The 144,179-nt window shown below is 42.4% G+C and overlaps 2 protein-coding genes across 5 annotated transcripts in view; one reads left to right on the forward strand and one right to left on the reverse strand.

Annotated features, from left to right (window-relative positions):
- Positions 1–56,281: 56,281 nt before the first annotated feature.
- itpr3 (inositol 1,4,5-trisphosphate receptor, type 3) lies at positions 56,282–118,064 on the forward strand. 4 transcript variants are annotated; one of them, XM_084554034.1, is made up of 60 exons: positions 56,282–56,664; positions 67,023–67,093; positions 70,117–70,238; positions 70,504–70,590; positions 73,110–73,268; positions 74,250–74,348; positions 74,493–74,576; positions 75,578–75,724; positions 75,827–75,922; positions 76,007–76,051; positions 76,641–76,783; positions 77,139–77,238; positions 77,569–77,729; positions 77,817–77,958; positions 78,099–78,263; positions 78,431–78,603; positions 80,193–80,312; positions 80,736–80,817; positions 84,419–84,534; positions 84,614–84,865; positions 85,353–85,497; positions 85,602–85,746; positions 86,197–86,399; positions 86,532–86,652; positions 87,382–87,436; positions 88,073–88,238; positions 89,166–89,333; positions 92,230–92,304; positions 94,306–94,425; positions 94,534–94,656; positions 95,571–95,771; positions 95,857–95,972; positions 96,748–96,883; positions 96,957–97,082; positions 97,444–97,569; positions 97,704–97,824; positions 98,668–98,849; positions 99,243–99,391; positions 99,483–99,591; positions 100,071–100,164; positions 100,734–100,909; positions 102,080–102,239; positions 102,547–102,758; positions 102,868–103,068; positions 104,028–104,138; positions 104,898–104,993; positions 105,093–105,194; positions 105,306–105,389; positions 106,830–106,940; positions 107,479–107,671; positions 107,759–107,878; positions 108,829–109,004; positions 109,306–109,470; positions 109,551–109,740; positions 111,482–111,571; positions 111,828–111,946; positions 112,112–112,277; positions 112,382–112,542; positions 112,640–112,801; positions 114,631–118,064. In XM_084554034.1, the coding sequence occupies exons 1-60, from the start codon at positions 56,573–56,575 to the stop codon at positions 114,745–114,747; spliced, it is 8,049 nt and encodes a 2,682-aa protein (XP_084410160.1). In that variant the 5' UTR covers positions 56,282–56,572; the 3' UTR covers positions 114,748–118,064. The 4 variants fall into 4 exon arrangements, with proteins under 4 accessions (XP_084410160.1, XP_084410161.1, XP_084410162.1 ...); XM_084554035.1 differs by having other exon boundaries at positions 102,556–102,758; XM_084554036.1 differs by having other exon boundaries at positions 102,577–102,758.
- Positions 118,065–121,790: 3,726 nt separating this feature from the next.
- The window catches only part of LOC311494990 (NACHT, LRR and PYD domains-containing protein 3-like), a gene marked incomplete at its 5' end in the record, with an annotated part of 24,431 nt that continues 2,042 nt past the window's right edge, over positions 121,791–144,179 (reverse strand). Inside the window, 8 exons of the mRNA XM_084554272.1 lie at positions 121,791–122,521; positions 126,024–126,184; positions 127,226–127,358; positions 127,721–127,894; positions 138,956–139,129; positions 140,779–142,552; positions 142,722–142,950; positions 143,096–143,174. Coding sequence (XP_084410398.1) covers positions 122,344–122,521; positions 126,024–126,184; positions 127,226–127,358; positions 127,721–127,894; positions 138,956–139,129; positions 140,779–142,552; positions 142,722–142,950; positions 143,096–143,174 — 2,902 coding nt within the window. The 3' untranslated portion in view covers positions 121,791–122,343. The remainder of the gene's footprint in view (positions 122,522–126,023; positions 126,185–127,225; positions 127,359–127,720; positions 127,895–138,955; positions 139,130–140,778; positions 142,553–142,721; positions 142,951–143,095; positions 143,175–144,179) is intronic.

Raw genomic sequence — 144,179 nt, forward strand, 5'->3', positions numbered from 1 at the left:
CATCAAGCAGGCAAAGTTTTTTTCATTAATTCTGGACTGCACCCTGGATATAAGTCACACAGAACAGTTGTCAGTGGTCATTAGAGTGGTGTCACTGAGGGAGAAGCCCCACATCAGGGAACATTTTATGGGATTTTTGGAGGCAGAGGAGTCCACAGGCCAGCACTTGGCATCCATGATCTTGACCAGACTTGAGGAGCTGGGAATTCCTTTTGAAGACTGCAGAGGACAGTCATATGACAATGGGGCAAACATGAAAGGCAAAAATAAGGGAGTTCAAGCCAGGCTCTTAGAAAAGAATCCCCGAGCTCTGTTTGTGCCATGTGGGGCACATACATTGAATTTAGTTGTGTGTGATGCTGCGAAGGGATCTGTTGATGCTATGAGCTACTTTGGTGTCCTGCAGAAGCTTTACACTCTATTTTCAGCCTCCCCCCAAAGATGGGCCATACTGAAGAACCATGTGAGCATCACCTTAAAGATGTGGGCAGAAACAAGGTGGGAGAGCAAGGTCAAGAGCATTGAGCCCATGAGGTACCAGGGAGCTGCTGTGAGAGAGGCTTTAATCGAGGTGAGAGACAAGACCAAAGACCCTGGTATAAAGGCTGAGGCCCAGTCTTTGTCTGAGGAGGTGGGGTCGTACCGCTTCAGCATCTGCACAGTTGTTTGGTATGACATGCTATCTGCAATACAGCATGTCAGCAAACTCATGCAGTCTCCAAATATGCATGTGGACCTAGCTGTGAGTCTTTTGGAGAAGACTGAGAAAGGCCTCCAGAGCTACAGGGCAAGTGGCTTTGTGACAGCACAGATGGCGGCCAAAGACATTTGTGAAGAAATGAATGTGGAGGCTGTGTTGAAACAAAAAAGGTTGAGGTCCACAAAGCGCCACTTCTCATATGAATCACATTATGAGCCTTTCAGTGATGCACTTAGGAAGTTGGAGGTTGAATTCTTCAATGTTGTTGTTGATGCAGCCACGTCAGCCATCAAGGAGAGGTTTTCCACATTGGAAATTGTGCAAAACAAATTTGGAGTTTTGACAAATTTCCCAAGTCTTGCAGATGAGGAGCTGACAGAGTAGTGCGAGACACTAGGCACCACACTGCACTTTGAAGGGCACTCTGATTTGGACAGTAGAGAGCTTGTGCGGGAAATCCAGAACTTCCCTAACCTGCCATCAGCAAACATGAGCCTCCTTGAGCTTATCACTTTTATGCACGATAAGGAGCTGTCGGAGATCTACCCCAACTTTTGGACTGCTCTCAGGATTGCACTTACTCTGCCAGTCACTGTGGCTCAAGCAGAGAGGAGCTTTTCTAAACTGAAGTTGATCAAGACGTACCTGAGGTCAACCATGTCTCAGGAACGGCTCACTGGTCTTGCCACGATCACTATCAATCACTCAATAGGGGAGCACATTTCATATGATGACATTATTGATGACTTTGCATCAAGGAAGGCCAGAAGGGTTAGGTTTTAGTTTTAGTTTGTGTTTTCTGTTTTTAGTGCAATAAAGACCTCGGAGGAGGTCTCGCCCGGGGCGCAATTCAGGGTAGAACCGCCACTGTCGTCGGCCATCAAACACTCCATCTCCCACGCCACTTCTCCTCCTCCAGCGGCTGCACCAACTCCTCTTTTCCCTCCGACGGCGCTGATTCTCGGCGACTCGCTGGTGAGAAACATCCGTTTCTTCAATGCCATTACCCACTGCATTCCCGGGGCCACAACTGTTGATATCCTGAACAAACTTCCCAGTCTCTTAACGTCACTTCCATTGTCCATCACAAAGATAATTGTCCATGTTGGCACATGTGACACCAGTCGCCGGCACTCGGAGATTACGAAAGCCAATTTTATTCGTCTGTTGGATCTCCTCAGCAGCAGCGGTAAATCCATTTTCATCTCCGGCCCTATCCCCACGTCGGGCCGCGGCCCTGGGCGTTTCAGCCGCCTTCTTTATCTTCACACCTGGCTGCAGTCAATGTGCGGCTCATTCAAGATTAACTTTATCCATAACTTCGACTCTTTTTGGTCCCGCCCCTCTCTTTTTTCACCTGACGGCCTCCACAGAGCCCGTCTACGGAGAGCCTCGCCACTCTCTATTAAGTCCCATTGTAACGAAAAGTTCAGAAGCCGGAAGTTCACTGAGAGTGGAAGTTCTCCCCTTATTAGACATTCTCTGGCCTCCATCTGAACAAGTCCGGGAGTCGCTTGCTTGCAGTTAACATACAGCATGCCGTATTATATCAGCTGTCCATCCGTGCGTGACCACGATCATCATTACCATCACCTGGCCTCTCAGCGCCTCCACCCCTGCCCACCCAATACAACCGAGCACCTTTAATTAGTGCCGACGCCCTCTCGCGGAAGGATGTTCAAACTACCCATCCTCCGTCTTTTCGTGGCTACTCTTCCTCGCCCTCCTCTCTGTGTGAGTCAGCAGTTACTACTGATCTCACTAGCTCCCCCTTTAGGCCATCTTCGTGCAGTACATTCCCTATCTACACCATTGTATCCTCCAGCAGGCCAGTTTTGTCTTCATTTAGACGATTTTCTGTTAACCCCAACAATCTTGTTAATATTAAATGTCACACTAGCCCGCCCTTAGACTATGATCCCACTACTGCACAGCCTCCTCCCACTCCTGGTCAAACCGTACTCAAATTTGGACTTTTTAATATCCGCTCTCTCTCAAGTAAAGGACAACTTCTACAGGATTTCATCAGTGACCACAGGTATGATGTCTTATGCCTAACAGAGACATGGCAACAACCAAATGACTTTTCCCAGCTGAATGAAGCATCTCCTCCCGGGTATGTTTACACCAGTCAACCCCGTGCCATTGGACGAGGGGGAGGTATCGCAATAATTCACCGCAAGAAATGGAAAGTCTCGTCTGTCTCTATCCCAGCCCACCAGTCATTTGAATCTCTGGTCATTCAACTGAACGAACCATCTCCCACTATAATAGCCGCTGTTTATTGTCCACCTAAGCCCAACACTGATTTCATCAGTGAATTCTCTACCTTCTTCACTCACATATCCTCACTCAGCCTGACTCTTTATGTAAGTGGGACCCTATCCATGGCAGTGCATGAAGCGCGCAATCTGGTTTTGGTCCATGACACATTTTGATTTAACAACATTTATTCTTGAACAGGAGCCAACAACTGTACACAGAGAATCAAATCAAATCTCATTTTTCAATAAAATTGTTCTTCAGCTTGCAGAAAAATAAATAAAGCTTTACACAAGATGTAAGGATGTAATTCACATCCCAGTAAATGCCCACTGACTGGTCTTTTTGTTTGCAAACTGGTTAATGTTGACAACTAACGTTAGCTGGCCTATAATGGTCTTTACTTGTAACGACAGGCAGCCTGGTTGGCAAACTTTAGAATACAAACCTCAGCAACTGATAAACTGCATGCTGTCTGCACTACGACAACGTTAACGTTAATTGGATGCAGTTACACAACAAGCAAACTCGGTTCACCTTTCAGAAAGAAAGAAGTTAACAGTTGCTTCCCCTCATTCTGCCTTATTTCTTATTCTTTCTGCTCTTTCTTTTTCTGGTACCCCGATTTGTGTTTTTTGGGTGGCAGGATGAAAGCTAGCCTCCAGGTCATTCAGTCTGGGCTCACTGACCTACTTGTCACCAGCTGCTGTCCATGGGCGGACTAAACCATTTTGCGTCTCCAAGAGGGGGCCCCCAGAATAATATGTTGGGAGGGTTGTGACACCAAGTCAATTCTCTCAGTTGATGTTACAAGTCTCACGAGTGATTACTGAAGCCATATGTCTTTAGCCCGCTGCATAAGCTAAAGCACTCCATTTAGCTGAGGGCAGGAAACACAAACTATTTGACCTTACCAACATTTATCAAGGCAATTTCTCATATATATATATATATATATAAAACACTCCTGATTTTGAATTAGTCTGACTCTCAACCACTTTATTACTGTGTATTTTAACTGTTTTGGTCCAATTATCAGTTTCAGTTTAAACATTGTTAAATTAACTTGTGTTACAACAGTGTAGCTCCGTAGTAAAAGAGTCTGGCTGATTAACTGAGCTGCCTACGGCCCAAAACAAGTCAGACTCAATGTGGGATTTCATTATGGGGAGTGTGTCAACCGATGCATGATGCGTAATCCTACAACCAATACGAGCAACAAAGTAGGAGACATTAAGTGATTAACACATTCTTGTTAAATGTCATCATTGCTGTTAATGGTTTGTCCTTTAAAATTATTTTGTCATTAACTTTTACAACAGACGTGATAGTTAAAACATCTCACTTCACCAACAGCAGACATTTAGTTGCAAACTAACTCAGATGACGTGACTACTGTTAGTATTCTGTCCATCGCCATCCATAAGGCACTCCCCCTAATGATGTGACTGGCCCGCAGATCTTTGCTGGGGCAGAATCAGTTCCCAATGGAGAAACTCCAGAACAACTTTAGTACACAAAAAGGTTGTGGGCATGGACATTGGCCATTCATCACTGAAAACAGTTGTCGATTTATAAAAAAAAAAATACAACAAAGTACATCTACAGAGAAAAAGTGTTGTTCAAAGTTCTCTTGCGCTTAAATATTATTGCATGACGTAGTGGAGTAAGAAGCACAATATCCCTTAAATGTGGCGAAGTAGAAGCAGAATGTAAAAGTAAAAATGGAAATACACGAGTGAATGACTTTTAAATGTGTCTGCTGCATGTGGCCTGTTTACTGTGATTCTCAAAACTGGTTTTAAACAAAAGAGGGACAAGGAAAGTAAACTCACATAGCTGTATCCAGTGGACATCATTTGGTTTAAGTCCGCCATGCCCGTCAAGACATTCACATCGTCCATGTCGTCTATAGAGACCAGGTCAGTGTATTTATCTCTGCAGTAACTCAGAGCTTCAGTCCAGGTCTTCAGTTCATAAACAAAGTGGTAACGACGTTCAGGTTTAGAGGAGAGAGCACACAGACCTGCAGCGACAGACAAGAATACAGATTAGACCTGGAATAAAAAATATCATTAATATCACCACTTACAGAATGAGTAAGAAATCAATAACTTTTATAAATCACTTGCCTGAGGCAGCTATGATGTAGAGAAGAAACATCTCCATCCTTCTCTCTTCTGTTTGTTTTCTTCAGTTTGTCCCTAAACAGCAAAAGACTAAAAGTGGACTTATATTCTGTCTCTCCTTGTTGTTGGATGCTCAGAGAGCTTCAGAAACACCTTCCCTCTGACCTGTCTAACCTTGGATAGTGGTTGTCTGAGTCTCTTGTTTTTATGTTTTGCATTTCATGCTGCGGCTGTTGAGTTGTGTTGAGGAACAGATGAGTCATGGATCACATTTTACCTTTCAACTCATTTTCATGTACTATTCAAATAGTTGTGGCACTTTTCCTGGATATGAAAATAAGTTGAAGCTGAGAAGTTAACTCTTGACAACTGCTGTCCACCTGACTTGATGAGATTGTTTATAGATGTAGAGCTTATTGTGATCTGTAATCACTCTGAAGTTTACAGTAAAATTTACAGACCATCTTTTAGAAGTGATTAGAGACTTTAACGCATCACAGGAAGAAAAAACATAACTTTGACATTAAAATAATCCAACATCAGAGCTTTATCTGCTGTGAATTTATCACCAGATATGTTCAAAACTAGCATCAAATTCTCACATTAGAGAAACTGGAAGAAGCAAATATTTGGATTTTTTCACCAAAGATAAAGATAAAACTAATAAACTGTCAAAAATGTAAACATATTTGAAAATAATGGTTTCATTTAACTGTTTTTTTTTCTTTAATCCACATGCCATGAGCTTTACTTATGACAGAGAAAACTTTAAACTGATTCGTTTTTATTTTTATAATTCATCTGAATTCATGGCTTCAAGAGTAGAATCGATAGGAGGGATTTGGAACAGCCTTTATTTATGGTGTTGGTGGTGGTTATGTTGTCGGAGTGGATGAGAATAACCTTTTTTGACCATTCATGCCCCCAAAGAAGGGCTGCAATGACAGTGGGGTATAACTATATAAGGGCAGAGGAATGGGACAGTGAGGACATTTCTGGCGGCCATTGAGGAGTGAACCATCGTCTCCTGTAATATCCTCCAAATCTAACAGAGGGTGCTGCATCTGTGTAAAGTGATGGTAAGGAAGTCATCCAGCAGATGTAAAACAAAAAGGAGCTTGTGGTTAATGAGGATCCAGCAGAGGGCTTCTGACAGGGGCTGGGGGCTGCTTTTGCAACCAAAGGTGAGGCAAACTGTAAAGTAGTAGGACCCTTTCCATGCTACTCCTCCAGAAGTCAGGCTGTATAGGCAAGACTTGAAAAGTGCTGGTGATTTCAGCTTTGGCCAACCAGGCCCCGTGATCGGCTAGGCGAATTAACGAAGTAGCGGTTGGGATGGGTGTTTTGAGGAACTGGTATAGTCATGAGTCCTGTTTGGTGGGGTTATGGGGACAACTGGGCTGGGAATGCCGAGAATGAGCAAGTATGTAGGAAACGGCAACTGGAGAATCTGCAACCTCGGTCGCTGAAGTTATTACAGACCGTCCTACCGCTCTGATAGAGTAAGCGTCTTCCTCTTCTGTCTACACCCTGGGAAATAGAGCCGTGGTTGAAAGGTGGAGTTTTTGCTCTGGAAGGGTAAAAATAGGAAGGGGTGATGGGAGGAGGTGGAACGGCTGGAGGAAGGTGAGAAAATACGGATTGGGGCCAGATGTTTGGTGTCGAATGAGGAGGGAGAGGTGCAACGATGACGCAAACTGTGGCTGGGTGGGACGGAGCTCCACAAAGAGAGCAGGAGATGGCAGGGCGAGAATAGCCCATAGTCCAGGGCGCCACAGTATGTGCCCAGATTGAACTGCTGTAGTCTGCTTGCAGCCTGAGAAGCAAAAAGGACGTGGTAATAGTAAAAGCCAGTGCCTCCGAACCTTAATGCAAGGTCTAGAATTATGGACATGTAATTGTGGAGTTCTGCTAAAAGGGAAAAGGCTAGAGGGAATTCTGCAGGTGTGATTTCTCTTGATCGTTGTGGAGATTCTAGTGTCAAAATTCCTGGGCCTTGGTGGGTGGAAAGCTCCCTGGTGTATGTGTTGTTGTGGAGTGAGGGTTGGATGAGCTGGGCTAGGTCTACATAATTACCCTGGAGGATTTGCTGCCGCAATGCAGTGGAGATGGGAGATGGACGTTGTGTTAGAACTGGGCTGGTAGCTGGAATGGCAGTTGCCAAGGTGAAGTTGGTAACCGGTGGACTGATTGTTGGAAGAGAGGAAGGTGCTGCTGTGGAAGAAATGGGAGGCAAAAGAAATGTTGAGGGTCTTTGGGGGAGGGGGGTTAGGGATGGAGGATAAGAGGGATAGGTTAGTAGGAAATAGATTCGATTGAAGAGAAGGGTCCCCATGACTAGCAGTTGCTGAAGTGGAGGTGTTTGAAGTGGATGAGGATGAGGGAGCTATTGAAGCCAAAGGCAGCGTGATGGAAATGGCTGAAGGAAGGGAAGAGGAAAGAATGCTGGGATGGTGGGATGTATGGGTAAGGGATGAGATAAAGGAAGAGAACAAGTTCGACAAGTGGGGGGAAGGTTGGAACTGATACGACCTGGCTCTGGCTGGATATGGCTGGTGGAACTAGGACCCGACCTGATGCTACAGGCTGCAGGATGACGTCAGCGTGCGCAGACGTGATGACGTGTTGGGGTCGAGCCGGAAGACCTGAGTCGAAGCACGCTGTTTGTCTGGTGGAGGAGATGCAGTTTTGAAGAAGTTCAAACTGTCTTGCCTTGTTATCGCTGCAGTGGAATGGAATGCCCTTCTCTCTCAGGGCACGCTGGAGGCGAGCGACCGTCTGAGGTTTTGAGTCGAGGACCAACTTGCTGTCCATGGTGAAGGTAATGTAGTTTTTTAATTTGTGTTCTATGCTCTCGAACGCTTGTTTGAGAACTGAGTCAAACAGGTGAGGAGAGGTTAGATGCGTCTATATAGGCAGGTGCAGGTAATTGGGTGTTTGAGGCGTGGTCCTGTTCCTGAACCTTAGTTATTTAAATTCATTTGTTGCAATAGCAGGTCGTGTATTTTCCACCTAGATCTTCAATGACCTCCAACCTCATTAAAACACGTCTTAATACGATGGTTATGACTCCACTTCTATAGAAACCATCAATATCATACGGATACACAATAAAACAGGACGTAGCATCGTAGACAGGTATCTCATTTAGAGAGATGAATGTCAATGTCTTTCTAAGAAGATCTGCAGCCAGATGGATAGCCTCTGCTCCTTCCTCCATGGTGGCTTCAACAAATAGCTATCAAAACATTAACGTTGTGCAACTAGCAATAGATGAACATGAACCGCTAGCTTAGTTTAAACGGAGCGGCTCTCTGACCGTCCAATCAGTGGACGGTAAAACGCTGACGCTACCGTAGGCCACAGAGAAGGACTAAGAATACCAACTAGAAATGTGATTGGTTAAAGGAACAGCATCATTACAATGTGTTTCAGTTTTAATTGTGAAGACCCAGCAACATGATGATGAAATATGATTGGATAAAAGCTCTAATGCTTAGCTACACCGACAGAGGCACCACAGCTGAGAGACAGACAAGACAGAACATGAAAAGAAGAAACTATTGGAATCATTTAATAACATTAATGGTAAACTATTAAAATAAAAACAAGCATGAAATACAAACAAATACAAACAAGAAAGACAATAAACCAGACATTTAAAACAAACAAAACATTATATAGAAAAGCAAATGTGTATTTATACATGACGATTCACTGAAGATGTCCCAGAAAGACCACTCACACAGATTGAGTCAAGGAGGCCTGAGCTGGAGGGGAGTGGCAAAGTCTCAGTATGGAACAAATTATTTGAATAAACAAAGAGATATTGCAGCGCATTTAGGACTCTATCCTTCCTGATGTATTCTATGAAAGGCCCCAGATCTTCTTAAACTTATCTTGGGAGTTAGACACAGAAAACCGAACTTCTTCAAGGTATAAACAGGAAACCATATCATTTAGCCACCTCTTGAAGCAAGGTTGAACCATTTTTAAAGCACAGTGCGCTTCAAGAGTTCTACCGCAGAAGATGAAATGAAAGTAAACATCAGACACAAGTAACACAATTAAAATCAGGATGTGCAGTGTATGGACATAATTCAACATTATCAGAGGTTTGCTGTGCATTACATATACGTACTGTTATGTGTTTAGCCTGTCTCTTTAGGGTTCGGTTTTTATTGTTAGCAAAGAAAATAGAGCAGCTGCTTTGGTTATTTCTATGGACATGACTTAAAAGATTAAAAAGAATTAAGAGTGGGAACCTAGACTACTTTAGAATGGTGGAGCCAGACTTTAAAGGTGCAGTAGGCAGGATTGCGAAGATCCAGGACTTAGCCAAATTTTTTGGCTAAGCCCCGCTAAAGCCCAAAACAGTCTCCCAAGCCCCTCCCCCCACAAGGGAGAGCTGTGCACGATAGAGCGTGTGCATATTGGCCCTGGAATACTGTGCACGAGCAGAGAACCGAGAGAGAGCGAGTAAACAAACTAGCATGGAACACACCAACGTAACAACAACAAAATAGTTTTTATAATACCCTTCGTTATTGCTAAATAATTTGACCTAAAGTACAACGATACAGTCGTTATACTTTAGGTCAAAATATTTAGCAATAGTCAACTTTAGGACAAAACCAAGGTTAGGATGTTTCTGAAAGTAGCCTACATCGGTGATGTTTGCTATCAGTAACAGTTAGAAGCATTCATTGTGGCGTTTTATTCCACAGTTTAGATTTATCAGTTTGCTATGTGGTAGATATATGACCGCTACCTGTTGATGTGGTTAGACGTTTGAGAGTGAAGCTGAGGCACAGAGCTCGGAGGAGGATTACGTCCTGGCTCCTTCTACACGCCCATGGACAAGGGGAGGGCGCTATGAAATGCGTGTCCATGAGCAGTGATTGACACTCTGTTAGATACACCCCTGGACTTGATTGGTGCATCTGAATGTGGAGTGTTGGATGTCTTGCAAATCGCGCTACAGGCTCTAGGTGGGGCCAGAGGAGCCGAATTTTTTTTTAAATGACCTGCTTTATGCAATTATACTTGAACATAGGGTAAGTTTCAGCAAATATGACAGAAAGTTAGTTTTATAAGACTTTCCTACTGCACCTTTAATCTAGAAAGGTGGTGATTCACCTGGATGATCATATCGGAGGACGGAGTTGGTGCTGATGTTGTTAAACTGACTTGATGCGTATTTGGGAACAAGCTACAGTTCAGTAGTTCAACAAAATAAAAACACAGTAGAATCAACATCTCAATTATTAGAAACTAAAGCTGAACACTAGAACCTTTAAGGAGACTAGATTTAGAGCATGACTGTTTTCACTAGTGTACCTAATGAAGTGGCCGGTGAGAGTAGGTAATCTAATTCTGTCATTTGCTATTAAGAGACCTACATACTGACATGAGTCATGTTACAGTTATAGAAATAATCCTGCAACAAACAACAGAAATCAGCGTCTACAAAATATTTTCTTGTGCATGTTTAATAAAAAACTAAAATAATAAATCACGGCTCCATGTTCTAAAAAAGACTTTTAAACTATTGAAGTGAAGGATTCTGCATTTAAATAGATTGATACTGTGATCCTGAACAAAACGTTTCCTCATTAACTTCCATTCTTTCTCGTTCATTGATCAGTGACAGACGTGTAGTGCAGCTTTCTGCCACCAGATGTCGACACTGCTCTGCGTCAGTGAAACTCACTCTTAGAATAATGAGTTACTGGTTCCTCCAGGTCCTGAGCTGAGACAGAGAACAGCTTTGACTTGATTCTGCAGCTCTAGATGATGGAGATAAATGTAGCATGTAGCATGTATGCTAACAGATCACAGGCTGCTTGATGAATTTAAAAACTCCACAACAGCTTAGTTTCACAAGAGCTGCTGCTCCTATGTGTTAAACAGAGACAGTATTAGAAATCATTTTTGTTTGACCGTAGACGGAGATCACACCGAGTTATATGAAAAGGTCAGAGGTCAACATCCAGGAGGCAGCAGTGTCTTTATTTAAACTGCTGAATTATTAACATTATATTTATTAGAGCAAAGCTTCATTTAAACCCTGTTCACTCGTCTGGTTGTCAAGTCGTTTTAATTTATTTCATCCATCATCTTGGATTTGTCTTCTCTCCTCAGATGCTCAGTTTAGACCAGGAGCAAGAGAAGGAGGATGCATATATACACTGACCAGCCACAACATTATGACCACTGACAGGAGAAGTCAATAACATTTAAACCATCTTGTGACAGTTCAGTGTTCTGCTGGGAAACTTCTGGACCTGGCATTCATTGGTGTGGATGTTACTTAGACATGTAGCACCCACCTAGACCAGACCAGGCCCCCCCACCCCATAGCAATGACACTCCTTGATGGCAGCAGCCATCCCCATCAGGATGCAGCCTAACACAGACACACACACAAAAACACTTTAGGAACAACTAAAAAAAAAAAACAAACATGAAGAACAATCAGAGTGTAACTAAACACAGGAGTCTTTATAATGTTTGGTAATGATTTGGCTGCTCTTGATTATTTTTTATAATCTGTAGGTGTTACTACATTCATTACTTTGATTTTACACCGGCTGTTAAAACATGATACGTTCACTGGCCACTTCATTAGGTACACTAGTGAATTCTAATCCGAATCAAAATAATGTTCAGTTGATGTAGAGACAGAGTCAGAAAGGTGGTGATTCACCTGGATGATCATTGTGGTGCTGTTAAACTGGATTGAATTGAAAGTGTTTCTGTTATTTAGCCCAACCCACTGACTACTATGTCAAAATATTAGGAACACGTGTCAGTTCTATAGTTCTACAAAATGAAAACACAGTAGAATCCGCATCTCTCAACATCAGAACCTTCATGGGGACTGAATTTAGAGCAGGACTGTTATATTAGAATGTTTCCAGTAGTGTACCTAATGAACTGGCCAGGGATTGTATATTTATTTACCTTTTATTTACATTTAATTTAATTTGCTGCTTAAGAAGAACAAGAGTTTCTCTGACACAGACCAATCTGACTTCCGTTTATGTAAATCACCTTTTAGCTGAACAAGCAAATGTAGAGTTGTTGATGTGGACAGAATAGAGAGGACACTCATAAATGTCAAGTGTAGTATTTGGCTCTGGAACCGCAGCAGGAAGCAGTTATCAGAGGGACTGATCGTGGTGTGAATGGAAACTTGTAGACATGACAGACGCAGCACAGTTAACGCTATTCATACAAATTCACAAATTCAGCTTGTCTGGAGATTCTACGTTTCTTCTGTAGAAATGATACTGGAACATTCAGGCTCAGACATGAAGAATAGAGTTTATTGAGTATAGTAGGTATACAGAATTTAAACCTGAGGTGTCTCTAAAGAAACATCTGATTTCATCTTGAACATACCTCCTCTTTTTATATTCATCAGAGTCTCCTTCCCTTGGGCTGAGCTTTACATTATCTCAACCTCCTTTTTTAGCTTTGCAAACCATCTATGGTCAAAATCTACCGGTGTCAAGCATTAGTGGCTGCCTTCCTGATAATACGCTTTATTGTCAGGATGCACATAAACATTCCTCAAAGCCTAACCAAACTCTAGACACCATTATCTACAGGTCTTTACTCAGCTACTTTTTAAAATAGGGAAGAGGGTTTTCAAACTCCTTCAAGCCTTCTTAATCTCACTTCCTTTTTAGATCTTCCACCAAGTTTAATACTTGGGTCCACGTCTTCGTTAAGTACAAGTTGTCTGTGTTTTTTTAGGTCCACCCAGACGACTGGAGACACCCTTTCCTCACCCAGTCAGTATAGGAGGTTTTTAACATTAGCTGCCCAGTAGTACTGTCTAAGCTTAGGGAGTGCCACATGTTGTTTTTAAACCAATATGACCTTCTCATGAATGTGGACACATGGATTAGACCCTGTGTTTAAATCAGAACAAAGATGTTTAACTTGTATTTACTGTAACTAACAAGCAGCTGGAAGCTAACAGACCCAAACAGAAGGAAATAAAAAGTCAGGTCAACAGCTGTGTTCATGCTTTTAAAAAGAGTTGTACGTTGATTTGAGGTTAGAAACTGACATCAAACGGGCGTCTCTTGTGCTGGATTACTGTTGGCCCATCCATCCACCTTGACCTCCTCCATATGCAGAGTACTTTGTTTTTGTGTTTTGCTGTGACTTAGCATTAATCAGTATGTACAACCTCACTGATGCAATCACAATCATTTGAAATAAAATGAACCTTACGTACGTACACTTGCATTCCTAAATACAACAGTGCATAGCATTATTATTCATTTAAAGCAGCACTAAAGAAGTTTTCCTCTTCGGTCCCCCTACTGGTTGGAAGTGTAATTGTCCATTACTTCCGTCGTAAATAAGTTAGCCTACTGCATCCTACTGTCGCAGGCACGTTATTTGTTTATGCAGAACCGGCTTTGGAAACAATCAACGATTTGAAGGATGTCCAGTGACAAGAGTATGTTGCATGATTTTACGAAAGTATGATGTATTGCAACATTAGAATGAAGTAAAACAAAATAATGACATTGCTTGCTATTTTTATTTCTGTGTGAAACTGTAAATTTGAAACGGCAGATTAGCAATAGCCAGATAGGTTTACATAAGGATGAAAAATAAAGAAACGTATTGTATTAACAGTTTAGCATGTAATAGCCATTTATTGTCTGTGAAAATCTTGTGAATGTTGTTGAAAAAAGTTTCAGAGACCGTTGTGAACTAAGAATCAACAACTTTGGGAACGATCAAACATTTGGGGTTACTTTGGCAGTTATTGTCTTAGCTTGCAGTGATAGTTACAGCGATATTTAGCTTAGCGATAGTTACATACAATAGCGAACACCTTAGCTAACATGAGCCATAGCGATAGTTACATATATATTAGCACAATAGCTAACGCCTTAGCTAAGATGAGCCGATAAAATAATTGACAATGTATTGAACACCGATGCACACTGTTTGAGTCCAGCAGCAGCAAAGCCAAGTCACCATCCGTCTTGCATTTTGTTGCCTCCTTCAGCTCCTTCAGCTCTCGCCAACGAGTATGAGCCGGTCCGATATTCACTCTCGTTTTAGCTCTTTCTTTATCATGCTCTCGTTTTCTTTTCTTCGCCTCATCGGACAGTACACTCCTCCTTTTCTTTGCAGGCTCTGTCATGAAGCTGGTATCTTCCACACACCTGCTGAGTGTTCTCTCACTGATCTGATTCACTCTCTCACTGATTTGAGCCTCAACCTACCGGCTTTTGTAGCCGCGTTGCCGTAAAGCAGGTCAAATTTGTAGTCTTTTTAGAACTACAAAAACGCTACCCGACGAAGCAAAGTTACATAGTGCGGTTATAGCCAATAAAGGGCCGCAAAGCGAATACAGAATTGGCTTTCACCCGGTTTTGAGGTGATAAATCACTGAAACTATTTTTGAAACATTATTTTAAGGTACTAAAAACTCTTTAGTGTTGCTTTAACTCACTATAATCACAAATTACTGAAACTTAAGACGAAAGCAGGAAAAAAGGAGGAGCAAATCTTTTATAGGATAAGACTTCCTAACAATATTTACAGCTCAGTTCCTCTTCTTTGTCTCCTCCTCATCCTTGTGGAAGACCTTTCCATCTGACTGCTTCCTCCAGCTCAGTTTGATGTCTCCATTCACCCCCTGGTCCTTCAGCTTCTGGTTGATCTGAGACACACAAAACAGAAAATTCTAAATATATATTACCAAAACATTATCTTGACATAGCCCATTACCATCAGCAACTGACTGTGAGCTGGTCTGGACTGACGTTAACTTTGCTTTAGCTTAGGAGACAGTTCAGATACTTAAATATATTTATTGAATAAGTCTGAGAACAAAAACTCAAAATTACTTTTAGATGAGATCAGCTACATCCTGGATTCTTTCATTTAAAATATAGTTTATAGGAGCATGTTGCATCACACAAATATCACAGAAGTAAACGGTTTATGACAACAGCAGCTGAAGTGTAGGACCTAGTCTCTGTATCCACTGTCAAACTAACTTGGATCAGAAGGCTGAATCTGTAGATTGATGTCTGGAATAAATTACCTGCTGCAGCATGTGTTCCATCACAGCAGGGTCATTCAGATCCAGAGAAGGGTTTTTCACCAGCCTCACTTTCACCACCTGCTTTGAAGTTACAGCTTTAAAAGAACAGATTATTAGCTTAACATGGACATGAGCAGCATCAGTCCACCAAGACCAACCCACTGATCTCTACTGTGCATCAACTTAATAAACAGTCTCATTAACATCATATATACATATGTTAACATGCTAATGTAAGTATTTGGCCCAATTTACTGCTGTGTTTAAGCACAGGCCCGCAGAGCTGTTAGCGTAGCTTGTTTCTATCTGCAGGGTAAAGCTAAGTGCTAAACCTAAAGGCTAACTGAGTCATAGCTTACCACTGTAGCAAATAAACGATGTCTTAAAATCACAGGACCAGTCCTCCCATTTTCCAGAACTTCCAAAGTATGCTAGTGCACAGTTTTCATCCTCTACTCTGTTATTAGGCTGCCCATTTGTCCAAAACTTAAATGAGTAGTCACGTCCATCTGTCCACTTCCAGGTGTCTCTGAAGAGACCGATCCAGACACTATCTCCAGAAGGTATCAGTTCCTTCACCCTCTGGTTTTCTGTGATGTTTCTCACACTGGCCAGGTCTGTGTGATGTGTTCTGCAGTAGGTCTGGGCATCACTCCATGTCATGGTAGTGTTGATGAAGATAAAGGTCACGTTAGACCCTGAAAACAGACCAGAATGAAGCGCTGCACATTATACAGCTTGAAAGGGCTGCTGTCCTTCACTTCACTAAACTGGGCCTCTGGTGGAGGTGGAGGAAATCGTGAATAGCATCAAGTACCAGTCAATGTAGGCACACAACATTCTGCTAGAAAGATGAACGTGAAGAGAACTTTTATCACCCGAAGAAAGCGTCCATATCATCAAAAGAATGGTTCCAGCAGTTAGAGAGTAATGATCTGGATTGGCCCACCTAGAGTTCAGACCTGAATCCTTAAGAAAGCCTGGGACGAGGAACCTGATGAAGACTGTGCAGGAGATGCCCTCACAATTTGACAGATCAGGAATATTTTTGTAAAAAAGGAGTTAAAATATTGGTATGTGTTGAAATCAGAGTAGAGAGTTAGGTCAAACAGTGGCCCCATTTATACCTGGTATTAAAAATAGTCAGTATGCAAATAAACACCAACATCATTTAGGATGCAGTAGAATATTGTACCAGCTGCTGTCTCTAATGGAGCAGTATTAGTTAATTACTGTTTCTATTTCTATTTGATTTTATGTTTTGCCTTTTTCATTAGTCCTACATATTATCATCATTATTTAATTTCCATTTTTCTAGATTTTGCTTTTTCAGATGTTGCTTTATTCCAATGAAGTTTGAGTCTGAAGCCCAAATTAGGAAGAAGAGTGTGAAACAGAAACAGAGAGCTCAGGTCAAGAACATAAAACTGGTTTGTTTTAAAGTTCTTCATTCACCTCTGACTTCAGAGCAGATTGCCTTTTGAGTTGCGGTACAATCCACATCATTCCATTTTCCATCAATATCCATCTTCACACAATGTTCAACACCTCGGTAATTGTTAGGTTGTGAAGACGCCCAGTTCCTGAACTCAGCCTCGCTGTCTCTGTAGAAATCTCTGTCCGACATCGACCACCTCCAGCTGTTCACGTCATCGTACAACCCGATCCAGGCTAGCTGAAAAACATTTGGTTAATGTTTCTTTAGGCTCAGTTTTGACAAAAACTATTTGACCTTACCAACATTTATAGTTCCTCAAGGTAATATTTTGACTCTCAACCACTTTATTACTGTGTATTTTAACTGTTTTGGTCCAATTATCAGTTTCAATTTAAACATTGTTAAATCAACTTGTGTTACAACAGTCTAGCTCCGTAGTAAAAGAGTCTGGCTGATTAACTGAGCTGTCTACGACCCAAAACAAGTCAGACTCAATGTGGGATTTCATTATGGGGAGTGTGTCAACTGATGCATGATGCGTAATCCTACAACCAATACGAGCAACAAAGTAGGAGACATTAAGTGATTAACACATTCTTGATAAATGTCACCATTGCTGTTAATGGTTTGTCCTTTAAAATTATTTTGTCATTAACTTTTATAACAGACGTGATAGTTAAAACATCTCACTTCACCAACAGCAGGCATTTAGTTGCAAACTAACTCAGGTGACTAGACTACTGTTAGTATTCTGTCCATCGCCATCCATAAGCCACACCCCCTAACGATCTGATTGGCCCGCAGATCTTTACTGGGGGCAGAATCAGTTCCAATGGAGAAACTCCAGAACAACTTTACGTTGGCCTTTCATCACTGAAAACAGTTGACGATTTATAAAACAAAAAATACAACAAGGTAGGCCCTGAACTGTTGAGCAGTTGAAAAACTATATCAAGCAAAAATGAGAAAACATTTCAGTTTTACAGCAGTTCAAACATCTACAGAGAAAAAGTGTTGTTCTTATGTGTTCTTAAATATTATCGCATGACGTAGTGGAGTAAGAAGCACAATATCCCTGAAATGTGACAAAGTAGAAGCAGAATGTAAAAGTAAAAATGGATTGGAAAAATGGTTTTAAACAAAAGAAGGACAAGGAAAGTAAACTCACATATTCGTATTTCGCGGTGACCATTTGGCTTAAGTCCGCCATGCCGTTCAAGACGTTCACATCGTCCATGTCGTCGATAGAGACCAGGTCAGTGTATTTATCTCTGCAGTAACTCAGAGCTTCAGTCCAGGTCTTCAGTTCATAAACAAAGTGGTAACGACGTTCAGGTTTAGAGGAGACAGCACACAGACCTGCAGTGACAGACAAGAATACAGATTAGACCTGGAATAAAAAATATCATTAATATCACCACTTATAGAATGAGTAAGAAATCAATAACTTTTATAAATCACTTGCCTGAGGCAGCTATGATGTAGAGAAGAAACATCTCCATCCTTCTCTCTTCTGTTTGTTTTCTTCAGTTTGTCCCTAAATAGCAAAAGACTAAAAGTGGACTTCTATTCTGTCTCTCCTTGTTGTTGGATGCTCAGAGAGCTTCAGAAACACCTTCCCTCTGACCTTGGATAGTGGTTCTCTCAGTCTCTTGATTTTATTTTTTGCATTTCATACTGCAGTTGTTGAGTTGTGGTGAGGAACAGATGAGTGATGGATCTCATTTTACCTTTCAGCTCATTTTCATGTACTATTCAAATAGTTGTGGCACATTTCCTGGATATGGAAATAAGTTGAAGCTGAGCAGTTTACTCTTGACAACTGCTGTCCACCTGACTTGATGAGATTGTTCATAGATTTAGATCTTATTGTGATCTGTAATCACTCTGAACTTTACAGTAAAATTTAGAGACCATCTTTTAGAAGTGATTAGAGACTTCCACGCATCACAGGAAGAAAAAACATAACTTTAACATTAATAAATAATCCAGCATCAGAGCTTTATCTGCTGTGAATTTATCACCAAATATGTTCAAAACTAGCATCAAATCCTCACATTAGAGAAAGTGGAAGAAGCAAATATTTGGATTTTTTCACCAAAGATAAAGATAAAACTAATAAACTGTCAAAAATGTAAGCATATTTGAAAATAATGGTTTCATTTAACTGTTTTTTAATCCACAAGCCATGAGCTTTACTTATGACAGAGAAAACTTTAAACTGATTCGTTTTTATTTTTATAATTCATCTGAATTTATGGCTTCAAGAGTAGAATCGATAGGAGGGATTTGGAACAGCCTTTATTTATGATGTTGGTGGTGGCTATGTTGTCAGAGTGGATGAGAATAACCTTTTTTGACCATTCATGCCCCCAAAGAAGGGCTGCAATGACAGTGGGGTATAACTATATAAGGGCAGAGGAATGGGACAGTGAGGACATTTCTGGCGGCCATTGAGGAGCGAACCATCGTCTCCTGTAATATCCTCCAAATCTAACAGAGGGCGCTGCATCTGTGTAAAGTGATGGTAAGGAAGTCATCCAGCAGATGTAAAACAAAAAGGAGCTTGTGATTAATGAGGATCCAGCAGAGGGCTTCTGACAGGGGCTGGGGGCTGCTTTTGCAACCAAAGGTGAGGCAAACTGCGAAGTAGTAGGGCCCTTTCCATGCTACTCCTCCAGAAGTCAGGCTGTGTAGGCCAGACTTTAAAGGTGCTGGTGATTTCAGCTTTGGCCAACCAGGCCCCGTGATCGGCTAGGTGAATTAATGAAGGACCAGTTTGGACGGGTGTTTTGAGGAACTGGTATAGTCATGAGTCCTGTTTGGTGGGGTTATGGGGACAACTGGGCTGGGAATGCCAAGAATGAGCAAGTATGTAGGAAACGGCAACTGGAGAATCTGCAACCTCGGTCGTTGAAGTTATTACAGACCGTCCTGCCGCTCTGATAGAGTAAGGGTCTTCCTCTTCTGTCTACACCCTGGGAAATAGAGCCATGGTTGAAAGGTGGAGTTTTTGCTCTGGAGGGGTAAGAATAGGATGGGGTGATGGGAGGAGGTGGAGCAGCTGGAGAAAGATGAGAAAATACGGATTGGGGCCGGAGCTCCACAAAGAGAGCAGGAGATGGCGGGGCGAGAATAGCCCAGAGTCCAGGGCGCCACAGTATGTGCCCAGATTGAACTGCTGTAGTCTGCTTGCAGCCTGAGAAGCAAAGAGGACGTGGTAATAGTAAAAGTCAGTGCCTCCGAACCTTAATGCAAGGTCTAGAATTATGGACATGTAATTGTGGAGTTCTGCTAAAAGGGAAAAGGCTAGAGGCAATTCTGTAGGTGTGATTTCTCTTGATCGTTGTGGAGATTCTAGTGTCAAAATTCCTGGGCCTTGGTGGGTGGAAAGCTCCCTGGTGTATGTGTTGTTGTGGAGTGAGGGTTGGATGAGCTGGGCTAGGTCTACATAATTACCCTGGAGGATTTGCTGCCACAATGCAGTGGAGATGGGAGATGGACATTGTGTTAGAACTGGGCTGGTGGCTGGAATGGCAGTTGCCAAGGTGAAGTTGGTAACCGGTGGACTGATTGTTGGAAGAGAGGAAGGTGCTGCTGTGGAAGAAATGGGAGGCAAAAGAAATGTTGAGGGTCGATGGGGGAGGGGGGTTAGGGATGGAGGATAAGAGGGATAGGTTAGTAGGAAATAGATTCGATTGAAGAGAAGGGTCCCCATGACTAGCAGTTGCTGAAGTGGAGGTGTTTGAAGTGGATGAGGATGAGGGAGCTATTGAAGCCAAAGGCAGCGTGATGGAAATGGCTGAAGGAAGGGAAGAGGAAAGAATGCTGGGATGGTGGGATGTATGGGTTAGGGATGAGATAAAGGAAGAGAACAAGTTCAACAAGTGGGGGGAAGGTGGAACTGATACGACCTGGCTCTGGCTGGATATGGCTGGTGGAACTAGGACCCGACCTGATGCTACAGGCTGCAGGATGACGTCAGCGTGCGCAGACGTGATGACGTGTTGGGGTCGAGCCGGAAGACCTGAGTCGAAGCACGTTGTTTGTCTGGTGGAGGAGATGCAGTTTTGAAGAAGTTCAAACTGTCTTGCCTTGTTATCGCTGCAGTGGAATGGAATGCCCTTCTCTCTCAGGGCACGCTGGAGGCGAGCGACCGTCTGAGGTTTTGAGTCGAGGACCAACTTGCTGTCCATGGTGAAGGTAATGTAGTTTTTTAATTTGTGTTCTATGCTCTCGAACGCTTGTTTGAGAACTGAGTCAAACAGGTGAGGAGAGGTTAGCTGCGTCTATATAGGCACGTGCAGGTAATTGGGTGTTTGAGGCGTGGTCCTGTTCCTGAACCTTAGTTATTTAAATTCATTTGTTGCAATAGCAGGTCGTGTATTTTCCACCTAGATCTTCAATGACCTCCAACCTCATTAAAACACGTCTTAATACGATGGTTATGACTCCACTGCTATAGAAACCATCAATATCATACGGATACACAATAAAACAGGACGTAGCATCGTAGACAGGTATCTCATTTAGAGAGATGAATGTCAATGTCTTTCTAAGAAGATCTGCAGCCAGATGGATAGCCTCTGCTCCTTCCTCCATGGTGGCTTCAACAAATAGCTATCAAAACATTAACGTTGTGCAACTAGCAATAGATGAACATGAACCGCTAGCTTAGTTTAAACGGAGCGGCTCTCTGACCGTCCAATCAGTGGACGGTAAAACGCTGACGCTACCGTAGGCCACAGAGAAGGACTAAGAATACCAACTAGAAATGTGATTGGTTAAAGGAACAGCATCATTACAATGTGTTTCAGTTTTAATTGTGAAGACCCAGCAACATGATGATGAAATATGATTGGATAAAAGCTCTAATGCTTAGCTACACCGACAGAGGCACCACAGCTGAGAGACAGACAAGACAGAACATGAAAAGAAGAAACTATTGGAATCATTTAATAACATTAATGGTAAACTATTAAAATAAAAACAAGCATGAAATACAAACAAATACAAACAAGAAAGACAATAAACCAGACATTTAAAACAAACAAAACATTATATAGAAAAGCAAATGTGTATTTATACATGACGATTCACTGAAGATGTCCCAGAAAGACCACTCACACAGATTGAGTCAAGGAGGCCTGAGCTGGAGGGGAGTGGCAAAGTCTCAGTATGGAACAAATTATTTGAATAAACAAAGAGATATTGCAGCGCATTTAGGACTCTATCCTTCCTGATGTATTCTATGAAAGGCCCCAGATCTTCTTAAACTTATCTTGGGAGTTAGACACAGAAAACCGAACTTCTTCAAGGTATAAACAGGAAACCATATCATTTAGCCACCTCTTGAAGCAAGGTTGAACCATTTTTAAAGCACAGTGCGCTTCAAGAGTTCTACCGCAGAAGATGAAATGAAAGTAAACATCAGACACAAGTAACACAATTAAAATCAGGATGTGCAGTGTATGGACATAATTCAACATTATCAGAGGTTTGCTGTGCATTACATATACGTACTGTTATGTGTTTAGCCTGTCTCTTTAGGGTTCGGTTTTTATTGTTAGCAAAGAAAATAGAGCAGCTGCTTTGGTTATTTCTATGGACATGACTTAAAAGATTAAAAAGAATTAAGAGTGGGAACCTAGACTACTTTAGAATGGTGGAGCCAGACTTTAAAGGTGCAGTAGGCAGGATTGCGAAGATCCAGGACTTAGCCAAATTTTTTGGCTAAGCCCCGCTAAAGCCCAAAACAGTCTCCCAAGCCCCTCCCCCCACAAGGGAGAGCTGTGCACGATAGAGCGTGTGCATATTGGCCCTGGAATACTGTGCACGAGCAGAGAACCGAGAGAGAGCGAGTAAACAAACTAGCATGGAACACACCAACGTAACAACAACAAAATAGTTTTTATAATACCCTTCGTTATTGCTAAATAATTTGACCTAAAGTACAACGATACAGTCGTTATACTTTAGGTCAAAATATTTAGCAATAGTCAACTTTAGGACAAAACCAAGGTTAGGATGTTTCTGAAAGTAGCCTACATCGGTGATGTTTGCTATCAGTAACAGTTAGAAGCATTCATTGTGGCGTTTTATTCCACAGTTTAGATTTATCAGTTTGCTATGTGGTAGATATATGACCGCTACCTGTTGATGTGGTTAGACGTTTGAGAGTGAAGCTGAGGCACAGAGCTCGGAGGAGGATTACGTCCTGGCTCCTTCTACACGCCCATGGACAAGGGGAGGGCGCTATGAAATGCGTGTCCATGAGCAGTGATTGACACTCTGTTAGATACACCCCTGGACTTGATTGGTGCATCTGAATGTGGAGTGTTGGATGTCTTGCAAATCGCGCTACAGGCTCTAGGTGGGGCCAGAGGAGCCGAATTTTTTTTTAAATGACCTGCTTTATGCAATTATACTTGAACATAGGGTAAGTTTCAGCAAATATGACAGAAAGTTAGTTTTATAAGACTTTCCTACTGCACCTTTAATCTAGAAAGGTGGTGATTCACCTGGATGATCATATCGGAGGACGGAGTTGGTGCTGATGTTGTTAAACTGACTTGATGCGTATTTGGGAACAAGCTACAGTTCAGTAGTTCAACAAAATAAAAACACAGTAGAATCAACATCTCAATTATTAGAAACTAAAGCTGAACACTAGAACCTTTAAGGAGACTAGATTTAGAGCATGACTGTTTTCACTAGTGTACCTAATGAAGTGGCCGGTGAGAGTAGGTAATCTAATTCTGTCATTTGCTATTAAGAGACCTACATACTGACATGAGTCATGTTACAGTTATAGAAATAATCCTGCAACAAACAACAGAAATCAGCGTCTACAAAATATTTTCTTGTGCATGTTTAATAAAAAACTAAAATAATAAATCACGGCTCCATGTTCTAAAAAAGACTTTTAAACTATTGAAGTGAAGGATTCTGCATTTAAATAGATTGATACTGTGATCCTGAACAAAACGTTTCCTCATTAACTTCCATTCTTTCTCGTTCATTGATCAGTGACAGACGTGTAGTGCAGCTTTCTGCCACCAGATGTCGACACTGCTCTGCGTCAGTGAAACTCACTCTTAGAATAATGAGTTACTGGTTCCTCCAGGTCCTGAGCTGAGACAGAGAACAGCTTTGACTTGATTCTGCAGCTCTAGATGATGGAGATAAATGTAGCATGTAGCATGTATGCTAACAGATCACAGGCTGCTTGATGAATTTAAAAACTCCACAACAGCTTAGTTTCACAAGAGCTGCTGCTCCTATGTGTTAAACAGAGACAGTATTAGAAATCATTTTTGTTTGACCGTAGACGGAGATCACACCGAGTTATATGAAAAGGTCAGAGGTCAACATCCAGGAGGCAGCAGTGTCTTTATTTAAACTGCTGAATTATTAACATTATATTTATTAGAGCAAAGCTTCATTTAAACCCTGTTCACTCGTCTGGTTGTCAAGTCGTTTTAATTTATTTCATCCATCATCTTGGATTTGTCTTCTCTCCTCAGATGCTCAGTTTAGACCAGGAGCAAGAGAAGGAGGATGCATATATACACTGACCAGCCACAACATTATGACCACTGACAGGAGAAGTCAATAACATTTAAACCATCTTGTGACAGTTCAGTGTTCTGCTGGGAAACTTCTGGACCTGGCATTCATTGGTGTGGATGTTACTTAGACATGTAGCACCCACCTAGACCAGACCAGGCACCCCCACCCCACCTAGACCAGACCAGGCACCCCCACCCCATAGCAATGACACTCCTTGATGGCAGCAGCCATCCCCAGCAGGATGCAGCCTGACACAGACACACACACAAAAACACTTTAGGAACAACTAAAAAAAAAAAAAAAACATCCAGAACAATCAGAGTGTAACTAAACACAGGAGTCTTTATAATGTTTGGTAATGATTTGGCTGCTCTTGATTATTTTTTATAATCTGTAGGTGTTACTACATTCATTACTTTGATTTTACACCGGCTGTTAAAACATGATACGTTCACTGGCCACTTCATTAGGTACACTAGTGAATTCTAATCCGAATCAAAATAATGTTCAGTTGATGTAGAGACAGAGTCAGAAAGGTGGTGATTCACCTGGATGATCATTGTGGTGCTGTTAAACTGGATTGAATTGAAAGTGTTTCTATTATTTAGCCCAACCCACTGACTACTATGTCAAAATATTAGGAACACGTGTCAGTTCTATAGTTCTACAAAATGAAAACACAGTAGAATCAGCATCTCTCAGTTATTAGAAACTAAAGCTGAACATCAGAACCTTCATGGAGACTGAATTTAGAGCAGGACTGTTATATTAGAATGTTTCCAGTAGTGTACCTAATGAACTGGCCAGGGAGTGTATATTTATTTACCTTTTATTTACATTTAATTTAATTTGCTACTTAACAAGAATAAGAGTTTATCTGACACAGACCAATCTGATTTTCGTTTATGTAAATCACCTTTTAGCTGAACAAGCAAATGTAGAGTTGTTGATGTGGACAGAATAGAGAGGACACTCATAAATGTCAAGTGTAGTATTTGGCTCTGGAACCGCAGCAGGAAGCAGTTATCAGAGAGACTGATCGTGGTGTGAATGGAAACTTGTAGACATGACAGACGCAGCACAGTTAACGCTGTTCAAACAAATTCACCAATTCAGCTTGTCTGGAGATTCTACGTTTCTTCTGTAGAAATGATACTGGAACATTCAGGCTCAGACATGAAGAATAGAGTTTATTGAGTATAGTAGGTATACAGAATATAAACCTGAGGTGTCTCCAAAGAAACATCTGATTTCATCTTGAACATACCTCCTCTCTTTATATCCATCAGAGTCTCCTTCCCTTGGGCTGAGCTTTACATTATCTCAACCTCCTTTTTTAGCTTTGCAAACCATCTATGGTCAAAATCTACCGGTGTCAAGCATTAGTGGCTGCCTTCCTGATAATACGCTTTATTGTCAGGATGTACATTAACATTCCTCAAGCCTAACCAAACTCTAGACACCATTATCTACAGGTCTTTACTAGAGGGTTTTCAAACTCCTTCAAGCCTTCTTAATCTCACTTCTTTTTAGATCTTCCACCAAGTTCAATACTTGGGTCCACGTCTTCGTTAAGTACAAGTTGTCTGTGTTTTTTAGGTCCACCCAGACGACTGGAGACACCCTTTCCTCACCCAGTCAGTATAGGAGGTTTTTAACATTAGCTGCCCAATAGTACTGTCTAAGCTTAGGGAGTGCCACATGTTTTTAAACCAATATGACCTTCTCATGAATGTGGACACATGGATTAGACCCTGTGTTTAAATCAGAACAAAGATGTTTAACTTGTATTTACTGTAACCAACAAGCAGCTGGAAGCTAACAGACCCAAACAGAAGGAAATAAAAAGTCAGGTCAACAGCTGTGTTCATGCTTTTAAAAAGAGTTGTACGTTGATTTGAGGTTAGAAACTGACGTCAAACGGCTTCTCTTGTGCTGGATTACTGTTGGCCCATCCAGCCACCTTGACCTCCTCTATATGCAGAGTACTTTGTTTTTGTGTTTTGCTGTGACTTAGCATTAATCAGTATGTACAGCCTCACTGATGCAATCACAATCATTTGAAATAAAATGAACCTTACGTACGTACACTTGCATTCCTAAATACAACAGTGCATAGCATTATTATTCATTTAACTCACTATAATCACAAATTACTGAAACTTAAGATAAAGCAGAAAAAAAGGAGAAGCAAATCTTTTATAGGATAAGACTTCCTAACAATATTTACAGCTCAGTTCCTCTTCTTTGTCTCCTCCTCATCCTTGTGGAAGACCTTTCCATCTGACTGCTTCCTCCAGCTCAGTTTGATGTCTCCATTCACCCCCTGGTCCTTCAGCTTCTGGTTGATCTGAGACACACAAAACAGAAAATACCAAAACATTATCTTGACATAGCCCATTACCATCAGCAACTGACTGTGAGCTGGTCTGGACTGACGTTAACTTTGCTTTAGCTTAGGAGACAGTTCAGATACTTAAATATATTTATTGAATAAGTCTGAGAACAAAAACTCAGAATTACTTTTAGATGAGATCAGCTACATCCTGGATTCTTTCATTTAAAATATAGTTTATAGGAGCATGTTGCATCACACAAATATCACAATATAAGATCAACATGCTATATTCTTGCAGCTAGAAAAGCCATGACCATGAAATCATCTTTATCTAGTTACTAATAATAATTGAATGTGTTCATAATCGTTAGTAGGAGTCATGTGTTTCATTTGTGTGTGAATGTAAAACTGCTCTAAGACATGGGGTGTACATTAAAGGTTCAGACTAGACCCAAGAATTTAAAGTAGACTCCAATAATCACTGGTAGTGCTAATCAGAAAGAAGCAAACGGTTTTTGACAACAGCAGCTGAAGTGTAGGACCTAGTCTCTGTATCCACTGTCAAACTAACTGGGATCAGAAGGCTGAATCTGTAGATTGATGTCTGGAATAAATTACCTGCTGCAGCATGTGTTCCATCACAGCAGGGTCATTCAGATCCAGAGAAGGGTTTTTCACCAGCCTCACTTTCACCTGCTTTGAAGTTACAGCTTTAAAGTAACAGACAGAAAGAAAAATGGACATCACATGGTTAGAGAAAAGCTTAGCTTAGCTTAGCATGGACCTCTACAGCACTCTGGCATCACCGAGTAGCATCGGTCCACCAAGACCAACCCACTGATCTCTACTGCACATCAACTTAATAAACAGTCTCATTAATGTTATGGACGATACAGTTACTTTACACACATGAATTTATTTTTCATCTGTCATTTACTTACTGGTAATTTAGCTAATGATAGCATGCTGTTAAAACAACATCATATATGCATATGTTAGCATACCTAATGTTAGTATTGGCTCAATTTAAGCACAGGCACACAGAGCTGTTAGCGTAGCTTGTTTCTGTGTGCAAAGTAAAGCTAAATGCTTATACTAAAGGCTAACTGAAACATAGCTTACCACTGTAGCAAATAAATGATTTTTTAACATCACAGGGCCAGTCTGTCCATTTTCCATAAATTCCAAAGTATATTGCTGCACATTTCTCATTCCCATAACCGTTATTCGGCTCTGTAGATGACCAAAACTTAAATGAGTGGTCACGTCCATCTGTCCACTTCCAGGTGTCTCTGAAGAGACCGATCCAGACACTATCTCCAGAAGGTATCAGTTCCTTCACCCTCTGGTTTTCTGTGATGTTTCTCACACTGGCCAGGTCTGTGTGATGTGTTCTGCAGTAGGTTTGAGCATCACTCCATGTCATGGGATTGTTGATGAAGATAAAGGTCACGTTAGACCCTGAAAACAGACCAGAATGAAGCGCTGCACATTATACAGCTTGACAGACAGAAATGGTGTCATGAAAGAATTTGCAGTAAACAAGGAAAGGGCTGCTGTCCTTCACTTCACTAAACTGGGCCTCTGATGGAGGTGGAGGGAATCGTGAATAGCATCAAGTACCAGTCAATGTCGAACCTGGGGCGGCAGAGCCTTCTCTGCAGCTGCCCCCTCCCTCTGGAACTCTCTCCCCAAACACATCCGCGACTGTTCCGACCTTCCTACCTTCAAATCTCTGACAAAAACACACCTTTTTAAAATTGCTTTTAATGTTTAGCTCAGTTTATTGTGTTTTTGATGTTATATTTCACATTGTTTTGCTAATTTGATGTTCTCTTTTTATGTAAAGTCTTGAAAAGCGCTTTTAAATAAAATGTATTATTATTATTATTATTAATGTAGGCACACAACATTCTGCTAGAAAGATGAATGTGAAGAGAAGTTTTATCACCCAAAGTAAGCGTCCATATCATCAAAAGAATGGTTCCAGCAGTTAGAGCGTAATGATCTGGATTGGCCCACCTAGAGTTCAGACCTGAATCCTTAAGAAATCCTGGGACGAGGAACCTGATGAAGACTGTGCAGGAGATGCCCTCACAATTTGACAGATCAGGAACATTTTTGTAAAAAAGGATATTATTACATTACATATTGGTATGTGTTGAAATCAGAGTAGAGAGTTAGGTCAAACAGTGGCCCCATTTATACCTGGTATTAAAAATAGTCAGTATGCAAATAAACACCAACATCATTTAGGATGCAGTAGAATATTGTACCAGCTGCTGTCTCTAATGGAGCAGTATTAGTTAATTAGTGATGCAGTGCCTGCAATGCAAACTATTGACCCCTCATAGCAAAGCTATGGGGGCCAATAGTTTGCAGTGCGAAGCACTGCAAACTATTGGTCTTCACTACGTTTTTCCTTCTTATTATTAAACTTTTTCCACAGCGATTTTCGAAACTTTTCAACTCAAATACCGTTCGTCGCACACAGGTCAAAATACATCAAAACGTGCGTCTCGATCGGACTCGGTATGCTTCTATACAGTTCTTCCAAACAAGATTTTTTCGCGACGTAGTCGCGAAAAAACTGCGACAAATTTCCCAATTGAAATGAATGGAGAAGCCCGAAAAAAATAAAAATTCAACAGACATTTTCAACAATGAACTGCTCTGGCATACTTTAACCGAGAGACTTCATTTAAACTTTAAAACGTAGGTACTCTTGCCTTCTCTTCAGAGATTCACTTCACTTATCGACAACTTTTACCGTTTTTAAACTATGAAGCCTCAGAGTTGTGTAGGTTTTTACTCAAATTTCAGGGTTTATAATGGGTGTGTATTGCGCGGAATGTTTGTGCTAGAGTGGATGACATCATCAGCTAGAGTGAGGAGGGGAGAAGAAAGTTAGTCAAAAAACTGCACAGAAACTGCTCCCGTGGCCACAAATTTCACACGACAGACATAATTTATACATAGAAACGTAGGAAAATGTGTCTTCTCACTCAAATTCGTCTGCTAAAGCTGTAAGTCTTATAGTTTTGGCGTCAGACACAAAGATGCGCCAGCAACACCCACCCACAGCTCCATAGGCTGCCATGTTAAAAAGGCAGGGAAATTTCTGGAGGAAAGCAGAAGTAACCTTTCTTTGAATCGCTTTAAATAGGTCACATTTCTTCATTTTACCCACAAACTGCATATGTAGACGTTCAGGAAAGCCTCAAGATGCCCAAAGTTAAGTCGGTTCAATGATTGGAAATACGGTTTGGCCACAAGTCCTTCCTGTTCGAGGTGATATTTCAGCATTTTCTCTCTCTCTCCCCGTCTTCCAACTGACATTCGAACAGGAGCAGTTGACCCTGGTAGTCATGACAACCACACCCCAACCAGCTTACACACGCAGCTGCAGGGGACGAGAGGCGGGAAAAGAGCTCTCAGTGGAAAACATGATCTGCCAAAACATTAAAACCCCCCAAACCATCCCTGTCTCCCATGGTGCTTTCACACAGCTGCTGGGCCTCTTAGCTATGGTTTGACCTTTTCCTTTATTTTAAACACAAATTATATCTGGCTGCTTTGCTGAAACTCCTGACACAACATCCCTGACCCGTTTCCTTCATCTTATTAGGTCAGTGAATAGCTCAACTGCTAACAGACGCTAACGACTAGCCGCCCGGTGATTTAGCCGACGACTAGCCTTCCAGCATAGCTCATGTATGTTAGCAAGCTAGCGGAGCTAACGGAGCTAGCTAGCCGCTACCTTAACGCCGCGGACTCAACCACGGAGTTAGCCTCGAGCTAACCGCTAGCTAACCGCTAGCTAACCGGGATTTAAACGCGGAGCCGCGGGAGTTAAACACGAATTAGCCGCGGCAGTTAGCCGTGAGCTAACGCGGAGGCTAGTGGGGTTAGCCGCCGGCTAATTTGCCGCGTTGCTAGCGGGTGCTTATCAGTACAGTAATAATGTTGAAGTTTTACAATTTAAAGGGAAGATATTTTTAAATTAAACTGTGTCAAACTGAAAAATATATTATTCCACCACATAAAGTAGGAAACATTTATGGCTTGCAACAACATTAATGACAGTATATATATATAATTGGAGTAATTTAATATAATATGATGTTTTTAATTAAATAAATAATGAGCTGTTGAACACTCATAAGAGTTATATTAAGTATGTTACATAACATTATTTGACATGTCTATTTGTCTGCCTATAGTTTTCCTCCAGCTGATCCAGACAGACTGCAGTGACGTCCAACATGAGACGAAGAGCTGGACTCGCAGGACAATTTGAAGGTCTTCACTTCATCGCTGATTCCTTGTTACAGCCTGGATGTGTTAAGTTTAATATTGATGTTTTTCTAACTGTAAGACTGTGCCGTAAACTGTTAAACTATTGCTCAGGTAGGAGTAATGAGTTTTATTGTTAAAATTATTATGATTAACGATCAATTGTTACGATTTGCTCGTTCTTTGTCTGGGGATCCTAGTGAGATCCCTCCCACTCTCTTCCTTATTTGATGCTGGCTTTCAGGTGGAGCTGGGAGGGGTCTGCTGCCTGTACCTGCCCTTCAGTTTGTAGAAGGCGAAGCATAAAGGACGACCCTTCTCAGTGTCTCTCTCTCTCAGCCAGGCCTACTGCATCCTCCTCATCCTGTTTGGTTTGTTGTACCCTGCATGACATCAAACTCACACCCATCCAGTCAGAGGGAACCAGGCCTTAAATGACTATTTGAGTTGTGCTTTTTGTTACAGCTGCTGCTCATGGTAGTAAAGACATGCTACTTAGTAAAGACTTTCATACCTGTCTTGACCTGACCATTACTTTTTGTAGTCAAACATGAAATTATTTGCAACGTAAGTCGCAAATATTTTCACCAGGATTATATTATGACTATATGAACAGGTGATCATTAAGGCATCATAGCATCTTAGTATAATTGCATTGTAGCATCGTAGCATCTTAGCATCGTAGCAACATAGTATCTTAGCTTTGTAGCATCTTAGCATCATAGCATTGTAGCATCTTGGCATAGTAGCATCATCATAGCATCGTAGCATCGTACTGTCACAGCAATATGGCATGGTATCGCAGACTGCTGCGGCCACTGCATCACTCTCGCGATTTCCCGCAGGGGAATTGTCTAGTTAGTGATGCAGTGCCTGCAATGCAAACTATTGTTCTTCACTACGTTTTTCTTCTTATTAAACTTTTTCCACAGCGATTTTCGAAACTTTTCAACTCAAATACCGTTCGTCGCACACAGGTCAAAATACATCAAAACGTGCGTCTCGATCGGACTCGGTGTGCTTCTATACAGTTCTTCCAAACAAGATTTTTTTGCAACGTAGTTGCGAAAAAACTGCGACAAATTTCCCAATTGAAATGAATGGAGAAGCCCGAAAAAAAAAAAAAATTCAACAGACATTTTCAACAATGAACTGCTCTGGCATACTTTAACCGAGAGACTTCATTTAAACTTTAAAACGTAGGTACTCTTGCCTTCTCTTCAGAGATTCACTTCACTTATCGACAACTTTTACCGTTTTTAAACTATGAAGCCTCAGAGTTGTGTAGGTTTTTACTCAAATTTCAGGGTTTATAATGGGTGTGTATTGCGCGGAATGTTTGTGCTAGAGTGGATGACATCATCAGCTAGAGTGAGGAGGGGAGAAGAAAGTTAGTCAAAAAACTGCACAGAAACTGCTCCCGTGGCCACAAATTTCACACGACAGACATAATTTATACATAGAAATGTAGGAAAATGTGTCTTCTCACTCAAATTCGTCTGCTAAAGCTGTAAGTCTTATAGTTTTGGTGTCAGACACAAAGATGCGCCAGCAACACCCACCCACAGCTCCATAGACTGCCATGTTAAAAAGGCAGGGAAATTTCTGGAGGAAAGCAGAAGTAACCTTTCTTTGAATCGCTTTAAATAGGTCACATTTCTTCATTTTACCCACAAACTGCATATGTAGACGTTCAGGAAAGCCTCAAGATGCCCAAAGTTAAGTCGGTTCAATGATTGGAAATACGGTTTGGCCACAAGTCCTTCCTGTTCGAGGCGATATTTCAGCATTTTCTCTCTCTCTCCCCGTCTTCCAACTGACATTCGAACAGGAGCAGTTGACCCTGGTAGTCATGACAACCACACCCCAACCAGCTTACACACGCAGCTGCAGGGGACGAGAGGCGGGAAAAGAGCTCTCAGTGGAAAACATGATCTGCCAAAACATTAAAACCCCCCAAACCATCCCTGTCTCCCTTGGTGCTTTCACACAGCTGCTGGGCCTCTTACCTATAGCTCTTCTCATTGACTGAATGACAACTTCATGTTTGACCTTTTCCTTTATTTTAAACACAAATTATATCTGGCTGCTTTGCTGAAACTCCTGACACAACATCCCTGACCCGTTTCCTTCATCTTATTAGGTCAGTGAATAGCTTAACTGCTAACAGACGCTAACGACTAGCCGCCCGGTGATTTAGCCGACGACTAGCCTTCCAGCATAGCTCATGTATGTTAGCAAGCTAGCGGAGCTAACGGAGCTAGCTAGCCGCTACCTTAACGCCGCGGACTCAACCGCGGAGTTAGCCTCGAGCTAACCGCTAGCTAACCGCTAGCTAACCGGGATTTAACCGCGGACCCGCGGGAGTTAAACACGAATTAGCCGCGGCAGTTAGCCGTGAGCTAACGCGGAGGCTAGTGGGGTTAGCCGCCGGCTAATTCGCCGCGTTGCTAGCGGGAGCTTATCACAGTAATAATGTTGAAGTTTTACAATTTAAAGGGAAGATATTTTTAAATTAAACTGTGTCAAACTGAAAAATATATTATTCCACCACATAAAGTAGGAAACATTTATGGCTTGCAACAACATTAATGACAGTATATATATAATTGGAGTAATTTAATATAATATGATGTTTTTAATTAAATAAATAATGAGCTGTTGAACACTCATAAGAGTTATATTAAGTATGTTACATAACATTATTTGACATGTCTATTTGTCTGCCTAGTTGTCCTCCAGATGATCCAGACAGACTGCAGTGACGTCCAACATGAGACGAAGAGCTGGACTCGCAGGACAATTTGAAGGTCTTCACTTCATCGCTGATTCCTTGTTACAGCCTGGATGTGTTAAGTTTAATATTATTGTTTTTCTAACTGTAAGACTGTGCCGTAAACTGTTAAACTATTGCTCAGGTAGGAGTAATGAGTTTTACTGTTAAAATTATTATGATTATTCATTCATTCATCTTCTATACCCGTTTAGTCCTGTTAAGGGTCACGGGGGTCTGCTGGAGCCTATCCCAGCTGTCATCGGGCGAGAGGCAGGGGTACACCCTGGACAGGACGCCAGTCCATCGCAGGGCCAACACAGAGACAGACAACCATTCACACCTACGGCCAATTTAGAATCACCAGTTAACCTAATGAGCATGTCTTTGGATGGTGGGAGGAAGCCAGAGTACCCGGAGAGAACCCACGCAGACACAGAACATGCAAACTCCACACAGAAAGGCCATCCGGCCCATGGATTCGAACCGGTGACCTTCTTGCTGTGAGGCATCAGTGCTAACCACCTCGCCACTGTGCCGCCCATTATTGTGATTAACGATCAATTATTACGATTTGCTCGTTCTTTGTCTGGGGATCCTAGTGAGGACGCCCCTCTTAAAGGTGGGGGTGTGACGATCCCTCCCACTCTCTTGTGCTCTGAACTGAATCGGCGAGTCCGGCGGACGCGGGCCCAAAAGAAAGCCCATGTGGAGACGGATATATCGGAGTTGACGGCCGTCAGCGGCACTAGTGGTGGTGAGTATGTGTTTGTTTACTGGCGCACAAGGATGATAGCTAACGTTAATTTAGCAGCTGAAGGCATTAGCTCTCGCTTCCCGACTGAAGTTACTACCACAAGATGTAGAATGTGTATGATAGGAGAAAATCACACATTTCACGAGCGCTGACTTGTACCCATTACTGTAGTTTTTTTTATTTATTTTTTTTATTTATTTATTTTTTTTTTCATGGGCCCGATTTTCCCGCTTTCTCGGGCTGTCTCCCCCACCGGTTCCCAACCCTTTGAAAGGGTGATGTGTGGAGAGACATCTCCTCCGAGATGTAAACACACATTTCAGGACCATTGACTTGTATCATCAGAGCAGCCTCCTTTCATATTTAATAGAGGGGGCACATGCTCATATTGTTTATCAGGCTCGTCTGTTCTGATGGTACAAGTCAGCAGAGTAAAGCTCAAGCATGTGGTTGACTTCCCATATGTAATGGAGGGCGGACTATATACAGATATATTGAATAGAAATGAATACTTAGATGTTTATAATGATAAATAAAACGTTCTTTCTTTTAGGTGTGTCCCTGGCCCCTACTGCACAGCTGGTGGACAAAAGGAAATCCCATGAGTTGGAGATGTGTAAGCTTAAGGTAGAGCTGCAAAAGGAGAAGATTGATGAGCTTATCAAAGAGAGAGAGACTACCTAAAAGAACAGCTGGCAGTAGGTAAGTCTCCCTACATGCAATATCTAGAGAAATTCTTGTGCAATTGGTTCTTATGTTAGGCTGTGTCTCTGCACTCTAGATTATGCATGTGTCTTTTTGTGCTGTACTAGCCTAATGTTTGTGTTTAAATCTATTTTAACAGCTCTTAAAAAAGAGGATACATGTTCCACCCAGGCAGTCTGGGGAGGAGTCCTCTGATGCTATGTCTGACTCCTCCTCTACTACATCCTCATCAGAGGAAGACAAGAAAAAGAAGAGGAGGAAGAAGAAGGGGAAAGAGAGATAGTCCAAGAAGTCAAAGAAAATGAAACCAAAGACACGTAAAAGAGGTAAAATATGCTACATTTAATACTTTCATCCCTGTCTACTCACTGGGTTTTTGGTTTGGTCCTGTTTATCTCTGCTGTACAACTGTTCCTCTCCTGGCTGGTTCTTCTCACATGATGTGACATTCTGTGTGTGATTGTTGTTGGCACTAACTAAGTCATTCGTAACAAATCACTTTGTGTGTGTGTGTTTTAAAGCGTGTGTAGAACCCTTTTTTTTTTCCTTTCTTTTTTTCTCACTGTTGATAACACTAATTCTTTGTCGTCTAAATTGCAGTCCAAAATCCAGATCAGGCCGTGTCCCGGTACAAAAAGATTCTTCGGCTGTTTAGTCGAGGGATGACAATGTCTGCTGCTTTCAAGCGTGTTGGGGTGGACCGGAACACGGTTGTTGTCACTTCTCCAATCGCAGAGCTGTTCATTGCTGCCCCCAGCAAATATAAGGAACTCCTTAAAAGCTACAACAGTCAGGTGAAACTCAGTGGGTCTGCCACACAGTGTGCCACTTCAATTGAGGAGGATCCAGGAATAGTGGACACAGTTAAAGCCTTTAAGATTTCTGGAAAGCTGCTTCCCCTGAAAACAAAGTCAGCTACAATGCTAGATTAACACTGATACTGTCAAATGTTTGAAAGATAGAAGACAAAAAAGTTCATTGTTGAATTGTGACACTGAAATATTTTCTGACTTTATTTTTTGATACAGAAAAAAATATATTTTTTTTTCCAACAAAGATTTTATTTTTTGATACAGAAAGATTTTATTTTATTTTTTTCAGAGAAACATTTTATTTACTGTATGTAAACTTCCACTGTTGGTGTTGGCAAGTTTTTATCCAGCCATGCTTATACTTTTTGTGAGTTGTACAGTTAGGATATGTTGGGAAGTTGCAATAAATGTCAATGCAATATGTTCTATGTCCCTGTGTTGTGTCTCTCCCTGGTCTGTTAAGATAACTGGAACTTTTGTGAGTTTTGAGGCTTTGCCAGCCTTTAAATCTCGTTTGTAAATGCTTTATAAGGCATAGATAGTGCCCACTTTAGATGAGCTCACACAAAATGCTTAATTAACGAGTAGTAAGTGCTTTGTAACTGCCTGAATTCATGAATTCCTGCATTAATAAGTGTTTATAAGACATCCGTTGGAAATGGAATTTGTGAGATTTTATAAAACATCTACTAACACACTCACTAAGCATTAGTACATGTCTGAATAGTGGACGTGTAAGAGCATGCAGACATGTACATCTAAATAGAAATGTTCATTATTTACATAGGCTTCCTAAATGATCTTACAAACCGCTGACAAATCCTAAATAACTGGTGGGTAAGTGATGTAATACTTAATTTAGAAATGCTGAATCCATCATTTATATAGATGAGCTTATTAATGATGAGTAAAACATTTATAACTGTGATTATAAACCACATACTAATGAGTATTTACATTAGAAACATGCTTTATAAATGATGAATTCAGTGTTTACTAATCCATAACTACTGTGCTTATAAATGATGAGTACAACATTTATAACTGTGTTTATAAACTACATACTAATGAGTATTCATGCGTTATAAATGATGAATTCAATATTTATTAATGCTTAACTAATGCTTAATAGTGTGTACTTATTATAAAGTGTTACCCATAGCATCTTAGTATCTTAGCATCATAGCATTGTAGCATCTTGGCATAGTAGCATCATCATAGCATCGTAGCATCGTACTATCACAGCAATATAGCATGGTATCGCAGACTGCTGCGGCCACTGCATCACTCTCGCGATTTCCCGCAGGGGAATTGTCTAGTTTGTTTTCATGTTTTGCCTTTTTCATTATTCCTACATGTTATCATTATTATTTAATTTCTATTTTTCTAGACTTTGCTTTTTCAGATGTTGCTTTATTCCAATGAAGTTTGAGTCTGAAGCATAAATTAGGAAGAAGAGTGTGAAACAGAAACAGAGAGCTCAGGTCAAGAACATAAAACTGGTTTGTTTTAAAGTTCTTCATTCACCTCTGACTTCAGAGCAGATTGCCTTTTGAGTTGAGATACAATTCATGTCGATCCATTTTCCATCAATATCCATCTCTACACAATGTTCAACACCTCGGTAATTGTTTGGATCTGAAGATGCCCAGTTCCTGAACTCAGCCTCTCCGTCTCTGTAGAAATCTCTGTCAGACATCGACCACCTCCAGCTGTTCACGTCATCGTACAACCCGATCCAGGCTCGCTGAAAAACAACATTTGGTTAATGTTTCTTCAGGCTCAGTTTTGACACAAAATTCTGTCCCTCCGTTTGTTTTGTCAGTATATTTTCCACCTGGGATTTGTCATGTGACAGATTCTAGTTATTTCTCTCTCCATCAACCTGGTAAATGTGCCTTTAAGAGAAATGTATTGAATTTCAGTTGGTTGACAATCATCGCCATCTAGTGGCGCATAGCGGAAGCAAGAAGTGAGTTTGTATCGGAGCGAGAGTACAGCTGAGTTTGTGTCTGCTGATTTCCTCACCTGTTGCACTTGAGAAAGGTATAACCTCTAAGTTCAGCGCAAAGATGATTGTTTATTGATGCATATTGGTGCCTTTGTTTGTTTTCTTAGGTTCGGCTTGTTATTTAATCAGAGAAAGCTTCATGTTATCGTACAGCATTTTTGAATGTGGTATTTATGGTTTTACACTGAAACTGAATGTTTTTTATTCTGTTTCTGTTGTTACAGTTTTACAAATAAGAAATGGTACACCAGTAAAGCTCAGAAGAATGCTACAAGCTGAGGACAGGAGACACAAAGTATTTGACCTCACCAACATTTATCAAGGCAATTTCTTATATAAATATATATATGTATGTATATATATATATATATATATATATATATACATATATATATATTATGGCATGCCGTTCAGGAAATTAATCTTTGAATATATTGAATGAAACCTTGAATATATGGAGTGAACCTTTGAATATATTGAATGAATCTTGAATATATTGAATGAAACTTTGAATATATTGAATGAATCTTGAATATATTGAATGAACTTTGACGTCAGACTTCACGGCAGTGCCTGCGCGCATAGGCGCCAAAACCGTAGGTGCTCCGGTGCTCGAGCACCCACGGAAAATACTGAGCACCCACGTGTGCCAGACCGTAGACTTAACAGATGTTTGATGTTTGATGTTTGACTATGATCTATTCTGTCTATGTGCCAGACTGCCAGTAGGCTATATTCATTTAAAATTAAACAATGCAGTTGGTGTTAAATTTAGCGTCTGATTGGTTATGTCGCTTTCAGCCCCCTGCTCATATCCTATCCACCAATCACAGCAGCTCTCGAATGAAAACGCGCCTCTTTAGTGACCCCCCTCCATCCCTGCCCCTAGGCTATACAGTGCGTGCGTGAGCATTAGGTAGGCTAATCCGAGTGAGACAGATTAAATGGACAGATTTGTCATTAAAAAAGCAAAACCATCTAATGATGCAAGTGCAGTTCGTGTCGGCCGCTGTCCATTTGCTAAGGTTCTGAAATGCGAAACGGCTGTTTTTTTGTTTTTTTTTAAAGGGCGTGCGCTCATGAGCACCCACGGAGGAAAACATAAATCGGCGCCTATGCCTGCGCGGCCATCTTGTTTAGCTTGTGGATGCCGCAGCAAAAAGTGACAGAGTGACAACGAGTCAGGCCGCTCGCAATCTCGCTGCGGCAATATTAAACAATGAGGACATGATAAACAACGAGATTGCTCGCGGCCTGACTCATTGTCACTTTGCTGCAGCATCCACACGCTAAACAAGATGGCCGCAGGCACTGCCGTGAAGTCTGACGTCAGTCAACTTTCATTCAATATATTCAAAGTTTCACTCCATATATTCAAGGTTTCATTCAATACATTCAAAGATTAATTTCCTGAACGGCATGCCATAATACACTTCTGATTCTGAATTAGTCTGACTCTCAACCACTTTATTACTGTGTGGTGGCCCACAATAAACAATGAGAGAGACATTCACCCAGAGACTGTACCTTTAAGGACGTGAGGGTTTTCGAGTACTAGTTCCGTGTTTACGTTGTGTGTGGCAGTTCTTACCTGACTCGCTGACAGTACTCTGGAGTTTATAGAAAGTGGAGAGTAAAGTTGACTCGACACATCTCCGTCTCTTGTCTCGTCACTTATTGCACTCCACATTGGTGACCCCGACGTGAGTTGGATACGGCTAAGTTATGTCGCACAGTGAGGAAAATGCCGCTGCTAGCGGCGCAGCTAATGTCGGTGCTATCTACGCTGCCACCATCAAATTACCGGACTTTTGGCAGCACAACCCACGGCCGTGGTTTCAGCATATCGAGGCCCAGTTCCAGCTGAGAGGAATAACTCAGGACGTTACCAAGTATTTCCATGTGGTAGCAGCTTTAGATGCCTCGACGACAGCCAGAGCTATGGTGCTGTTAGAGGCTCCTCCGGCTGACGGCAAGTACGAAGCACTCAAAGCGTTCCTGTTGCAACTTTTTGAACTGTCTGAGCTGGAGAAAGCAGACCGCCTCCTGTCCCTGAACGGCCTTGGTGACAGCAAACCATCCGAGTTGATGGAGAGGATGCTGGCTGTGCTGGGCGGTGCGGATCCGTCATTCCTCTTCGCCCACATTTTCCTGCGGCAGCTTCCAGCGCCCGTGCGCACCGCGCTGGCCAGCTCCCCCCTCCCTTCCTCCAGAGACTACCGGGCGCTGGCTTTGGAGGCAGACAGGATTTTCCTCGCCAACCGGCAGCAGTTCGTCCATGCGCTGTTACCCCCCCAGCACACGTCTGCCCCAACCCCGCCCCCGGAGGACGACCCGGACACCGCGGCTGCTGTGACGGCCCGCCGACAGCGTGAGGATGGGTGGTGTTATTACCATTCCAGGTTTGGGACCAAGGCTAAGCAGTGTCGCAAGCCATGCAGTTTTGGAGCCCAGGGAAAAGCCAGGGCCGGCGCTCATTAGCAGCTATGGGCGCTGGCCATGACTGCAAGCTGTTGTTCATCCGTCGCCTGAACAACGCCACCACCCCCGACCGGTACCCGGTGCCGCACATACAGGATTTCTCCGCCCACCTGGCCGGCGCCACCATCTTTTCGAAGGTAGACCTGGTGCGTGGTTACCACCAGGTGCCTGTCCACCCACAGGATGTCCCCAAGACAGAAGTCATCACACCCTTTGGCCTTTTCGAATTCCTACGGATGCCTTTCGGCCTGAAGGGGGCAGCGCAGACGTTTCAGCGCCTCATGGACTCTGTGATGCGGGACATGCCGTTCTTGTTTGTTTACTTGGACGACATTCTCGTAGCCAGTGCGTCCGCAGAAGACCACCTGACACATCTCCGGCAGCTGTTCGACCGGCTCAGTGAGCATGGTCTTATCATCAACCCGGCCAAGTGTGAGTTTGGCCGGTCATCCATCACCTTCCTTGGCCACCACGTCACCCCACAGGGGGCCGTTCCCCTCCCTGCCAAGGTGGATGCCGTCGCCAGTTTCCCGCGCCCACACACTGTGAAGTCCCTGCAGGAATTCCTTGGCATGGTGAATTTCTACAACCGTTTCCTCCCCCGTGCGGCCCAACTCATGCGACCCTTGTACGACGCCTTGCGGGGTAGGAGGCCGGCGGACGTGTTGGATTGGTCCCCGGGGATGACTGAGGCTTTCAATGCTGCCAAAACCGCGCTGGCCAACGCTGCTCTGCTAGCACACCCGTCTCCGACTGCCCCAGTTGCCCTTACAACGGACGCCTCGGATTACGCCGTGGGGGCTGTGTGTGAGCAGTGGGTGGGCGGAGCCTGGCAGCCGCTGGCCTTTTTCAGCAGGAAGCTCCGTGACAACGAGAGGAAATACAGCGCCTTCGACAGAGAGCTCCTGGGTCTTTTCCTCGCCACCCGTCATTTCCGTTTCCTGTTGGAGGGCCGGCGGTTCACAGCTTTTGTCGACCACAAGCCGCTGACGTTCGCCATGGCCAAGTCTTCGGAGCCATGGTCTGGTCGACAGCAGCGTCAGCTCTCTGCCATCTCCGAGTACACCACTGACATTCAGCACGTGGCTGGCAAAGACAATTTGGTTGCCGACTGCCTCTCCCGGGTGGTCACTGGGTCCGTCCACTTGGGCCTCGACTACGCAGCTATGGCAGCGGATCAGACCAAGGATTCGGAGGTGCAGGCCTACAGGACGGCCCCCACGGCGCTGCTCATGGAAGATGTGGTGTTTGACACGGCCAACACTACACTTCTCTGCGACGTCTCCACTGGCCAGCCACGCCCCATGGTACCTGCTGGCTGGAGGCGTCAGGTTTTTGACGCCATCCACGGCCTTTCCCACCCGGGGGTGAAGGCCTCTTCCAAGCTGGTGGGTGCCAAGTTCGTCTGGCCAGGGCTGCGGAGGGACGTCAGGGCCTGGACTGCTACCTGTGTGGCGTGCCAGCGCGCAAAGGTGACACGTCATACCAAGGCCCCATTGGCACCCTTCAAGGTGCCAGAGAGACGTTTTGATCATGTGAATGTGGACCTGGTGGGCCCACTTCCCCCCTCCCGTGGTTACACCTACCTCCTCACCATGGTGGACAGGACCACCAGGTGGCCTGAAGTTGTTCCCCTGTCAGCTACTACATCAGCTGACGTGGCCAGAGCGTTCATTATGGCTTGGGTGGCCCGTTTCGGCACACCGTCTGACCTCTCCTCGGACCGAGGTCCACAGTTCACGTCGGAGCTTTGGACTGCAGTCGCCGAGGTCCTGGGGGTGAAGGTCCACCGTACCACAGCCTATAACCCGCAGAGCAACGGACTGTGCGAGCGGTTTCATCGGGACATGAAGGCTGCGCTCAGGGCCAGCCTTACGGGCAACGACTGGGCCGACCGCCTCCCATGGGTTATGCTTGGTCTTCGCTCCGCCCCCAAGGACGATCTTCAGGCCTCTTCGGCTGAGCTGGTGTACGGCCAGCCTCTGCGCGTCCCGGGGGAGTTTCTTCCACATGCCACGGCCCCGTGGTCGGTTGCCTCTCATCGTGCTGTGTCCCGGGACATTGCCGACGCTTTCATTCCCATTCCAACGTCTCACCATGGCCTCCCCCAGTCCTATGTTCCCAAGGATTTACCATCAGCCAAGTATGTCTTCATCCGCCACGATGGCCATCGTTCCCCGCTGCGGCCCCCCTACGATGGGCCCTTCCGTGTCCTGGAGGGGGGGTCTAAGAACTTCATTGTGGATATGGGGGGCAGGCCTGAGCGGGTGGCTATAGACCGTCTCAAGCCTGCTCATGTGGATGTTGGCGAACCACTTCAGCTGGCCTCTAATTAATTAGATTAATTATTTTAATCGAGTCCCACCCCTAGTTAAAACATCTCACTTCACCAACAGCAGACATTTAGTTGCAAACTAACTCAGATGACATGACTACTGTCAGTATTCTGTCCATCACCACATTAAGCCACACCCCCAAACGATCTGATTGGCCCGCAGATCTTTGCTGGGGGCAGAATCAGTTCAGTTGGCCTTTCATCACTGAAAACAGTTGACGATTTATAAAACAAAAAATACAACAAGGTAGGCCCTGAACTGTTGAGCAGTTGAAAAACTATATCAAGCAAAAATGAGAAAACATTTCAGTTTTACAGCAGTCCAAACATCTACAGAGAAAAAGTGTTGTTCTTCTGTGCTTAAATATTATTGCATAACGTAGTGGAGTAAGAAGCACAATATCCCTTAAATGTGTCAAAGTAGAAGCTGAATGTAAAAGTAAAAATGGAAATACACGAGTGAATGACTTTTAAATGTATCTGCTGCATGTGGCCTGTTTACTGTGATTCTTAAAACTAGTTTTAAACAATAGAGGGACAAGGAAAGTAAACTCACATATATGTACCCAGCGGCATCCGCCATGCCGTTCAAGACGTTCACATCGTCCATGTCGTCTATAGAGGCCAGGTCAGTGTATTTATCTCTGCAGTAACTCAGAGCTTCAGTCCAGGTCTTCCGTTCATAAACAAAGTGGTAACGACGTTCAGGTTTAGAGGAGACAGCACACAGACCTGCAGCGACAGACAAGAATACAAATTAGACCTGGAATAAAAAATATCATTAATATCATCACTTATAGAATGAGTAAGAAATCAATAACTTTTATAAATCACTTGCCTGAGGCAGCTATGATGTAGAGAAGAAACATCTCCATCCTTCTCTCTTCTGTTTGTTTTCTTCAGTTTGTCCCTACACAGCAAAAGACTAAAAGTGGACTTCTATTCTGTCTCTCCTTGTTGTTGGATGCTCAGAGAGCTTCAGAAACACCTTCCCTCTGACCTGTCTAACCTTGGATAGTGGTTGTCTGAGTCTCTTGTTTTTATGTTTTGCATTTCATGCTGCAAGTATTCAGTTGTGTTGAGGAAGAAATGAGTCATGGATCACATTTTACCTTTCAGCTCATTTTCATGTACTATTCAAATAGTTGTGGCACTTTTCCTGGATATGAAAATATGTTGAAGCTGAGAAGTTTACTCTTGACAACTGCTGTCCACCTGACTTGATAAGATTGTTTATAGATTTAGAGCTTATTGTGATCTGTAATCACTCTGAAGTTTACAGTAAAATTTACAGACCATCTTTTAGAAGTGATTAGAGACTTTACAGGAAGAAAAAACATAACTTTAACATTAAAATAATCCAACATCAGAGCTTTATCTGCTGTGAATTCATCACCAGATATGTTCAAAACTAGCATCAAATTCTCACATTAGAGAAACTGGAAGAAGCAAATATTTGGATTTTTTCACCAAAGATAAAGATAAAAATAATAAACTGTGATAAATGTCAACAGATTTAAAAATAATGGTTACATTTAACTGTTTTTTTATTCCACAAGCCATGAGCTTTACTTATGACAGAGAAAACTTTAAACTGATTTGTTTTTATTTTTATAATTTATCTGTTAAATGTATAAGTATGCTTGTACTATTGTTGTTTAAATGGCAGGATTTAATCTAGTTAATATGCTGTTTCACTATGAAGACCACCCCAGAGAGATTGAGGGTGAGGGCATATCTCTGGAGGCGTTTGAAGAGTTTGCTGAGGTGAGTTGGAGTTGGGCTTCTTCTGATGTCCTTAGGGTGGTTACGGATGTAGCCATGTGGCTTGTGATGTCCATCTTCCAAGTATTTTGATGAGGTGGTCGGTTGTACCTTGACTAGAAGCGATGGATGCGGCTCTGATGCGGAATGAGTGGCCGGAGTAGCGGCTGTAAATTCGGAACATCACAGGAACCCAAACAGCTAGTAGAGACATGGCTTCAAGAGTAGAATCGATAGGAGGGATTTGGAACAGCCTTTATTTATGGTGTTGGTGGTGGCTATGTTGTCGGAGTGGATGAGAATAACCTTTTTTGACCATTCATGCCCCCAAAGAAGGGCTGCAATGACAATGGGGTATAACTCGTACAGGGGAGATGAATGGGACACTGAGGAAATTTCTGGCGGCCATTGAGGAGCGAACCATCGTCTCCTGTAGTATCCTTCAAATCTGACAGAGGGCGCTGCATCTGTGTAAAGCTGGATGTCATAGGGCTGGGAGATGAAGTCGTCCTAAAGGAAAGAAATACCGTTCCAAGAAGACAGGAAATGATGCCACATTTTAAGTTCCATTTTGCAGGCTGGGTCGAAGGTGATGGAATCAAGGAGGGAAGGAGCGGCAGAGGCCAGTGACAGGAGGTGCGAAAGGAAAGGTCGACCTTGGGGAATGATGCGGTGGATATAATTGAGATGGCTGAGAAGGGAGAGAAGCTGCCGTTTAGGACAGCTGGGGGATAGGGGAAATGGAAATTAGCAAAGAAATATGGTGAAGTTTCTCTGGTGGCAAAGAGGCTTGGAATGAAATAGAGTTCAGATTGATACCAAGGAACTCTAGGGAGGTGTGGGGTCCTTCTGTTTTCTCTTTGGAAAGGGGAACACCAAGATTGGTGAAAGCAGATGTGAGTGTGGTGAGACCGTGGGATGGGGGCGAGAATGAGGGTGTGATGGTAAGGAAGTCATCCAGCAGATGTACACCAAAACTGAGCTTTTGGTTAATGAGGATCCAGCAGAGGGCTTCTGACGGGGGCTGCTTTTGCAACCAAAGGTGAGGCAAACTGTAAAGTAGTAGGACCCTTTCCATGCTACTCCTCCAGAAGTCAGGCTCTATAGGCAAGACTTTAAAGGTGCTGGTGATTTCAGCTTTGGCCAACCAGGCCCCATGATCGGCTAGGTGAATTAACGAAGGACCGGTTTGGATGGTTGTTTTGAGGAACTGGTATAGTCATGAGTCCTGTTTGGTGGGGTTAAGGGGACAACTGGGCCGGGAATACCGAGAATGAGCAAGTATGTAGGAATCGGCAACTGGAGAATCTGCAACCTAGGTCGTTGAAGTTATTACAGACCGTCCTACCACCCTGATAGAGTAAGGGTCTTCCTCTTCTGTCTACACCTTGGGGAATAGAGCCGTGGTTGAAAAGTGGAGTTTTGGCTCTGGAAGGGTAAGAATAGGAAGGGGTGATGGGAGGAGGTGGAGCGGCTGGAGGAAGGTGAGACAATACGGATTGGGGCCGAATGTTTGGTGTCGAAAGAGGAGGGAGAGGCGCAACGATGACGCAAACTGTGGCTGGGTGGGACGGAGCTCCACAAAGAGAGCAGGAGATGGCGGGGCGAGAATAGCCCAGAGTCCAGGGCGCCACAGTATGTGCCCTGATTGAACTGCTGTAGTCTGCTTGCGGCCTGAGAAGCAAAAAGGACGTGGTAATAGTAAAAGCCAGTGCCTCCGAACCTTAATGCAAGGTCTACAATTATGGGCATGTAATTGTTGACTTCTGCTAAAAGGGAAAAGGCTAGAGGCAATTCGGTAGGTGTAATTTCTCTTGATCTTTGTGGAGATTCTAGTTTCAAAATTCCTGGGCCTCCCTGGTGTATGTGTTGTTGTGGAGTGAGGGTTGGATGAGCTGAGCTAGGTCTACATAATTACCCTGGAGGATTTGCTGCCACAATGCAGTGGAGATGGGAGATGGACGTTGTGTTAGAACTGGGCTGGTGGCTGGAATGGCAGTTGCCAAGGTGAAGTTGGTAACCGGTGGACTGATTGTTGGAAGAGAGGAAGGTGCTGCTGTGGAAGAAATGGGAGGCAAAAGAAATGTTGAGGGTCGATGGGGGAGGGGGGTTAGGGATGGAGGATAAGAGGGATAGGTTAGTAGGAAATAGATTCGATTGAAGAGAAGGGTCCCCATGACTAGCAGTTGCTGAAGTGGAGGTGTTTGAAGTGGATGAGGATAAGGGAGCTATTGAAGCCAAAGGCAGCGTGATGGAAATGGCTGAAGGAAGGGAAGAGGAAAGAATGCTGGGATGGTGGGATGTATGGGTAAGGGATGAGACAAAGGAAGAGAACAAGTTCAACAAGTGGGGGGAAGGTGGAACTGATACGACCTGGCTCTGGCTGGATATGGCTGGTGGAACTAGGACCCGACCTGATGCTACAGGCTGCAGAATGACGTCAGCGTGCGCAGATGTGATGACGTGTTGGGGTCGAGCCGGAAGACCTGAGTCAAAGCACGTTGTTTGTCTGGTGGAGGAGATGGAGTTTTGAAGAAGTTCAAACAGTCTTGCCTTGTTATCGCTGCAGTGGAATGGAATGCCCTTCTCTCCCAGGCCACGCTGGAGGCGAGCGACCGTCCAGTCTGAGATGGTAGTCGGGCGTGAAGGAGTGCTGGCCAGAGGGGAACTGATAGAGTGGCAGCCGTTACGGTGTCTTGTTGCCGGCTGACTACGGAGGTTTCTGGGTGGATGTGGCTCAGGTGAGCGGCACTGAATACTCCGACCACTGTCTCGGGAAGTGGCGGAGGAGGTGTAGAATGAAGGTCAGAGTCGCTGAATGGAGGATAATGTATGAGGTTTTGAGTCAAGGACCAACTTGCTGTCCATGGTGAAGGTAATGTAGTTTTTTAATTTGTGTTCTATGCTGTCGAACGCTCGTTTGAGAACTGAGTCAAACAGGTGAGGAGAGGTTAGATGCGTCTATATAGGCAGGTGCAGGTAATTGGGTGTTTGAGGCGTGGTCCTGTTCCTGAACCACAGATACTTAAATTCATTTGTTGCAATAGCAGGTCGTGTATTTTCCACCTAGACCTTCAATGACCTCCAACCTCATTAAAACACGTCTTAATACGATGGTTATGATTCCACTTCTATAGAAACCATCAACATCATACGGATACACAAAAAACAGGATGTAGCATCGTAGACAGGTATCTCATATAGAGAGATGAATGTCATTACTAAAGAAAGAAACTCACTTAGAACAATTCAAAAAGTCTCCTCTCACTCTCTGCAGCCACCAGCGCCACATACGTCAAATCCAGCAGAAGCATCAATGTCGACCCAATAAAATGACAAAAATATACATAACAGATGTAAATATAATTCATTTAATCACCAGAACTTTAGAAACTATTCAGAGTTCTCCTCAGAGCCTGTCAACCAAGGGTAGTGCTCATAGTTGCTGACCTGAAAGTTTCCCCGGCTGGGTCAGGCTAGCTAGCTCCAGGGTTGGGTGGCCTTTCCTCACAATATCCAGCTTTTCCTTCAAAGTCCGCCGTGAAAATGTCTTTCTAAGAAGATCTGCAACCAGATGGATAGCCTCTCCTCCTTCCTCCATGGTGGCTTCAACAAATAGCTGTCAAAACGTTAACGTTGTGCAGCTAGCAACAGATGAACATGAACCGCTAGCTTAGCTTAAACGGAGTGGCTCTCTGACCGTCCAATCAGAAGACGGTAAAACGCTAACGCTACCATAGGCCACAGGAAGGACTAAGAATACCAACTAGAAATGTGATTGGTTAAAGGAACAGCGTCATTACAATGTGTTTCAGGTTTAATTGTGAAGACCCAGCAACATGATGATGAAATATGATTGGATAAAAGCTCTAATGCTAAGCTACACTGACAGAAGCACCACAGCTGAGAGACAGACAAGACAGAACATGAAAAGAAGAAACTATTGGAATAATTTAATAAGATTAATGAGAAAATATTAAAATAAAAACAAACATTAAATACAAACAAGAAAGACAATAAACCAGACATTTAAAACAAACAAAACATTATATAGAAAGGCAAATGTGTATTTATACATGACGATTCACTGAAGATGTCCCAGAAAGACCACTCACACAGATTGAGTCAAGGAGGCCTGAGCTGGAGGGGAGTGGCAAAGTCTCAGTATGGAAAAAATTATTTGAATAAACAAAGAGATAGTGCAGCGCATTTAGGACTCTATCCTTCCTGATGTATTCTATGAAAGGCCCCAGATCTTCTTAAACTTATCTTGGGAGTTAGACACAGAAAACCGAACTTCTTCAAGGTATAAACAGGAAACCATATCATTTAGCCACCTCTTGAAGCAAGGTTGAACCATTTTTAAAGCACAGTGCGCTTCAAGAGTTCTACTGCAGAAGATGAAATGAAAGTAAACATCAGACACAAGTAACACAATTAAAATCAGGATGTGCAGTGTATGGACATAATTCAACATTATCAGAGGTTTGCTGTGCATTACATATACGTACTGTTATGGGTTTAGCCTGTCTGTGTTGGTGGGATGTGTCTGTTTAGGGTTCGGTTTTTATTGTTAGCAAAGAAAATAGAGCAGCTGCTTTGGTTATTTCTATGGACATGACTTAAAAGATTAAAAAGAATTAAGAGTGGGAACCTAGACTACTTTAGAATGGTGGAGCCAGACTTTAATCTAGAAAGGTGGTGATTCACCTGGATGATCATGTCGGAGGACGGAGTTGGTGCTGCTGTTGTTAAACTGACTTGATGCGTATTTGGGAACAAGCTACAGTTCAATAGTTCAACAAAATAAAAACACAGTTGAATCAACATCTCTGTTATTAAAAACTAAAGCTGAACACTAGAACCTTTAAGGAGACTAGATTTAGAGCAGGACTGTTTTCACTAGTGTACCTAATGAAGTGGCCGGTGAGAGTAGGTAATCTAATTCTGTCATTTGCTATTAAGAGACCTACATACTGACATGAGTCATGTTACAGTTATAGAAATAATCCTGCAACAAACAACAGAAATCAGCGTCTACAAAATATTTTCTTGTGCATGTTTAATAAAAAACTAAAATAATAAATCACGGCTCCATGTTCTAAAAAAGACTTTTAAACTATTGAAGTGAAGGATTCTGCATTTAAATAGATTGATACTGTGATCCTGAACAAAACGTTTCCTCATTAACTTCCATTCTTTCTCGTTCATTGATCAGTGACAGACGTGTAGTGCAGCTTTCTGCCACCAGATGTCGACACTGCTCTGCGTCAGTGAAACTCACTCTTAGAATAATGAGTTACGAGTTACTGGTTCCTCCAGGTCCTGAGCTGAGACAGAGAACAGCTTTGACTTGATTCTGCAGCTCTAGATGATGGAGATAAATGTAGCATGTAGCATGTATGCTAACAGATCACAGGCTGCTTGATGAATTTAAAAACTCCACAACAGCTTAGTTTCACAAGAGCTGCTGCTCCTATGTGTTAAACAGAGACAGTATTAGAAATCATTTTTGTTTGACCGTAGACGGAGATCACACCGAGTTATATGAAAAGGTCAGAGGTCAACATCCAGGAGGCAGCAGTGTCTTTATTTAAGCTGCTGAATTATTAACATTATATTTATTAGAGCAAAGCTTCATTTAACTAAACCCTGTTCACTCGTCTGGTTGTCAAGTCGTTTTAATTTATTTCATCCATCATCTTGGATTTGTCTTCTCTCCTCAGATGCTCAGTTTAGACCAGGAGCAAGAGAAGGAGGATGCATATATACACTGACCAGCCACAACATTATGACCACTGACAGGAGAAGTCAATAACATTTAAACCATCTTGTGACAGTTCATTGTTCTGCTGGGAAACTTCTGGACCTGGCATTCATTGGTGTGGATGTTACTTAGACATGTAGCACCCACCTAGACCAGACCAGGCCCCCCCACCCCATAGCAATGACACTCCTTGATGGCAGCAGCCATCCCCAGCAGGATGCAGCCTGACACAGACACACACACAAAAACACTTTAGGAACAACTAAAAAAAAAAAAAAACATGAAGAACAATCAGAGTGTAACTAAACACAGGAGTCTTTATAATGGTTGGTAATGATTTGGCTGCTCTTGATTATTTTTTATAACCTGTAGGTGTTACTACATTCATTACTTTGATTTTACACCGGCTATTAAAACATGATACGTTCACTGGCCACTTCATTAGGTACACTAGTGAATTCTAATCCGAATCAAAATAATGTTCAGTTGAACAGAATCCAGCCCCCCCACTAATAACAGGACACCCTCAGAAGGCCCATGTCCATTCTCTGATGAATCACCACAAGAGAGACCTACACAATATTAGGAAGGTGGTCATAATGTTATGGCTAATTGGTGTATCTGCAACCTGAGCCTTGAAGGAATCATTGAGAATCTTTCTAAGAAGCAGCTGGAAGCTAAATCTGTTCTGATATACTTTCAGTCTTTCAGGAGGAACCATCACAACGTCCCGCTCCGTCCTCTCAGCTCTATATAAGGCTGTCAGTCTGTCCAGTGGAAAGACATGGAGGCCAGCACGGGTCAGTGGACACACACACACACACACACACACACACACACACACACACACACACACCTTTTATGGGAGAGAAAGTCTGTGGAAAATGTTGGTGTGAAACAACAGAGCGTGAAATTCCTCCTTTCTCTTAAATCCTGTATAAATCTCCAGGAGCTGACGGTCATGTTTGGTTTAGAGGCTGCAGCTCAGCGGCGACGTCAGAAATAAAAACATATTAAAAACCCACTTCCACAGACGCATCGAACTTCAGGACGTTGAAATATTCTGGAGATTTGTTTGAAATTTGTTCTGGAGTCTCTCCGTTAGGGACTGATTCTGCTCCAGCAAAGCGTCAAATCACAACTGAAAACGGGAAAGATAACTTATGTTAACGTCTCCTTTGTTCTCTCATGTGCACTATGTGTGACTCTGATTTTATTTCATCTCCTATTTTTTTATGTTTTCCGTCTTTTCTTTCCTTGTCTCGTCTTGTCTCGTGTCTTATTTTATACTTGACAACAAACAGAGTATTTTCTTACTGACAGGACAGTGATTATAGACACTTAGACACTTTTAAATGTTTTTCACTTTTCAAAATAAAAGATTAAAAGCATCTTTTTAGTTTCTCTCCTATTAACCTCTAGTGTAACCTGCATCTCTTCCAGTTGCCTGTGGTCTGGGTCTGAGGCCTCCAGAGGAGACTGTGGCTTGTGTTCAGGTTTTAGAGCTTCTCCTTATTTAGACAGCTGTCCTCTTCTAAATCTGTCCGTCCTCCGAGTGTCCGGCCAGACAGCCCCGACACTTCAAAGGGTAAAATCAAGTATGTCACACACTCAGATAAAGACAAGAGGTCAGACTGAAATCTAAAGACACGAGTGAATACGTCCACTTTGACAACGATGAGCCAGTATTGACCTGCTCCCAGAGTCTCTCCGAGTCAGTCTCTCTGAACATGATTATGGACTTAATAAGAAAATTAATAGTATTGTTCTTGACAAAAACAAAACCACACAAAACTTCTGCTTTTATATGAATCTAATAACCACTGGTTTCTTCTTTACTTCTCTTTCTGGTTTCATATGTTAAAGGACAAAAGGTAAATCTACCTTTTTGTTTTCTTCATTTTAGATCTAAAAACCAAATCAGCTCTTATTTATTTTTGTTTCATTTCAGAGTCTGACACCAGTCTAAGAGAACACGGACGCTGCAGGGATGCACATCAACATGCAGCTAAGATTCCACTTCACTTTGGGACGATAACACAGATTAAAAAACAAAATAATGTTTAATGTTTAAATAAAGTTTACCAGATAGATCCTCGTTTGGTCTGAAGCTTCCAAATACTTTACTAACCAGTTAGAGGTCGTTCCACCTGTCCTCCCCATGGACAGATTTATAATATGCATGTATGCATGTGTGTGTGGTGTGGTATCCATGGTGACAACAGCCGCTCAGAGGTTTGCTGGTCTCCATGGTGACAGAGGAAATCAGGCCAAGAACGAGCTTGTCCCGTGTGAAGCCCAAAACTTCCGGCGGGGCGGAGCTGAATGAGGCGTCCATTAGGAGACAAAGTCTGAGGACAGAGGGCTGGACACAGACTGAAGACCGGGTCAGTGTAGAAAGGTTTGTTTCTGAGTGGGGTTTTATTCTGGGCTGTGACTGAGTCCAGACTAAAACAGGAAGTCAGATTTAGGCTCAGAGGTTTGGTGTCCTGGTCGATTCATCCCAGTCTTGACCCAGCAAAGCTACAACATGTTAGGCCGTCCCGTCCAGAACCAGAGTCTGGATTTCATTATGATCCTGGTAATAGAATGGATGAAGAGTCCACCAACCAAGCAGAGACATTTAGTTGGAAGCTAAGGCTGTTACTCCACAACAAGGTCCTCAGGCTGCAAGAACAAAATGACGTCATTTTGTTCTTGCAGCTTGTTCTTGACAACCCAGGCAGAACGTTTTTCTCGTGTGGTGTTTGGCAACTATTGTTTGAATGATCAAAAATTGGATTTTGTCGTGGTAAATAAAAAAAAAAAGCAGAAATGCTAGCATCTACCCTGTGAGCTCCTGGATGCTAATGCTTCTGGGTAGAGATCATACTGTGTGTGGGTGGATGCTGAATGAACGGCATGATCCAACAAAGCATCTGGACGACATCCCAAAATAATAAGACAAGTGCCTCTTGTCATCCGACTCCCACATTTCCCACAATGCTTAGCGTGAGACATATGCTGCAGTAGGAGGGGCCTATGAGGACTTCCCTGGAGTTCAGCACTTGAGTTTCTTGCGAAGTATAAAATGACCAGACCAGAATGAACATTGTTCTTGTTCTCACAGCCCTAGGAGCAAGAACAAATTTCTCACATATGACAGAGTATGTAACAAGCTTTACTCTTCTGTCCTTCAGCACATTAAGCCCCGCCCCCAAACAATCTGATTGGCCTGGCAGATCTTTGCTGGAGCAGAATCAGTTCCCAAGCAGGCTAATGCTACAGACAGTCCTAAACCAGGGCCCCTACCTGGAGCCAGACCTGTGAGGGGAGCTCTAGGTACATATATATATTCTCATGACTGGGATCCATAGAGGTCCGTCTTATCTTCAAGGCCGAATTCTGTCACAAAACCTTATCACCACAATAGGACGCTTCACTCTCAAAGTTCAGACTCACCTTTCATACCTGCAGGTAGAGCCTGGGTTCAGATACCTGGACCCTCTCCTGTGGAACCAGCTCCAGTCTGGGCCTAGGAGGCAGACACCCTGTCTACTTTAACTTAGTTATGCTGCTGGGGGACTGTACCATGATGCCTATATAGATATGATATATACTGTATACTGAATGCAGGCAACGGTTTACTTTTGTATCTTAAAAATATCACAAGAGAACCCTTCAGTCTCACAGTGGAGGACTACTAGTGGTTCCTGATGTTTAAAAACACTGAAGGCCCCGTTCTACTTTTAAGATCAGGCTTCAAACTTTCCTTTTAGCTCACAGTTAGCTCTTTCTTGGGTGACCCTGAAAGTCATTCTGCTATAGGCCTAGGCTGCTGGGGGACTTTCCTATGAAGCCCCACATGTTGGCCTTGAACCTATCAGACGTCACCAGTAGGTGCCCTCATCATGTTTGATTTATCCAAAATCTATTCTCCTGCCTTCTCTGGTTCCTTTGTGTCTCTGCCCGTCCGGCCTCAAGCAGACTGCCCCCCCATATGAGCTGGATTCTGCTCAAGGTTTCTTCTTGCTCCCTCAGCCACTGTCTCGTCGGAGCTGTGGGTCTTGAGCTACTGAGCTGAATTAATTTCAGAGCCACAGATGAACACGCTGAGCGCTGTGCAGTTGTTTCAGACGCTGAGAGTAAAGTAACGTCACGCCTCCTGTAGAGTCAGTTGGTTTTCTTGTTGTCTTCCTGGGAGCAGATGTCTCTGAGTCAGACTGTAAATGAAAGTCGTCGGTTGATGTTTGATCTTTTGCGTCGATGCAGACGCTGCAGACAGATCCTGGAGCTTCTTCTGCTGGTGTGACTGGTGTTTACTGGGACACATCTGACCGCCTGCAGCCTGCAGCCTGCAGCCTGCCGCTGCTTTAACAGTTGAAACAGGAAGTCCAGTCAGCATGACTCCACACACTCAATCTGCTGCTGGGTAAAAAACTACTTGACTGTCTTTCTGCCGTCGTATGGAAAGCTGCGGTTTACCACGAAGAACCACAAACTTCTTCTTCTGAGTTCTGCGAAACACACCAGTTCTCACTGGGGAGAATATATCAGCTGATTGTATTTCAGGCTGGGTCCAGGGGTGAGCGTCAAAATAGGGTCAGTTATTCAGTAAAAAATGTAAAAATCAGAGGTTAAAAAATAAAAAATAGATTATGCTTTATGTTCAGAACCCTGTTTGTGTTTAAAATCCACCAGCAGCTGTTTCAACTGGTTCCTTAAAAACCCTCCGTCACGCCGTTAAAGCTCAGAGAAGATTAGTGTTGCATCAAAAACACGTTTTACATTGTTTCTGTGTTTGACAATAAAAGACTGAGTCAACGTGTTAAAGAGGACCTTCATGTCTGCCATCAGGTCGCCTCCGTGTGACGCTCAGTCAACAAACACTAAATAAACTTTAAAATGTTTTAAATTGAGTGGAAGCCACGACAATATCTGAACAATCAAGCTCAAGCGATGCTGCAACTTCCATCCCAGGACGCCCTCAAGCTTCAGGACGTCCAACCTTCTGAGCAGAGACCTCTTTTTAGGGATAAAACAATCTGCTGGAACTTTGTGTAGAGCCTGGTTCTTCTGGTAGAAACACGGGTAGAGGAGCTAAGGTGGTGGAGAGATTTGTTAAGTTTGCTCTTCATGTTTTTTTCCAGATGACTGTGACTAAAACTGTTCTCCTGAGTGTTCTTAAAGTGCAGCTTAGGCGGCCTGTTCTGCTGCATCTGGACCAGGACGTCCTGTCCTCACTGATGGACCAATGAATTGTGAATTCTACCAGTGAACTCTAAAAGAAAATGTCAGGACATCTGTCCATGAGCTGAATGTGAAGAGAAACTGGGTCATGCAGCAAGACAACGAGAACCAAGAACACAAGTGGTTCTACAAAAGAACGGTTAAAGAAGAACAAGATGAATGTTTAGGAACGGCCAAGTCAAAGTCCTGACCTTAATCCAATAGAAATGTTGTTGTTGGACCTGAAGCAAGCAGTTGATGTGAGGAAACCCACCAACATCTCAGAACTGAAGTGGTTCTGTTCTGAGGAATGGGCTAAAATTCCTCCAAGCTGCTGTAGACCACTGATCAGCAGTTACCAGAAACATTTAGTGACAAGGAGGTCACAGCAGATACTGGACACAAGGAGGACACAGCAGATACTGGACACAAGGAGGACATGATATGTAATATTGGCTCATTTTACTGAACTAACAAATGTACAAGTCTAATCTTCTCTTTGTCTACTTTCAGGATTGTTTTGAGTATTTTTAATGCAGATGTGTTGACAGTGGGTTAGTGTAAAAAGTTATATTTAGTATGTGAATTATTAAGAGTAGAGTATGTGTAGTACCCAGATAATGAGCAGTAGTGTGTACATTGTTGATAGTAGTAACTAGAGCAGTGAAACGTGTGTGTGTGTTTCAGGTCCTCACAAGGATAGAAACACGTGTGTGTGCGGGCTCAGCTCAGGCAGTTTTTTTTTTTTTTTTTTTTGTCTTGAAGCCTTCTGTCTTATCGACACCTCCACTCACTTCCTGGTTTTAAATACCGGAGTTTTCACACAGAGCTCCGGGGCGCAGAGGGAGGGAGGGGACAGCTGCTCTTCACCTGCACGACGACGCACTCGGACGGACCCGGAGCCTCGATCAGCTGCTCTCGACCCCTCTTTGAATTTTCTCCTGGACGAGCTCCAGTTTGCTGTCATGCACAACCCGGCAGTGAGTCCGTGAACGCAGCAGCAGCAGCAGCAGCAGGGTGAATGGTGAATGAGCCTCTCTGGACTCTAGCTGCTGCATCGGGACAAAAGTTTTTTTTGGTTTGTTTTAGTTTCTTTTCCACAGAGAAAGTTTGTGTCCGTGGATCCGCTGCAGGATGTCGGACTCAGCCTCCAGTTTCCTCCACATCGGGGACATCGTGTCTCTTTACGCCGAGGGATCCGTGAACGGCTTCATCAGTACTCTGGGGTGAGTTCACTGTATCCTGGGTCACACGTGAGTCCAGTCCGAGGCTCATCCCTCAGCTGGATGTGAGCTCTCTGGGTTAAGAGGACCTGGGCCAGCCTGGGTCTGGGTCTGAGTCTGGGTCTGGGTCTGGATCCGCTCCTGCAGAATAATAAGAGTAAAAACCACAAGTTTCAGAAACAGATATTTAGCAGCTCAGAGTTTACTTCGGTTTGTGTGTAGAAGAGCCCAGAGGTGTTGGTGTGGATTCAGGTCAGGCGACATTCTCACTCACATCCTGGTTTTCTTCTTCTTCTCTGACTCTTTGTTCTGCAGCGTTTTTAGGAAATAGAGGAAATAATGAACTCATCTAATTAATGTTGGCCAGCTGCTGCAGGACGCCTGCAAACCAGCAGGGCTCAGACTGACACTCACACTTAGAGAAACATTATTCATCCGCAAGGGAAATGACTTGGTCACAGCTGCTTAGTTGCACATGAAATAAAAACAAACACTTAAGAACCAAAAGTAAAAGAAAGAAAAATAAATTATAAGTCTATTCTAGTAAAATAGAGACATGATAGTAAGGTGTAATGGTGTCCATTAACATGAATAACATGGAGTCATGTTGTTGTTGTTGTCCAGCTGGACAGAGTAGAGGATGAATGACGTCCTGTAACGTTCACTGTGGGACTGGATCTGGATCAGTCTGATGGAGGATGAGCTCCACCGTCCCTCTATAGTCTGGTGGAGTGGATGAACAAACAGTTACAGTTTAAGAATGAATTCAACAAGTGAATAAAGTCTAGTGGAGGTAAAGACCAGCTTTCAGTAGAGTTAGTACTTTCTGATCTGTCTGGTGGGTTTCGTCCATCTTGGATGTGCCAAAGTCAAAGCAGCTTCACCTGGAGGTTGGTTTTATTTAACAGTTCAATCAAAAGTGAGTCGACACTGCAGATTCGTGGATTTTCATATCTGGAATCATTTCAAAGTTTTTAGATAATCCAAAAAACACTGAAGCAAAGACTTATAGAGTATTTTCACGACGTTTAAAGAGCGGTGGAGGGTTTAGGTTTAACTGTGAACAGCGTTACCCATCAGGAAGTCTCAGGACTGGAGGCCTTTTACAGGACAAAGCTGGCCTGAATGTTTGTGGAGTAAAGTTGATCTGGAGTCTCTCTGCTGGGGACTGATTCTGCTCCTGCAACGATCTGCCGGGCCAATCAGATCGTTTGGGGGTGGGGCTTAATATGCTGATGGACAGAAGAGTAAGTCATAGACGTCATCTGATGAGTTTAAATGTCTGCAGTCGGAGAAATAATTTGGAAGTGATGATTGCGACTGTGACGACAGGTTAGGGACCTGGACCTCAACCTTTCTTTAATCGTGCACTTTCACGTTTTAAAACAAACATTTAAAAAGTCTTTTTTTTTATTTTAAAAAACAGCTTTTACTCTTTAGTGAACGTCTGCAAGAAGAAAAAAACACATCAGGAGGAAAAGTGATGAGTTTTTCTTTGATACTCAGCAGAGAGTTCAGGAATTTCTGATGTTGTAATGTCGAGGATACAAACATTAACACACACACACTAACACAGACACACACACACACACACTAACACACACACATTAACACACAGTGGCAGCTCTGTCTGATTGTATGGCAGGAAAAGGAAGTGGTACCGAGTATGTCCAAGAGAGATTTCCAGTGTGCCAGGGTGTGTGTTAGTGTGTGTGTTGGTTTCTTAGTGTGTGTGTGTGTGTGTGTATTAGTATGTGTGTGTATTAGTGTGTGTGTGTGTACTTGTGCAAATTTGTGAGCGCGTCGTCTCTGGTCCAAACCTTTGAGGGTTCAGACTTGAATTCAGAGTTCAGGTGTGAATCTGGTTTATATTCAGGTTCAGGGTCCTGGTGATGCATCATGTCCTCACTAGATTAGATGTAAGGGAGTGTGTGTGTGTGTGTGTTTCCTGCGAGGTGGGTGTCTGTGTTTGCCGCCGTCTTGACCTTCTACAGCTTCACTTTCTCTGGTGTGAACACAGAAACAATGGATCATTTTTAACCTGCTGACGCCCGTGCTCTGACGAGAAGCTCAGATGTTAGATGAAGGCTGTGACTTTTCTTTAAAGACCAGATTACTCTTCATTCATTAGCAGCTCTTCATTTATTAGCTATGGTAGATTAGCTTGTTAGCTTCTGACATGTTCATACGCTGACGTCTGTGACTCAAGCTGCTCACGTTATCTGAGCTTCAACGATTCATTTATTGATCCATTACAAAAAATTCAGTTAAAAATATAAAAAAATAGAATTTTCTTCTCATATGACGTCATAAACATCTTTTTTTTTTAATTGACTGAACAGAATAAAGACGTTTAAAGACGTCGCCTTCAGCTCTTCACAGTAACGATCACCTTTGTGGACTTTTAGCTGCTGACCTGAAGCTTCCCCCGTTGTTCTGGAGTCTCTCTGTTGGGAACTGATTCTGCTTCTGCAAAGATCTGCTCGGCGAATCGGATTGTTTGGGGGCGGTGCTTAATGCAGTGATGGACAGAGGAGCACAACAACAGCAGTAGTCATAGACGTCATGTGAGAGACGTGGAGTTTAATCAGTTTACAACTAAAAACATAAAAACCTTCTCTCTGGTGGTCCCTCTCAGGGTTGGAACTAAAACCATGACGACACCTTCAGCTGCAACACGTCAGTCGATTCAAGGCTCATGAAGACATCACCGCTTTCATGACGTTCCTAACGCTGACATGCTAAATGCTCTGTTGCTCATTAGCCTATGCTAGCATCTTACTGAGTGAAGAGAAGTGTACATAATCTTGCACTCTCTGCACCCACTTGATCAAACAGAGGCAGCCCCACCCCACCTCAAGCTCCTGCAGGCAAAAGGGAACAATATGGCCAAAAGTATGTGGACGCCCAACCATTACTGCCAAAGCAGTTTATTGAAATCTTTTTCTTTCGCTCAAACCTCCGAAGTTGATCAAACAGAGACTTTGTCCACTGTCGGCTCAAATAAAAGAGCTGGAACCCTGTAGTCTTTGAGCAAACTGTAAATCAGCGTCAGGTTCAACGTCTGGAGAACCCCCAAAAACTAGAAGAGTGGAGCCGCACGTTAACGTCCAGACACTGGGATCCATGTAGCAATGGTCTCCAGTGACACATAGTCTCAGGCTGTCGGTTGAGCGCATGGTGATTGCTCAGGTTTTGTTTTCAGAGTGACATATTTGAATAGGGATTAGCTGCCAGAGAGAGAGAGAGAGTCAACCTGCTGGTTTTCCTACAGTCAAATTCTGTGGCATCGACACAGAGGAACACCAGATTTGTTCTGTAAGAGTTTCTGAATAAACTCTCTGTCTGGTCTACATGTGTGTCCACTCTCAAATACAACTACAGCCAGATATATAGCATATAGATGTGTGTCACTATAACGTGGCCTCAGTAAGGCTGACTAACTATTCATTAAATGCTCTGATAGAGTTTTTTAGACACACACCATTCCGTGCATGCTCTCGTTAGAAATCTCTAAACATGATGAAGGTCTGGCTCTGAGAGAACCATCAGGCCTGACTGGATTTAAAAAGTGAAACTGTGAAAAAGTGAGAAAGACGTGAAAGTAGTAGAAGGATTTTTGTGTCTTCGTGAAATGTGATTGAACTGATTCAGGATGGGTGGGTGTTGATACTCGACCCAGGTCCTGATGTAGTGTGTCTGGCGTAGCTCGACTCAGCTGGATTTTATTATGTTTCAAATGATGCAGAGAAAAAAACAAGTTTTTCATGTAACTGGATAGCCCTCCAACCAATCAGAGGCATTTAAACTAATCAGGTGACGTGTATAACCACTCTTACTCTCCTCTCCTTCACCGCATTAAGCCCCGCCCCCAAACCATCTGATTGGTCCAGCAGATCTTTGCTGCTGCAGATTCTCTTCATTTTGTTTCTTATAAATGTCATAGGATGAGGCTGTGAATGTACGATAAAGATGTTGAACTCAGGGACGATGGAGGTGGTGTCTGTCTTTATAAATTCTCTTTGAAATGTCAAGACTGTGTCGTTACCGAGAGCCGTTTATTGATGATGCTGTTGGATTGCTCGGCTTTGAAAATGAAATACATTTTGTTTATTATTTATTATTCGTTTGGATCTAAAACACAAAGAGTGTCATATAAGGTGAAGAATTAAAGTTAATGTTCATGTATTGAAAGTCTGTCTGACTCACTGACTCACCGAGCCAAGAGTTGACCGACAACAGAAAAACTTTATAATCAAATATTTATGCAAATGCACTGAGTAGTTGTTGGCTGAACAGAATAAGACCTTTACAGACATAAAGAGCTGTAGTTTACTGTGCTCTAGATTCAGTTTATGGATAAAAAGTTTATTAATTATTCCAGATCGAGGTCAGGTTTGAGCTGCAGCTCGTCGTCATCAATCAGATTTAATAAATGTGGATTAGGTTGGGCAAGTAAAAAACTACTGTGACTTGAAAACAAGAATTTATTCTACTGAAAACATTTTATTGGAGGAAATCCTATAAAACTTTGTGTTATTTGACATAATAATAATAATAATAATAATAATAATATGATGGTGAAATTATCATTATTTTTTGTGCTTCTTATGGTTGAGCTGTTCTCTCATTCACAACACTTGGTGCACTGTTAACTCTGATGAATGAACCTGGCTCTGGATCTGGTCCTATGAAGCTTGTAGGACTCATTTAACTGAGGTCGTTGTGGGAAGTGGTTTTTGGTCTTTGTGGATTTAGTTTGTTGTAATTCAAAAAGTGACCACAGGGACAAAATAGCAAGAAAGTTGAACGGTGGCTCCTGAATCGGCTCTTTTACTACATCCATGGCCAGTTCATTAGGTACACCAGTGAAGTCTTTGTAATCTAAATAATGTTGAGTTGAAGTAGAAACAGCATCAGAAAGGTGGTGATTCAGCTGGATGATCATTGAGGAGGATGGAGTTTGTGCTGCTGTTAAACTGACTTGGGGACATGATGCATAGTAAAATAAAAACACAGTTGAATCAACATCTCTCTCTGTTATTAGAAACTAAAGCTGAACACCAGAACCTTTGTGGAGACTAGAGTAGTGAAAACACAGTCCTGTTTTCACTAGTGTACCTAATGAAGTGGCCAGTGTTTGTGAATCCTCTGCAGGTATGTCTCCGTCAGTCACGGCTTAAAGCCAATCGGTCGGGTCTTTGTCATGTTGTGAGGCCTCTGGTGATTGATGCTAACTGAGCACTGAAGTCTCTGAGTCAACACCTGAGTGAGAGAGAATAAAGCAATCAGCTGATGAAGTGTCCTGAAAGACAACTGGCAGGAAGACAAGAGAGCTGATTGGCTGTTGTCGTAGGAATGGAGGACGAGTCAGCAGAAGAAGAGAGAGGGAAAGAGGGAATGAATGGAAAATAAAAGACAAGGAAGGAAGGAGATTTAGGAACATGTTCTGGAAATATATTTTAAAGAACAAAAGAGAGGAAGAAATGTCAGAACAGACAAACTGAAAAGTGAATGGAGAGAGAAGAAAAGACAGGATGAATAAACTGAAGAATGGAAAGGGAAAAAATAAATGAGGAAAGAAGAGAGAGACGGGGGAGTGAAGGGGACAGAAGGAGGACGAGTCAAAATGGGAAAGAGAAAGAAAAGATGAATAATTTCTATACAAAGTGAAGACCTAACAATAGGTCCAACAGTGTGTTACTCTAATGTGAGCTACAGTCATTAGCATGTCTGGCTAACTAGCTTTACTCGTATTAGCCGTGCTGTCCTTATAAGATTATAAAACAATATTAAAACTTGAGTCTAAACTTTTATTGTTTGTTGAAACAACACATTCTACATTTGTCAGGCAGGATGTTCATCTGGTCAAATGTGAGCTAAAAACATTAGCATACAGGCTAACTAGCTTCTCGCGTTAGAGGCACACTTAATATTAATATTAATCTTAAAATGTTGAAGAAACACTTGAAGAAGATTATCTGTTCTAACATGAGCCAAAACATTAGCATGGAAGGTGAACTAGCCTTTTGACCTATAAGTCTGATTTAAAAGTAATTTGAAGTTTCCATTTGCTTTTATCAACCTTTATCTGGAATTCAAAAACAGTTTCTTTGGTGGTAAATCAGCTACCATCTCTGTAAACTAAGGGTGGCTTCTTTAACGAAGATTCAGTTGCTAACTCAGCAATCATGCTAATTACTGGTCAAGTGTGATTTTGAAAAAGAAACCTTAACATATGAAAAGGCTCTCATCCTGTTGAGTTTGTCACAGTCTTCATTTCCATATGTGCTCTTTATTTACTGAGGAAAGTATTAAGTCAATGACTCACATGAACACGGCCAGCAGGCCTGAGTAGGATTATTTATGATGAGTAGATTTTTTAACCGTGGGGATATCTTTGTAAAATGAAGACGTTTAAGAAAACAAAGACACAATGAAGTGTCATTAGAAAAGAAATCTAGAGTTTAGAAGAAAAGAAGGAAACAGAATAAGCAAATACAGCAGTAAATTATTGGAAAGTTTGGACGTTAAAAAAAATAATGTCAACGTCAAACAGAGAAAATAAAGAAACCACTGTGTTGAATGTCTGTGCCTTGTTGGACAATAGAGATGTTTGAATCTAGGAACGGTCTTTCCTGGGTTTGATTAGTTATTTGAATAGAGCTCATAAAAGTTTGATGTTGGAAGTCACTGCAGTCATTTGCAGACTCCTGATTTGTTTACAGGCTGTGGTTATTCATTTGAATCTGCATGCAAAAAAGGAAAATATGTATCTACAGTCCTGTCAATCAGACAAATAGTTACGATGGCATGTCCAAACAAGACTCACCCCCTCAAATGTTTTTCCTTTTATTAGAGTTATTAAATAACTCTTTACTGTCTAAACACTGTCATGTTCCACATGGATCAGGCGTGAACAGACCTTTTAAAGTCTAGAAACAAAGTCTCTGCTGGATCGAGGTCATTAATTTCAGATCAAGGTTGACAAAAACAAACAATTTTGTGTTTGAAGCTAAGATTTGAAAACTCCAGATTACTTTTTAAATGAGGATTTTATGACAACGATCATAAACTTGGCTACTGCGGCGATACTCTGTTAACTCGGTGTTATTTAATGATGCAAAAGAGGTTAAAGCCAAAGCTAACATGTGTTAGTTGTTGCTCGTATGGCTGCACAGCATTGTAAGGACAACTCTGAGAACAGACTGGGAGCTAATTATGCTCATCCTTGGAAGTAATGGACAGTTGTAGATGTAGCTAGCAGCCTTGCTAGTTAGCCAGACATGTTTGAAGCTAACATTAAAGCAGATTAATAACTGGTCTAATACAGGAATACATAATATATATATATAGATAGATAGATAGATAGATATTCATCATTCAAGAATAATTTAAACATTACTTTAATATGTTCAAATATAATGAGCAAAGAGTGGCTAATACAAGTTAGCCTTCCATGCTAATGCTTTTAGCTCACATTGGAACAAATAACCTGCTTGAGCAATGCATGTGTTGCTTCAACAAACAATAAAGGTTAGACTTATAGTTTAATATTGTTATTAAGTTGAAATCTATTATTGATTAACATAACACCGCTAATGTAAATAAAGCTGGTTGGGCAAATATGCTAATGATTGTAGCTCACATTAGAGCAGATAAATACACTGCTGGATCTATTTCTCACATTTTTCATGTTTTTTTTTAGGCATAGTGAGTAATAGTAAGCTCATGATGCTAGCATGCTAATAGTTAGAAGTAAGCTAGTCAGTTAGACGTGTAAAATGCTTTCATATTATTATTTTATATGTTTAGCCAGTTCCAAATGAGGCGTGTATGCAAGACAAGGCTTTTATTGTGAAAACATTGTCTACTTCACAATAAAAGTCCAGTGGGTCATCTAGTAAGCTTTCATTATAGAATAAAACAAAATAAAATAATCAGAAGTCAGAGGAACTGTTTCTACTGAAGCTTGTACACAGACTGTCATGTTCTCAGAGGACCGTATACTGAGTCATTTCCTGGAGACTTTCTCTAAAACTATTCATCCTGAAATATAACGACTGAGTCCCCACAGTGTAGTGTTATGTGCACTAATGACAGCTTAACACACACACTCTCTCTCACACACACACACACACACACACACACACACTGCGGGTGGTCCTCTCAGGTAGTTAATGTGTGTCTGAATGGACAGGTAATCCTCTGCAGGCTGTGTGAAAACAGTGTGTGTCTCTACTCATATTACTCATGACGTGGGGACATTGGTGTGTTCGGTGTTTTGTGGGGACCCACTTGAATAATGCAAAGTCTCCAAAAGATAAATGATTAAACTTTACGACACAGACGTGGTTTATAAGTTAAGATAAATATGTGTTTAAGGTGCGGGGGAGACTGCAGGTGATGAATGGAAGTCAATGTGACGCCCTCTGACTGCCAGAGGCCTCATGTCTGTCTCTCTTGAGCCTCCCTGTGTTTCCTAAACACTGAATGGAAGCAGAGATTTACTCTAATAAGCGCACACATGCTCAGACCGGTCAGGTATCACCACCGGGTCCTTAAATAGTCACATTCACTACAAAAACACAGACGAGAGCCCAAAGGATGGAGCTTTATTTGGTTATAGAGCGCTCCATCCGTCAGCCGCTCTGAAAGGAAGAGGCCATGTTCACGGCAGGCAGGGATGATACCGGACACGTGCTCGTCTGTCTGCACACAGATGCACTCAGTGGCCAGTTCATTAGGTACAGTAATTTAAACATTCCAACAGTACTGCACTGAATCCTGTCTTCACGAAGAGTCTCCTGGTGTTAGGGTTTAAAGAAGTGAAAACTTTATTTCTATTTTGGAGGCTGTGGTTTGTCACGTTTGAGGTTTCACAGACGAAGGTAGGAAACAAAAACAGCTGTAATGAAACTCATGTAAGAAATAAGAATAAGTGCTACAGGAACATCTGTAGGTGGCGTCCATCAGAAACTCATATGACTAGAGTCTGTTTATGACCGGGTACTCGGGTACAGCAGAGGAAATAACTGTGTGTTAGCATGGTTGCTAACGTTAGCTGTCTCATTTTACCTCACGATACCGTCGATTAATAGAATCTGCAGCGTTTTAATGTTTTTCTATAGGAATTAATTGTTTGTCCAACAGATGATGGACGGGAGCCGTCTGATTGGTGGTCGGTGGACCAGTCAGAGGGACTAATGACCTCTGGGGCAGATACGCTTTCTTGTGCTTTAAAATGTTTCTAGAGGTTCTGATCATTTCCAGGTTCACATGAACATACCACAGATTATCGATCAGATTTTCAGACCTCTCCTTTCTCTGTCGAGCGGCCCCCGACCTATAAACCGTCTTGCATGAAGAAGTGTCTAAAAATAAACGAGGAGTCACCACAAACAGCATCGCGAGGCGGCACAGTGTCGCTTCCTGTCCTCTCTTCAAAGGACGTCACTGCTAACGCTTCGACAAGTCACTTCACACCCGACCCGATATTTTCCAGAGCAGACCGTCACTCCTTAATGTAGAGCAATAAAAGTGTTTTTATTTTCCCTTTCTACTTAGTGTATTCTGATACTTGTGTTTAGTCTTTGACCTTAAATGGAGAGAAATTACATTTATTGTCACAGTTGATTGTGAAAATGGAAGGAGTAGAGACTGATTACAGCTTCAATGTGCCGTCACATTTAAAGAAGATTAAACTAAAGATGTGATGTTATCAATCATTCAGGTCTTTCGAGGCGTTAAACTGCAGCCAACCATGATTAGATCTTCTTTCATTACAGCTTTCAGCATTTAGCGACTGCTTGTTTGTTTTAAAGAGAGTTAATGAACATGAGGTCAAAACCAAAGTCAGTCAACGGAGCAGTTTGACTCAGAAAGTCAAAAAAACTCAAAAAGTAAACCATCAGCTCCACCTGGATTTCTGTTCACCCACCAGTGAATTTTGTTTTGTTTTTGTTTTTTTGTTGAAAGTTGTTCAAGAGTCCAATCAGATCGTTTGTGGGTGGGACTTAATGTGGTGATGGACAGAGGAGTAACAGTAGTCGTACACGTCACCTAAATTAGTTTACAACTAAATGTCCACAGTTGGAGAAGTGAGGTTAGTTTAGATTATTGTAAAATTTATAATTCATTTAAAAGACCAACAGTTAACAGCAATTGATCATTTGTTGAGAAGAATACATGACACATCTCGTTGCTCTGATTGGTTGAGGGACTATGATGCTGTGTTACAAGACTCATATGAATTTAACATGTTATTCAGTCTTATTAAGTTCCATATATTTAACAGGTTCAATCCAGCTCTGGGTAAACCCATGAATGATGTGTTCACATCCTGGTTTGTGTGTCTGCAGGTTGGTGGATGACCGCTGTGTGGTAGAACCAGCTGCTGGAGATTTGGAGAATCCTCCAAAGAAGTTCAGAGGTAAGAACGACTCGGTGTTATCAATCGTCCTGATCATCAGCGATGATTCTTTTCTTCATTTCTATTTTATGAACTGAGCAATTTCAGTTTGCAGATGGTAACGTTAACCAGATTCAGAAACTTGGAGACAGCTGCAGTGTCCATGTGATAAAAAATATGAAAATAAAACACAAACAAAAAACAAGGGAAGCATGAACACAGAGTCCTGGGACGTTTCTGCTACACTCACATATTAAAACACAAACTCAGATCTGCCCCCTGGTGGAATTATATATGCTCTACAGTCAGTAGCTTATGGCAGCCATTTCCAAAATGGCCGTCTTCATGGACTTTCTAGTGTTTTTTTCAGGATATCTTTGCTAATTTTAAAAAGGTTACAATATGAAACATCCTTTATGTTGTTACTGATATTTTAATATGAATATTTACTGAAGCAACCTTGTTTGACCAACACAAAAGCATTTCATAGACAGCTGGAAACAACTTCTTTCTTTTCTACTTCTTCTTCTCCGTCAAAAACTTCTGCTTTTATATGAACCTAATGGCTCCTTTACTTAGTCTTTCTGGTTTCATAGATTAAAGAATGGAAGGTGCATTTTGAAAATTCTTTTTTTTAATTTGAAAACTCTTTTTTTATTATTATTATTATTATTATTTCATAGTCTAAAATAACTGGTACTTGAAATACCAGAAAGTACCAAGTGACCAAATGTTAAAACACAAACGTTCAGATTCAAAGATAAGGTGGAGGTCTCCCAGTAGAGACTGATGGAGATCTTGTTTACATCGTGATCTTGTTTAGATTTCTACTTCAGCTCGTTGGTCGATCTTTATCTTCTGCCGTCAGTCGTCTCTTTTCAGTTGGCTTGACCCTCAGAGTCTGTTTGTCCTGTAACTGTCACTCAGTTCCTGGGTCGGATGCAAACACTCAAGTATAAATAGAGTCCAGCTGCAGTCATCAAAGAGCTCTTGGTGGACCAGTTTTCCAGCAGCTGCTCTCTGAGGATCTCTGTCGCTTTGAAACCATCTGCTCTGTTGAGCTGAGCGACGTCGAGCGTCTGAACCAGTTTAGAAGTAGATCAGAACTTTGAATCCAGAGCAGACGGGAGGTCATCGCAGCGCTGATCTGCATCTGAGACGCCTCGGTCTGCTTTCATTGAGGTTCAGGGCCGGACAGGTGTCCAACGAGCTCATAATGAGACTGTCCACATGTACTAGTCTGAGACATAACAATATTACTGCTTAAATAATTAGTCCAGTAAAAGAATGAAAACAAGTTGAAGCTAAAACTGAAGGTGAAACCAGACTCAAAACTATTGAGAAGAGAATAAATCATTTGATTGATCGTTTCTAATAATTAACTTGAGAAACAATGGATGGATGATAGATAGAAGCAGATAGATAGAGAGATGGATTAATAAATGAATGTTATGATGTAAATAGACAAGACATGACTATTGACAAAACGTATCCACACACATTTTGACTATTTTGAATTATTTGTGTGTTTGTGATGTTTGACTTTTGTCCATCGACTAAAGGAACGGGCTCTAATTAGACTGAAGTGATTACATGATGAAGGCTAATTTTCTGGGCGTGGTCGTGTTTTCACGTTAAGAGCTCAGTCCTCGAAGCTAAACTAACGTTTAGTTCCTCATAATGAGCCACTGAACGATTTCCCAGGTAAACGATGTTTGCTTCACAAACACACAGTTGCAACAGTGTTGGAGGATTCAGGATCTGCTGGAGGAGAGTCAATATTGACCTTCCTCCTCTCGTTCTCTCTTTTCATTTCTCCTTTCACTTCTCCTTCATCTATTTGTTTTTTACCTGAATCTAACTGAGTTGTGTTGTTTTTAGAAACGTCCTCCGTCCCCCACAGCCCCGTCACATGACTGACACGTCCTCCGTCCCCCACAGCCCCGTCACATGACTGACACGTCCTCCGTCCCCCACAGCCCTGTCACATGACTGACACGTATCACTAAATTATTTTCCTGAACTCGTTCGGCGGCTGAAATGACTTCCTGTTTTATCTTTGAATGAGTGAATGTAGGAGTCTGCAGGAGGAGGTCAGGGTGGATGATGGGCGTACAAAGCACTGAACTCTCACAACAGAGTTGTATGTGCACCGATCAGCCACAACATTAAAACCACAGAGTAACATTGATGATCTCATAACACTGTAATGTTCTCCTGGTAAACCTGGGTTCTGGTTTACGTGGCACATCGCCATGGCAACAACAAGGGGTTGTTCCTTACATCCTGGTACCGTGTCTCCCCCAGTTAAGCTTCACATGCGTCCATCCTTGTGGATGTAGATGACGACGTGATGCATCAGACCAGAGCCACCTTCATCAAAGGCCAGAGGTCAGGGGTCAGCATGGACACCCTGACTGGTCTGAGATCCACTGAGTGTTCTGACTCCTTTCTATCAGAACCAGAACCACACGGGTCAGACTCAATGATCCTTCATCCAGGAACATGACTCTGGTTCTTCTCCTTCCTTGGACCTCTGTAGCCATCACAGTTTGGTTCTTGTCAAAGTCTCTCAAATCCTTCCACTTGAACATCAGCTCTGAGGACTTGGTGTTCAACCTGCTGCTATTTCACTTACTGACATCCATTATGGTGCTTGTTCCTGTTCTGATGATCATTTATAATAGTGGTTGTGTTTAGTTTTCTACCTTTAATGTGACCCAGGACTCGTTGTGTCTTCACACTATGAAAGGAAGGAGGTCACATGTGTCCCAGACCACCTCCACATGTGGTTTGGGATCGTTTAAGCTGGACACTTGTGATCAGATCCCTCAGGGTGGTTGTTAATGAAAGGCTTAAACTGAACCTATAATTCATTTCATCTTGACTTTTAACTTTCCAAAACAACCAGTTAGATTTTTTTCTCACATTGAGCCACAGCAGGTATAGAAAAAGAAACCGAATACAAACTTTCAGATTTAGAAACAGTGACACTGAAGACGTCCTGGTGTGTTTTGTAACCGGTAGCTTTCTTTTTCCCACAGACTGCCTGTTCAAGGTTTGTCCCATGAGTCGGTACTCGGCTCAGAAACAGTTCTGGAAAGCCAAACAGGCCAAACATGAGAAGGACAAGATCGCCGACGTCGTTCTGCTACAGAAACTACAGGTAAACCCTGTCTGTCTCCAGAAAGATCACTCACAGTCGTTAAGCTAACAGCTTCGCTCTGCTTACAGTTTCTGTGCTAAGCTAAGCTAAACACGCTCTGGACTCGTCTCTGGTTTGGACAAAAACAGAAGAAGCTGATATGTGTCTGAGACTACCTCGATGTAAATGCCTGGCTGTAAATATCTGAAGTAGTCAGACTGGAGAGGAAGAGGATGGTGTCATCTATCAAACATTTGAACTAATGAACATGAACTGTGTCTTACAGCACGCGTCCAACCTGGAGCAGAAACAGAACGAGACAGAAAACAAGAAGGTCCATGGAGATGTGGTCAAATATGGTACCGTCATTCAGGTAAATAACTGAGCTCTGAGGGTTTACGTTGAGACGACAAATGTTTGGATCCGTCCATGAAGTGAAACTGATCAGAATGTGTCTCAGACAGATTGGCACGCTTGTTCACGCCTCTGTTTTGTTTTCATTTGAGGAGACACCGATAAAAACACCACAACCAGTCAGTGTAGCTGAGCTGCGCTGCGTTCAGATACAACCACAAGCAGATGTTTCACTTCTGGACAGCTTGGTCCTGTTTCTACCTGTTAGAGGAGTCGTACAGTTCAGACTAACTGGCTTCATATGAACAGTTTTCTATTGCGTTTGACACCAAGAGGCTCAGAAATGAACACAAAGGCTTAAGACTGAAGATGACTACAATTGGTGGACTTTAGGATCAGATAAAGTTTTTCTGTGTTTTTGCATCGGGTCAACAACCTGTCTAATCTTTTACACCGCTGGCTCATCGGGATTCAAAGATTCAAGGATTCAAGGATTCTTTATTGTCATTTCATGAGAACAGAAAATTTCATGAGATGGAACGAAATTAGTTTCTCTGGTCCCGATTCAAGCCATAGCAGAAACAGTATAAAGTATAAATATAGAATAAAATTAGCTAACTAAGTATAGTACAGAATAGCAAGAAGTGTATAAATATGCAACCAACATCATCTCTATTAGACAAGACCGGATCAGAACCATCAACAGCTGGTTGTTGACTTGGGGACATGACCCAGATTTTGGAACAAGATTGAAAGACTCTCACATGTTAAGATCTTGATAGCGACAGCGAAACACTCAAACAGCTGATTTCTCTAAAGAATCTATCTCTACCTACTGTTGTTTCAGAACCATGAACATGTGCTGTTTGTTGTGCGTGCGCCCTGACACGGGACAGGATGTAAACTGTGGAACATAATGAGCTAGAAGATCTTTCTTATTGATCTCCACCCTGACAGCCTCCTCATATTGAATCATTTCCTGAGTTGATTCTAGTTCAGATTAGTTTCTAGTTTAGTTTGGTTCTCATCACTAATGAACAGACATCACTTATTCATGTGATCATTTCTACTAGTGGTTGAATGAATGAGTTAAACTCCTCTTCCTCAGATCAGCCCTGTTGAGTAGGTGGTCTTTAATGTGACCCAGGACTCATTGTGTGTTCACACTACCAAAGGAAGGAGGTCACATGTGTCCCAGACCACCTCCACATGTGGACTGACACCAGATCAGTGTTCACACCTGGACCTGTTTAACCTGGACTCTAGAGACCAGATCAGTGTTCACACCTGGACCTGTTTAACCTGGACTCTAGAGACCAGATCAGTGTTCACACCTGGACCTGTTTAACCTGGACTCTAGAGACCAGATCAGTGTTCACACCTGGACCTGTCACATGTGTCCCAGACCACCTCCACATGTGGATTACTCCGACAAACAGATCTGAACAGAGCCACAAAGACGACTCTGCTTGCATCTCTGGAAGTGAGATCACCTGTAATTACCACTCACTACCATAGGTGCCACCAAAGAGAGATTCTTTGGTCGTCGTTGTTCAGTAAAACATTTCTTTGACACATCAGCCAAAGTATTTAACTTCATCTTTCCGTGGTGTCAGATCTCAGTGAAAATAGAAATTAAAAAAAAGCTGAATAAGCTAGAGCCAGACAGAGGGCTGGTGGAGACCAAAGACAGAGCTAAAACAGAGGAAATGTTGGATTTAGACTCAACATGTGTGTTTCTGCTGCCCCCAAGTGACCAAATAAATAAAGAAATAAATAAATAACGTGCGTTACTGCAGATGTAAAATAAACCCTCCAGACGTCTTTGATGTGCCGTGATGTTGGCATGTCGTGGCTGCACACGTCTGAACACGCCTGCTGCACACGCCTGCCTATACCTACCGCTGGAAAGCAGTTGCCGTGGTGACAAGGTGACTCAGGCCCCTCCCCCTTTTTTTACAGTGGCTATAGGGTGCGCTGATACATGTGTGATCCTTTACTGTGTTTGTCTGACACACTCAAACTGGTGTTTCTATGGACGCGGGGACCTTCCGTTGACATAATGCATTCCCTAATCTTCACCTGAACCCAAGTCTGAACAGGTCTCAACCCTCTCAGAGCTCTGGGCCCCACAGCGTTGGTGTTCCATTAAACACTGGTCCCTGCAGTCTAATGAAAACATGAAGACTTTTTTCTCCCACGGGACTCTTATCTGAGCCATCTGACTGGTGTTCCTTCAGCAGGAGCCACGCCCGGCCTCTGTGAGTGTTGTGATGACAGGTTTCCTGCCTTGAAGCGAGGTCAATATTGACTCTAAAAGATAACAGCATGTCAGAGCACAGAGGAAGGTGTGTTGAAGGCAGAGAAACTGCTGAACAAGACAGCTGAACTGTTGCTTTCACGTTTGAACACATACACCTGACTACCATTAAAGTATTAGAATGAATGAATGAACATTGTTGATCCTGTATTAGACGTCTGACGGTCTGTAGCCTCGAGGCCGCTGTAGTCTGATGAGGCTCTGCTCTCTGTGTCCAGCTGCTCCACATGAAGAGCAATAAATACCTGACGGTGAACAAGCGGCTGCCGGCTCTGCTGGAGAAGAACGCCATGAGGGTGACGCTGGACGGGACGGGGAACGAAGGCTCCTGGCTCTTCATCCAGCCCTTCTGGAAGCTCCGTGCCAACGGCGACAACGTAAATACAGGCCGCACCAGCGCCACCTTCAGGACAAACCAAATATCCACATTAAAAAATATCTGCAAAATATCTACTGTGAAAGAAAAAATATGAATATATAATAATATATATAAATATATTATACCAGCATTTAAAAGGTCTAAAATAATCATAATCTATAAATAATAAAATAAATAAATACAATTATATAATCTGAAAATGTAAAAATACCAATTAAACAAAACTATAGAAATATATCAATATATTTAAAATCTATCCAAAAAAATCTAATAAAACGTAAAAACAATGATAAAATAGCTAAAGTAAATTTATATTTATTTTATATAATGATAGTATGTTAAACTTTATACCTATTAAGTTAAAATATTCAAATGTACAAAATGTCTACTGTGAAAGTTTAGTTAGTACAAATACATTTCAGAACATGTTATATCAGAATTCAAAAGGTAGAAAATAATTCAATATAAATTAAATAATTAATTAAATTAATAATATAAATAGATGTTAAGAATATATATAATTATAAAAATCAATAATTATAAAAGACTAAATATATATGAAATATGAACACATCGAATATAAACGTCTATAAAATACTTATTAGACATTAATTGTATGCACAAATATGCGTGCATCATGTTTTTTGCCATAATAATAATAATAATAATAATAATAATAATAATCCATTTAAAATCTCAATCTCAAAAATATCCAATAAATAATATAAAAACAATAATAAAATAGCTAAAATGAATTGAAATAAGACATATTTAAAAAAAATAAAATTCAAATATCTACAGTGAATATCTAGATAATGAACAATTCTGACTATATTTAAAACAATATATCATATCAACACATATTAAGCAAATAATATGAAAGTATATAATGAACATGTTTGAATCAAACCATATAAATAAATACACATAATAACAGAACAGAGCTACAGAGCTCTACTATATGAACCCTGTGTTCCAGGTGGTGGTGGGAGATAAAGTGATCCTGAACCCGGTGAACGCCGGCCAGCCGCTGCACGCTTCAAACTACGAACTGACCGACCACCCAGGATGTAAAGAGGTGAGACCAGGAGACCCTGCTCAGCTGCTAATGGCCTGTTTTACTCCCTAAAGCCCCAGGAAACACTGATGATGGTGGAATAGAAAAAAACAAACCTAAACCTTCTTCCCCTTCCTCTCTGACCCCCCCCCCCCCGTCCTGCAGGTGAACTCGGTGAACTGCAACACCAGCTGGAAGATCAACCTGTTCATGATGTTCAGTGACCACAGGGAGGAAGTCCTCAAAGGAGTGAGTGACACAAACAGCTCACAGGTTTAGTCTGAGGCTTTTTTAAAAGGTCGGAAACGTTTACGTTCATACGGAAAATATTAGAAGAACCTGAACAATGGAATCAGTCAGAAAGAGCAGATATCAAATGAGTTTAGATGTTAAAGCAGAAGAAGAAGCCTCTGACTTCTCATTTACCACCAGCTTTATTTATTAGCTATGGCACATTAGCTTGTTAGCTTCAGGTTCTGCTGACCCAGTTCAAACTGGACATTATGAAATGGTTTCATCATCAGGACTGTAACCTTTAGCTGCTTTCCTTTATTCATTCTTACTGTCCACAGAGTATCTTTGACTTCTCATCAGTAGAGGCAGATGTTTTCTGTTCGCTGTGTCAGGAGCAGTGTCTGAACTTTAACGTTTAGCCTCAGGTAGAAGAGTGTTTCATGTTTGACTCATGAGTCTCAGAGATCGCTGCTCCACCAACGTCATCAAGAAAACAATTAGATCCTGGTCATCTGCCCCCTGGTGGATTTATCCAGGCTCTGCAGTCACTAGCTTGTGGCAGCCGTTTCCAAAATGGCCGCCTACATGGATTTTCTAGTTCTTTCTAGTTCTCATCTTTCACATGATATGATATATGCTTTAGATATGAATATTTACATACTACATATGTTATAAATTTAAATGTAAAGAGTAAAGTCATGTTGGCTCAGACATGATACAGTAGATATTTATCATCATTTAACTTAAATGTCACGGTTTTCTAATTTAATTAAACTGATCATTTAAAAGATTAAAGTTGTAAAATACCAAATGATCCTAAAACGGAACCTGTTTGGGAAAAATAAAACCAAACCAAAAGAAATGTTTGATGTTATATGTTCCACATATAGTGAACTTCATTTTTATACTAAACTGCGGTCAGTGAATTATCCATAAACACCAGATATATCAAGTATGGTACAAAGATTTTTCCAGCTCCCCCTTCCCCCGTCTAAACCTCTCTGTCCGTCTCTCAGGGCGACGTGGTGCGTTTGTTTCACGCCGAGCAGGAGAAGTTCCTGACCTGCGACGAGTACAGGAGCAAACTCCACGTCTTCCTGCGGACCACGCTGAGGCAGTCGGCGACGTCAGCGACCAGCTCCAACGCTCTCTGGGAGGTCGAGGTACACAAACACACAAACAGACACACAAACAGACACACAACAACCCACACAACCTGTGAACTCTTGTCCTGAACGCTGTCTGCGTGACGATTGGTCCGTCAGGTTGTCCATCACGACCCGTGCCGCGGGGGGGCGGGACACTGGAACAGCCTGTACCGCTTCAAACACCTGGCCACCGGCAACTACCTGGCAGCTGAGGTAACCACGGCAACCTGCAAAGAGTGAATGAATGGCATGAATAAAAGTTGAGTTGTTCAATAAATGTTGTTGTTATTGTTGTAGGAGAACCCTGGTTACAAAGGAGACAGTCCAGACCTGTCGTCCTCGGTGAGTATCTTCCTCATGACCCCCTTCAGACCATCATCATCTCCTGGTCTCACCTGGTCTCACCTGGTCTCACCTGTCCATCCACCTGGTCTTAATCTAAATGTGTCTCCACATGCGTCCCCAGCCAGCACTTGAGATCTGATCTCAGTTTGTGTGTCTGTAAATCAGCAGCGCCATCATGTGGTCAGTAGAATATTGTAGCAGCTGCTGTCTCTAATGGATCTCTACCTACCACTGGATCAGAACCATCAACAGCTGCTGGTTGACTTGGAGACATGATCCAGATGTTGGAACAAGATGGAAAGACTCTCACATGTTAAGATCTGATTGATTTTAGAGACAAAGACTCAGATTAGACCTGAACCCTGGAAGCTTCATCCTCAGAGGAACCAAACATCTCTGATGATGAAGGACATGAAGACACAGCGTCACTCTCCAGCTGCAACGACTCGTTCTCAGTGTTGACTAAGAAAGCTCTTATCCAAACATCATTAAACAGAGACCCAGACGCTTGACAGACTCTTGTGTTGTTGTTGTTAATACGTTCATCCTGCAGAGGGCGGTAATCTGACCTCTGACCTCTCTGTAGATGGACGGCAGCCGTAGCAACAAGCGTTCCCATGGCGAGAGGATCAAGTACAAGCTGGTCGCCGTGCCGCACGGGAACGACATCGCCTCGCTGTTCGAGCTCGACCCGACCACGCTGCAGAAAACTGACTCCTTCGTGCCACGGTGAGAGCACTTCCTGTGGGCCTTTCACAATAATAGATTGAAAAAAATACAGAGAACATAACCCACTCATGCTTTTATTGTGAAGGAGAATGGGGAGCATCTACTCCCCTGGTTGAAGGTGGGTGGACGTAAACAAGTGACTCATTCCATGGTTTAAGAGGACCGTAGATACGTCATGGAAATGTGGAATTGTCCCAGATTAGTTTCTATTACTGGACTCAACAATTCTCATTTATTATTAATCAAAATAATCAGATCTTTCTCTTTGGAGGATAATCAGCTCCAGATAAACTTTCCCCCATAAAAACGTTATGAGCAGATGGATCAGATATTAACTGAGCTCCCTGTCTTTCAGGAACTCGTACGTTCGACTGAGACATCTTTGCACCAACACCTGGATCCAGAGCACCAACGTGCCCATCGATATCGAGGAGGAGCGACCCATCAGACTCATGGTGAGCCGTAACAATCAGCTGATAAATGAAAAACTCTCTGGAGGATCGATGAAGAAAAGTGAAATATATTTGATTTTCTTAAACACTGTGTAGTCGTGTTGTTCCAGCAAATAATCAGCAGATTAATCATCATTGAAATAACCTTTGTCGGTCTGTTAGTAAAGGAACAGCTGTGAAATCAAAACTTTATTTTCTCTGAGCTTTGAAAAAGTCCTGCAACGTTCATGTGCAGTTAATCTGGAGTATCAGCTAACTGGAAGCACAAGCAATCAAAAAAAATGAGTCTCAGAACGATCTGTTGTTGACTTCTTACCGTCCGTCCTCCTGCAGCTTGGAACTTGTCCCACTAAAGAGGACAAGGAGGCGTTCGCCATCGTCTCCGTTCCCGTGATGGAGATCAGAGACCTGGACTTCGCCAACGACGCCAGCGCCATGCTGAGCACCGTGGTGGACCAGTTCAGCCAGGGCTTCATCAGCCAGAACGACCGCAGGTACGGCAGCACGGCGACCCGTTTACTCCGGTGGGTTTAGTCGATGAGGAGGAGGAGTTCATTGTCGCTGGTGTTTCTGTTCGACAGGTTCGCCATCAAGCTGCTGGAGGACGTGGTTTTCTTTGTGGCTGACGTGTTGAACAGCGGTCAGCCGGTCCTGGACGTCGTCATGTCCAAAGCCAACCGAGAGAGACAGAAACTGATGAGAGAACAGAACATCCTCAAACAGGTTTGATCCGAAAAGACTTCAATGAATATATAATAATGTGATGCTGAACAAGGACGGTTGAGGACGATCAGATGAAGGAAACAGGACGTCCTGAACGACGACCAGATTAATGTCCCGTCATGTGTGATTGTATTTTTCAGATCTTCGGTATTCTGAAGGCTCCCTTCAAGGACCGGGGAGGAGGGGAGGGTCCTCTGCTGTGTCTGGAGGAGCTGGCCGACCAGAAGAACACCCCCTACCAGTACATGTTCAGGCTCTGCTACAGGGTCCTACGACACTCCCAGGAGGACTACCGCAAGAACCAGGTCAGACCAGACCAGATAAAACCACACCAAACCAGATCAGTTTCAGTGTCTACAACAACTTAGCAAACCCTGGCGAGGGGAACACAGATGAAGCTGTTCATATTAAAAATATGGTAGAAATATAACGACTGTGATGATGTGCTGAAGATCTGTCTCTCCACCTCCAGGAACACATCGCCAAGCAGTTCGGCGTGATGCAGAGTCAGATCGGCTACGACATCCTGGCCGAGGACACCATCACCGCCCTGCTGCACAACAACCGCAAACTGCTGGAGAAGCACATCACCAAGACCGAGGTGGAGACCTTCGTCAGCCTGGTCCGCAAGAACCGAGAGCCCAGGTATGGAGCTGTGGAGGAGGAGGGTCCTGGAGACACCCTGAAAATATTCAGTCCTTCTCTGAGTTACAGAATATGTTTTTATGAAAGTACAAACCCTTAAAGACACCAACACAACAGCTCCAAGTGGCTACTACAGATGATTATTGTGTTCCATTGATTAATCTGTTAGTTATAATCTGAGTAGAGGATTAATCCTTTGGTTAATTCACCACAGTTTTCTAGGTGTCACCCTCTCTATGTACTTGTTTTTTTTTTTAAATCATTTTTTTTTTTCAGAAAATGTCTTTAACAGATAAGTTGGTTCATTAAAGATAAAGACGGTACATTAACAACACAAATATATAGTTATTATGTTCTTCTGGGAGCCAGTAACGTCAGATTAACACGCTGTTTCAGTCTGGAGGCTTTAGGTGGAGACCGCTCGAGGCTGCAGCTGCAGTAGTTCAGCTAAAGAGTGCAGGGGTTCAAGTCAATTCAATTCAGTTTTATTTATATAGCATCAATAACAATACAAATCGTCTCAAGACACTTTACAAAAACCCGTCCTGAAACCCCCAGAGCAAGCCTGAAGGCAACGGTGGCAAGGAAAAACTCCCTTTTAACAGGAAGAAACCTCGAGCAGAACCCAGCTCATATGGAGGGACCCATCTGCCTAAGGCCAGCCGGGTACAGACAGAAGAAAGAGAGAAGAGAACAGCAAGATAAACATCCATCTGGGTTGTGTCTATTATCACAGTGGAAGCCTGACCGGCTCCAAATAGGGTCTGGTTTGATGTTTAAGAGATGAATTCTTGTCCTCTACAGTTTCCACTAACATATAAAGAGATGTGGCGTCTGAACAGGACCTTGAAACCTGGACCAACTGATTTAAAGTCAGATTGTCCACTGACTGGTCCATAGAGTCCAAAGACGTTAGTGTTTCTATGTCTATGAAGGCCTTCCAGAGCCTGGATAGCTCAGTTGGTAGAGCATCAGACTTTTAATCTGAGGGTCCAGGGTTCAAGTCCCTGTTCAGGCGGCTTGTCTCTTTAAAGGATGGTGGAAACTGTAGAAGATAAGATTATAAAATATCAGGCTGGATCTTTATCATTAGATGTTTTTCCACTAATACATATAAAATTACTTCTGTATCAGCTGGACAGTCCTCCAACCAATCAGAGACATTCACCTGTAAACTAATTTAACTCCACATCTTCTCAGATGACGTGTATGACTACTGTTACTCTTCTGTCAGTCACTACATTAAGCCCCGCCTCCAAACAATCTGATTGGCCCGGCATGTGTTTGCTGGAGCAGAATCAGTTCTACAGAGAGACTCCAGAGAAACTTTCCTCCAACCAAAGCTTTGATGGTGTAAAGGTGGTCTGACTTAACTAAACTATGATATATTAACGTCACCTCCATCTTTTCTAATAACATGAGAGAACACGACTTACAGGCCTGTGAGCACCACAAGAGGGCGCTGCTCTGGAAAATAACAATTAGAAGCCTTCAGACCAGCTGTGTGGTGTTAAACACGGTGAACACTGGAGAAGCTCTGCAGAGAGAGACGCTGCATGTTCAGGTTTCTGATTCCATGATGTGTTCAGGTTTCTAGACTACCTGTCAGACCTGTGTGTGTCCAACAACGTGGCCATCCCTGTCACCCAGGAGCTCATCTGTAAATGTGTGCTGGACCCCAAAAACCAGGACATCCTCATCAAGACGGAGTGAGTTACGTTTAACTTTCATCTCAACTCAGCAAAGTCCAGTTGCATTTAGTCACAGATATACTGCAACATGGCGTGAATGAAAGTCAAAGTGGAACATTTATTTCCACCTTTAAGGATTATTCTTCCAAATAAGATTAAATATCCGTTTGAATCCCTCCATGTTATCAGTTTACCAGCAGAGGGCAGTATAGTTTATCTGCTGCAGGATTTCAATTCTTTACCAGTTTCTTAGTCAATTTAAAACCTAGGTAAGCATTAGTGTATATACGTAGTATTTTATTCTTTTTTTCTGTTTTATACTTAGACCTTATATTTTCTGCCATTCATTGAGGACCATAAAGACAGAATACCATGGTTCACTGACTTGTTTCCTTATTGATCATGTGACATTTGACCTTTTTCTGCATTTCTTCTTTCTAGACGTCGCGTGTCCAAAGATACGCAGCCTGGTGGCGGTCAGGGAGAATACATGGGGATGGATGACTATGGAGACGAGGATGAGGTAATAATAATAATCATCTTTGTTTGTATAGCACTATCGGTCGACCTCAGTATCTATCAGCTGTTACAAAATTTACAGACACCAAAGATGTTGTTGATATTTGGGGTAAATGAATATGATGCATAAACCATGAGTTAAGTGGAATAATCAGACATTAAAATAATAAAGTCTTGGGCCTGTATATTTCACATCCTGATGCTCAGCGTCAATGAAGACACAGAACAGTGTGATATATAACAGAACACAACGTTCAGACCAGTATGAAGAACGTTAACTCTGATATTTATTCTCTCAGTCAAGTCTTTAATGTTCCATTAGTCGATCACTATAAATATAAATATATTCTAAAATCTGAAGTGATGTCACAATAAGAACATAATCTTTAAATAATGAAAATTAAAAGTCGATCAGATCAGTGTAGCTACTGTAACGTAAACTCTTTTATTTAAAAACAAACAAACTGCCACTTCATATGCTGTGACCAGTTCACATTGCTATAGCTGTATTAGCCTCAACAAGCTAATGTTAGCTGCTATATTTGTGGCATTCATCAGCTCCTGTTTTTAGACGGTATCCTGCCCCCCCATCCCCTCAGTGACTGAGAATCTCACCACGCCGTCCACTGTGGTAGTTAGAAGAAGAAGAAGAAGAAGTAGAAGAAGACATAGTACATGAACAACATAACTAGACGCCACTCAAAACCTGATCCTTTTACAGTTAACTTGTATGTTAGGCTTATTTTTGCAGTGGAGACCGTTCAAGGCTGCAGCTGCATCAGTTTAGTCAAAGGGTGCAGGTTTTGTGTTGGCCTGACCAGCTCGATGTTTTAGAGCAGGGATGGGCAGCTTAAATGATGGAGGGGGCCACAACTTTTCATCTACACTACCTGAGGGCCACATAGGGCCACGCACTTAACCAGATATGATAAAACTGACATTTAAATATGTTTGTGTGTGTATAATTAGATTATATTTATATATATATTTATAATTATATATATATGTGTGTGTGTGTTTATTGAAGCAAACAAAAAATAACCACTTCCTGTGATTTATTTATTTATTTTTTAATTAATTTGTACATTTTTTAAGAAAGAGTTCAACATTGTCCCTGTATACCCACTCTACCTCACCACTACCAGCAGTGGGCTCTGGTAAAAAGCTGCCTTTGTTTGTGTACTTTTGATTTAAGGTCCGCTACGATAGCAGCCCTTGCAGCTCCAGTATACTTCTCTATTTAGCTTTGTGCAACGTGTTGTAACGGCAACTTAGATTGGAATCTTTCATAACGTCTCGAAGCAGAATAAGCACATAGGTTTACTTTACATTCTGTGAACAGATAACCTTCTTTCACCTGAAACACACGATTTTCTCGATCAAGTTTTCTCTCTCCTCATGGCTCAACGTCTCTTCTTCACTGGTGGAGAAGACCCGGTGGAAGCGTGTACGAGGCGGCGTCTGCATTAGAGGCGCCTCCTAGTGGCCAACTGTGTCATTACAACTGATTCAGTGCCATAGAGGATACAGATTTATAATTAATTATATAAATTTATTTATAATTTTTTAATTTGCCAAATGTGGCCCGCCACGTCATTCTATGTGGTCCGCGAGAACTTAAAAGGTCTGATTGTCTTAAAATGCGTGCATTGACCATAAACTACATTTCCCACAATTCATGCCGATCATGTTACCCGCGAAGTGACGGCGTCCCGCCACTAGACTGCAGTGTCTCCACATCAATGCGATTTTCAACAACTGGAATTAAGAAATACGATCCTGAAATGTCCAGGAAGAGAAAGGTTGATGCAGATGGAGGCTGCTTCAGGAAAGATGTGAAGGCGAATAAATGTTTAGTGCTTCAAGGAGAACAACTGGTATGTCTTGTCTTTTGTGTTATGAGGCAGTGTCGGTTGTCAAAGAGTACAATCTACGTCGGCCATTTTGACACCAAACACGGAGCCAAGTATGCCAGAGTTAACAACTGTGACAAAAAGTTTTAGAACAAAGTTAATGTCATAACTAGTGTCGGATGCAGCAGGGGTCAAGTTAACCGAATATTTTCCGTCATTCGCCGTTTTTTTTTTAATTTAAACGGTGAATGACGGAAAAACCTGAAGCAATTCACAGCCCAGACCACTAGGTGGCGAGTGAGCACATTAACTGGCTCTTGTCCCCATTGATTAGTAGAGGAAGAGTCGGTTAAGAATCGGTTAAGAGTCGGTTCTCTGTGTATTGTACGTAAGTGTCTGAGTGTCTTAGTTTTCTAGTGGTCAAGTCTGTTAGTACGTTTAGTTTCTCTGTCAAATGAGATGTCAGATGTTTGAATGGTTCAGTTTATTGATTATATATCAATCAAACGTGGTAGAACTCAACTGAGCCGTTAAACAGACTCTAGATTCATGATTCTTGAGTCTCTTTGTTGGCCATTAAATGCTGTTGATGATGTCATTATTATCATTTAATAAAAAATAATAAAATAAAGTGACGGGTAAAAATAGATTATGACGGGATGTTTATCAGTCAGTCAAAATGAGAGACAATGAAAAAGTCTAGCTCAGCCTCTGATTGGATGATATATTCCTTTATTCTCTTTGATGGTTTGATCATTGACTGATGGAGTAATGTGGGTTTATTAACATGACAATTTTAAAGGGTTTATGTTATAACAGAGCAACTAGTAAACATGTATTTGTTTTACATCTATGCAAACGCATATGTAATATTTGAATAAGTAATACATTCAGAGTTATTTAACATTAAGGAGTAGTTACATTTATACTGTCTTACAGTTACATGTTGTTGCTGATGTGGCCCTCGGTGAAAATGAGTTTGACACCCCTGTTATAGAGATTAACTTAAACTCAAAGAGATGTGCCTCAGATTAAAACGTTCTGTTCCAGATGTTCTGTCAGAGCCTGGATAGCTCAGACGGTAGAGCATCAGACTTTTAATCTGAGGGTCCAGGGTTCAAGTCCCTGTTCAGGTGTTGTATCTCTTTAGATGTTAGTTTAGAGCGGCCCTAGTTCAGACGTGGTCACCCTTTGGTTAAACTAATGCAGCTGCAGCCTCCAACACTCTCCATCCAAGTCACTCTGTACACTGTAAGAAGTAGAGACTTAAAACTGGCCTCTATACCCCCAAACTGAAGCATCTTGTACATCTGACATCTTCATATGTTGTCAGGTCAAATCAGGACTAATCTGTCTTGCTTGGTAGTGATTCAGCTTTTATAACTCACAAACCTTAAACATGTGCCACCTCTTTAAACTTCTCACAAACGTTCCTTAACAGAGGACTTGTCTTGTTTTCAACCTTACGTGTTCTTATAATTACTTGTAATCAAACACAGTTCTTCTGGGTTCCAGTGGTTTTTCAGCTTGGGGAGTTAAAACCTTCTACAGTGTGCTGACTGTCTGAGATAACCAGGGACAGGTTTCTGATGGACAGATAATAATTCACCTTTCAGACTCAGGGTGCAGTGTTCTCCCTTGGTGGTGGTCTTCTCAGATCCCTAAGTTGTTGGAGGTTCAGGTCTTTGTTTAGATCACAGCGTCACATCGTAACAGGAGAGCGTCTTTACTGTTGTGGTCTTGTTGTTGTAGGTGTGGCTTGTGTGGACAGACAAAACCAATGAGCAGCAAGAGAAGAGCGTCAGACAGCTGGCCCAGGAAGCAAGACAAGGAAATGCTCACGATGAGAACGTCCTCACCTACTACAGGTACCCCCACACTCAGAGGTCTTATTCTTTACAGTGAAACTACTCAAACTGAACTAAATCTAATGTGACCCGTCCTCAGGTACCAGCTGAAGCTCTTTGCCCGGATGTGTCTGGACCGTCAGTATCTGGCCATAGACGAGATCTCCAAGCAGCTGGACGTGGAGCTCATCTTCCTGTGCATGATGGACGAGACTCTGCCCTTTGACCTCAGGGCTTCCTTCTGCCGCCTCATGCTCCACGCCCACGTAGACCGAGACCCCCAGGAGCTGGTGACCCCCGTCAAGTTCGCCCGCCTCTGGACGGAGATCCCCACCTCCATCACCATCAAAGAGTTGGTCGATTTTTATTCTGCAGAACTGTTCTTCTAGTTCTGGTCGTCAGCTGTTCTCTGTTAAATCCCTCCTGTGATGTTAACTCAACACAAAACCCTGTCGAGTAGCATCAGGAACCTTCTGCTCCTACACCTCTCACAACTCAGACTGTCTGTGCCGTCAGTCATCTAGAACTTTCTATAACTGATACCAGGAATTATGCAGAAACAAATCCTGTCTCGTGTCTTTTAATTCCCTCGTGGTCCTCGCCTATAAATTCATGTCTCCAATCTATCACCCCCCCCATGTGACGTGACTACATGTGGTATATAAATATAAAGACGCCTGAACAGGGACTTGAACCCTGGACCCTCAGATTAAAAGTCTGATGCTCTACCGTCTGAGCTACCCAGGCTCTCTGGTCTTGGTGTCTAGGTGCCTCTAACATTCCCAGGTCAGCGTATAAGGACCAATCACCTGACGTGTTCTGGTTTGTATCATCTGCAGTTACGACTCCAACATGGACGACAGCAGAGACAACAAGAAGAACCGTTTCTCCAACACCATGGTGTTCATGGAGGAGTATCTCAACAACGTCCTGAACGACGAGCTGCCGTTCCACAACGAGGAGAAAAACAAGCTCACATACGAGGTCTTCCTCTTCCTCCTCCTCAGATGAAAACCTCCGTCCTTCGCTCCTCCTCTTGTCTCACGTCACCGTTTCTTCTTCTTCTTCTTCTTCCACTCGTCCTCCAGGTGGTGAGCTTGGCCAGACATTTGATCTACTTTGGGTTCTACAGTTTCTTTGAGCTGCTCAGACTCACCAGGACCCTGCTGGGCATCATCGACTGCCGCCCCCCTCCTGGACACACCGGGGTTTTATTCCACGATGACGCCTCAGGTATTCTGACTCCTTCAGTCCACGTGCACATTATCACCTGAGCATCACATCAGAGACGGTCCTGTCCATACCTGGTCTTAATATAAATGTGTCTCCACATGCGTCCCCAGTCAGAACTTGAGATCTGATCTGTTTGTCTGTAAATAATAGTTCTTTGTTTCAGGTTGTTGTTCTTTCTCTAGAGTGTCGACTGTCCCAGGGCCCCACTGGAGGGGCCCCCACTGGACGGGCCCCCACTGGAGGGGCCCCCACTGGAGGGGCCCCCACTGCAAGGGGCCCCCACTGGACGGGCCCCACTGGAGGGGCCCCCACTGGACGGGCCCCACTGGACGGGCCCCCACTGGAGGGGCCCCACTGGAGGGGCCCCCACTGGAGGGGCCCCTTGCAGTGATTTATTTTCTTGTTGCCAGGTGAATAAATCAGACATTTGTTGTTCTCTTCTGTCTTAAGGGAAGAATGTGAAGCGCTCCATTCATGGCATGGGTCAGATGATGTCCACCATGGTCCTCAACAGAAAACAGTCCATATTTGGAGGCGGCGGCGCCAGAGGGGCGGGGCTTGTGCTAGATGGACAGAGAGGCAGTAAAGACAGTATTGACAACTTGGACCTGACAGTGATGGACACCAAGCTGAAGATACTGGAGATACTACAGGTAACGTAGACTGCAGCTAGCCGGGGGGTGGGGGGGTCTGTGGTTAAACTGTTATTTCACTTACTGTGGTTTTAAAGAGCATTTTAGTCATTTGTTGTCACGGTAACTGAACTCCACCCTTGTCCTCGTCAGTTCATCCTGAATGTTCGTCTGGACTACCGCCTCTCCTTCCTCCTGTCCGTCTTTAAGAAGGAGTTTGTGGACGTTTACCCCATGGCCGATGCTGACGCTACGACCAACATGGAGCACGCAGGTTTGGTTCTCTAACTTAGGATCGTTAGGATCGTTTGTTTCCCTCTCAGGAGATGTTTAATGGACTACATTCAGTCTTATCAGGGTTTCACATACAGTGTTAATCCACCAGGGTCTAAGTTACTCCTCCATGGTCTCATAACTAATCACAAATATTTTGGTACGTTTCAACCGTAGATGGTATATAAACATGGACGACGTTTACTAGAAAAATAGATTTAGATTTAGTCACTGATATTTGATTTAATCTTACATACATCTTTTCCAGACGTCTTTAGCCTCAGACAGGTTTTATTTACAGTGAGTTTAATGTTGGTTAGGAGGTTTATTGGGACAAGGCCGTTATGAAGACTCAGCAGGTCTGATGGTCTGATGGTTTTGGTCCTGTGGTCGTGGAGCTGTTCTAAACTGAGGATGAGCTTCAGGTTCATCTCTCACAAGACTTTCACTGGATTACATGAATAGAAATGTTTTAGTTGCCAGTTTATAATTCTGATCTGTTATTATAAAAGTTATTTGTTGTGTTGTTGCTTCTCCCAATGCTGCCAGACATCCCAGTCGACATGGAAACAACAGGTAGAACCTAAATAAAGTCGTTTAATAGAAACCCAGAGGCAGTGATTCCATTTTATCTTTTTGAAGTGAACGATCTGAGCAGCCTGAGCTTGATGAACGTCCTTCTGTAGCTTAGCTCCTGTTTAGTGACCTTCACATGTTTGTTCCTCCTCAGCCAACATCAACCTGCAGCACATTGGAGAGCAGGCCGAGGCCATGTTTGGAGTTGGGTACGTAATGGACACGTAGAAACACAGACTGATGCTTAAATGTTCTTTCTACATAAAAATGACTCAAACCATCAGTGACTTAACACACAAGTCCTGAAAGTAGAAACAGAAGAACCCAGTCAAACACATGGAACTGAACCATTAGACTAAAATGAGCCAATATTACATATCAGTGTGTTTCTGGTAACTGCTGATCAGTGGTCTACATCAATCTGTCTGACTGTGTGTTTGAGATGTTTCTTTAACCTTCCCCCATCCTTCTGCCAACGCTGTTTCCATCATACACTTCTACAAACATGTGTTGTGAAGATCAGACTGAGACAAATCCCTGATTTATTGAAACTAAACCAGGAACTGAACCACACCTGAGTCTAATTACATTGATGGAAACACTTCTGAACACATGGACTCTGAGTTAATCCTGGAGGAGCTCCTCTCTGATATGTGATATTGGCTCATTTTCCTGAGTACACAAACACACAAGTCTAACATTTCTGTTTCGTGTGTTTGTTTGGTTTCTCTTTGTCTACTTGAGTCATATTTATGCAGAAATGTAGAAAATTATGGAGGATGCAAAAACAGCATCAGTGTATAAACATGACGCCTGTAGTTTTTTATGAGGTATGTCTTGTGCAGTAAGGGGAACAGTATCCTGGAGGTGGACGATGAAGGTGGTCGTATGTTCCTACGAGTCCTGATCCACCTCACTATGCACAACTACGCTCCTCTGGTGTCCGGAGCCCTGCAGCTGCTCTTCAGACACTTCAGTCAGAGACAGGAAGTGCTGCACACCTTCAAACAGGTACGCACTAACCAGACGCAGCCAGATTCTGTTCTTATGAATCTGCTAACTCTTGTTACGAGGCGTGGTTCAACCGATGCAGAGGAAAAAAGGTTTTTGCTCTCAACTCCACGTCTCTCAGAATCAGAATCAGAAAAGACTTTATTGCCAAGCAAGTTTGTACATACAAGGAATTAGTTTTGGTTGCACCCATTACGCATAAGCAAATAAAATAAAATAAAATAAAATATGGAAACTCGGCTCTCAAATATACAAAAAATATTTACACTGGATAAACAACAACCAGAACATTTACACTGGGATGGTGGTGGGTTTGATGACGTCTGTGACTACTGTTACTCTCCTGTCAATCACCACATTAAGCCCCGCCCTCAAATGATCTGATTGGAGCAGAATCGGTTCCTAACAGAGAGACAACTTTCGGCCACAAAAACCGATCCTGCTTTCATAAATGACCATAGACTTTAAGACTTTATTTGATCTTATAGTCGTTTGCTTTCTAATAATTTGTGAGATTTTGCTATTTTACAGCTGTGACTGTTGCATAAATAAATATATATATAGGCTGAGACATTTCCACTTTGAAATATTCTTTTCTTATCACTATGTGTTATTTTGTCTTTTGTTAAAATTTAAAATGTCAATTTGTAATTTGTACGCTTCATTGATTAGGACATGGCTGTTTGAAGGAGCTAGATCTGTGTGAACGGATTGATTTAACTACTTTGCAGATTACGCACAAGGTTTATGTTTAAATTTTTAAAGCTGGATTCCAACTACAAAGTAAATAAAAGGAACATAAGTCAGAAAAAAAGAAATAAGAATGTGGAAAACAGAGTATCATCAGCGTACAGCTTTAGTTTGACGGGGTTATATACAGGAACCAATCAGCTGCTCATATGATGTGAATCTTTTTAATCCTCCCAGGTCCAGTTGCTGATCTCGGGTCAGGACGTGGAGAACTACAAGCTGATCAAAGCGGATCTAGATCGCCTGAGGACACTGGTGGAGAAATCTGAACTGTGGGTGGAGAAGAAGAGCTCTGGAGGAGGGGACGGGAAGAAGGACAAGAAGGACAAGAAAGAGAAAGGAGAGGTAAGAGGCAACAACGGCTTTATCATCAGCTTCATACGTTTATTCCTTGAGAGCGTGGAGGTAAAGGAAGATCACCAGAGGAAGAGCTTGTAGATTAAAAACAGCAGGAACACTCATTTATCCTCTTTAGGCCCATTAGGGATAAGACCAAGGACTTACTGAAGTAAAAGTTGTTTTGGCACCGTGATGTCAAGCGTTGATGTTTAAGGCTGATTTAGTTGCACCCTGATACAGTTAAATGATTTAACTCATCAAAACCAACCAGAGAGTTCCTGTCTCCGCTGATATGATTTTAACATTCATGATGAAAAGTTCAGCGAGTTCAGGGTGGGTCTAAAGACGAGGAGAAGAGTGCAGCATCATCAGCATACAGCTTTAGTCGTACGCTTCATAGGAGGAGCTGACATTAACGGACTTGCTGCTGAGACTTCCACTCTGTTTCAGGACTAACCCTAGCTCTGTCTACGTGGCTGTCACTGGAGGTTGTTGCAAATGGTTTAACATCTACTAACTGTGCACAACAAATTCAAACTGACACAGGAGCCATTTTCTTGGGATAACATTAACTTCTGCAAATAACCAGAGAGCTGCTCTTGAACCTAAACAGAAAAGAAAATGTGTATTTTTGAACTTTTGCATCCTGGTTTTTAAACTGACTGTACGTTGGTGTGGGGCTTGCTGGTGTCTCAGCTGGCTACGTGGTCCGGGGGGTGTATTGTGGCGTGGGACTTTGGTTGCATGTTATGTCTCTCTCTTTTTTTGTTGTTTCTACTGTGAAATAAAGAAAATGTATTTATATTCTAATACATTCATACAGTATATACTCACTGACGTGGCAGATCAAACCCTTAGACAACAAGCAATGAGCCACATGTGTTAAACATGTCACCTGAGCTTTTAGCCACTTTCTGGGTTATTTCCTCTAATTCTGTTTATGTAGCTGGTTGAAGTAAATGAGATGATCACTGTCATGGTCCGATTGTTTTCCTAGAACATCTTAAGTTGGTGAACAACATCTGTTAAAATTTAAGTTGATTTTTGTTTTTACTGAGCAAATCCAAAGTGGCTAATTATTTCAAAAGCCATTTTAGACCCCGTTCAGTCTTTGTGTTAACATCCATCCTAAGTGATCTGGTCTTTAGAGTCCAGGTTAAACAGGTCCAGGTGTGAACGCTGATCTGGTCTCTAGAGTCCAGGTTAAACAGGTCCAGGTGTGAACCCTGATCTGGTCTCTAGAGTCCAGGTTAAACAGGTCCAGGTGGAACGATCTCCCCCTACACATCAGACAAGCCCCTTCGCTGTCCATTTTTAAAACACATCTTAAGACCCATTTTTATTCTTTGGCCTTTAACACAGCATGAGACCCTGTTTTCTGTTCTGTTTTATTATTATTTTAATACTGTTTATCATTTATTATTGTTTTTATATTGTTTTTATTGCTTTTATATTGTCTCTTATGTTTGATGTCTTATATTTTAGGTTGTATTTTATGTATAGCACTTTGTGTCAGCCACAGCTGTTTTAAAGGGCTTTATAAATAAAGTTGAGTTGAGTTGAGTTGAACGCTGATCTGGTCTCTAGAGTCCAGGTTAAACAGGTCCAGGTGTGAACGCTGATCTGGTCTCTAGTGTCCAGGTTAAACAGGTCCAGGTGTGAACACTGATCTGGTCTCTAGAGTCCAGGTTCAACAGGTCCAGGTGTGAACACTGATCTGGTCTCTAGTGTCCAGGTTAAACAGGTCCAGGTGTGAACACTGATCTGGTGTCAGTCCACATGTGGAGGTGGTCTGGGACACATGTGACCTCCTTCCTTTGGTAGTGTGAACACACAGTGAGTCCTGGGTCACATTAAAGACCACCTACTCAACAGGGCTGATCTGTGGAAGAGGAGTTTAACTCATTCATTCAACCACTAGTAGAAATGATCACATGAATCAGTGATGTCTGTTCATTAGTAATGAGAGCCTTTTAAAAGATTCTGGTCTGAGTCTGGATCATGTCTCCAAGTCAACCAGCAGCTGTTGATGGTTCTGATCCAGCGGTAGGTAGAGATCCATTAGAGACAGCAGCTGGTACAATATTCTACTGACCACATGATGGCGCTGCTGATTTACAGACACACACTACAGTGTAGGTGTCAACACAGGTACAGGTAATCGTATGCTCAGGTTGGATGTTAATAAAAAGTCTGAACGGAGCCTTACTCCTAAACATTTTATTGGAGTTCCTGATTTGAGTTTGTTGGGAGGTAGCCTGGATACCAGACTCTCTGACTTCGCAGAGAGTCTGGCCTAGCTCCATTGGCAAACGTTTATTTCCTGGTGGGAGGGCACAGTTTGAGGTTTAAAATCATCGGAGTTCCTTTAACCAATCACTAACGTTTGGTAATGACGTATGTTATGCGCCGGAGCCTTCAGGCTCTGCTGCCTCGTACTTCCGCTTTCAAGAACGCAACAAGTAAACAAATCGCTACTCTGCCATCCCCTATTGCAATTCAGGACGCGAAATTGGAATAAAAGTGCTGTAATTCCAGGAAGCATATCCACAACGGAGCGAATGGCTTCGAGTATATCCGTCTCCGTTCGTGTAAACATTTCAAACTCGGCGAGCAACTGAAACGTAATCGCTCTCAGACCCGCCCTCTGTTCGCTGATTGGTTCGCCAACCAGTTGGCCGGAGTAAACGTAAGCGGATCAAGCTATTCCAGACGGAATACTGTAGGGAATGCAAATGAGCGGAAGTACGTAGGCAGGCGGAGCCAGGCTAGTTGGGAGGAACTTCACTGCACAAAATGCAAAAACGTTGGCTTCAAGAAACAGTATGTGTTGTGATGTGCAATAGAGTTTGTGGGCATCAGCGAGAACTGCATATGCTGTCTTACCCTTTGCATCCTGTAGGGGACAGCAGAGGACACAACGCCCACCAAGGAGAAACTGGAGAAGGGTAACGAAAACTACCAGAAAGTCAAAGAGGTGAGAAAACATCTGTCCTCCGTCACCTTCTAATCAGTTCATTTGTTTTGCCTCCTTCTGCAACGTGTCCAGTGTCTGCAGCGCACTTCCAACAAATCACCTGTCAATCAATCAGTGTGGGCGGGGCTTTGACATGTCTTTCTGTTGACGAGGTCCTTCATGTGGTGCTCTCATGTTCGTCTCTTCATAACGGTGATTTCCGCTGCTCAGAATAATTACACTTAATTGTTTTTCATCTAATAATCCCTCTGGTCACCAGCGTCTACCAGACGTCACCAACGTAAACGATGAAAACATTTCTAAAGGACACGTTTGAATTCTGTGAATATGACAGACAGTAACAAAATGAATAGTTATTGTTTTATATCAGATTAAATCAAAAGGTTTGTTTTTCACTGTAATTGATTTAAGCTTCCATCTGTTCAGTTGTTGCCACTTATTTAAATCCTACAGTCAGATTTACTTTGTATTGTCTCAGTAAAGATTTTCAATATTTCCAATCATCAGCTTTGGCAGCAAATCAATCACACAGTCTGTTCACACTGGAATTAAACGTTCTTAACTTTTAATTCCATTTATTGTGCAGCATCACGCTGTTCTTTCAGAATCTTGAAATTCTGAAGTTTCATCAGTGACACAGACACGTTGGAGCGGTAGTAGTAATGTGAGATTGCTCATTTGGTTATTGTGAAACTTCTAGGTTATGATGTGACATTCTTAGTGATATACTGATGGATGTTTGTTTAAAAACCAGCTGGAGAGAGTGGAAGAGTGTCCGGTAGAAATATCTCCACACAAGTCCTGAAAGTAGACGAAGAGAACCCAACCAAACACATAGAACAGAAATATTAAGACTAAAAATAACCAATATTACATATCAGAGAGGTGCTCCTCTAGGATCCAATCAGAGTCCATGTGTTCAGAAGTGTTTCCATCAATGTAATGAGACTCAGGTGTGGTTCAGTTCCTGGTTTAGTTTAAATCTTTAAAAACACAAAGAGCACCTACATGTTATGTGATAATGGTACTAAATGGTGCTGCGCTTGAACTTCCATAAACTTTAATCATGACTTCTCTGACAGAGTGAGTTTTTTTTTAAGACCTCTGTCTAGAAACTGAACCCAAATGCGGGACGCACCACGCTGGCCGGTAGGGTTTACAGGCATGTATTACAGGAACGGAGCTTGATGTAGAGAACATCCACAGACAATGACTGCAGGCAGGAACTGAAGCAGGCAGGGCAGCAGGACGGGAGCTGGAAACAGGAGATAAAATGCAGGAAAAGATTAGTTTTAAAGGTCAAAGGCTTGGTTGGTGAAATACAAAGGCTGGATTGTGTCTACCTGGCGTCTAGAGGCTACGATCTGGGGGTAGAAGCTGTAGTTGATGACAATGGCTGGCGGCTGGTAAGTCCACTCCCTGTGCTGAATGAAGGCAGGACACCACAGATCTACACTGTCTCTTATTTTGAAACAACTTTCCTGCAATATCCCCTCTAAAAACCTAGAATAACAACGTACACAACAGGTTGCTGGAAGTTTTTATTAATTTTATATCTTTTTTTTTTCTTGACTTGTGCTGAAATGATAAACATTTTGCGAGCCACAAATATAGAACAGTAATGGACCCAGCACCGAGCCTTGGAGAACGCCGCAAATAACATTCAGTAATAACCTCCAGTTTCTTTATGAACCAAACTAGCTTTTATGCAAATAAAAGACATAGCATCGTTTTTGTAGTCAACATTTATCATGTAGAGCTTTTAAAATATAAACAGTAATGGGCCCAGGAGTAACCCTTGGGGGACCCCTCAAGTAATGTTCAGGACCTCCTACTGGTTGCTACCTGCAGAAGTATGTTTATTAACTCTTTAAATTCTTTAAATGTGTATTGAAGGAACCTTGTTGCAGGACCGTCGTTAAGTAAGTGTTAAGAAGAGCAAATGAAAGTAACGTCCTGTGTCAGTGTGTGAAAGACTTCCGTGGTGTCTCTCTTCTGCAGATCCTGGAGAGGTTGAATAAGATGTGCAGCAGTGGAGTTTGGAAGAAGCAGCAGAGGTTGCTGAAGAACATGGGAGCTCATAAAGTCATGCTGGACCTGCTGCAGGTCTCCTACGACCAGGTACCCTGGCCCCGAAACCGCCAAAATAAGAGCAAATGAGTCGACTCTGGAGTCCGTCGGAAGCAAAGATTTAGGTGATAACTCTGTCTTCTGTTTCTCTGCGTCCAGAACGATGTGAAGATGCAGGAGATCATCAGGTACACTCACCTGTTCCTGCAGAAGTTCTGCATGGGGAACCAGGAGAACCAAACCCTGCTGCACAAGAACCTGAACCTCTTCCTCAACCCTGGGGTACGCAGCTTTAATAACAGTTGATTTCAGATTCAGAAAACTTTATTTGTCCTCAGGGGACAATTTAAGACACAAGTGAGCAGCATGACGTGGAAGAACCAGACACGTTTAAGGAACAAGGAACAAAAACTAGAACAATAGAAATGATCTCCAGATAACTATGCATTAAATGTATTTAGTCTCCAAACTGTCCATGGAGGATAAACATGAAGAGGAAAGATGTAAACAGGAACTACAGGGATTATATATTTATATGTTATTACAGAGATAGTATGGGTAATAAATAGAATCAAAATAAAGAAATAAATAAAAATGGTCCCTAAATCATTTATTAAGTAGTTCAATTAACAACATTTGTTTAAGAAATCTCACTAGTAAATTGGAAGTTACGTTTTCTGAAAAAGAAAAAGAGGAAATTAAAAAAATCAGAATCTCTCTTTTTTAATTTGTCAACAAATAATCTTTGTTATAAACTGAATGAAACCGTCTGATCTTGATTAGTCTCTATTTACTTTATATTTCAGCTCCAGCCAATGAGAAACAACAGATGATAATTCAGTCTTAAATGTTTGTAACTTAAATAATTTACTTGTATGAAGCGAGTTTTTAGTTTCAGGGTTTGATTCGTTTATTATTTGTCATCAGGACAGCTGAGGTTTGTAGACGCTGAGATTTAGTTCTGATAATATTAGTAGTGATAATAAACTATTTAGTTATTTTTAGCTAACTCTTTTAAGGTTTAATTATTCTTTATTAGGTAACATGGACTAAAGTGTCAGATCAGTGTCTGGACGTGAATGGTTCTGTTTTCTAACTTGTTAAACATATTAAACAGATTTGTTCTTGGTTCACTGAACTGAACTGAACTGAAGCGATTCATTAACGAGACGTGACCTGTTCCTGTCGTCCTCCAGCTCCTGGAGGCCGAGACCGTGCAGCACATCTTCAGTAACAACTACCAGCTGTGCAGCGAGATCTCTGAGAGCGTCCTGCAGCACTTCATCCACTGCCTGGCCACGCACGGCCGCCACGTCCAGTACCTCAACTTCCTGCACACCATCATCAAGGCCGAGGGCAAGTACGTCAAGAAGTGTCAGGACATGATCATGACTGAGGTGAGGACGCGTCACGTTGGACGGGAAACAGCTGATTGTGATTTCTTGTGCTGACGCTGGGAAGTTGTTCTGTCTTTTCTTGTAGCTGACTAACGCGGGGGAGGACGTGGTGATCTTTTACAACGACAAAGCCTCCTTCAACGTCATGCTGGAGCTGATGGCGGAGAGCAGGGAGGGGGTTGGAGAGAACAGCCCACTCAGGTAACCATGACGCTGTCTGAGTTTAAACCTTTAAACTCTTGAGTTAGAACTTAAAACTAAAACACATACAGTCAGATCAGACTGATGGATGAGGAGTAGAGGTGGTGGTGGTGGTGGTAACCATGGTAACCTCTACTAATCAGCCCCAGGTGAGGGACAGAAACATGGAGGTAGATGAACCAAGATGGAGTCCATGTGGACAGAGATGATGGAGACGTTTGTCTCCAGTCTCTGCTGTGACCTCCTTGTCTCCAGTATCTGCTGTGACCTCCTTGTCACTAAATGTTTCTGGTAACTGCTGATCAGTGGTCTACAGCAGCTTGGAGGAATTTTAGCCCATTCCTCAGAACAGAACCACTTCAGTTCTGAGATGTTGGTGGGTTTCCTCACATCAACTGCTTGCTTCAGGTCCTTCCACAACATTTCTATTGGATTAAGGTCAGGACTTTGACTTGGCCGTTCCTAAACATTCATCTTGTTCTTCTTTAACCGTTCTTCTGTAGAACCACTTGTGTTCTTGGTTCTCGTTGTCTTGCTGCATGACCCAGTTTCTCTTCACATTCAGCTCATGGACAGATGTCCTGACATTTTCTTTTAGAGTTCACTGGTAGAATTCACAATTCATTGGTCCATCAATGAGGACAAGCCTGAGACTGATAGCTCACAAATCCTTCAGCTGGTCCCCGTTAACCACAGAGCGGTGGAGGTCCACTAACCTGTGCTGACTGTCTTGTCTCGTGTCTCGTGTCTCGTGTCTCGTGTCTTGTCTCTGCAGGTATCACATCTCTCTGGTGGAGCTGCTGGCGGCCTGTGCCGAGGGAAAGAACGTCTACACTGAGATTAAATGCACCTCGCTGCTGCCCCTGGAGGACGTGGTCAGGGTGGTGACCCATGAGGACTGCATCACCGAGGTACTCCGTGTGCAGCTGGACTAAACAGCGTCCATATCTGCTGAGGCTAATGTGTCCGTCTGCTCGTCCCCAGGTGAAAATCGCCTACGTGAACTTTGTGAATCACTGCTACGTGGACACGGAGGTGGAGATGAAGGAGATCTACACGTCCAACCACATCTGGAAACTGTTCCAAGACTTCACCGTGGACATGGCTCGGGTAAGGACAAAGAACTTTGGTCCAAACTGAGTCAAGATCAGACGATTAGACGTCAAACAGGACGTCAAATGGGACGGCGTGGACATTTAGGAATCACTGAGGAAATAGATTAAACCTCATTAGTTCCACATCAGTAAATAAAGAAGTTTAATCTGTTCACCAGCTGAGAGACTGAGTCAGTTGAAGCTGACTCTACTTTTACCGTTTGATTCTTATTTCTTTTAGATGACTACTAACTATTGTTGAAGCCAAATCTTTAGATGATTCTTCTGAAGTAAACTGAGTGTTTAAGTGTCTTAGATCAGCTGGTGTGTCTTCAGAGTCCAGGGTTGACTTTGTCCTGGTCCCTCGTCCTCTGCAGGTCTGTAACAAACGAGAGAAGCGTCTTTCTGATCCGGTCCTGGAGAAGTACATCATCAACGTGGTCTTTGACACCATCAACGCCTTCTTCAGCTCCCCCTTCTCTGAGAACAGCACCTCCCTGCAGGTGAAGACCTTCAGGACATGAAGACGCTTTTAAATGTTGGTCAAGACGTCAAGACTCTGGGCTCAGGTCCTGACTCTCTCTCTCTGTCTCCGTCTCTCTGTCTCTCTGTCTCCGTCTCTGTCTCTGTCTCTCAGACTCATCACACCATCGTGACTCAGCTGCTCCAGTCCTCCGTCCGTCTCTTGGACTGTCCCTGGTTGCAGCAGCAGCACAGAGGACAGGTGGAGGCCTGCATCAAGACGCTGGCTATGACAGGTAACGACCACTCATGACCCCACCCACACCTGGCTCCGCCTACACTTGGCCCCGCCCACCACCCACGGAGACACGGGTCCTCCACAAAACTCTGATCATTTCATTCGTGTCCGTTTACCTTCAGCTGCTGATATAACTCATCCAGTGTTTATAACCTTTTGACAGATTTAGTTTTAGCTAACATATTAAAGTGTTTATTATTATATTTAACTAGAATGAATTTTATAATTAAACTATTTAACAATTAGTTTTAGTTGAGTATTTCCTCTTATAGTTAAATGTAGCTTTTATTTAATTAATTTAATTTTGTTTAATTTATTTAATTTTGGTTTGATTTTGAACTGAACCTAACATTTAATTAATTATAATTAAACTATATGTTAAAAAATAATTATTCTAATAAATTTGCACATTTCTAATCTAATTCTGAATAAAATATTTCACTTGTATGTAACTGCTGCTAGTTTAACATCACTGTTTTAACCATAGTTGTAATTATTCTTTATCAATGATTCTTCTCTAATTCGTCCAATTTATTTAAATATTTCACCAAATTATTTAGATAATTATTTCATGTAGTTGACAATTTCATATTTTAGGTAAGTTTTACTATTATGTAATTACTCATTACTTGTTTAGTTTAATATTAAATGTCTTCATTATCTTTTAATTATCAGTTACTTTGAGCTAAACATAATAATAATTTAACCTCTGGGTATATTGTCACTATTTCAGTGTTTTATCCATTTCACACACGTTGTTTAATTTCAGTTGAGTTTCCAGACGACTTGAACTAATATTTTCTAGTTTGAACACTGATTCCTTTTGTCCGTCTCCGTCCAGCGAAGAGTCGATCCATCGCTCTACCTCTGGACCTGGAGTCTCAGATCAGCTCCATGTTGTCCAGCTCAGCTCTGAACTCTCTGTCCCGCTCCAACCCAAACTACAAATCCTCGCTGCGCTCCTCCAGACCCAGCGCCCCCAGCAACCCCTGGGACTACAAGAACATCATCGAGAAGCTGCAGGTACTCGCAGGAGACGTGGGAACAAGCAAATAGGTCAAACTCCTCTGGGTTCTTTGGTTCTACACATGTCCACATGGAGAGTGGGCCTGGTTCTATTGTTACTAGAACCTTTGTGGTATTTCTCTAAACTCTTGGTCCAGTTCTCGTCAAGGGGTTGCTGAAGACCAGGGTCCATAGAGACCAGGGTTCATAAAGAGACCAGGGTCCATATAGAGACCAGACTCCATAGAGACCAGGGTTCATAAAGAGACCAGGGTCCATATAGAGACCAGACTCCATAGAGACCAGGGTCCATAGAGACATGGATGTGATGGATGGTCCTAATTCATTTTGGTTCTCTTTATCTTGATGTCTGAGTCTCTGGTCTTTAACGGTTTGATGTTTGTTCTTCAGGACATCATTAACACTCTGGAGGAGCGTCTGAAGCCGCTGGTCAACGCTGAGCTGTCCGTCCTGGTGGACGTCCTCCATCAGCCGGAGCTGCTGTTCGTCGAAGGAACCGACGCTCGGCAGCGCTGCGAGTCCGGAGGCTTCATCTCTAAGTGGGTCCTCTGAGTCTGAAACGGACTGCAGCGCCGACACACCAGCACTGAGGCATGATGGGAAATATATGTGTGTGTTTGTGTTTGTCAGGTTGATCCAGCACACCAAGGCTCTGATGTCCTCGGAGGAGAAGCTGTGCATCAAAGTCCTGAGGACGCTGCAGGAGATGCTGATCAGGACTCTGGACTTTGATGAAAAGGTCAGAACGTCTGAGAGAGAAGACGCTGAGGCTGGAGTGGTTTACATCTGTAACATCAGTCTGTGTTAAAGTTTGTTTCCACTCATTTAGTTTCTATATGAAGAGTCTTTGTCCTTGTTATAGCGTCTCTCTGCTTGTGTCGACTACGTTTTACATGTTTTAGGACTTCAGAGGAAGGAAACTGTTTCTCTCTCACCATAAAACAGACAATGCAGATATAAATATAAAACAGTGGTGATAGATTATAGTAGTATAGGTAGTATTAGTAGTATAAGTAGTATAGGTAGTAGTAGTAGTATAGTGGTGAATGTAGCAAATCCACTCTGCCCTCTACTCTCAGTCCTTCATAGGTTTTTATTTCTTCATATTCAGTCGGATTGTCTCATTGATCCTTCAACGGACAGATATTGTAAAATACCTGCGGTTCTTCTTGTGAGGACGTCTTTGCTGTAACCAGACTCTCTGATGGTTTGTTCCAGGGGATCTCTCTGAGGAAAGTTCTACTGCAGAACTACTTGTTCCCAAACAGGAAGAACAACCCAAAGAACGACCTGGCCGAGCTCGGAGCTGCAGGTGAAACCTTTCATTTACACAAAGACGCCTTCACGTCTGAAATCACTCTAAGCCCTCTGGAAGTGCTTTTATTGTGAAACTGGATTTAGCCAGTAAACAGGGAAGTGACATCACAGACAGGAAGAGGAAGCGTAGGAGGAGAGTGGAGAATTTAAAGCTGAGGTCTGTTGGTCCTGTAGATGAAGAGAGAAGGAGAAACTCATCAGCTGTAGTGGAGGGTTGAGTTCAGTTCATGTCTGTTCATGATAACGTTACCAACGACCTCCTCATGGCTACAGAGACCGGTCTGAGCCTAGTTAGACTGGTCTGAGCCTCGTTAGACCGGTCTGAGCCTCGTTAGACCGGTCTGAGCCTAGTTAGACCGGTCTGAGCCTCATTAGACTGGTCTGAGTTTAAACTTTGTCTACATCTACCATGATTCCTCTTTGGACCTGGTCCTGGACCTGGTCCTGGACCTGGTTTAGGACACATTTGACCCGTGGTAGTGAGATCTTGCCTCCAGGAGGCCGATGCATCGGTGCATCTGAAGGATCTGAAGGATCTGAAGGCGTTTTGTGTTGGTGTCTCAGGCGGCGAGCAGGAGCGCGACTGGACGGCGGTGGCGGCGGTTCAGTGTCGTCTGGACCGAGAAGGAGGAACGAAGCTGTTCACAGATTTGGTGATGAGCACCAAGAACGACAAGATCTTCCAGGAGAGCATCCAGCTGGCCATCTGTCTGCTGGAGGGAGGGAACACTGAGATCCAGGTAACAGGAAGCACCGTTCTCACGGGACCCGGTTTAGTTACTGACTCTGTCTCTGGTCCTGCTTCCTCTCCTCTACATGACAGATTCAGTTACTTTGGAGTTTTTAAATGTGATGAAGACGTGAATGGATCACTAAATAAAACCCATCACATCTAAACGCAGCCTTCATCGTTCCTGAGTGGAAAGAGGCATGAATGAAACTAAACCCCAGAGATGCTGATTAACGCTGGATTAGTTTCACCACAGGATGATTTGAAGTGTGACATTTATTAAATAGAGGTTCACTGTATAACACTGATCAGATCTGAAGGCAATAAACCTCAATAAATAAGAGGTTCCAGGTAATTTAGTTCAATTCAGTTTTATTTATATAGCGTCAATAAAAATACAGATCATCTCAAGATGCTTTACAAAAAAGGGGAAAAACTCCTTTTAACAGGAAGAAACTTTGAGCAGAACCTTAAGCTGATATGGAGGAACCCTTCTGCCTGAGGCCAGCCGGGTAGAGACAGAAAAGAGATAAAAGAGAGAGGAGCAGGAGATAAACATCCATCTTCATCAAGCAGCAGTTAACATGCTATACAGTAATAGCAGAGAATTGTATGAGATAAGTAATTAGAGGACATGTCCTCAGTGCATCGTCCCCCAGCAGCCTAGGCCTATAGCAGCATAACTAAGGGATGGTTTAGTCCAGCCCTAACTATAAGCTTGATCAAAAAGGAAAGTCTTAAGCCTGACCTTAAAAATAGAGAGAGTGTCTGCCTCCCGAACCCAAACTGGAGCTGGTTCCACAGGAGAGGAGCCTGATAGCTGAAAGCTCTACCTCCCATTCTACTTTAGAAATGGAGATGGAAGTGATCTGTTAAACTATCTGTAAAACTATTCCCATGTAACTAAGGCTTTAAACTGTGTTTAATCAGCAATGTACAAAACGTTCAGTCAACTAAAGAGAAATGTAGGCAAAATAATCAGCTGTTTTCTTTCAGCGCCTCCAATTTGACGAAGAGTTTTAGTTTTGACTTCAGATCGGTTTAGAACTGATCTGGTTTCAGGTGTTGGTTTTCTTCTAGACCAGTCTTAAACTGGTCCTGGTCTTGGTGTTGGACCAGTCTGATCTGAGTGAACTCTACACTTCAACCTTTGGTCTTCATGTCTCTCCGTCTCCTGCAGAACTCCTTCTACAAACTGATGATGGGCGACAACAAGTCAGAGAAGTTCTTCAAGGTTCTTCACGACCGGATGAAAGAAGCTCAGACCGACATTAAAGCCACGGTTTCAGTGAATGTGGGAGAGATGACGCACAAGGCCAACGAGAAGGAGCTGGAGAGCGGTGAGTATGGACCAGGACACGTCTGATGTTTGGTCCTTCAGGTTGCTCTCTGGGTTTTATGTGAGTTTTACATTCAGTCAATGGTCTTCTCTTAAAGAACATGATCACTGGACGTCTTTAAAAAAGCTTTAGATTAACAAACAACGACCCAGTATGAAGAGATAAACATAAAGTGGAATGATGATTAAGTTTCTGTTGCTGGAACCAAAACCATCTGATGATCAGACAGAATCTTAAGATGATTATAACTTTATTCTTCTACTAAATAACAGAACGATGATGATATTCTGTCCTCTCTGTCTCTGAGGTTCTGCAGCTCTGGTTCTTCCTGGTTCAGGTCATCCTCTGCTGGTCCAGGGACAGTCCATCGCCCCGGTAGCAGGCCCCTCCATCCTGCCAGCTCATTCTGCTTCAGAGGAGAAGGAGGTGGAGGCGGAGATGGGGCCGGCCGTCACCATCATGAAGCCCATCCTGAGGTTCCTCCAGCTGCTCTGTGAGAACCACAACCATGACCTGCAGGTCCGTCTCTGCACTGAACCAGGAACCCGTTTGTTCCTTTACCTCCATCTAGAGGTCGTTACGTGAAGTGCAGCTTCAGTTTTCAGTCTGCTGGTCTTTGTGTTTCCAGAACTTTCTGCGCTGCCAGAACAATAAGACCAACTACAACCTGGTGTGTGAGACGCTCCAGTTCCTGGACATCATGTGTGGCAGCACCACCGGCGGCCTGGGCCTGCTGGGCCTCTACATCAACGAATCAAACGTCCATCTGATCATCCAGACTCTGGAGACCCTCACAGAGTACTGCCAGGGCCCCTGCCAGGAGAACCAGGTGACCCCCGCAGACACCGCTCGGTTAGCTGCAGCCTCTACGATGCCTTCACTGACTGCAGGAACATAAGTGTTCTCAGACGGGTCTGTTCTCATGACGTTCTACTTTGACCTGATGCAAAACAAAAAACTAAACTTCACATTTAATGGAACGTCCGTTTGACTTCTCCTCACTAGTGTGTGAGTTTAGTTTGTGAAGCAGTCTGGTGTTGAGAGGAAGATGTTTAAGAAACAATCCTCTTCTTCACTAGATCACCATAGACTGTCTATAAATATGGACAACACGTCTCCACTTCCTGTCACTGGTCAAACTGACGCCATTTTCCCGGCGTCCATCTTGTGAGTTTGGATCCAGAGTCTGATCAGTCCGGTGAAATGACAGAATCACTAGAATATCAGCAATGACAGAAAAAGATTCTTTATATTTTAGTGTTTTAGTTTGGCCCAAGCCCCGCCCACTAACAGGGAGGGGGTGGAGCTTATGACCTATACTGCAGCCAGCCACCAGGGGGAGCTCTAGTTGCTGTCTGTGATAGAAACACCTTATTTAATGACGTTAGCAGGAAGCTAACCCTTAAAGCTAAACAGTTAACGAGGAGCTGAATGTTCCTGCAAACAGACCAACCAGTAAGCAAAGTGTTTCTCAGGTGATCAGAATCGTCTCTGTGCTACGTTAAAGTCACTGAGACGGCTTCAGACCTTCATAAAGAGACAGATGAGAGGATGAGAAACGTTTTCTGAACCTCCTGGAAGTCCTCCACAGAATTAAACCTCCTTTAAACTGTATTTTACAGACGTTAAACTCAACAACACTGATAAATAACAGCATCAGCTGGTGGTTCTTTGTGTCTGGAGGGAAACAGGTTGAAGGTCGACGTGGAAGCCAGCGAGCAGCGGGCCCTGGGTTCTGTCTCAGAGGTTTGTCTCATCATTGATTTTATTTTTTGTATTTTTTTACAGACGTGCATCGTGACCCACGAGTCCAACGGCATCGACATCATCACGGCTCTGATCCTGAACGACATCAGTCCTCTGTGTCGCTACCGCATGGAGATGGTGCTGCAGCTGAAGGTCTGTGGTTCAGACGTTCACCTTCATGTTTCCACCCAGCACACGGTGGTTCAGACGCCTTAGAATTTAAAAGAACCCAAACAATTTTTATTCCGGTTAGGATAAAGACTCAAAGCTCCAGTCTCTTTCTCCACGGTCTGAATGAAGGTATGTTCCAGGAGCCTGAAGCCAGATGAACTTTGCTCACCTACGATTATTCTGTGGCAGGAAGTTGTTGGCAGGAGTCTCTCTGTTAGGGACCGATGTGATACTAGAACTGGATTTAAAAATTGTGTTTTCTGATCCTAATTGATCTTGATCCAATATCAACTTCTAAAACCCTTGGATCTTTTTATTTAAAACCACACACCACTGAAGAACAGGAAAACGAGATCAGTGGACGTGTGATGGAGACATAGATCAGGACAGAAGCTCTGAGCTCTGAGAGCAGCGTCAGGATTTAAAAAGTCTGAGGACAGAGAAGGTCTGGACTAAATCGGTTCTCAGTCATCCAGGTCATTAATGGACACTAGTCCTTCCAGTTTGTGATGAGCTCCACCCACAGAGTTTCCTATTTAAACCTCATCCCTCCACCATAAAAACTTCAGTGACATCAGTGACTAAACCAGCGGTTAGCGGTTAGCTGTTAGCATATACTGTGTTGGTGGTCCGGTTGTCAAGGAGACGATCAGGGCGTTCAGATGTTAACCAGAGAGACGTGGTGTGGAGTTGTCTTCCGTCCAGATGATTGACGGCTGCTGTCTTCTTCCCGGTTGCCAGGACAACGCCTCCAAGCTGCTGCTGGCTCTGATGGAGAGTCGCCATGACAGCGAGAACGCAGAGAGGATCCTGTTCAACCTGAGGCCGCGAGAGCTGGTCAGACCCTGATCCAGATGTTCACGAAGCAGATGTGGACGTGTTCCTGTGGAGGGTAACTGTGTGTGTGTGTGTGTGTGTGTGTGTGTGTGTGTTCAGGTGGAGGTGATCAAGAAGGCCTACCAGCAGGACTGTGAATACGACGAGGCCGAGGTTTCTCCCCGAGACGTCGGACACAACATCTACATCCTGGCTCAGCAGGTGACTAGACACCAGCTCCTGATTGGCTGCCTCCTGTTGTCAGTTGTCGGTTGCCGTGGAAACAAACCCTCTGTTGTTTGTTTGTTTGTTTGTTTGTTTGTTTGTTGTCAGCTGGCGAGACACAACAAAGTCCTGCACAACCTCCTGAAACCACAGAAGAAGAGTAAAGAGGGAGAGGAGGGCATCTCCTCCATGGTACACACTCACTCATCCTTTCATCCCTCATTCATTAATCAGTGCTTCCATATATTCATCCATTCATTAATCAGTGCTTCCATATATTCATCCATCCATTAATCAGTGCTTCCATATATTCATCCATCCATTCATTAATCAGTGCTTCCATATATTCATCCATCCATTAATCAGTGCTTCCATATATTCATCCATTCATTAATCAGTGCTTCCATATATTCATCCATTCATTAATCAGTGCTTCCATATATTCATCCATTCATTAATCAGTGCTTCCATATATTCATCCATTCATTAATCAGTGCTTCCATATATTCATCCATTCATTAATCAGTGCTTCCATATATTCATCATTCATTAATCAGTGCTTCCATATATCCATCCATTCATTAATCAGTGCTTCCATATATTCATTCATCCATTAATCAGTGCTTCCATATATTCATCATTCATTAATCAGTGCTTCCATATATCCATCCATTCATTAATCAGTGCTTCCATATATTCATCCATTCATTAATCAGTGCTTCCATATATTCATCCATTCATTAATCAGTGCTTCCATATATTCATCCATTAATCAGTGCTTCCATATATTCATCCATCCATTAATCAGTGCTTCCATATATTCATCCATTCATTAATCAGTGCTTCCATATATTCATCCAGTCATTAATCAGTGCTTCCATATATTCATCCATTCATTAATCAGTGCTTCCATATATTCATCCATTCATTAATCAGTGCTTCCATATATTCATCCATTCATTAATCAGTGCTTCCATATATTCATCCATCCATTAATCAGTGCTTCCATATATTCATCCATTCATTAATCAGTGCTTCCATATATTCATCCATTAATCAGTGCTTCCATATATTCATCCATCCATTAATCAGTGCTTCCATATATTCATCCATTCATTAATCAGTGCTTCCATATATTCATCCATTAATCAGTGCTTCCATATATTCATCCATCCATTAATCAGTGCTTCCATATATTCATCCATTAATCAGTGCTTCCATATATTCATCCATTCATTAATCAGTGCTTCCATATATTCATCCATTCATTAATCAGTGCTTCCATATATTCATCCATTAATCAGTGCTTCCATATATTCATCCATCCATTAATCAGTGCTTCCATATATTCATCCATTAATCAGTGCTTCCATATATTCATCCATTCATTAATCAGTGCTTCCATATATTCATCCATCCATTAATCAGTGCTTCCATATATTCATCCATTCATTAATCAGTGCTTCCATATATTCATCCATTCATTAATCAGTGCTTCCATATATTCATCCATTCATTAATCAGTGCTTCCATATATTCATCCATTCATTAATCAGTGCTTCCATATATTCATCCATCCATTAATCAGTGCTTCCATATATTCATCCATTCATCCTTCTTGTGTCTCTACAGCTGAACCTGAACAATCGTCCTCTGTCCCAGATGTTAACGTCCTCAGCTCCAGCTGCTGTGGTTGAAACCGACCCCCTAGAGTACTACGAGCAGCTGACGTCCCAGATAGAGGTACTGATGCTAATAAAGCTAATGATGATACTAATGCTACTGATGCTAATAATGCTAATGATGCTACTGATGCTACTGATGCTAATAATGCTAATGATGCTACTGGTGCTAATAATGCTAATGATGCTACTGATGCTACTGATGCTAATAATGCTAATGATGCTACTGGTGCTAATAATGCTAATGATGCTACTGGTGCTAATAATGCTAATGATGCTACTGGTGCTACTGGTGCTAATAATGCTAATGATGCTACTGGTGCTACCAAAACAACTGGTGCTACCAAAACAACTGGTGTTACCGATGCTACCAATGCTACAGAGGCTACAGGTGCTAATGATGATACCAATGATTCTGGTCCCATCAATGCAAGTAGCGCTACCGATGCTACCAATGCTAACAATGCTAACAATGCTATTAATGCTACTGATGCTCAGTTAATCAACTACTTCAGAACCCAGACCACCAAGTATACAAGTTCTGAGGGCAAAGGGCCGATGTATGTACATAGAGTATATAAATGTTGTGGTGTGTCCAGATTGTGAGGGAGGACCGCAGCATGGAGCAGATCGTGTTTCCTGTTCATCCCATCTGTGAGTTTCTGACCGAGGAGTCAAAGTTCAGAGTGTTCAACACCACGGAGCAGGACGAGCAGGGGTCAAAGGTCACGCACTTCTTCGAGCAGACCTCCTTCCTGCACGGAGAGATGGAGTGGCAGAAGAAGCTGAGGAGTGAGTGAACAGCAGAGGGAGAAGTGATAGTGAGAGGTGTTGTTGTGTGTGAAGGTAAAAGCAACCAGGTGTTGGTCCGTTCTCCAGGTATGCCGCTGCTCTACTGGTTCTCCAGGAGGATGACTCTGTGGGGAAGCATCTCCTTCAACCTGGCCGTCTTCATCAACCTCATCATCGCCTTCTTCTACCCCTACGACTCTGGACAAGGTACTGCTCACAGTACTACTGCTACTACAGATAAATACTACTGCTACTACAGATAAATACTAGCTACTGAAGATAATACTACTGGTACTACAGATAAATACTAGCTGCTGAAGATGATACTACTGCTCACAGTACTACTAGTACTACAGATAAATACTAGATACTGAAGATGATACTACTGCTACTACAGACAAATACTACTGCTACTACAGATAAATACTAGCTACTGAAGATAATACTACTAGTACTACAGATAAATACTAGCTACTGAAGATGATACTACTGCTACTACAGACAAATACTAGCTACTGAAGATAATACTACTGGTACTACAGATAATACTACTGCTCAAAATACTACTGGTACTACAGATAAATACTAGCTACTGAAGATAATACTACTGCTCACAATACTACTAGTACTACAGATAAATACTAGCTACTGAAGATGATACTACTGCTCACAATACTACTGGTACTACAGATAAATACTAGCTACTGAAGATGATACTACTGCTCACAATACTACTAGTACGACAGACAAATACGAGCTACTGAAGATAATACTACTGCTCAAAATACTACTGGTACTACAGAGAAATACTACTGCTACTACAGATAAATACTAGCTACTGAAGATGATACTACTGGTACTACAGATAATACTACTGCTCAAAATACTACTGGTACTACAGATAAATACTAGCTACTGAAGATGATACTACTGCTCACAATACTACTGGTACTACAGACAAATACTAGCTACTGAAGATGATACTACTGCTCACAATACTACTAGTACTACAGACAAATACTAGCTACTAAAGATACTACTACTGCTACTGAAGATGGTACTACTAGTACTAAAGATAATACTACTGACAGTAATACTACTGAAGATATTTCTAGTACTGATGATAATACCCCCCCCCCCCCGTGTCTCCTCCTCAGTGGGGGCGATAGACGACTCCCTGCTGCTGATGCTGTTCTGGATCCTGACCGGTCTGTCCGTCCTGGGCTTGTTCTCTCAGCGTTACGGCCTCCAGCCGCTCACCCTCGCTCTGATCCTCCGCTCCATCTACCACCTGGGCATCGGCAACACGCTCATCCTGCTGGGATCGCTCAATGTGAGTCACACTACATTACCCATCTGCCACTGGGGCGTCTCTCCGAGGAAAACACGTTTAATGGGAACAGAAATACTTTGATCTAACTTCTAATAGTGAGCTAATAAACAGAATGCAGACATCTAGTAGTGACAGTTAGCTTAGCATTGATACGTAGCAGCTTAGCATTGATACGTAGCAGCTTAGCATTGATACGTAGCATGTCTTTGTGACTGTTTCTCTGGGGAGTTACATGTGTGAACATATGAATATTTTTATGGATTTTAAAATGTGAACAATGATGTTGTTGTGTTGTCTGCAGCTGTTAAATAAGGTGGTGTTTGTTGTGAGTTTTGTTGGGAACAACGGGACCTTTATCATGGGCTACAAGGCCATGGTGATGGATGTGGAGTTCCTCTACCACCTGGCGTACGTCCTGACCTCCACACTGGGACTCTTTGTTCACGAGCTCTTCTACAGCATCCTGGTAAATAACTGAACACATCATCTGTCCCTGTGGCTGTTCAGGGAATAAACCTTATTTATTTTGTTTTTGTGTGTGTGCAGCTGTTTGACCTGATCTACCGCGAGGAGACTCTGTTTAACGTGATCAAGAGCGTGACTCGAAACGGCCGCTCCATCCTGCTGACGGCGCTGCTCGCTCTCATCCTCGTCTACCTCTTCTCCATCGTCGGCTTCCTCTGCCTGAAGGAGGACTTCATCATGGAGGTCGACCCGCTGCCACGCATCGCTACAGGTAAGATCTCACCTGTAAAATAACAGGCCATGGTGCAGCCTGAAGGCTTTTCTACAAAGGACTCAAAGCTTCCTGAAAGTCCACAGAGAACCCATAAATGAAACAGAAATATTAGACTTGTTAGTTCAGTAAAATGAGCCAATATTACATAACATGTCCTACTCAGCAGCCATCTTGTTTTCTCTTTGCTCAAAGCGACCATTTTATCCCCCCACACACACACCTGTATAGAGTACACTGCAGTTACATCGTATATTTTACTTTTATTCTTGTTAATAAATGTCTTTTAAACATACCTGTCTGCTTAATGTTGCACAAGAATGAATATTGCCAACCTCTACACTGTCAAGAACTCCAACTTCCGTCCTGTTTATAGTTATTAAGTTAATTATTAATCAGAGTTCCAAATTAACAATTAAGTAAATTATGAGACTGATTTGATTAATTGTCTTTGTCTTAGTTAATCTTTTCCCTTCTCAGAAGGGTGGTGCCCCGAGGTGATATAGTAATTCAGATCCAATTATTTAATAATAAATAATTATTTTTGATAATTATTAATTATTTATGATAGCAAAAAGCCCAATATTGAGTGCCTTAGTACACAGGCCCAACATAAATGGTGCCCCGTGTGAGGCATAGTACTATCGGCAATTATTCATAATTGTGCAATATTAATTTTGGCCAAAGCCAAAAATATTTTTGAACAACTTTTGAACTTAACAAAAGTCTTAACGTTCAATCCCACTATTCTACCACTGGAGTAGATGTCCAGTTGTACTTACAAACAGGTGCAGTGTGGTAATAATCAATATATTCATAAATTGATAATTTATTCATAATTCGTTATTAATAACTACCGTATTAGGTTCCCATAGTGTTACACTAAGAGTTGCTTTTGCTGCTAACTAATACAAGTTGAATCTACTCTTCTTAACTGTAGGAATTTCTGTTCAGCATTTGAATACCACGTATTCAATGCAATCCAGTCAGGCTGTTCCTGTTAATTTAAGTGCTCCCCTGTTGAATTAAACCACAGCATGCCATCGGCCCTGTGTGAAAAAACTTGTGCCCGACTGTTACTGCCATGCATTTCAGCCCTAGTAAGATAAGGAGTCTGAGATAGAGCCACAGTGTGCTACAAGCCCTGTGAAACATGAAGCTGCATACTTAGCTGTTACTAACACATCTTCCAGCCTAAACTTTAAAAATCACGCCTCTAACTGTTACTGCCCTGCATTTCAGTTATTGCATGTTGAGTTTTGGTTGTAAACCTGAATTTACTTTGTTACCAAATTTGTTATGTCCACTAGAGCCACTAGATGGTGCCATAGCTAACTTTCCAGCTTTAGAAGCTACTTAAGCTACTTAGCATAGCATTGCTAACCCCATTGCTTTGTTGTTGTTTTTGACACCTAGCATAACAATGGAAAACCCCTGTGTAGAGCAATCCATTTCCTCCCTTGCACAATTCATTGGTCCATCAATGAGGACAAGCCGTCCTGGTCCAGATGCAGGAAACACTCCTGAACAGATTACTGAACAAACAAGTCTAATAAACATTCTGTGTCTTGTCTTTGATTGGGTTCTCTTTGTCGACTTTCAGGATGTTTTGAGTCATTCTGATGCAGAAATGTTGAAAACGGTGAAGGACACAAAAACCCTGCAGCTCTGAACTTTCTAGAATTGTTTTCTGAGCTCAGACTGTGACGGTAAAAGTCTGATCTTTGCTCCGATCCTCCAGAGAACGGAGCCTCTCAGGATTTCCTGGAGTCGTGCACGGCAGACGGAGTCAGCTGCACGTCTGAGACCAGCGCCGTCACCGAGGAGGAAGGTAAGAGATCCAGAGAGAGGTTCATGACGTCAGCTTTAAAAAATCTTAAGGAATTAATACAGAAGTATCCTGACCTGTCGTTCTATTGACTGATTATTTACGTTTAATTCATCCTGTTAAACGTCAGTGGGAGGTAACAAGGCGTCTGACTGCGTCCAGTGAGGTCCTAACTTTATTTTGAAGGGCTGAAGAGAGGATTTAAACTGCTTCCTGTTCTTCTCTGTCAAAATAAAAGCCTGTAACGATTCCTTTTCAGAAGAGGTGACCTCTGAGCGGGCCTGCGACACTCTGCTCATGTGCATCGTCACTGTGTTGAATCACGGACTGAGGAACGGAGGAGGAGTCGGCGACGTTCTCCGGAAACCGTCCAAGAACGTGAGAACCTGAGTACTGCCCCCCACAGGCCAAACGCTGCTACTGCACGGCTTTTAAATAACTACTAACTACTACTACTACTAGGGCCTGGTAATCTGAAGTACAACTCAACCTTTATTAATAATGTAAATGATATTTAATGCTGCTAACTGTTTGGTGAACCAGGAGCTGCTGTTTCCGGCCCGCGTCGTGTACGACCTCCTCTTCTACTTCATCGTCATCATCATCGTCCTCAACTTGATCTTCGGTGTCATCATCGACACGTTCGCCGACCTGAGGAGCGAGAAGCAGAAGAAGGAGGAGATCCTGAAGACCACGTGTTTCATCTGCGGTGCGTTCCCCATAGTGATTGAGCCGCTAACAATGCTAACAATGCTAACAATGCTAACAGTGCTAACTGACAGCTAAACTCTGGTGACTGACGTGTCGCTGCAGGTCTGGAGAGGGATAAGTTCGACAATAAGACGGTGTCGTTTGAGGAGCACATCAAACTGGAGCACAACATCTGGAACTATCTGTACTTCATCGTTCTGGTGCGGGAGAAAAACAAGACGGACTACACCGGACCAGAGAGCTACGTAGCCCACATGATCAAGGTATGAAGCCTGCACCACCAGAAACCAGGAACGATTCACACTCATCAGCTGACGTCTCCTCCTCCTCCTCCTCCTCCTCCTCCTGCTGCTGTTTCAGAACAACAACCTGGACTGGTTTCCACGGATGCAGGCGATGTCTCTGGTGGTAACCGACGGCGACGGGGAGCAGAACGAGATGAGGATGTTACAGGACAAACTGGCGTCAACCATGAAGGTGGTGACGACGCTAACGTCCCAGCTGACGGAGCTGAAGGAGCAGGTATTCACTCAGCAGGAAGTAGAGGGAATCTGATTGGACAGAGACAATCCAATCACAAGGCAGAGCTGAGCTGTCCAATCAGAGGGTTGCTTCTTAAAAGATGTAGTAGATTTTAAAGTTGGACTCATGCTGCCTTCAAACAGACCAAATGAAAAAAGTCACGACAGCACCGCTGCTAAAGGTTAGCAAGCTAACGATTAGCAAGCTAACGAGAGGGTAATTAAATGTGAGGTCATAGAGAAAGATGAAGAGTTCAGAATTATCCTCATCTACAACTATTAACATCTCTTAAAGCACCTTTCATGTAAATGGGGTCCCAGCGGGGTTTGAACCCACGACCTTCTTGTTCTGAGGCATCAGTGCTGACCTCTGTGTTAGCCTGTGCTAGCCTGTGTTAGCCTGTGCTAGCCTGTGTTAGCCTGTGTTAGCCTGTGCTAGCCTTAGCAGCATCAGAGTCTCTCTGATATATAATGATATATAAATATAATACTATCAATATAACACAACGGCCACAGTTTGTTCTGTAACGTCAGATATAAATTCTCAACCCTTCAGATCTTTTTAAATCAGATTAGTTCAGTTACATTTGAACCATTCAAGTTTGAATTTGACTCCAAGAAATATTAAATAGAAACCGTAGTAGAAACTAGAGCAGGGCTCAGCAACCTTAACCACTCAAAGAACCATTTGGACCCGTTTCCCACAGAAAAGAAAGGGGGCTGCCCTTCATCTGCATGCCATGCGGGCTAGAATTGTGAAAACATTGGATCATCTATCTTCTATCTAATAATGCAAGGAGCGTCTGTCTGTGTGTCACTCTGTTGGTTTGTTGGTTTGTAAAACTAGCATGTAGTCCGCCATCTATCTATAAATCAAGAAGCGTCTGTCTGTGTGTGTGTGTGTGTGTCTGTGGCACGCATATCTCGCGAACCGTTGGCCCGATTGATTTGAAACTGGGCAGGTGTCTCGCTACGGGCACGAAGATGTGCATTACCGATATATTTTACAAGAAATGTAAAATATATCAGTAAAATAGGTTTTCTCCGCTCTAATATTTCCACTAATCCTCATACACAGCACCTGTAGGCTCCCACTATAGGAATACATACTTCCGACGGGCACTGCACTAGTTCTTATAATTGACATTTCTCTGGGCCAATCAGAATCTTAGCACTTGCTTCAGAATCTTGACGCACACAGCGCTCCAACTGAGCTCGCCTTTGACGCCTTGAGACGTCTGGCTGCCGCGCGAGTCTGATGGAAAAGGAACCATCTTTACCCTCTGGAGTCGACGGACGCACCGGCGCCTCCAAATCACATGACCAGTTTAAGACGACGTAGCAGCAAGAAATGTGTGCAGAAAGTGCTAACTTCAAACTATATACCAGTTTTTACATTGTGTTGATAGGCCAAGTTAAAGTGGACTTATGAAAACTAATATACGGCTTTTTCCTGAATACTGTCATCACATTTGTTGAGCGTTTAGTGCAGGAAGATACGGCGGAAAGGAAAACGCTAGCAAGCGGAGATCGCTAGCCGGCTTCAGGTGATCGAGAGAAAAAAAACATGACACCCTCTTTCCTATTGGTGGAAAAATGCATCACATCAGCCAATCAGATAATGATATGGTAATGGTTGCTAAGGAAGAGGGAAAATTGGTGGGAGTGGCGCTATAGACAGTCTATGGATTGTATATAGCGCCACTTCCCCCCCCCCCCCCCGCAGACACTGTCACCTTTCTTTCGCTGAGGAGTTTGCAGGTCTGCACAGAGTGTTTGTAGTCACCACTTTGAACTGTTGTGGACTTCCTTTACTTCCTGTGTGTCCAGATGACAGAGCAGAGGAAGAGGAGGCAGAGGATGGGCTTCGTCGACGCCCAGTCTGGAGCCAGCGCCGCGCTGCCTCCCAGCGCCGCAGGAGGAAACCACCAGATCTACAAGACGTAAAGAGACACTGAGGAACACACTAGAAGAGCTGACAACGATCCAGTCAGAAAAACACTACAACACATGCAGCTGATGATGGACAGTTGGACCTTCAGTGACGGGACGTCCACACGTGTGGGACAAGTGTCTCCAACGTTAAGCTTAGCTGATCTGAATCTTTTATCCCAGGACATTAGTCCATCAGTTCATCAACTTCTTTCTGATCTGGGTCGATTTCCTCCTGATTTTACAATTAAAACATTTAGACCCAGAAATGAGTTCAATTCTCTGGTTGATCAGCATCAAACCAGGAGAACGTTTTCCTTCTGAGATTTGATTATTCTGAATAAAATACATGAATAGAAATATTGATGATTAGAAAAGACTTGAATGAATCACTAAATGCTTCTGAGTTGCTGCTAAAATGATGAATTCTTAGTTCCAGTTAATGAGCAGCTTGTTTAGACGCTGGCGTCCACACAGCAGGGGGCGCTGCAGATAGAGCTTTAGACTTTCTTTGGCTCTAAAGCATCAACCTGGCTCAGCACTGACCTGTTCTGCAGCCCTTTTTAGATTTGGAACCAAAACCAACCATGACTTTTGACCTTTACCAGCTTTGTCCAATGAAAATGGACTAAAATCACAAAGTAGAAACTGAATTTAACAGGAATGAAAATGGTTGATAAAGATAAAGCTTCTTAAAGAAAGTGAAAACTAAAACGCTGAGGGCGCTGAAGGACGAGTTCAAACAACATTTCTCTAGTGAGTGTGATAAAAAAGTGTTTGTAAGGATGTAAACATGATCAGCTTTAGTGGTTTAAGATCATGTTGATCTAGAAAGAGACGTGTAGATTTGAAGAGCTTGTTTCTATGAAGGTTTAATTGAGACATATTTAAGGAGATGTTAGATCTAGTTTGTTTTTAACGCTGTAATCTGCTGGAGTTTAGTTCAGACACTGGATGATGAAGAGGAGGAAGAGGAAGAACATTTAGCTTCATTTATGGAGGAAGAAGAGGAAGAGTCCTGATGAAGAGCACACACCTTCAAATCATTGGTCTTAAAGAAGAAATGCACATTTTCTAGCAGTTTGTGGTGTCGTCTCCAGCTTTGAGTGAAGTGTGTTTGATGTCTAGATGAATTATTAAAGATAAAAATGAAAATGTTAAAGATGACTGGTTGTTTATTCAAAGACTAAACGTCTGCAAGTTTCATTTTCTCAGTCAGAGCGAGTAGAAACTGTAGAAATGTTTTGTCCAGGAAGCTGTAAAATGAGAAGTGATCACCTGTCATCACCTGTCAACCATCTTTTCTTCTATTTAATCAAACATAGATGTAGACTTTAAATCACTTTGTTTTCTTTAACATCTGAACCGACACTGAGCAAAGTCAAACCCATGTTAATTGTTGCTCTACGTTTGTTAACCTTTTTACTCTGATGCTTTCAATGCTTATACAACAGTAATTGCTTGGAGGGGGTCTCACCTGCGGCGTAATTCAATGTAGAACCACTGACTCACTGAGTTACACTGCAAAATGGCACATAAACAAATGATTTATTTATTTATTTACAGTTCATGTTGGATTTGATTTTATGCGCTGCATATATTTTCTTGTGCGTGGAGAACGTGTGAGCAGTGTGTGATTACGCAGCTTGGAGGGAACATGCTGGCATGGTGTCTGATTTACAAACACAGTTCTACTCCTCATCGTGTTTTTATTTGCAGTAACAGATATATATTGAATAAAAACAAATCCATTTTCTCCAGCATTGGGTTGACAACAATATTCTGTCACTAAGTCAATGATTCAACCATCATGGTCAGCTGTTCTAACTCTGATGAATTCCTTCAACATTACACCGATAGATTCCTCTGTTATCTTTGATGCTGTCCCCACATTAATTATTACACTTCTAAAAGACTCCAGAGGAAACACTGATCACGCTGCACTGTTGGACGGATCTAAAACAGAAACAAAATCATCTGACAACTATTTCAACAAGACATGATGAGTTCACCTTCTGCTTCATCGTACTGGTCTACCTTTGTTGGGAACGTTTGTTGGAATAAATGTGGACTTTTACCACATTAGTTTAGTTTAACCAATAAGATCAAAATGATCCACAGATTTTACACGACTAATATTAATATACAAAGGCTGAAGAGAGACATGGATGTAAACTGGACATTTTGTGGAGATCTCAGGGAAACACTGACTCACTGATCTTGGTCATGTGAGCTTCCAACATTTCTCTGCAGCAGACTGTCACATTACATTATTGATTGGTTATATTCTGGTTTAGTTTTATGTTGGAGAAATGTACTACTTGGATTTATAGACTTTGACAAAAATCTCTCCTCACAATTCTATGTGATCAGTTTGCTTGTTATTTTAACCAAACTTTATATTCATCGATCCAAAGTTTTAAAAAAGAAACCAACAATCCTTGAACTAACAGCAAATGTCAAACTATACAACTCTTCAATATCTGACAGCACTAACCAAAAGGCAACTTATGATTTATTTAAACTTTACAATATTTACATGGAGTTATTTACTTCTCTACTGCACTCTGTCGTTGTAATACCACATACGTTATCCTCCATTGTGATACTGTTGTACACACACAACAATTGTCCCACCTCTAATATATATGATCATCTGCAGTGATGTATTTGTGGATGTAACTGAAGAAGACTCATTCCAGCTCCAGCATGGATCTGATGGAGTCTCTGGTCTGACTGTGAGCTTTACAGTCGACAGCTTCATGTTTTATCTTCAGCTGCTTTTAAATCATCTTTTAGTCTCTAAATTCACCTGTTCCTACAGTTCACCACCAGTTCTACAAACAGGAAACACTCACCAACCAATAACCAATGACAGATAAAGCAGCTGCTGCTCGCTCCAACACAATAAATATGTGGATGAAACAGGAGTAAAAACATCTGGAATCTACTGTTTCTACAGAGACAAGAGAAGACATGGAACAAACATCTACACAACAACAGGAAGGACTGTTGATGCTGGCAGGTTGACATGTGTCTGAATCATTCATGAGGGACTGGACTTGATTTGTTGGAGCTCTGTGAAGAGTTGAAGTGCAGCTCTGTTGATGGTCTTAAATGGAGACCATGTGGATGAAGCTCTCCTCTCCACCTCCCAGTAACATGGTCCAGTCAGAGTCTGCTTCAACCTCTGGATCATCAAGACACAGCTCATCCTCTCACAACACACACCGTCCTGTTTACTGTTACCTCCACCTGTAGAGAGGAGGAGAAAGAAGAGAGGAGGTAAAGGAGTGTTTCCAGAGTCTCCCTTCATCATCACATCCAGTAGAAAGAGCAGCAGGGACTTCAGTCCTGTTCAGAGCAGCAGTGGAGCAGCTGTGGAGCTCAGCCAGATTCCTTTCAGCTTCATGTTAACGTGTTGGAGTGAACACACACAGACCTGCAGAGACTTTTAGCATCAAGTCTGTTTCCTCTGCAGATTTGACTAATAAACTGCTGAGAGTCCTGAACGCTTCATTACTGCACCAACACTTTAGTGATGGATTTACTGCTGCTCCATTTAAACAAAGATCAGCTGACTAATAAACATGGAGGCTGTCATTGAAGAGATCTGATCAAACTAATGACACATGTGATGACTCTGCTCATGGTTACTAAATGTAATGCTGGTTCTGTGATGTGCAGGCTTCAGTCAGACTGATCTCAGAGCTGTGATCAGTTGTTGATCAGATTTGATGAATGACCACCACTGTCTCTATACATCTTGGAAGGCTGTCAGCTGGAATCCAGCTTTATTTCCTGGACACATCAACACAACAACAACAGTCGTCTTCACATCAACTCAAACACATGATCACAACAAGCTTCTGGCTCATCTGATTGGCTGACTGTTGTCTCTCTCTCTGTCTTTCTGTCCAATCCTGAAGCCTGTCTCCATTCTCCTCTCACAGCTTCACTGAGAAGCTGCAGGTTTACAGGAAACACTGGATCTTTGATACTAACTGTGTTTAGGACAATACTGATGAAAGCAGCATGGACTGACTGGAACCCTCTACTCACATCAGAGTCTTCAGTTTATAGTCTGGACTCTTCACAAGATCAAGAAGCTGCTTCACATCTGAATCCTTCAGGTTGTTTCCTCTCAGGTGCAGATGTTTCAGATGGGAGGGGTTGGACTTCAGAGCTGAGACCAGAGAATCACAGCTGATCTCTGACAAACTGCAGCCCCTCAATCTGAATAAAGAATAAAAGATGAAATGATTGATGATCAATCAGATGTGTTGAGGTTTTAAATGTGTCCTCATCAATGTGTGTGTTGACCAGGAATGAAGCTCAACATTATACAGTTATTTAAATGAGTTTGTATTTGTCTTCATTTTGAGGAACAATAAAGTTTTATTTAGGGCCGGGACTCGATCAAAAAATTAATCTAATTAATTAGAGGCTTTGTAATTAATTAAGCGAAATTAATCACATTTTAATCGCATATAAATATTTGACCTGAGAACAGTGAGAAGTAATTTTTTTCATCTGGATTTTTAGTATACCATTGAATAATGACTGAATACATAAGCTTAAGCAACAAAATATTGTTTATTTTTGTTCAACCAAGTCCAACAGACCAGTGCAATTTTGCCATTAAGTGTAGCAATAGCATATTTAGAAATATAGTAGCCTACATTTCATTAATTCAGGTACCCTATAGGTAGGTAGACCTTCTGTAAACTAAATGTCCCATCCACGGGGCCAACCACAGCGGTCTCATCAGCTTCTTCGTTCATGTTCACTGTGGTTTGTTGTTGTCTGAAGCAGTGTTTTTCAACCTTTCTTGAGCCAAGGTACATTTTTTTTTTTCATTGAAAAACTCACAAGGCACACCACCAACCGAAAATGTTAAAAAAAAATTAAACTCTGTAGCCTATATTAACAATATAAAGGTGAAATTGGATAATTTCCCACGGCACACCTGACGATCTCTCACGGCACACTAGTGGCTGAAAAACACTGGTCTGAAGTAATGAACGCTAGTTGGTGCTCCAGTATAATCGGTCCACCGAAACTCATCCAGTGAGAAACGTTCCGCGGTGCAAAAATAAGTGTGATTAAAATGCGTAAAAAATGTTTAACACGTTATTTTTGTGTAATTAATTAATCTTAATTAACACGTTAAAGTCCTGGCCCTAGTTTTATTTAAAATAAATTAGATTCAGTTGGTGATTAAAATGTCTGTTAGATCGTTGACTGCTCGTTCATTTCTAAATGGATGTGAATCTGCTACCTGTTTACCTCAGATTGTGTTTACTTAAGCTCAATTAAATGCACTTTCATAACTGCATTCAGGTTAAAACTAATTCAGGAGTTTCCTAATCTTGTTAGGTGCTCATATATAGGCTACCTGGGCTGGGTAGGTGTATATGAGTAGCAAACAAAATGAAACTCCTGAATTTTGATCATATGTTCTAACTGATCAAAACATAATTCATGAATAAAACGCTATGTGGCATATAGATAGATAGATAGATAGGTTTTATTTGTCACATGCACAGTTATACATAGTACAATGCACAGTGAAATGTATTGTTGTACCTGCAGCCAGTAGTAAAAAAATAATATATATATGTATATATACAGTATATATATATATATATATAAAAAAACAGCCCTGGGATAGACTGGCGACCTGTCCAGGGTGTACCCCTGCCTCTCGCCCGATGACAGCTGGGATAGGCTCCAGCAGACCCCCGTGACCCTTAACAGGACTAAACGGGTATAGAAGATGAATGAATGAATGAATATAAGTACTACAGTAAACAGTAGTTGCACACACGGTAAGCAATATAAATGTAATGTACACCGATAGAGAAATAAAATAAAATAAAAATAAAATATAGACTGGTAAACTTGGGGGGGGGGGGTAGTTGTATATGTACATACATTTACAGTATTAGCAGCTACATGAATAAAGTGCAGTGATATTTAAGTTCAGTTAAGGCTCAGAGTTGAGCAGGCGGATGGCATGGGGATAAAAACTCTTCTTCAGCCTCTCAGTCTTTGTCCTCAGGCAGAGGAAACGCCGGCCTGATGGCAGTAGAGAGAAGAGAGAGTGTCCGGGGTGACTGGGCTGTTTCAGGATCTTTGTGGCCCTTAACCTGCAACGCTTGGTGTAAATGTCCTGCAGGTTGGGGAGGGGGGTTCTGATGGTCCGCTCCGCTGAACGGACCACCCTCTTGAGGGCCAGGAAGTCCTGCCTGGTGCAATTTCCCATCCAGGTGGTGATGCTCCCACACAGGATGCTCTCGATGGTGCAGGTGTAAAAGTTTCTGAGCACCTTGAGAGGGAGCTTAAAGTCTCTGAGGCGTCTGAGGAGGTAGAGACGCTGTCTGGCCTTCTTCACGATGATGTTCAGATGGTGAGTCCATGACAGGTCCTGTGAGATGGTCACTCCCAGGTATCTGAAAGTGTCCACTCTTTCCACCTCAGAGCCACAGATAGTGAGTGGATGGAAGTCCCTCTGCTGTTTCCTGCTGAAGTCCACAATCAGTTCCTTTGTTTTGCTGTCTATGTTCAGCAGGAGGTGGTTCTCCCTGCACCAGTCCTCCAGGTGGGACACCTCCCTCCTGTAGGCTGTCTCGTCGTCGTGGGAGATTAGTCCTACAACAGCGGTGTCGTCAGCAAACTTGATGATGATGTTGGAGTCTGAAGTGGCCTCGCAGTCGTGTGTGTACAGTGAGTACAGCAGAGGGCTGAGCACACAGCCCTGGGGGGATCCAGTGTTGAGAGTCAGGGGGGCTGAAGTGTGGTGACCCACTCGGACCACCTGTGGTCTGCCGGTCAGGAAGCTGTAGATCCACCTGCACAGGGAGGAGTCCAGGCCCAGGTCATGCAGCTTAGCAGCCAGTCTGGAGGGGACTATGGTACTGAATGCTGAGCTGTAGTCAACAAACAGCACTCTCACATAGTTTCCCTTACCAGTGTCCACGTGGGACAGGGTCTTGTGGAGGAGGAGGTTTATGGCGTCATCTGTAGATCTGTCCGGTCCGATATGTGAACTGTAGTGGATCCAGGGTGGCGGGCAGTGTGGAGGTGATGAATGTCTTGATCAGTCTCTCAAAACATTTCATCACCACAGATGTGAGGGCTCTGGGCCTGAAGTCATTGGAGCTGCTGGGGTGGGGTTTCTTTGGGGCAGGGACTATTGTGGACTTCTTGAAGCAGGTTGGGATCACACACTGTCTGAGTGAGAGGTTGAATATCACTGTAATATCACTGACTGCTGACTGTCTTTCCTGGTATTGTTCTCCTGCAGAGTTCATCTGGTTGGATGACTGACGTTATTCATTGTCAGGACTTCTCTGAGCATTTAAAGGAGGCTGTGTGTCTGTGTCTCTGAGTTGCAGCATGTGTGAGGCGCTGCAAACGGCTTTTAATGTTTGGTAACGCACGAGTACTCTAACGCGTTACTTTTATTCATAGGTAACGCTGTAACGTAACGGATTACTTTTAATTGATGGTAACGTAGTAACCTAACTAATTACTTTATAAAGTAACTATACCCAACACTGTCACCCAGCCCTAATATCAGATCTACAACAGTAACAGACAGTGAACTCACATCAGTTTCTCCAGTCTACAGTCTGGACTCTCCAGAAAACCACACAGCTGCTTCACTCCTGAATCCTTCAGCTTGTTGTCACTCAGGTCCAGATGTTTCAGATGGGAGGGGTTGGACTTCAGAGCTGAGACCAGAGAATCACAGCTGATCTCTGACAAACTGCAGCCCCTCAATCTGAATAAAGAATAAAAGATGAAATGATTGATGATCAATCAGATGTGTTGAGGTTTTAAATGTGTCCTCATCAATGTGTGTGTTGACCAGGAATGAAGCTCAACATTATACAGTTATTTAAATGAGTTTGTATTTGTCTTCATTTTGAGGAACAATAAAGTTTTACATAAAATACATTAAATTCAGTTGGTGATTAAACATATCAGATAGGGCTGGGCGATATATCACATTAAAACATATATGGATCTATGTTTTAATGTGATACGGTATTTAAACTATATCTGGTATATGGATATAGTTCAAATTAGCGCTGTGATCCTTGCTCCATCAAGCTGCTGACCCGGAGCTCTCTGCACTGCTCCCCCCGTCCCTCCTCTTTCATGCACAGAGGAGGAGCAACAACGTCTGCAGAGTGTGTGGAGGAGAAATTGGTTAGGAAAAGAAAAAGCAGTGGCTCAGTAATTTGGAGATGGTTCAGATTCAAAGTATCAGATGAGCAACAAAATGACGTTATATGCAGAGGTTGAGCTAGACTTTTTAGTTGTGCAAAAAACTGCAGTTCATCCAGTGACCGCTTGAGGCTGGAAAAAATGGTTTCAATCTTACGGGGTGGCCACAGTTTTTGAGGTACACTGATATAAAATATATAAAAACGTAGGGATGTTTGTTGGCTTTCAGATGGTCTGGGTTTGATTTGTGTGGGACGTACGGTTTGGACTGTAGCTTCCTCCGAGCGAGGAGTGCTCCGACCAGTTTTCTAATTTTTCTCCATGTGTGTGTATGTGGAATTTGAGACCAGTTTTTCACCTTTCTGAATCGACTGAGGCCACAATCTTCACAGTACGTGCGTGGAAAGACACAAAATCGTAGAGGACAAGCGGCTGATGCTCAGGATGTGTTGGTTTTCCCGATAGGACTTGTAGTTTTTGATTTAAGAGCATTAGTTGGGACCCCTAATCCTAGGGTCCAGTTTTTTTGGACCTCCCTCTCACTCAGTCAGAGGTGAGAGGCAGAAGGAGACTTCAGCAGCAGCTGGCCCTGGTAGCCATGACAACCGGACCCTAACGAGCTGACACACGCAGCAGAAGAGGAGCACATTCACACAGACACAGAGTGCCAAAACATTATGACCCCTCAACCCATTACAGAGTGCCAAAACATTATGACCCCTCAACCCATTACAGAGTGCCAAAACATTATGACCCCTCAACCCATTACAGAGTGCCAAAACATTATGACCCCTCAACCCATTACAGAGTGCCAAAACATTATGACCCCTCAACCCATTACAGAGTGCCAAAACATTATGACCCCTCAACCCATTACAGAGTGCCAAAACATTATGACCCCTCAACCCATTACAGAGTGCCAAAACATTATGACCCCTCAACCCATTACACCACTACAGTAGGGAGGCAGAACCCCCCATGACCCCTCTCTGACTGGGTTTAGGTCAGGTGACTGTGGAGGCCAGGTCATCTGGTGCAGCTCCATCACTCTCCTTCTTGGTCAAATAGCCCTTACACAGCCTGGAGGTGTGTTTGGAGTCATTGTCCTGTGTCCTGGTTCAGTGTGCCTTCAGTTTGGAATAAATCCCCAACAGTGTCACCATCAAAGCCCCCCCACACCATCACACCTCCTCCTCCATGCTTCACGGTTGGAACCATTCATGTAGAGACCATCTGTTCACCTTTTCTACGTCGCACAAAGACACAGCAGCTGGAACCAAAGATCTCAAATCTGGACTCATCAGACCAAAGCACAGATTTCCACTGGTCTAATGTCCATTCCTTGTGTTTCTTGACCCAAACAAATCTCTTCTGCTTGTTGTTTTTCCTCAGTGGTGGTTTTCTAGCAGCTGTTTGACCATAAAGGCCTGATTGGTGCTGTCTCCTCTGAACAGTTGATGTAGAGATGTGTCTGCTACTAGAACTCTGTGTGCCATTGATCTGGGCTCTAATCTGAGGTGATGTTAACTTGTGATTTCTGAGGCTGGTGACTGGATGAACTTATCCTCAGCAGCAGAGGTGACTCTTGGTCTTCCTTTCCTGGGGCGGTTTTTGTAAAGTTTTTGTAATTTTCTGGACTAACTGACCTTCAGTTCTTAAAGTAAAAAGGAGCAGGAAGAAGAAAACTTATGATACCGGCCCCTTTGCATAGTTTTAATTACATTTAATTGACTAATTGACATTTAATTGATTACAAAAATAATGGTTTGTTGCAGCCCTACATTAAAAGCAATGAAAATGATCATTAAAACTACCAGAACAATCAACATATACCTTCCAAAGGATGGTATGATGACACTAATACCAAGGCTTGGTGATGAGGGACTTTTAAGACTTTGTCTGGGCTCTACGTCTGCTTTAAGGTAAACCAGATTGTGTCCCACCATCTCTTTGAATAAAACGCGTCCAGCCTTATAACTGTGCAGGTACTGATGCGTCTCAGGGCTTTTTAGATTCTTCATTGCCTCCCCGACGCGGCAGAGTTAAGTAGCTAACTATGCCACTGTATGTTATTTTAGGCCACTTCATGTCATCCTCCCACCCCTCTATATTATTAGGCAGCGGGACTGTAATGTCGCCTTGTTTGAGCTGTGACAGCTGGTGTTCCCACATGGTTTACGTCTCGTAGTAGTCGGAGAAAGTGGATTAGCACTGACAGGTAGCATGTAAAAACGCCGCTTCCGGTTCGTACTGGAAGTCTCATCCATAATTCACACAAGGGCTCATGGAATAAGGTGGATAGCGTAACATTGTTTTTGGACGGTAAAAAGTGCAGGGGACATGTCCCCTGTGTCCCCTGAGGCTCCCCTGTGGCTTCAGTGGTATGCTAACTCTTTTATTTTGCACAATTTGCACCAAAACTCATCAGTCCTAGCAACGTGCTTTCATCCGATTCCTCCATTCTGGTAGCCGTTAGCCACATAGACATAGACATATATACATATATATTGTATACATGTCTATGGTTAGCAGAGCTCTGACGTGTGCATCAGTATAATCGGTGGACCAGGAAATCGTGCCCTGATAAAAGTTCCACGATGTTTGAAATGAAAACTGTGATTAGAGATAAGAGACGATTAATAACGTCACTCGCCACCAAGTGGTCAGAGGTGTGAACTGCAATCTGTCAAAATGACAGATGGCCTTCAGATTTCTCCGTCAGTTTTAAAAAAACAGTCAATGATGGAAAATATTGGGCTAACGCGACCCCTGGTTATATGTAGATAGAGCCATGAACAAGATACAGCCAAGGGTGGAAGCACTACAAATCTTTTTCACCACCTAAAACAGTGGCACAAACTGCAGTACGAAGAGTGTGTGAAACTACACGCTGCAGAAGCCCCAGTCGTAAGCCATCCACAACCTGAAAAAGCTCCATATCAGGATATATATCGTATATCCATATTCAGCCTAAATATATCAGGATATGACTTTTGGTCCATATCACCCAGCCCTAATATCAGATCTACAACAGTAACAGACAGTAAACTCACTCCAGTTTCTCCAGTCTACAGTCTGGACTCTCCAGAAAACCACACAGCTGCTTCACTCCTGAATCCTTCAGGTTGTTTCTACCCAGGTTCAGAAGTTTCAGATGGGAGGGGTTGGACTTCAGAGCTGGTCCCAGAGAATCACAGCTGATCTCTGACAAACTGCAGCTCCACAATCTGAATAAAGAATAAAAGATGAAATGATTGATGATCAATCAGATGTGTTGAGGTTTTAAATGTGTCCTCATCAATGTGTGTGTTGACCAGGAATGAATATGGAGTGAAATTAGTCTCAAAATGGTCAAATGCATGTTCCATGATCCACACGTGAAACATGACATTCACTAATGCGTACCTAGCTATCTGAACGTGTGTGATTGTTTTGCAAATTCACAAATCAGATGGTTCAACTTCACAAAGCTCATCCTTTTGGTTTTCTAAAGACTTCCTGTCTTACGAGTGTCTAAGCCTACGCATACGGATCAGCAGATACGGACAGATCAGGTATATAAATATAACGACTATCAATGCTAACGCTAATTATGTTATGTCACAGTTAATATAGAGCTACTATGTAGGTCTGTAAGAACATGTTAAGTACATCCCTTTGTCTAGGGTTTTGGCTCTGACCAAACTTTCTCTTCCGTTGTGTCCATATTTGTCTCTTCAGAGTAAAATAAAATAAAAACAGTAAAACTAAAATATTTACAGAATTAACATATGAACAAATGTACAAAAACTAGAGATGGAAGAATATATATTATATACATAGGAATGATAATAAGGTGATTATACAATATATATCGTTCTTTGGAACAAAAGGATTCATATTGATATCAGTTGTTGTTACATTTACCCATGAATGGAATCAGCAGCGCATTAGATACCGCCATCTATCCAAAACATTATCACAGAGTTTATAACAAAGTATTAGTTTGTATTATTTACATTTATATTTGATTTATAAACTCACTTCAGACCAACTAGTCGGGGGTCCCGGTACTGTCTGCGGTTGTGCACTAACCGCTTTTAGCCTGTACCAAAGACTTATTGGACCAAAGATGTTTAAATGTTTAAAATAATCTTAAATTAAAAATATATATTAATATCTACGTGGTCCTCTGTTGAGTTCAGTGTTGTAACTAAACCAGAAGTGAGTTATATCAGTAAAGATTAATTTTCCCCAAAGGAAAGATATAGCTCACTTGGCCCAAAGCCCAGATTTCCCATTTTCCCGGTGACACTTGAAGGCACCATGCATTTGTGGATCTGTGGATCTGAGCAGCGTGAAAATAGTCTCTAAACTCTGTGTGCGTGCGCAGCCTGATCTGTCCGTATCTGCTGATCCGTATGCGTAGGCTTAGACACTCGTAAGACAGGAAGTCTTTTGAAAACGAAAAGGATGAGCTTTGTGAAGTTGAACCATCTGATTTGTGAATTTGCAAAACAATCACACACGTTCAGATAGCTAGGTACGCATTAGTGAATGTCATGTTTCACGTGTGGATCATGGAACATGCATTTGTGACCATTTGGAGACTAATTTCTCTCCATAAATGAAGCTCAACATTATACAGTTATTTAAATGAGTTTGTATTTGTCTTCACTTTGAGGAACAATAAAGTTTTATTTAAAATCAATTAGATTCAGTTGGTGATTAAACGTATCAGATCTACAACAGTAACAGACAGTGAACTCACATCAGTTCCTCCAGTCTACAGTCTGGACTCTCCAGAAAACCACACAGCTGCTTCACTCCTGAATCCTTCAGGTTGTTGTTATCCAGGTCCAGATGTTTCAGATGGGAGGGGTTGGACTTCAGAGCTGAGACCAGAGAATCACAGCTGATCTCTGACAAACTGCAGGTCCACAATCTGAATAAAGAATAAAAGATGAAATGATTGATGATCAATCAGATGTGTTGAGGTCTGAAATGTGTCCTGATCAATGAGCTGTTCTCTAAAATGAGTAGAGTGACTTTGTCCTTGTGTTATTGTGGATCTTCATCATGTCAGCCTTCTACAGACATCATCCAAACGTCAGCACAACATTCAGACAACTATTCATGTCAACACAGATCAATAAGATGCTGCTGACCTCAATACAGGATCAATATCTCCTCCTCACACATGTTGGACTACAAACTGTTGATTAGTTCTTTGATTCCAGGACCTTCTTCTTCCTGGATTTGGTGTCTCAGGAGGTTTGTGTCATTCAAATGTTAAAGGACAAGTTGACATGTTCAAGTGTGTCTTCCAACAACAGTCACATGTCATATGGACATTACAGAGTTCTTCAGATTCCTGCTGTCCACACTGACTGTGAAGTGGTCTCTTCCTAACACAACTCCACTGTTCAGCTGACACTAATATGAAGCTTCAGCAGTCTGACTGACACTAAGGCATAAAAAAATATGTGTGGTTCCGGTTGCCGACCGACCCTGTCAATTTATGTGCGACCCAAATTTATTTTATGAACCTCATAAAATATTAGCCACTTAGCAATTATGCACAGTCGGTTGTTCTCAGGTAGGGTTGCCACCCGTCCCGTAAAATACGGAATCGTCCCTTAATTGGCAATTAAATGTTGCGCCCCGTATTGAACCACTACGGGACGCGATTTGTTCCGTATTTCCATAAATGTCCAAAACACATGTCTGTCTCACACACACCAACACTGAATCTAACAATAATGGTCAATGATTTTGCCAGAATATGTTCACTTCATGGGCATAGCCGACTTTATTAGACTATTGTGGTTTGATTGGTTGTTTAGGACAGTGGGCCACGGGGCTAAGTTAGCATGCTAATGCTAATACCGTGTTATACATGCTGCTGTTATTTGGCTAACGGTCACTTTCAGCGTGTCTGTATGTTAGCGTGTATGCTAACAGACTGGTGTTTAGCTGCAGTGGTGTTGTCATTTAGTCAGTTTTCTGTTAGCCGTGTGTGCTAACTGTCTGCTAACTGGTACAGAGTTACTGCGTCTCTGTGTCAGGATCTCCGTTAACATATTTTAGTATTTAGTTCTCTAACGCTTGTAGCAGAGCGCCGCGCTGCCGCACCGATATGCTGAGCGGTCGCCATGGCAACCACGAGACTGACGAGTTCGTCAATAGTTTGGAGGAGGAGCTAAATGACGTACGCACTACTACTAACACGTAAAGTAAAAATCCGCTGCTGCTGAGAAACTAGTCCCTCAAAATGTTTTATCATTGAAAATGCAAGGTTGGTTTAATTTCTAAAATTATTCTGTCAACACAGACATGTACATCGATAGTCAGACATTTTAATTTATTCGTTCGGGTGTGCTGTGGAGTGGATAAGACCGTTTTGGATGTTACCGTTGAATTGCGTTAGCTCAACAACGGCTTAGCAAAGGTGACTGCTGCAACTAAAGGAACGGATCAAATACCTGCCCTTTAAAGCCGTAAAAAAATAAAATAAATAAAAATGATTTTGAACAGACACCAATAGAGTGAAAGAACTAAAAACCACCTCCTGTTCTAATAGTAAAAACTAGAATCAAACATCCAACAAATGCATTAGGAGGGTTCTCATACCATTCATTCATTTTGTTCATACAGAGGAAAAGAAAAAGCACAATTTCTTGTAGATAAACTGAGGCAGTCAGGTAGCAACTGGCAACTTTGGTAACTTGATTAGAAGAAACTAACTCAACTAACTTGTTGCACACACGTTTTGTTTCCTCGCACCAGTGACAGACATATCGGGGTGATGCCGTCTTATGTGCGTTAGCATGTTTGATGTGTTTCCAGCGACGTACCGCACCTCCGCCAAACATCGTCGGCAGACAGTCTTTGTCCGGTCCACCACTCGCGTGCCATCACCGTTATGTTGCACCGGGAAACCAAAGTGTTCCCACACTGGTGATTTAAATGAAGTTGATCCAGTCCGAGTCTGTGATGAAAGGGCGAGGCTGAAGGTAATGGCCCAATATGGAAGCAGACAGGTGAAAGAAAGATGGAGTCTCCACAGGCAACCCGCCTGAGACGACGTCCGACCGACAACTTGTCCCGGTACCGGCAGTGTTCCAGATAAATCCTCACGGTCCCGTGTAGAAACAGCAAGGCTCAGCCACAGAGTTAGCTGCTTTAGCTACGCAGCGGCTAATGCTCCATTCACTTAGCTAGCGAATGCTAATGACAAGAAGAAGCTAGCGAAACGTGCACAACTCCAAAGAAACTTGGAGCAGAAATGTCTCTAGTTGTCCCCAATCAGGCGTAGCTCAGCTGTCCAGGTCCAGAATGTGGAGCAGACAGTCCTCTAGATACTGAAACTACCACTTTATCTCATTACATTACATTACTGCCAGGTGACTCGTCGGCGCTCGTTCCGATCGTCTCTCGTTCTCGTTCATTCTCTAGTTCATTTTTACACTCACTCTCTCTTCCGGTCTGACCCCACCAATCATACACCTTTGACCAATCAGGGACCAGTATAGAGAGCCGAAGTCCCGCCCCCTCTACTTCCGGGTTATGGGACCTATCTTTTGAAAAAATATGAACGGCAGTCTATGGCGAAAGATAAATTATTTTCTGGTCCCGATCGACTTGTGCCTTGGATTATACATATGTTGTTTTTCAGAATAAAAAATGATTTTACATGTCAAGAATGTCACAGTTTGTCGCATGATAGTTCAGTAAAACGCTATGGAAAATACGTAATTAAACGAACTACAAGTCCCGCATGCTGGCGCGTACAGAACCGACCAAAACTCCCTTCGTGTAACTACAGCTCTCGACATGACCCGATTTATAATGATTGTCACCTCGTTTGATGCTTCTGCCTTCGTCCTGGAAGAAGACGGTAAAGCTCAACAAGGAGACAGCCATAGTTCTCTAGGGATCTCTAGAGAGATGTAGTTCACTAAGCGATCTCATACAAAACCTAATGTTGTTCAGCTTATTTACGTCAAATAATTAATTTCTTGACGTGAAAAATTATCTTTTAAATTCACACACATCATATGTGAAATTCATGCCACAATTCGATCGGGACCAAAAAATAATTATCATCTCTCCATAGACTGCCGTTCATATTTTTTCGAAAGATAGGTCCCATAACCCGGAAGTAGGGGGGTGGGACTTCGCCTCTCTATTACCTTCTTTCTCCATTGGTACTTCCTCTCTCACCATGAGCTCTTTCAAAATAAAATGAAAGATTTAATAATGCACTTCTGTGTCTTTTAAAAAACATTTCAAACTTATTTATTACATTTTTAACCCATTCATCAAACTATTTTAACCTTCATGAAATGTTATTTTAACACTTTTAATAACAGTTTGAACTAAAACATATGTAACCCAGGTCCCATGTAGTTAGAGTGCTTAATAAAAGCTAGTGCTTAATAAAAGCTAGAGTGGTTAATACTATGAGACTGGGCCTGGGCTCCTTGTAGAAAGATACAACTATTTTATATGTCACTTTTATAACGTATGTAACTCTAATAATATAGGTTACTTTAATAAATGACCACAACTCTACTTTAAATGCAATAATCCTCCTCCTCAGGTATTTATTTACTACATGAAATAAAATGTAAAGGTTTTGATTGTCCAGTAAAAATAAAATGCAATATGTAAATAAAGAGGTTTTCAAAATAAAATTCACAGGTTCTCTTGGTTTCACACCTTTCCTTTAACTTCAAGAACAAACTATTTGTAAGATACTCTTCAAACTAACTCTGATCTCTTTAGGATCTTCAAGTCACCTTTAAAACAGTGTGCTTTAATTCACAACTCTAAACTCAATATTAACCTGTGGCCCACACACATTCATTTATAAAACACACTCTATTAATGAGATTTGAACCGTTGCAGGCCTGTTGATGAAGCTTGTGTGCGGTGGGGCCTGAAAACTAGAACTCTAACCCTAACCCTTTACACTAGAACAGTTAGATATAGAACAAGATACAAGCAGACGCATCATATTCACCTCTTCAGGTCACACAGAAGTTTATATCAGGACCAACGAGTAGTCAACCTCCACCACTAAACTTAAATGCTCCCCACACCACCATGCCTCCGTCTTAGCTCTCTGGTCCATAGCGTCTGTCTCTCTTGTTGCATGCTCACTACACATCACACTAACCTGCACCATTAGTCCCTCACTTACACAATTCATTGACTCTGATGGGCTCGTGACTTTGATAACCAATGACAACACAGGAATGAAATGATTGACGTATGACAGCTAACAGGTTAGGTTACACACGTAAACACTACTTTTTATCTCTCATTTTATCACATCACAGATATTTTATATAAACTTGATGAACTAAAAGATTTTATATTTATTCTTTTAACTGTAAATAGTCTAATTTATTAAAGTGTATATATTTTAACCATTTTAATATTATGAACTTCCTCTTTCAAAGATCATGAACTTTCAATACAACATTAAATTATGCTGTATTCATTTTTCTTATGCACTGTAACCTAACTGATTTATACAGGGCTACACATATACTACACATATTTACGAATTACTCTATTTATTATTCATTACTATTTCATTTTTTTAAAGGTTCTATGTGTAACAGGTGTCGTAATAACAGGCGGCAACCTCCGGGTCTGAAAATTGAAGCCAATGCGGAAGTGCAAAAAACTGCAGTTCATCGAGCGACCGCTTGAGGCTCCAAAAGGGAGCAAATCCCCATTGACCCCCATGTTAAAATGCCTAACTTTACAGCAATATTAAACATGTTTACAGCCTGGTACAAAAAACGGTTTTAGTCTCAATGTCTTATTTCACTATTCGTGACAACTGTATGGGGGTGATTTTTTTTCTAACGTGTTCGTTTATTTTTTATTAAGGTTTAAAATTCTGCATAATTAAGGGCGTTCCCGCCTTGAGTTCTAACAGACCTTCAAAGAAATCTGCTCTTCATTTTTTTCAGTGAGTGAAACACTGGTTTTATTCTAAATATGTTCGCACTAATTAGCAAGCATTGGTGTTTGGCTTAACAAAACAAGCGCGTTAGCTCAGCTACATAAACTACAATTCTGTATTCTATCTCATGTGTTGAACACCATTGTCTGTTATTTTTTAACTTTCAGATTAACAGCGACGTTTGTGAAAGATCTACAGTAAGCATGAAAGACAAAAGGAGTGTAAATACAAACAGGATTTTAATGCAATATTTAAAAATATTTGCTATAGGAAAAAAAAAAGAGGAAAAAAAAGGAGGAAGGCCTTTCCACTGTAGTCCACCCAGACAAACCAACAGATGAGGACGTCCAGCAGACTGAGGTTGTTTCCATGGTGATCACAGCTCTCTAGGCCCAATTATCCACACTGTATCTGTGGAAGGGAAAAAAGTATAAGTTAACAAAATTATTATGTCACATTTGAAGGGTAAAAAAAATAATACATACCAGTACATATATTAACTAGTTACTGAAAGAATCATCTTGTAATAAATATAAATGTACCTGTCTTTTTCAGATCATAATGTCATTTATGGTAAGAGCTTTAAACAGCAGCCAGCACCAACAATGTTTATTAACGATAGTAAACATATTCAAGGAACATAATCCACTAAAGTTGTTCGAAATATTAATTATTTAATAAAAATATAACTTAAAGTTTAACGGTGAAGTCATTTGATTCAGGTTCGTTGGTGTTTTGAGTAAATGTTTTACGACAACTTGACAAAGTTCTGCAATACTCGACAAAATCTACAGCTGTAATTTAACCAAGTTACTACCTTTATTTATTTTGTTGTGTATAACTAAAATTAAGACATAACTGATTATTTCGAGTGTTATATATCTTCTGGTGAACTTACCTCCAGCAAGGTGAGCTGGGGTGCTGGGAGGACGGGTGAGGAAAAAGGGGGAGTTGGCCGCTTTGCCGTGTTAGCCGGCTGCTAGCACCGCGGATAGCGGTTAGCCTAGCTCGGTAGCCTGAGCTAACACGGTAGCGGAGAGTTGAGTGGGCGGGTTTCAGCGTCCAGGCTGCCTTAGCTCCGCCCCAACACGACGCCCATGTCCATATTTGGAGTATCCGAGTGTGGGCGGAGTAAAGCAAATCCAACATGGCGACCGAAGTCTCCGCCCACTACAGGCTTCATTTTTGAATTCAGAAACCAATGGGTGACGTCACGAAGGGTTTGTCCATAGAGAGCCGAAGTCCCGCCCCCCTACTTCCGGGTTATGGGACCTATCTTTCGAAAAAATATGAACGGCAGTCTATGGGGAGATAATAATTATTTTCTGGTCCCGATCGAATTGCGGCATGAATTTCACATATGATGTGTGTGAATTTAAAAGATAATTTTTCACATCAAGAGATAAATTATTTGACGTAAATAAGCTGAACAACATTAGGTTTTGTATGAGATCGCTTAGTGAACTACATCTCTCTAGAGATCCCTAGAGAACTATGGCTGTCTCCTTGTTGAGCTTTACCGTCTTCTTCCAGGACGAAGGCAGAAGCATCAAACGAGGTGACAATCATTATAAATCGGGTCATGTCGAGAGCTGTAGTTACACGAAGGGAGTTTTGGTCGGTCCTGTATGCGCCAGCATGCGGGACTTGTAGTTCGTTTAATTACGTGTTTTCCATAGCGTTTTACCGAACTATCTTGAGACAAACTGTGACATTCTTGACATGTAAAATCATTTTTTATTCTGAAAAACAACATATGTATAGTATAATCCAAGGCACAAGTCGATCGGGACCAGAAAATAATTTATCTTTCGCCATAGACTGCCGTTCATATTTTTTCGAAAGATAGGTCCCATAACCCGGAAGTAGAGGGGGCGGGACTTCGGCTCTCTATAGTATATACAGTCAATGCGTAATACCAGTTTCGGCCATGGAAGGCTGTATGCGGGCAACATAACCGCCAGCAGTGATGGGCAGTAACGCGTTATAAGTAAGGCGTTACTGTAATCCAATTACTTTTTTCAAGTAACGAGTAAAGTAAATTGCATTTAACAGTAATTAGATTACCTTTACTTTCCTGCAAGCAGCCTTCGTTACTACGTTACTAAACCATGATTTTGCCATAGACAATAAAATAATTTGGGATTTTGCCGTATGGATTTTGCTTTGTGAGACTGTCTCGTGACAATGACGTACAGCGGCGCGACGTAGATGTAAACAACAGTCACACGTGTGCAAGACATGGAGTGCGGGAGAGAGCGCAAACATGGAGCATTTAATTCATGGAAGTTCAGACATTACTTTGAGTTTGACTCGGTAAAAGATGACAAAAACATTAGCGTCCGCTGTACACTCTGCGTGGGAAGAAAAATGTTGTCTACAGCGAAAAATTCCACCTCAAATCTGAGCAAGCACCTAGCAAGCCGGCACAGGAATGTGAAACTCATTGAGACACCCCCAGATCCCGACATCACCGCTGCAGCAACAGAGGGCCCCTCTCCTGCTAAACAGGTGAAAATAGACTTAAGAGCGACAGGACTTAGTGGCGCTGAACTGAAGAAGCTTGTCGCTGGCTATATTGTCGAGGAGATGTTGCCCATTTCCACCGTAGACTCTGATTCATTCCGACGCATCGAAAGAAAATACCTATCAAAAGCGGTGTCAAGCTGCCGCAGAGAAAGTCATTTGCAGGATACCTTGAGAGAGAATACGACATAATGGAGGCTAATTTGAAGGCTGCACTCAGAGATGTAGACTTTGTTTCCACTACTGCTGACATCTGGACAATGAATAATAAAAGTTTTATGGGAGTGACGGTTCACTGGATTAATTCCACTTTACAGCGCAACAAGGCCGCGCTAGCATGTAAAAGAATTAGAGGCAGGCACACCTATGATGTAATTGGAGCAGAGATTGAAGAAATTCATTCATCATATGGACTGCATAGCAAAGTTGTTGCCACTGTAACGGATAATGCATCAAATTTTGCCAAAGCATTCAGAGTATGTCAACCCTGTAATTCGGAGTCTGAATCTGAAAATGATGAAGCAGGTGATGACGAGGAACCAACTTTTACAGATGTCACAGAAGCTCTTTCATCTGGTGATGGACAGTTTAGCCTCCCTCCACACTACAGATGTGCATCACACACAATTAATCTGGTTTCAACAAGCGATGTTGACAAACATCTAAATTCCTGTGCAGACACCAAGGCTGTATATAGGAGTAGTATTGCAAAATGCACTGCTCTCTGGACCAAAGCAAGTCGATCAACAATGGCCTCTGAACAGGTGGAGGAAGTCAGCCGCAGGAAGCTAATGGTACCCACATCCACAAGGTGGAATTCCCTGTATGAGGCCATTTCCAGAATCATCACAATTCCCATGAACGAGCTGAATCCCCTGTGTGTAAAACTGGGAATCAGTGCCTTAATGAAAGGGAGTACCTATTTTTGCAAGAATACTGCACCGTGACGAAGCCCTTGACAGTAGCACTCGACATCTTCCAAGGGGATGAGTGCACCTATGGGACTTTACTACCAACACTCACAAGCCTGATGTCAAAGACACTTGCCCTGAAAGATGACCTCTCCAGAATGACAACCAGCCTTCCAGATGCCATTGTAAAGGTAAGATTATTATTTGATCATTGATTTGGGTGGTTATTTTGAATTTATTATACCATTCATGGTGGGCAGATGTTACACTTTGTTTGTTTTAAGCAGTGAGTACGATTACTAAAATGATAAAAGATAAATTTCAGTTCAATATCAGGGATATTGATCATCATTAATCATGAATATTAATCATAACATCCACAGAAGATTAAAATAAAGAGGTCAAAATAACCTCAACGATAATTAAATCTCATACAGTATTGATAGCGCATGAGATGGTTTAGGTCAGTAAAGCTCACAGAATAATTAAAATAGCAGATTATAGAGAAAAATAAATATATTCTTATTTATATCGTATTTACAGGCCATCAAGATTCGTTTTGATCCTGCACTGGATAGCCAAGAGGGACTTCTTGCAGCGGCCACTTGTCCCAAGTTCAAACTTAGATGGCTGAGAGATGAGCGTAGGAGAGAGCATGTGAAGGAGCTTCTGATAACAGAGTGTCGTAAAGTTGCTCCTGCAGCTGACAATGCTAATGTGTCCCAACTGCCAGCCAGCCCAGCTGAAATGGACTTTTTTGATTTTGAGAACCAACCCACAGAAAGCTTCTCAGCAGAAAAAGAAGTAACTGACTATTTAAGGTCTGGGTATGAGCTTGAGATTCTAAATCAGTTCCCAAATCTCAAAAAGATGTACATGAAATACAACTCTCCAACTCCATCCAGTGCACCAGTGGAACGGCTGTTCAGTTTGGGTGGATTGGTGCTTTCCCCAAAAAGGAACAGGATCTCTGATGGGAGGTTTGAAAAGCTTCTGCTGATGCGGCATAACCACTGTTTCACTCCGAAGGAAAACAAAAAAACATAGGGCCTTGTCATAAAATGAGACTGGACTAACACACACACTTTTCCGCTTGCCTGAAGATTGCTGGGGTTCCATGAACCTGCAGATATATGACAGGGGTCAGATCCCCTCCACACACACGCACACACACACAGTAACAAATCCTTCTACATACACATCACATACACGTAGAAGCAAACCTCAATCCCACACACACATAGAGGCAGTCCCTTCCATACACACACACACACACACACACACTGACATTCACATCCACTCAGAGAAACACATCCTTCCGCACACACACAGTTCAAACACATACTCTTCTTTGACATTAGAACAGCCTGAATGTGGCATGCAACAGCATTTTCTGTTTTGGTAAACGCATTACTCCTCTCTGCACTTCAACTGTTAAAAGATGTAAATGTTAATAGACTTTGGTTTTAATTATTTTATTGCTGTATTTTATTTACATCTATTCAAATGAAGGAGTACACACCAAAAAGAATTTTATTTTATGTGCTGGAATATGCAGAGATATAAATTGTTCAACTATTTCCTTTAAATCAGAGACTGTTGCATTTAATTTATTTTTTTTCTTTGATGCAATGTGAATAGTTAAGATTGAAACTAATAAAAACAAGTTTTAAAAAAGCATATTCAGGTTGTGTATAGCTGGTGTGTTTTTGAAAAGTAACTAAGTAAAGTAATTATTAAAGTAACTAATTACTTTTTAAAACAAGTAATCAGTAAAGTAACTGATTACTTTATTGGATAAGTAATCAGTAATCAGTAACTAATTACTTTTTCCAAGTAACTTGACCAACACTGACCGCCAGCCAAACTGCAATACACAAATAACTCGCACGGCTTGTGGGCGTACCACAACCACAACCACCCGCTGCAGGAAAAAAAACGCGCTCTAGAAGTTTGTTTGATATGTTTGTGTAGTTTTTCGGGAAGTTATAACGTAAAAATGTTTCGAAGTTTCACGGTGTACGGAAATGGAAAAGACATTTAAGCACCAGTACGGAACTCTCCACTTTTCATTAATTCCAAGGGACAGCTACATGTAGTAAAAGTAAAAAGTCATCAGAAAAAGAAATACTCAAGTAAAGTACAGATACCTGAAAAATCTACTTCAGTACAGTAACAAAGTATTTGTACTTTGTTACTTCCCACCTCTGGTGATCACGTTATCACTTCCTGTTCAACCACAGGAACAAGCTGTTACAGCTGATGAATGAATGAATGAACACTTCTACTTTACCAGTTATGGGCTCATTGTATTGATGTAGACACAACAGCAAAAAAAAAAAGGCACTCTCTCCAGAGGGGCAGCTCAGCTACTAAGGGCAAACGGGCTGTTTCCTGAGCAACAATAGCCCGTACCTGTGCACGTCTGATGACTGAGGAGATACCTGCTGATGTTCAGGAACATGATGCTCCTTCATTTAAACTCTTTGAGCTCCTTTTCTATCTGACAGTCCTGACAAGAGAACTCATCTAAACTGGTTCTCCATTCTTCAGAAGCCTGAGAAGAAAATAAATGAAAACTGACCTCAGAGTCTCCAGTTTACAGTTTGGACTCTCCAGTCCAGCAGACAGATGCTTCACTCCTGAATCCTCCAGGTTGTTTTGACTCAGGTCCAGATGTTTCAGATGGGAGGGGTTGGACTTCAGAGCTGAGGCCACGACTTCACAGTGACTCTCTGAGAGTCCACAGCCAACAAGTCTGTCATGAGACAAATAAATAAAATCTGTTATAATGGAAGAAGACATTTCTATGAACATGATGGGTTTGATGAGTGGACAGTTGGACACATGCTGTTGGACATTTTGTCTCCACATCAGTGGTTCAGCTCATCTTCTCTGACTGTGATTGACAGGAAACAATCATTCTCATCATCTCTCTCAGACCTTTGTTTAGTTGAATGTGCAGATGAACAGAATAAAACAGAAACCTGTCCTGCTTCACTTAAAACTGTATAAATTAATATAAAACAATAGAAAGCAGAACATTCCTCTTGTAATAGTGCAATAAGAAAAGTGCAAACAGAAAGTGTGAGGAAAAGTTGTTGCTTTGTTGTCTTCTGGTATCTTCTTCACAAGCAACAGTACCTCGACCAATGAGATGAGAGGGATTCCTGCTGTCAGCTCATTGGTCACAGAGCAGGAGACGGCCTGGGAATAAGTTTACCGTAAATGTTCATATACAGCATCCTGTTATTCATTCATTCCATTGACATTTTACACTATTTTGGATTCTCACGGTAATACGGGACAAAGTGCGTCCTGTTTCAGCTCAATACGGTACGCGCACTTTTGTTTCTAAATACGAGACGATTCCGTCTTTCAAGGGACGGTTGGCAACCCTAATTTGATCCCATCATGAGGACATCTGGATGAGACAAACATCTGGACTGTCTTCACTGTTTAATGGACTCTGGATCTTTTGACTGAGTTCAGCTCAGTGAACAGTTCCAGTTAGAAAGATGATCTCTGCTGTCGACCTGCTGCCGTCAGCTTCAGTCCACAAGTGGAACATTTAGTCTTTAGTCCAACACAAATGAAACCCATCACTTGACAACCTCAGACCTGGACATTATTCAGTATGAACATGGTGAAATATTTCCATGTGGAGGACACAGGACTGGCTCAACTTTAGTTGTTCAGCACAAACACAATGAACAAACAATCAGGTTGAATTCTTTTCACCATCAAGTCATCACAAAGATGTTCTCAGGGTTTTATCTGTCAAACTAAACTCTGACCTTTGTGTGTTTCAGATCTCTTTAACAAGTCAGACTTCTACCGTTCTGCTCTTATATATTCAGACCTCTGAGCATTTCCTGCTTCAACTCTTCTCTACAGCAACAAGACAGGAAACAAATAGAAAGAAAGACGTAAAAACAAGACCATGTGACTCGACTTCTCTCCTTAAAATCAAACGTTGAACTCAGTCAATAAAATGCTCCATTGATGGGTCAGTCTCTGTGTGGGATGATCAGTAGTTTACTGTGGCTCATGTTGATCTTAACAAGCTTTAGATAGATGTTGATGTGGAGCCACTTCACTGACTTCAGGATTATTCTGTACTCTAGAAACAGCCTTCAATATCTTCTCATCATTGTAACGTGAGGCCTCAGAGGCTGCTTCAGCTAAACTAACTTACTGATGGAGAGAATAATAAGACAGAGAAATAGAAAGAAAAGAGTCAATAACTAGAAGAACAGCTTCAAACAGCTGGAGAACATCTGGGACTAAATACAACTGACTGCGATGTTTGCAGTGAACAAGTGGAACACTGTTTGAAGAAGAATGAGAAGGTCTGAAGAACTAAACTACTAATCTCCACTGATTAATGATCATATCAGGACTCACTCAGCCTTTCTGCAGTTCCTCACAGCTGGGATCAGTCTCCGTCGTCCCTCCTCTGATGTGTTGTAGTTCCTCAGGTTCAACTCATCCAGAACCTCCTCTGACATCTGCAGCATGTAGGCCAGAGCTGAGCAGTGGATCTCAGAGAGTTCCTTATATGATCTGTTCTCTGACTTCAGGAACTCTTGGATCTCCTGATGAACTGAGAGGTCGTTCATCTCCATCAGACAGTGGAAGATGTTGATGCTTCTGTCAGGAGAGATTTCATCAGTGTTCATCTTCTTCAGGTTGTTGATGGTTCTCTGGATGATTTCTGGACTGTTCTCTGTCTGACCCAGCAGACCTCCTAAGAGTCTCTGGTTGGACTCCAGAGAGAGGCCATGAAGGAAGCGAACTAACAGGTCCAGGTGACCATTTTTACTCTCCAGGGATTTAATCATGACTCTGTTCAGAAATTCATCCAGAGGTGAGTTATTGTAGTTTCTTCCCAGGAAGTCCTCCAGCACCTCTGTCTTCCTGTTGGTGTAACAGTGGATCATGTAGACTGCAGCCAGAAACTCCTGAACGCTCAGATGGACGAAGCAGAACACCTTGTCCTGGTACAGTCCTCTCTCCTCTTTAAAGATCTGTGTGAACACTCCTGAGTACACTGAGGCTGCTCTGATATCGATGCCACACTCTGTCAGGTCTGATTCATAGAAGATCAGGTTTCCTTTCAGCAGCTGATCAAAAGCCAGTTTTCCCAGAGACTCAATCATCTTCCTGCTCTCTGGACTCCAGTGTGGATCTGTCTCAGCTCCTCCATCATACTTGACCTTCTTCACTTTGGTCTGAACCACCAGGAAGTGTATGTACATCTCAGTCAGGGTCTTGGGCAGCTCTCCTCCCTCTCTGGTTTCCAACACATCCTCCAGAACTGTAGCAGTGATCCAGCAGAAGACTGGGATGTGACACATGATGTGGAGGCTTCGTGATGTCTTGATGTGGGAGATGATCCTGCTGGCCTGCTCCTCATCTCTGAATCTCTTCCTGAAGTACTCCTCCTTCTGGGGGTCAGTGAACCCTCTGACCTCTGTCACCATGTCAACACAGTAAGGAGGGATCTGATTGGCTGCTGCAGGTCGTGTGGTTATCCAGAGGCGAGCAGAGGGAAGCAGTTTCCCCCTGATGAGGTTTGTCAGCAGCACATCCACTGAGGTGGACTCTGTAACATCAGTCAGGATCTCAGTGTTGTGGAAGTCCAGAGGAAGTCGACACTCATCCAGACCGTCAAAGATGAACACAACCTGGAACTCTTCAAAGCTGCAGATTCCTGCTTCTTTGGTTTCAGGAAAGAAGTGATGAACAAGTTCCACCAAGCTGAACTTTCTCTCTTTCAACACATTCAGCTCTCTGAAAGTCAATGGAAATATGAAGAGGATGTCCTGGTTGGCTTTGTCTTCAGCCCAGTCCAGAGTGAACTTCTGTGTTAAGACTGTTTTCCCAATGCCAGCCACTCCCTTTGTCATCACTCTTCTGATTGGTCCATGTCTTCCAGGTGAGGCTTTAAAGAGGTCTTCTTGTCTGATGCTTGTTTCTGGTCTGTGTGGTTTCCTGGATGCTGTTTCAATCTGTCTGACCTCATGTTCATCATTGACCTCTGCAGTCCCTCCCTCTGTGATGTAGAGCTCTGTGTAGATCTCATTCAGAAGGGTTGAGTTTCCTGCTTTAGCAATCCCCTCAAACACACACTGGAACTTCTCCTTCAGAGTAGATTTAAATTTACGTCCCCAAAGTCCTGAATGAAGAAACAAGAAATAAAATGAATGAATAAACTCTCCAGTAAATATTCCAACATGTCATTGCTCTAAAGAATGAGTGTGTGAATATATCTTGGTTCATCTCTGGAGACATTAGTAAATGTCCCATTTCTCCAGCAGCTTCAATGTTTAGAGAAATCCTCTTACTGCTCTGCAGACAGTCAGCCAGCTCCTCCTGCTTCATTCTCCTCAGGAAGTTCATTGTGATCTTCACAAATAAATCTCTGCTGCTCCTCCTCTGCTCTTCATCCTCACCCTCCAACACCTCCTCATCCTCCCTCTGACTCTCTGAGCATTCTGGGTAATCTAGACTCAGAACCTTCTGGATCTTCTTCAGCTGGTTCTTCACAAAAGTGATGATGTTGTCCTCCAGCAGCTGGAACAGAATACCATATGAATGACACAGGCAGACTGAAATCATGGAGACAAACATCAGATCCATGTTGGACACACTGACAATCCACTGGTCTACAAAGTGCAGCATGGAGATGATGGAAAGTAGTTGTTGTACATGTACAGACCAGAAAGATGGAGTCCAGCTGTGTCTGATGCTGCTGGGCAGACTGACCACTGAGAACCTCTGAGCTCTGCTGGTGGACTCTGTGGACCAATCATCAACAATTAGCTCTCATCATGTCTGTCCTCACAGAGACAAACACAAGGTAAATGTCCCTGGAGTGATATGTGGATGTGAAGAGTGAATCAGATGAGTCTCTGTAGTGGTAAAGGTTTACTAGTCCTCAAACAAGGTCTTCAGGTCAGGACTAAGCTGTCCACCTACACCTGAAGGACAAGGGACAACAATGTCCACATGTTCTAAACATCTGAGGAGTCTCTGGACATTAATGGATCATCAGAGAACCACCAGGTTCATTAGAACAGGTTCCTCCAGGTCCAGGTCCAGGTCCAGGTGAGTATCAGGTCATTAACAGACTCTAGTCATGTGACCTTCAGGTGATAAAAACCTAAACTCCCCACCAGTCATTTAGAGCTGAACACTTGGAGGAAACGTCTTCTAGTCCAGACGTCTTTGTCTCAGTTTAGTTTCTGGACATAACAATGTTCACTCTTCCAGGAATAAACCAAAGGTCACGAGTGTCCATGAAGACTAGAACGTAGATGAACCAGGAGTTTTTATTCTCCAGCTCCACTTCCTCTGCAGCGTTACAGCTGATGAGTTTCATCTGAGTCTCTACCATGAAGAAGACCTGCAGGCCAAGGCCTCAGACGTGGAGCTGCTGACTCTCTTCCTCAATGTTTCATACTAATGTGCAGACTGTGTCTATATGAACTCTGGTTAGCTTAGCATTAGTTTAGCTCCTCCTCTCTTCAGACAGATCTCATCTTCTCTCTCTCTGGTCCACAGTCAAACACAATGAAGACTTGTCTCCATGGAAACAGACTGAACAGCTGATTAAAGACTGAAGACACTACTCTGCTTCAAAGATCAGTCTCTTATCTGTCTCCTCCTCTAAGGCCTGACACTTACTGTGTCGGCCATTTTAGAAGATCTTTGTAAAATAAGCAAGAATTCAGCAAGTTACTCAAACCATGTGACTTGTATAAAGTTAGTGATTGTTCTACTGTATATCTATATGTTGTCTA

This window comes from Chelon labrosus (assembly GCF_963514085.1).
Source record: "Chelon labrosus genome assembly, chromosome: 10".
NCBI classification, from domain to species: Eukaryota; Metazoa; Chordata; class Actinopteri; order Mugiliformes; family Mugilidae; genus Chelon; species Chelon labrosus.

Excerpts from the sequence above, each read along its gene's own strand:
- itpr3 (XM_084554034.1), top strand. The coding sequence starts at position 56,573 with ATGTCGGACTCAGCCTCCAGTTTCCTCCACATCGGGGACATCGTGTCT. Across the intron at positions 67,094-70,116 it reads TCCTCCAAAGAAGTTCAGAG|ACTGCCTGTTCAAGGTTTGT; the intron begins GTAAGAACGACT and ends TTTTTCCCACAG. Across the intron at positions 77,959-78,098 it reads AACAGAACATCCTCAAACAG|ATCTTCGGTATTCTGAAGGC; the intron begins GTTTGATCCGAA and ends TGTATTTTTCAG.